Below are 144,179 nucleotides of genomic sequence, written 5' to 3' on the forward strand. Positions count from 1 at the left end.
ATCGAGACAAGCTACCCCTGAGTTCCCTCTGAGAGAAGTAGACAAACCCGAAACATTATGCCCCATGCGGGAAGTACCAGGTGGGAGGTATGTGCACGTTCCATGGTCCAGACAGGATATTGTGTCCTTTACTAACGATTTCCCGAAACTGCGCGAGAAACCGGTTGAATGGTACCGGCAAGTGGAAAGGTTCATAAAGGTGCAGAAATGCCTGTGGAAAGACCTGGATGGGTTTTTCGACATTGTGGTCCCAGTCGATCTATGGACCGAGTGTAAAATAGCCATAGCCTGGCCTAGTGAGGAGTATACAAGAGATAAAGAAACAGGGGAACCTTCTAAGGAAGTCATGAGAAAGTATGAACAAGTAATTCAGCATCTGAAACTAAAGGTGCCAGCTAAGGAAACTGATTGGACCAGGATAGATAGAACAACGCAGGAAAGAGAGGAGACAGTGCACTCCTATTATGAAAGGCTGTTGCAGGTGTTTAAAACATACAGTGGTATAGATAACATCGAGATGAAGGACATGACGCACTTCATTTACAGGTTTGTAAACGGTTTAAGACCTGAAATTTGTCAGTGGATAAAAGATAACAAAATCTGTTGGCACTCCAAAAAGGTGGATGAGGTCCTGTGGTACGCAAAGTACTGCGAGGACGAGATGGCAGAAAAGAAAAAGGCTCTCAAGGAAAAAGTGATGTGGGCTCAGGTGAAGCTCGCAGAACAGCAGGAAAAGCAGTTGAGTAACATGGTCAAAAATACAAAGAACGAAGGCCCTGGGGGAGGGGGAGGAGGCAAGCCCCGGCCCAAAATGAGCAGGGAGGAGGCTATGAAGAAATTTCCCTGTCATCAGTGCGGCGAAATTGGACACTGGCGTAACGAGTGTCCTTACTTGCCCGAAGATAACCCCAAAACTCCTGATTTAACTCCACAGACGCAGAAAGAGAGACCAAGAAAGATTCAACCACAGGTAAAAACAGTTCAGGTGCCCCGAGCACCAAAGCAAGTATACAGGGGAAAACAGGCAGAGGGAGATGAGATAGAAGTCTGGGAAAGCAATGAGAACAGAAATGCAGCAACTTCGCAGTATCTTCTAAATGATACCTTCCTTTGTGATGACCAGTACTGACGGGGCCTGAGAGGGGAGGACGAGGAGTGCGTACTTGGCGCCTCCTTGCCGGTAGACCAGTCCGGACCATACATTGAAGGAAAGGTTGACGGAAACGATGTCACCTTTCTGTTGGACACTGGCGCTACCCATTCTACTGTGAGAACAGTGGACGTTCCAAACCTACCCCTCTCGGGAGAAGCCATCCAAGTAGTGGGTGTATCTAATCAATTGATTAGTACTCCTGTTACCAAGCCCATGGAGATCTCAATTGGAAATTTTAGGGAAATGCATAGATTTGTCGTTTGTGACACCAGTCCAGTGAACTTACTGGGACGTGATTTGCTGTGCAAAATGAACTGTACCATCTTTTGCACACCAAAGGGTGTGGAAATTCAGACCCCAGATGAAGACGGCATTTATAAATTAATGTTAGTCAGACCTGACTCGGAAATTAAACGAATGACCATGCAGGATTTGCTCAAAGAACTCCAAGAAGCAGTAAAGCCAGAGGTGTGGGACTTTACCGGGAAAGATGTAGGGTTAATGAAAAATGTGGACCCCATACAGATAGCAATAAAGGACAATGCAGTATACCCCAATACTAAACCCTACAGGATGAATGCAGAAGTGAAAGCTGGTGTTGCTGTGGAAATAAAGAAATTGTTAGAAGGAAACATCATACAGGAGGTAATGAGTAGTCCATGTAACTCTCCGATTATGGGTATCAAGAAGCCTAGTGGCAAGTACAGAGTAGTACAGGATCTACGAAAAGTCAACAAAATAGTAGTTCTCTGTTGCCCTATTGTCCCGAATCCAGCAGTGATTCTGTATCAGATTCCCTGGGATGCTGAGTGGTTCACCGTGATAGACTTATGTCATGCATTCTTTTCCATTCCCTTGCATCCAGATAGCAAATTTCTTTTCTCATTTGCCTTCGAAGGTCACGTGTATTGCTGGAACCGGGTCCCTCAAGGGTATACAGAGAGCCCCTCTATCTTTAATCAGATCTTGAAAAAATGTTTGGAAACTTTAGTCCTACCTGGGAACTCTGTCTTAGTGCAATATATAGACGACCTCTTGGTGGCGTCTAAAAGTCATAAGGATTGTGTGATTGACACCATTGCCCTACTGAATCACCTGTGTGAAAAGGGACATAAAGTGTCCCCTGACAAGTTACAGTTTTGTGCAAAATCGGTGAAATATCTGGGGCACCAGATAGAAAAAGGTGTCAGAAAAGTGACATCGGAAAGAGTGAGAATAATTCAAAAGATGCAGTTGCCCCGTACTCAGAAAGAAATAAGAATGTTCCTGGGTGTGATAGGATACTGCAGGCAGTGGATTCTGGGATTTGCAGTCCTAGCCAGGCCCTTGATAAAAATGACTAAAAGAGGAACACCCGAGATTGTAGAATGGGATGATGAAAGCTTAACAGCCTTCACCAAACTACGAGATTGTCTGTGTACTGCTCCTGCATTGGGGATGCCAGACTATTCCAAAGAGTTTGCCCTATTCTGTGACACTCGCGATAATTGCGCATTGTCAGTCCTAACTCAAGAACATGGCACAACGAGAAGGCCTGTGGCATATTTCTCTGCCACCTTAGATCCAGTGGCTGCTGGATTACCAGGTTGTCTGAAAGCAGTAGCTGCTACCTGTGCCAGTTCAGAGCAGAGTGAGTCAATTGTCATGGGACATCCGGTAACTGTGTATGTTCCGCATGGAGTGATAATTTTGTTGACCAGAACCAAAACTCAGTATCTCACCCCTAGTCGGCTGACTAAATATGAGAGGATTCTTGTGGGTGCTGCAAATGTAAACATTGTTAGGTGCAGTATTCTGAACCCAGCTACTTTATTCCCCGACCCAAAGGATATGGAAGGGGGGGTGGATGATGAACATGATTGTATTGATCTAACAGAATTCAATACCAAGCCACACCCAGACATAAAGGAAACGCCATTGCCTGTGCATGATAAAGAACTATTTGTAGATGGTTCATGTCTAAGGCATGAACAAGGAGGCCTGAGTGCTGCCTATGCAGTAGTGTCCCTAGAGAAAATTGAGGAAGCAGGTTATCTATATCACATCAAGTCTGCACAAGTAGCCGAATTGATTGCTATGATAAAAGCTTGCCAAATTGGGAAGAACATACGCATAACAGTGTATACTGACAGTCAGTACTGTTATGGGGTTGTGCATGACTTTGGCCAGTTGTGGCTACAGAGGGAGTTCCTGACTTCATCAGGTACCCCTATTCGAAATGGAAAAGTTGTCCAAGACCTTTTAGAGGCAATCCAGTTACCAAAGGAACTGGCAGTGGTAAAATGTGCTGCTCATAAGAAGAGCATGGACAAGGTATCACTGGGAAACGATTATGCTGATCGAGTGGCCCAATGGTGCGCAAGAGATCGGTATATTGTAAATCCAAAACGAGGGGGGCCAGGAACCAGCTGCCAACTTCAAGTGTTTGAAGAGGTGCCTACATGGGGTGAAGTGAAAGAGTGGCAGCAGGCGGCACCTTGGCAAGAAAGAGAGAAGTGGAAGGACGATGGGTGTAGACCAAGACGTGTGGATGGTGTCATTTTAGGTCCAACTGGTATGCCTGTATTGCCTAGACACTTACTTAGCACAATGGCGAGGCTGATACATGAAGGATCACACATTGGTAGGGACGCCATGATTCTAGTGTTCCAACAGACTTGGTACAGTAAAAAGTTCAGGAAAGTAGCAGAGTCCCTCTGCCAGAGGTGCCTGTCATGTTAAAAGATGAACCCAGGGAAGAGGACTGTGGTGGAACTGGGGAAAATTGGGAGGTCTGGGGGTCCCTTTGTAAGGATACAGGTTGATTTCATCACCATGCCCCGTTGTGAAGGGAAACGATATGTCCTTGTCATGATCTGTTTATTTTCAAAGTGGGTGGAAGCTTTCCCTACTCCCCAAAATGACGCAAAAACAGTAGCTAAGTGTTTATTAAAAGAACTGATACCTAGGTTCGGGGTTCCAGTCACTATTGAATCAGATCAAGGCTCACATTTTCAGAATGCAGTGATCGACGAACTCTGTAAGGCCTTTGGAATTTCCCAAAAGCTTCACTGTGCCTACCGTCCAGAGGCTTCTGGAGTAGTGGAACAAATAAATGGAACCATCAAAAACAGACTAGCAAAACTGTGTGATGCAACTAAACTGACCTGGGTGAAGGCCCTACCCTTGGTCCTGATGGGACTCAGAAGTATTCCTGATCGCAAGACAGGCCTAAGTCCCCATGAAATCATTATGGGAAGAGTGATGAGACAAGCATGGGTGCCTGGAAGCAAACTGTTGAGTATTACTGATGATTTGGTGCTTGAATACTGCAAGAGATTGGGTGACCAAGTGCGTTCTATCTCTCGCCAGATCGGAGAAGACGCCATCCTCAATCCAACGACTCCTCTCCACAAACTGGTCCCGGGGGACTGGGTGAAGATAAAGAAGCATACTCGGAAGAGCTGACTGGAGCCAAGGTGGGGAGAAAAACGTCAGGTGATTCTGGTTACTACCACAGCAGTCAAGTGTGCAGGGGTTCCGCGTTGGATACACACCAGCCACACCCAGAAGGTACCACCAGACGAAGTGCCTGAAGCGGAAGGGCGTCCAGCAGAGGACTCTGCAGGAGCCAGACCAGAAGTAGCTGACGACGTACAGCCCAGTACCAGTCGAGCTACAGAATCAGCAGACGTTGGCCCAAGAATAGTTGACAACGAACTACCAGGAGCCCAGCCTGCTGAAGGGGTCCAAGAAGCTGAGCCAGAAGTAGCTGAAGACGAGCTGCCAAGCATATGGCCAGAAGAGTGGATTCCCTTGATTGATCTCACCGAAGACCCCATCCGAACAAGTGAACGACTTTGGGAAGGTAGAGAGTGGACTAGAGAGGAAAAGCAAGGCACAGGCGAAGAACCTCAGACTCTTGAGATTCACATCAAAACTGAGGAAGGAGAAGGTCAGACAGGGACAGAGCACGTGATTAATACAGAACAAGTGAATAAGACTGAACAAGTGCCCGATACTGAACAAGTGAAGGATCCTGAACAAGAAAGGAATACAGAACAAGTGATTGATACTCCTCCACTGACATCTGATATCGGGAAGGGACAGACTAGACATAGTGTAATAGTTCGAGCAGAAGAAAGTCCAGAGATCGAAGTGCTTGAACAGGATCAGATAGAATTAGAAGAACGTGTTCAGGAAACAGAGTCAGAGACACTTGAAGAGCAAACACACAAATTACCTGAACAAGGCCAGATTAGTACCCAGGCAGAAGAAACAGATGCTAGCCCTGGAATTAGTCAGATAGAAGAAGAAGAAACTGAAGCAGAATTGCCACAAGCTAATGAAAATAAGAGGGCAAGAGAAGAAAACGAAGTCCAAGTACCAACCAAAAGACTTAAGAAAAGAAAGCATCTTGAGCCTAGATACATAAAGAAATTGAGATTGAGAATAAAAACAGTAGAAGAAAAACGTGCAGAAGAAAGGAGAAGTGCTCGTATAGCAGAACAACCAGAAGACACTTCCAAAAGAAGGAGTGATCGGCTAAAGAGACAAAACAAAAAGTACAAGTCACCTGAATGGACACTTGTGTTAGAAGAACTTGAAGATCTCGATATCACTGACGTAAGCGACGGAGAGCCCGTCCCTGAGTACTCTGACGAAGAGGAAGAAGAGCCACCGTGAATTTGCACAAAGTAAGATACTTGTGTAGAAACACAAAGAGGGGTTGAGAAACTTCTTCTGAAGCCAAAATGTCTGATTCAAACGTGAATGGTAGACCTAGTCGCAGCTGTTGCAAAACATGCTGCAAGGTATGTGTCTGTAGTGTAGTTGTCCTGATATTACTCTGGATAGGACTAACCATTTTCATTCCCTTTGCTGTAAGCAAAGATACTAATATTGTCCCTACTGAAATTGTAAATACTGACAGTGAAGAGCTGACAACACAGAGTGTAGCTAGACATGAGAGAGCACTGAGACAAACAAAACAAGACTTAGAAGCATCAGATGAGGAAGAACTACACTATCATAGAATCAAAAACCGGACACGCTTAAATGTTTTCGCAAACTTGTAAAATACACTATGTAGAGACTATGGAAATTGAAGATTGCTATGTCTGCATGAAGCTACCTACTTCTGTAGCTGAAGGCGTGACATACCATCACTTGCCACTGACATACGGAATTTCCTGTAGCATTTTAGCTAGTTTATTTTACAAAAGAGGACCGTTACAGTACTATTACTCTAATAATGACGTGATCTTTTCTGAGCTTCCTATACGTGGGAACTTGAATCCTGTACATACCAAAAGTGACGCAATACGATACATGGGGGATTACTTCCTAACCATAGGTAATATCGACATAGCTGACGCACACAGAGATAACTTGACTTGTTCTTTGCATGAGCAGGAAAAGATGTTCCTAAACATGGCAGAGAAAAGGAGAATTAAAATACAAAGGAAGGCTAATGACGAAAGTCAGAAAAGGCCAAAGTGGGCAGAGAACATGGAAGGCACCTCAACTGGTGGGGCGGGTCCTGCTCTGTTGCTGGATTTTGAAAAGAAAGGCAAGCTATGTCTTCACCGCGAGAAGACTAGCTATTATAATAACATTTTCATTGGTTCCAGTGAATGCGAACATAATTACAAGGTAATTGGAGGTTGGGGTTTCAAAAATGGGTCAGAGCCTGTGTTTCCTGGAATTTATTATATTTGTGGGGACAAGGCTTATTTCAAATTGCCGGATCACTGGTATGGAAGCTGCTATTTTGGCATTGTCTTCCCGAAAATATACCATGTGAATGGAGTTGCTGGAAGCAGTGAAAATACTAATGGCTTAGTGCGTAGTAAAAGAGAAAGTATAGGTGAAATTATGGGTAGTATTTTCAGTGCACTGATACCTGGAGTGGGAGTGGTTCTGAACACTCACAGAATTTGTAAATTGTCCACTATAGTGGATGTGTTGTCGACTGAGACAGCTCATGGATTTCTGCTGGTTAATACCGAAATGGTTGCGATCAGATCAATGGTTTTACAGAATCGACTTGCTCTTGATACCTTATTGGCGAAAGAGGGCGGAGTCTGCCGGATGTTGAAGGCGCAACATTGTTGCACTTATATTCCGGACAAAAGTGTGCAGCTCAAAAGATATGTGAGAAACATTACTAATTTGGCAAAGGAACTCAGACCACTCGAGGTTGATAGTGCCTGGAAGAGACTGGTAGATGGTCTCTCAAATGTAGGTCATTGGTTCGCTAGTATAGGTAAAGGCTTATTGCTCAAAGTACTGATGCCAATTGGAATTATAGGTCTCATCCTATTTTTCATATTTGTCTGTTGCAAATGCCGCAAGCACACAAAGAAGTATGAGGTGAATGCGAGAGAAGTAAATACAAGAGGAGTGAAACGGAGTGTGGATGAGCTCGAATTAGAAGAGATGAATAATCAGATCTATAAAAAGGTGAAGAATTCTCACCCTACCAAAACTGAACGAGAAAAGCTGGAGCGATTGCTAGAAGAGATAGAACTGTATAAAGTGTGAAAGAAAAGTTGGCATCTGGTTCCATTTATTTTGTGATGATAGTAAATATCATCAAAGAGGGGATTGATGAAGCAAAGCTTCGCATATTTTGCGACCTTGCCGAAGTCATGAACCTCGTCTATGTGTAACAAGGTAATAAGTGTACGTCTTACTAACGTTTATATTTAGTTTGAATAAGGATTAAGAAGCTTGCCTATGTGTATTCCTAATGATTTTAATCCGTGTCCGTAAAATATGGCCGCCGCTTGTATTTAGTTACTGCGCATGCGTCAGCCACACTCACGTGTCCTGACGGGTCTGCAGAAGTGGAGGGAAATTTATGCGCATGCGTAATTCATAGCTTTGCCTACAGCGTGGTACTGCTCGTGCCACTGCTCTTGTGTATGTTATGTGTAGCTAACATTTAGACTGCATAAGTGTATTTTGTAGTGATAAGTTGAAAGTTCAAAACCAAATGATGTGTTTTCATAACGTTATTTCTATGTATTAATTTGTTCTCGCTTACTTTTCATGTACCGCGGGGAATGGGGGTCTGTTTGTACCGATGAGCCATCTTGGAGGTCCCTTCTGCGCATGATCGCTTTTCCAGGGACCTGACAACTTTGGCTGATGGAACTTAGCCAGCTGGCAGTGATGGGCAAGATGCTCCTGAGAACTGACCTGAAAAACCCAGGAAAACAGAGACAATTGTCCTAGCTCGGCAACAATGTAAATTGTCACTCATATTTCTGCACAATTTCTCATGGGAACCCCAATCTCACTAGGCGGTACCCAAATATGTAAATGTAGCATCTAAATAGGCTGTTATGATTGGTGTGTTACCCAAAGCCTACCTTAGGACCAATCGAAATTGGGGATTCTGACACTTTGCAACATTTGGGGGGTGGTACACTGACCCAAAAGAGTATATCTACCCTGGGTTCACCTAGGGAATTGTCCGACTTGTCTGGTTTAGCTGACCTGTCACTGACCCATCGTACTCAATAGGTGACTGAAGATACAGAGCGCTGCGGAGCACTCTGTCCGAAATTGACCATAGACTAAGGTTTTACTGAACCTTAAAGTGCTGGCGAAGCACTTTGCTGGGAGTTCGCTGACCCAATCGGGGTCTTGATCGATAGCTGCAGAGAGGGTGGAACGCAGGCGTTGCTTCCAAACTGCGGGTGTGGTCCTGTCCTGAGCGGTCCTGTCCTGAGGGTTTGCTGTCCTGTCCTGAGGTCCTGTCCTGATTCCTAATCTGAGGGTATCCTGTCCTGTCCGGGGTGTCCATTCTGCACCTGCTGTCCTTTGAGGGGTATCCTTCCTTGAGGGTTTCCTGTCCTTAACTGACCCGTGGCCAGGGTTTGGTTTCCACACCAGTCTAGGTAAATACTGCTCTAAGTTCCTTAAAACTTGCACCTTTCTATATTTCTGTCTTTTGCTCAAATAAAGAGACATCTTTGCACACGTTGATTTTTCCATGCTTTTGCCGCAAACTATTGAAACGTAAAGTCATTTGCATAATTTTTCTTGATATGTTCTCATGTTACCCTATCTTTTAGAAATCATATTTTGCATTGCAGTTTGTCATTTTCTGATATGGTCTAGAACGACCTTACTTAGATTTTCTAAAGAATTCCTGCCTTGAATGCATAGCATATTTCCTTTGCATCTCATTATTGCATTTTAATGATTACCCTGACTTTATTTCTCTATAGTTATGTACTTTTCATTATCTTGATTATCGATTGCCTTATTCTTGTAAATCTCATGCTTTCAGAAAACGAACTTTAGATAAACAATTTAAAACTTCCAGTTGTCCGTGGTCATTTACAACAGCATTGAATGTCATTTTGAAATTGCATTTGCTGCCTTTCCTTTTACAGCTAGGCCCCTGATCCATTGAAGTCATAGGTACCCGTGTCGGTGGATGGAGGTACCCGTGTCGGTGGATGGTAAGTCGGGTACACTAAGTAATAACAGTAGGGAACACACACAATTGGTAGCAGCCCGTGAAGTCGCCTGGTCAATGAATAGTGTGAATTGAAAGTATATGGGCCCTGAAGCCGGAAACGGCGAAATCATTGGCTGGGTGACCTCGCGCGCTCTATCAGTTGATCCCGACAGCGGCTTGGGAGGGCTGTCTGCCAATTCTGGGGAAAGGATGCTGCCTCCGGGCTGCCTGCCACTTCAGGCGATAGGGTGCTGCCTCTGGCTCACTTTGTGAAGAGCCGCTGTTGTTTCAAGTGTTGGCAGCAGCGCTTTTGCTTGGACCCGCGATGTGGAACTTTACTAGGAGGGCTATAGTTTAATTGTTTTGCTCCTGCATGCCCGATTCAGTTAAATGGCTTTGCTTGTTGTTCGGTAGGCGCAGTTGCGATGTTAATTTGCAGCTCTGTTTCTCTTACTGGTCTTTCTTGGGTCAGCATCTTCCCATCCTGCAGGCTCCCAGGAATAGCATGCATCTCTTCTCTGTAGAGAGGGGGACTTTATGTACCTGCTTGATGTACTATTTATAAATAAAAAAGGGGAGAGGGGAGCAACCAGGAATGAAATAGTTTTTATTCTTTTATTCTGTTTTTCAGAGCCTTGAGGGTGTTATCTCAGAGATTAAAATAACTAATAATAGCCTTTGAATATGCCGACAGTTTTAGCGATTTATCTTATTTAATTTAAAAGGGAGAAATGAAGGGAAAAGACAGGCTTGGCAGGCACAGGCTTGGATGGCTGAGGTCCTAGACTAGAGCCTAGATCGGAGCTATGCAGTGGGTGGTCTTTTGTGCTTAAATATGACCAGGGAAAACACTCCTCTAAAAGGGATCACTGCTCTAAGGAGGATGATGTCAGAAAGAAATGCAAGGAAAAGGTGCTGCTCCTTTTTTAACTCCCCCAAGGTGCTGCTCCTTTTTGACCACTCTGTGGTTTTCAGCTATCTGATGAAAATATGCAATATTTCATTTCTTTAATAGTAGCTATTCAGAAATCAAAGGATAATGTCAGTTGTCCTTATTCCCCATCCTCTTCTTCATTGTCTTTTTCTTCAGTGAATATTTCATCTCCATCTTCAGTGACAGCATGGCCTTAACTTGAGTATGACGTAAAAGAAGCTGCTTGATTCCACTCCTAAAGGCAAATTCATCCAGAAATCTGAGCTTATCTTACTTTTCAGATGTTTGGGGGATTATTTGCAGAGTCCTCCGGAGGAAGAGTTGCCAAGCACAAGCTCAGAACTGTTTCAGCAATTACTGTTTTTATACTCCTCCTTGCTTCAAAATCATAAGGAGATTATGGATCTGTTCCATAGAGAATGAATGGGCACCAGAAAAGGTAGATCTTCCAAACTTTTCAACATGCATGTATACTCTACATAAAGATTTCATGAAGTCGCCATCGACTGTCAATATTGATCCACTATTGGTAAATCTGGCTGGTCACAGAGGATGTGTTGCAGGTGGATCCAGTCAACCATTATGTTGAGGTTTCTTTAAAGAAGGGATTTTCAGGGCGGAATCATGCCGTAAGGACAAATATTTAATCAGTGTATGCATTCTAATAACTTGTTAAGCACTTTCAGTCAATTACGGCAACCATTCAGGAAGCCATTCCGAACCGTTTTCAAAGATTCAAATCACATATTTCCTCTGAAATGTTAAGGGCCTCTACCTTGTCTACTGTTTCAGATATTGATGCCCGTTGCCATATTTTCTTTAGGTATTGGAAGCTGGATACTTCATGTGTTTGTATGCTGTTTGGGGGATGAGCTTGAGGTTTTGCTTCACAGAGCTCTTAAGAAACATGCTCTGTTCTTCAAGACTCAAACCAAGCTAGATTCGGCTTAGAGGAGGCGTCTGAGGGGATTTCATTTTCAAACAGGAAGAAACAAGTTTAATCAATTCTTTTAATTTAGAGGTCAGAGCACTGGATCACCTTCTAATGCTCCTAACAAGCATAGCAGTGTACCAGACTATACCACAATCCCAGTTGGAGGTCACCTTTTATCTCTTGAGCAGATATGGCAAGAAGATGTTCCAAATACTTGCATCCTGCAAACTATTTTGAAGGCAGAGTTTTCTGAAATGCTTCCAGATTCAGGTCCAACAAATCTCACCTATGATCAAGATCCTGTGAAGTATCTGGATTTGACTGAAAATATCCCAAAACTGTTGTCATACAACACAATTTGCATAGTTCAAAAGTCCCCAGACAAAGCGAGTCTGAACCAATTTCTAAGCAAGACTTAATTTAAGATGGAGACATTGCAACCCATTTATGCAGGGGAATGGGTGACAATATTGCCCTCAGAGGGATTACCTTCATATCTCAATTCTTCCTTCTCATCAAAGATCCCTGAGGTTTTGTGTGAGGTTTCACCATTGGTAACTCGGACTTCCCCATTTCGGCCTGCTATCCTCCCCAAGGGTGTTTACAAAAGTGTCAGGACCATTTGTAGCCTACCTTTCCAACAAAGGAATTTTGATTCATTCATACCTGGACCATTGACTAATCCACTCATCTTCAAGATCCATTGTCCTGGAGCATTCAGGAGTGGTTTGCCAGACTCTGATGAGTCATGGATTTCTATTCAATCACGCGAAGCCTCAACACATTCCAACTCAAGACCTGGAATTTATAAGAGCCTGTTTCCAGACACAGCTGAGGCCCATGAGCCTGCCACTGAAAAGAGAAGTCAAGATCAGGGGTGTAACACAGGCCCCCGCAGCCACCGCAGTGCGGGCACCAGGAGGCCCCCTCAGCACAGCACAGCACTCTGGCTGCAGAACTCCTGATTGAGCCCGGAGGAGGACCCCTCGAGTTTTGTTCTGCCAGCGGTCAAGATATATGGTTTGCTGCACATTCTGGAGAAATAGAAGTCACATTCTGCGAGGGAATAGATCCATATTCATGGTCAGATGGTTGGTCTTGGGTATTAAAAGACTGTTGTGGGGATAAGGAATATATTTAGAAAAGTTTGACAGAATCCCTCTTATGTTGCGGCTATCTTATATGATCATGTTTCTCTGTGGTACATTGGGTCCTATATTATGCCTTCTATTGAAGCATTGAGATCTAGTTTTACAGAACTTAAAGGATCTGAGACAAGTAACCAAAAAGATTTTGGAAGAATTACGGAGATGGATGAGTCCTACAAGCATAGTCAGGGGAATTCCCTCCATGTCCCCTCCATTAATTCTAACCACAGATGCAAGCAAAGGTGAGGGGTGCAACCTTGTGGCCTCAAACAATACAGGGGAGATGTCCTCCAAAGGAGTCATTTCTTCATATTGAAGGATGATGATAGCAGTATTCCATGCACTTCTCTACTTCTCCCATCTTCTTCAGAATTAAGATTATTGGTGAGGAAGGATAATACTGTAATGAAGGCGTACCTCAACAAACAGTCAGGAATGGCTTCGTAGTCCATAGTGGCCTTAATTTATCTGATAGTCAGGTGGGCGGAAATTCTTTAAATCTCCCTCTTGGCAACTCACAATCAGGGAAGAGACTATGGGCTAGATGTAGGTAAATGTGAAACACCGATTTCTTAATAGCGAATTTTACCGATTCGCTATTAAGAAATCAGGCTTAGAGGCCCATAGGAATGAATGTGAAGACATTCACTATTAGCAATTCGGTATTACCGAATCGCTAATAGCGGGAGCAATTTCAAGGGTGTCAGGGTGTCAGGGTGTCAAAAGGACACCCTGTTTCACCCCTGAAATGTGCATGTGTGCACATGTGGAGCACATACATGCCCTAAGGGCATGAATGTGTGCCACATGGCACTTAACAAAAAATAAAAAAGTGTTTTTTTAAAGGAAATCGGTAATTACCACCAACTTAAAGTTGGTGGTAATTACCGGTTTCTTAAGGCTCGGAAGCACTCTTTAATGTGCTTCCTACATTGCATTTAAGGAATCGGTATTACTGATTACTTAGATGCAAGAGCAATAAGGAATCGGTATTACCGATTCCTTAAATGCAAGAGCAATAAGGAATCTGTATTTACCGATTCCTTATTTACCGATTCCTTACCTACATTAGGAATGGCTAAATACCGGTCGGTAATGCTGAAAGTTACCGACCGGTATTTAGCCACCTACATCTGGCCCTATATTCGAACAAGATAGAGTAAGCAGGGTGTTCTCCCCATTCCACAATTTCTGTCTGGTTTCTCTTATTTTCAAAGACATATGTTGAAGGTTGGGAATCCTCAATTGGACCTTCTCATCACTGTAAAGAATACTCTGCTGCTCAAATTCCTATCCATATTTCATGGGGAAGGTTGTTGGGGTATGGATGCTCTAACACATCTTTGGCTTCCTCTACATTTGCATGCCTTCCCTCCCTTTCAATTAAACATCAGGCTGTTATCACACCTTTGTGGGGAGAAGATAGATCTGATTCTGGTAACTCCCTTTTGGCTGAGGATGTCTAGGTTCCCATTGCTAAGAATGATGTCCAGATTGCTGAAGTGAATCTTTCCAGTGGATCAATATCCTCTTCGATCAACTCTCCTACCTCTAGATGTATGCCGAAGGATGCAGTTGATGGCATAGCTGTTGAGAGGAGGAGTTTGAAGATATTAGGTCTATCCTGTAGCATTATCTGTTCAAAGGTTGACGTTTAGCAACTAGGAAATTGTCTGACCAACCTTAGTCAACCTTTTCTAATCAGTGTTATGATAAATACTTCAACCTCAGACTGTGAATCCAATAGGGAGTCAGTTCCTCCAGAATGGGTTTGATTTTTTTTTTTCTAATTTCTTTTTTTCAGATGTTTCATTAAAGCCAACAACACATTTTAAGCTTCTTGGTGATTATTCCTTCCTAATATTATATCTTCCTTCTTCCTAAGGGCAGCCTTTAACCCCAACCACTCAAGCTCAGTCTCGCTCACCACCATCGACCATGGAGCCATGCCTGCCACAACCACCATACACCACAATTATACTGTGTTAGAAATGGGCGTCTCTGTTAGGCAGAGGTAGGTACCTTTGTACAAATAGGGACCCTTGCTTCTAGTCAGGGTAAGGGGGATACACTTCTGAAATAACCCCTGCTCACCCCCTTGGTAGCATGGCAAGAGCAGACAGGCTTATCTCAGAGGAGGCAGTGGATAAAGTATTTGTGAACACATACAGTAATACAGTGAAAACACTACAAATGGACACCACACCAGTTTAGAAAAATAAGTAATCTTTATTTACACCAAAACAATACCAAACAACAAAAATCCACAATACAGTAATAAAAATATGACTTTCAGATGGTAGAAATAGTTTAGTTCAAAGCAAATTGCAGATTTCACACAAAGTACCTACAATACGTCACTCAAAACGGGCCGCAGGGAAGGTGATGTATCGGTTCCTTACACTCAAGGAAGGTGATGCATCGGTTCCTTGCTCCGGGGGAGCTGATGCGTTGGTTCCTAACTGCTGCGCAGGGGAGGTTATGCGTCGGTTCCTTACCGGAGAGGAGGTAATGCATCGGTTTCTTACTGTGTGGGGAGGTGATCGATCGGTTTCTTACTGCATCCCCCAACGATGGCGCCTCGATGCGATGATCCGGGACGATGCGTGGATTCCTCCAGCTCCCAGTGGAAAACAGTCTCCAGAGGTCCAAAACAACAGCAGGCACCTCTTTTCAGGTCACAACTCCCAGCAAGTAAGTTCATCGGGGAGCTGGTGGTGAAGTCTTTGTGTCCCTGAGACTTCAGAAAAAGGAGGCAAGCTCAGTTTCTAGCCCTTGGAGACCTTCCTCAAGCAGGGGACACAACAAACAGCAAAGTCCTTTTCTCCTTTCCTTGGCAGCAAGTAGCCACTGCAGGCCAACCCCAGACATCAAACAGCACAGGGCCAGCATTCCTCCTCAGCTTCTCCAGCTCTTCTCTTTGGCAAAGATTACTCTTGATTTCCCAGAAGTGATCTAAAAGTCTGGGGTCTGGGCCCCTCCTTTTATACCCAAAAAAGCTTTCTTTTCTGAAGGCAGAGAGTGTCTGTACCCAGCCAAAATCAGTTCTGTGGGTCACTTTGTAGGTGCACAACAACCTCCATTGTCAGTGTGAGCCCTGGCTCCAGACACACCAAAGGAGGGCGGAGCCATCATTGTGGAAGGCAGGCACATCCCTATTCAGGTGCAGGTGCTACTCCTCCCACAACTCCAAATGCAGACCAGGCCTATTCAGCCCAGCCCTGACTCATCGGGCTCTCTTTTGCCACTGCTCTACTCCATCCCCTGACACTCCAAAGCCAGACATGCAATACACAAACCTAGCAGAGGCACATTGGATGGTTAGGCAAGAAAATACCTACTTTCTAAAAGTGGTATTTTCAAACACAGAATGTAAAATCACCCTCACTAAAAGATGCACCTTGCCATTCTGAGTTCAGGCATACTAAACTTTATTTTCCTACCTTGTTCCCAGGGCCAGTTATGTTTATAAGATGTTATAATCAAACTTCCCATTCTGTCCAATGGGAACAGGTAGCCTTGCAATAGTGAAAAACGAAATTGGGAGTAATTTACTATCAGGACATGTCACACACATCGGGGCATGTCCTACTTTTCACATTCACTGCACCCTGCCCACAGGGGTACCGAGGGCCTACCTTAAGGGTGTCTGACATGTAAGAAAAGGAAAGATTAGGGCCTGGCAAGTGGGTGCACTTGCCAAGTCGACATGGCAGTACGAGGCTGCACACAGGCTCTGCAATGGCGGCCAGATTTACATTTATAGGCTGCTTCTGTGGGTGGCACAATCAGTGCTGCAATCCCACTAGTAGCATTTGATTTACAGGCCCCGGGCACACACTGTGCACTGCACTAGGCACTGACTAGTAAATCAAATAGCCAATCATGGAATCACCAATCCATAACAGTAATTTACAAAGGGAGCACTTGCAATTTGGCACTGAAGAGCAGTGACAAAGTGCCCAAAGCATCTAGACCAGCAAAAAGGAGTCCGACAAATATCAAAAACACAGGAGGTAAAGGCAAAAAATGCAGGAGAGACCCACGCCAATGGTGCCAGGTCTAACATACTGCATACCCTTTACTGCAGTTCTTCAAAGGTTTTCTCCGTGTTCACGTTTCATAGATATGCCATCCTCTCTAATACGTCTTAGTCCCTGATGAAGGACACTCCAGAAACACAATGGCCCCCTCAATTAACACACTGTGATGAAATTTCAGGATGGGTTTGATAAGGGTTTGGCTATTGTCATACTGAAGGTCCAATTGGCAGCAATTAGCGCAGCTCAAGCTCCAAGGGGCATTCCTAAAATGTATTCCTTAGGCAGTAGACTCTTGAAGGAGTTTTCTGTAATTAGATCATTGGTAAAACCAACAACTCCTTCTTGGGATTTCCCTTTGGTTCTCATGGTGTTGCAAACTCATACCTTGGAGCCTTTTAATGAGGTAGGTTTTAAATTCTTGTTGCAGACGGTTTTCGTTATGGTAGATATAATGTCAGTCCAAAGATTGGGTAAATCGAGTTCTTTGTCTATTAAGCCTCCTTGCTTGAGACTTTTTTTCTGGTAGGCGGATTCTTAAATTTGGGGCAAAGATCACCACTACCGTGATATTTTCTTTCCAAGAGGAGCAAGAAATAACTCTTCCTTCTTTCTTTGCAAACATATTCTTGCATTTTCTACAATCTTGTGCCCTTGTGAAATACATTTTTTAATTTCCTTAAAACATTCAATGTATGCAAGAACCCTTCCTTGGGAGTAGAGAACCCAAGGAAGGGTTCTTGCATACATTGAATGTTTTAACCCCTTCGACGCTCATGACGAGCTGGGCTCGTCATGAGGTAGCCTCCTCGCACGCTCATGACGAGCCCAGCTCGTCATGTAAAGTGCGCTTTTCAAAACATGAGCACAGGAGCAGAATTTCGCTAGCGCTCATGTGGTTAAGGAAATTAAAAAATGTATTTCACAAGGGCACAAGATTGTAGAAAATGCAAGAATATGTTTGTTAATTTTGGCATTTTTGATATGGCCAAAGACCATTTCACATGCTTCACAGGATGTTATCTTTCCAGGGGTGGTGGAAATCAGATCAACACGTGGAATGACTACTTCCTGGGAAGAGACCTCTAGAGATTAGATTTCAAACATATGTAAAGCATTCTCATGGGCTACTTCATCTATGTTTGTTTCACATTACAGGTTGGGTAAGGGGAATTGTGAGGCGTTGGAGTTTGGTTCCATGGTGTTCGTGGCTGCTATTGACCTTGACAATGGTTTCTCTTTGTAGTTCGCAAAATTTCATTACATTTGTTTTTGCATTTTTTTGGGAGTGCTGTTGTTTTAGGAATCTGCTTGCTATTTATTGCTGTGGTATATCATTTTATAGTAGTGGTATGAGAAATGGCTTGAGTAGGTAATTATTCAGTTACCTTCTACTTATCCTCATTACTCTGAATACCCTTTTCTTGTACTTATTCTTATGGTCCTTCCTCCTTGTGTTGACGGCGACTTTTGATTCCCCTTTTAGGTCGAGCATTCGAGACCTCTTATATATAGTTTAGTATATACTTATACGTGTATGTGTTTTGTGGGCTCTGGAGATCAGCCCTAGGACTTGTCTAATTCCGCTTAGGGACTTTTTTTCTGTTCAACTGACTCTATTTAGGAAATGACCAGTAGAGTTCAGTAAAATACCAGAATTGCTTTCTGCTGAGGGACTTTCTTTTCAGGTCTCGCCTAAGCAGCGCGCATGCGCTGCATAGGAAAGAGACCTCTTGAGATCGATACAGCTTTCCAGGCAAAAATGTGCACGTGTTGCAGTTCTTTCAATGCAACACGTGCATGTTTGGCGATTCCTTTGGTGGAGCCAGTGGCGCCATATGTTGGCAATTATTGCGCTCGCTCCCGCAAGGGAAACGTTGCCTGCTCTCGGCCACCCCCACTTGCGCGAGGCGCGTGCGTGCGCTTGTTGCCTAGGTCTTCTGGTTCGCATTCAATTTCTGTCAGCCTACGAGATGTGCCTTGTCCCCGCCAAACTCTACAGACCCTCTCCTCATGCCCTGTGTAGTTGCATAAATGATATACAACCAGTGGAGGGTTATAGTGTACATAATAGTTCTTCACAGAGGTTTTTACGATTCTGTATGGACTGGGTTATTGGAAATATAATTCACACATGCTGTTTCTTACTCAGAAGAAAATAGTGAACAGTATGTGGAAAACTTGGAGCCAAATCTGCCATCTGGTGCAGGATCCGCGGACGCCAATGTAACGAAAGCCAGTCCCAACCAGATAACTTTAGACTCCATTCTTTTAAAATAATATCTCTTCTGCTTCAGTTCCAACTCAAACATTATTGTTCATCGACATTAAGCAAACTGCTGCCTTAAGCTGCCTTAAACTGAACATCCAGCAGATTACGAAATCCTTTGTTTTAATTTGCCAGGATGCAGTTTGTACAACATCAAAGTTGAGAATAAGCAATAATTTTCACAATATTTACTTTGAACAGATTTCTCTTTAATCAAGCTTTTAAATTGGTAGACCACGAAAAAAAATCACAGTAGCTGCATCCATGGTTCTAGGAAGACACTGATATTTTTGCTATTTGGTTTACAAACTAGTGACTCATTTTATTTTGTGCCGCAAAAAAATTATAGACCATGCAGCTTCTATATGGGATGTGTCTGATTCTGTTCCTCACTGGTGGCTCAATTTATTTAATAAAAAAAAACTTTACTTGTAGACTAAATATTGTGTTACTATACACATTTTTAAAATGTATATTTTTAAAATTCATAAAGATTCCTAAAGGTTCTCCTGAAATACTGTTACGCTCACAGCTTTACTAAACGACCCTGTAAAAATTTAAAAATTCTCAATTACGTTTTTTTGAAGGCACATCCTGGTCAGTAACTGCACATAGTGCACAAATGTGCATCTAAGAAAACTTCCCAATATCGAAACTGCAATTTCCTTATGTCTTACTCCTGGAGAAGACCCTTTCCTTACAATAATTTAGGGAGCAGGGAGGGACATTTACCCTCAATAAGAATACATCCCAGACAGTCTGTTTTGAGGGTGAGAGTGGGTTGAGAGAGCGCTTTTTCAACATCCACAAGTACATTTGTGTAGGTTTCCACATTTCCAGGAGATTTCTGTCACTTAGGAGTTTCACACTTTCTGTCCCTAGTAGGAGGTTTAGGAGGATGGTGATGTATAAGCTGATCTTGCACATGCAGATAGCTTTCAGATATAGCCTGAAATTTAAAATACAGCAAAAGCAGGGCCAGTGCAAGAAGGCACACTGACATGGGCAAAATAAAAATGTACTGACCCCTTTCTGGCATCGGGGACTCATTATTTGGAGTAGCTATTTAGCACAACCTGATGGTAGGGCAGAAGCATACACCTGCCTTATTACACAACTAGCTAGAAAAAAGAGAACCTGGGCAAGCACCTTAGTGTGACAGTGATTTTGATTGAGAAAGAGCCACTAAAAACAAGCATTTGCAATGCAATTGGTCTCGCATGTACGCGAGGTTAAGCAATTGGCATTGTAAATGCCAATGCCTTTTCTTTATGTTTTAAAAATGAAAACAAAAATAAAAGGCACTGTCATTTACAATGCCAATAGCTCAAACTTGCGTAAATGCGAGACCAATTCCATTGCAAATGCTTGTTTTAATTTTTCTGTCAACTGCCTCTATTTAGCTTTCTTTATAGAAAACGACCAGCAGAGGTCAGTAAAATACCAGAATTACTTTAGCATTTTCTAGATTCCAGTCCATAGAAATTGTCTTCCACGAGCACCTGTAGACAATAATATTTTTTTTAATCTTGTATTTTCAGTGATAGGACCACCTTAGGCTCTGATTTATATTAAAAAGAGGGCTTTGTAATATAAATTAGGGCCTTAGGTGGTCATATCACTGAAAGAGGGCTTTGGGGGAACATGGCGGCGGGCTGACGCCAGTCGCGGGAGCTCCTGGAACAGCGAGGCACATTTTAGTACTATATGGCGTTCTTTAAGAGCCACCTAAAGCAGAATACCCGGCAAGAGTGTGGCGCCCGGCTAATATATATATATATATATATATATTTTTTTTTTATATGAATGTGAGTGATTTTATTATTTGTTTTTTGCTGGTCATAAATATATATATATATATATATATAGATATATATATATATATCTATATATATACATATATATATATATTTTTTATTTCAAAAACCTTTATTAGCATTTGGCACAGTACAATTTGGCATAAATGTTATACACTGTAGTTACAGATTGCCACAATCACAACCCCTTCCAATTCCTAACTTCCAGGCATCTTATCAACTATCCAATCGTGGTACCTCCCCACAGTCTATTAACCGATCTTTATCCACAGTTGACAAGTCTCTGGTACTTCAATTAAAAGTAGACATAATATTTATAAGTGTCCATATCTGGAATGTTGTCTACCATACAAGACATGTAACAGTTCCCAATTGTGCTCCAGCTCATTATACCATCTAATATTTCATCGGGTCATCCCAAAAATCTCTCTGCACCCCTTAACCCACCCATTGGAGGCTACCTAGGAGCACACAGTTGTATCAGTTCATTCAAGCCGTTACCCTCCCCTCCTCCGGTACCTCCCCCTCTCCATCACCCTCTTCCGTGCTATTGTCCCTATGCTCTAGAAGATAAGCCGTCAATGGGCCCCAGATGTCTTTAGGTATGGATTTCATGGGTAGGAGCTCCGCGTAATCATGTAAGTGTTCCTGCCAAATAGTTAGTTCCCCTATCCAGTCCTTGAACTTAGGCGCACGGCCCCGCCCCATCTGCACACCACCTGTCTTTTCGCCAGCAGCATACCTAGCGTTAGATACTTCTTATGTGCGGTGACTATGGTCGTAGTAAGGCCCAGCAGAGCTATTAGCGGTGATGGGGTCGTTTGTACCCCTAGCATTTCAGACATTGCAACAAAGACTTCTTCCCAGAATGCACCCACCTTTGGGCACCACCATGCTAGATACATAAAATCCCCCCTTCTCTACCACACCTTTCACATCTGTCATTCTCTCTCAGATGGAATCTATATAGCTTAGCTGGTGTATGATTTAGCCTATGCAGGAATTTGAAATGAATTAGTCATAGCCTGCTATTACACGTGACTGCTTTTGTCTGCAAGCAACAGACCTCCCATTGGTAATCCTCGTCCCATTCAGCCATTGCCCGTATCGGTTTAGGGTGAATAGCGCCCGCGCCTGTTTGTATAGTGTGGAAATAACATGCCTAGGCTTGTCTGTCTGTAATAGTGTGTGGAGGGGCAAAAATGTATATGGCTCATCTGGAAACTCTGGGGTTAGCGCCTTCAAGCTTTGACGTAATCTAGTGTAAAGGAATATATCCATATGTGTAGGTGTATGTTACCCAAAGAATTGTTCTGTAGTACGGAATTTCCCCGTAATGTATAGATCCCTCCACGTATCGTATCGTAATTTGTGCAATAGCCGCTTACATATACCTTCGCAAGTAACCAATAATAAAGGGTTATTCATTAATGTCACCTTAGGGGAATACATCAATGCCACCTCCATTTTACGCGCCAGCCATCTCCATGCTGCCACAGTGCAGTCTACCGTGGACGGGCCCCTCTCACGATATTTCATTGGAACATAAATGTATCCCTCTGGGGGTACTGGGGACATGTACCCATCCTCTACTGTTAGATGCGGCATATAGGGGGGAGGATGAAACCAATAGGCGGCAAAGTGCGCCTGCGCGCAATAATAGTATTGCTCGTAATTAGGGACATCCTATCCTCCCTGATGATATGGAAGCATTAGTGTGTCCAGATTGAGTCTGGCTTGTCCACCTCCCAATATGAGCCTAACCATTTGTGCCCTTAGTCCTAAGTCAAAGTCCTAAGATTGTGGGATGTAGCCCGATTGGGGACAAGCCCTGCCTGATCTGGCAATACTAGGCGTTCCATCAATAGGTTAAGCCTAGTGGCCAACACTTTTGCTAGAATTTTAGTATCACAGTTAAGTAGTGACAAGGGTCGATATGACTCACACTGAGACAGGGGTTTACCAGGTTTTAATAATGAAGTGATTTGAGCCTCTCGCATGGTCTGGGGCAGTCTGCCCTCTCCTAGAGCCTCATAAAAGACTGCTTTTAATATGGGGGCCAGCGTGCGCACATACGTTTTATAAAATTCTGCTGGCAGCCCCTCCGACCCCGGCGCACGTCTCGTTTGCATGTGCATTATTGCCTCTGTGATCTCATCTACCTCCAGATCCAGATTTAAAAACTTACGCTGTGTATCTCCTAACCACGCTAGGGCCGTTTCCTCAAAGTATAGTTGCAAATTTAGGGGGGAGCCTCTTTGAGAGGTGTATCATTTTTTATAGTAATCCGTGAATATTTGCAGCTGGTCCGGTAGATTCCTATGAATTACACCCAGGTCATCTTGAACTTCTGCAATATAATTAGCGAATTTGGGCACGCAAACTGCATTCGCCAAGGCCCTCCCCGGCCGGTCCCCCTCTCCATAAACCCGTGCCCTGTGATGCTTCCCCCGGAATCTACATTCCCGGTCTGCTGCAGCTTCATGTTCCAACACTTTGTTATGCAGATCCACTTTCAGCTCTCCGTTCCCTGCATCTGTTGCTATCCATCTCTCTAGGCTCTTGATGTCCCCCTCTAGCTTATCAAGGTCTTTGCATATGTCCCTTAGGATACCTCCCCCTTTGGAGATACGCCATCCACGAACTGTGACCTTGAATGCCTCCCATACCATCGTTAAGCTCGAAACTGAGCTCATATTTCTCTCAAAGAAGTCTTGGATATCTTCTTCCATCTCTGTTCTAAAGACGGGGTAATGCAGGTGCATAGGGTTAAGCCGCCAACCCAGATACGGGGAATGGGCAACTGGGGCTCGGAGTGAGGCCACTACCGGTGAGTGGTCGGCATATGTCCTGGCCAAGTGTGTCGTTTTATCTAGCCAGTGTGCCATGCCCATGGAAATTATAAGGTAGTTCAATCTAGCCCAAGTCCCGTGCACAGCGGAGAGGTGCGTTCCTTCCTGCGTTTCAGGGTGTGTATACCTCCACGTGTCTAGTAAATGGTGGGATTCTAGTAAGTTTTTCAATGTGCGTTGCATGTCTCTGTAGTGTGCGGGGGCAACCCATGATCGGTCTAGCTGCGGATCTACCACTGTGTTAAAATCGCCCCCCCCATATGATAAATGTAGTGCTTATCATTTGGATTTTACCCCACAATTGGAGCATAGCAAGTGTGTCATCTGTATTGGGGCCGTAATAACTAGCTATAGTAACATCATTCTGATTTAATTTCCCCCAGAGTAAGCAGTATATCCCTTCAGGATCAGACTCTGTTCCACCCAGTTGGAAGTGTACTCCTCACTTGATCAGGATAGCTACTCCCCTGGATTATCCTGAGTACGATGCAAAGCATCTGTGTGATGCCCAGTTTGCTGCAAACTGGGGGGTAGTTCTAGGGTCTAAATGCATTTCTTGCAACATGGCTACCCCGATATGGTGCCTATCTAGATACCCCAAGACCTGCCTCTTGTTGCTGGGATTATTGAGCCCTCTTATATTCCAGGATATGACGTTAAGCTTGTCCGCGTCTCTTACAGTGTCTGCCATTTCCAATATGTTTGGAAATTTCTTGTACCTGTGTGCCACATTGAGTCTTTAAGCAGATAAAAGCCTGTACTCTCCCTCAACAAATACCTCCCCACCCACATCGGCTTTCCCAACTCACCAAGCATGTACCCTATCCCCCCAACACGTTAACAGTAACATTCAGTTAGTTACTTCTTCCAACTAGAGGTAGAGAGAGGGGCTCACCCACGTACGAGGGTCGCTAGGGGCCCACTCCATGCCCACTCCCCACCTGTATTTTAACCACCCACTGCCGCAGCCAAGTCAGCGGATAGTTTCCATGGGACGGTAGGAGTGTCCGGGCGGATCAATTTGGCCAAACATCAACAAGTTTAATACATCACCAATTCGGAGTAGTTCAAGTTCAAGTGCCGGTTATGTCAGTTCTGCAATTGGTAAGGGTATTCCATTCCGTCATTCAGGATTCTCTATTGGAGACTGGGATCTGGAGCGCCGCCTCGCCTCCACTTCACTAGATGCCGCACGTCGGGCCCGTCTTAGATAATCCTCCACCTGTTTCAGAGACGTGAAGAAGTGCTGTTTTCCGAGGTGTGTAATCTTTAACTTTGCCGGATACATCATGGCATACGGTATGGCCTGTGTCTGTAGCTTCTTTTTTACCGCTGCAATCTTTCGTCGGGCCTCCTGGATGGCCTGCGTAAAGTCGGGAAAACATGTCAATGTGGTATTCTTATAGCAAACTTTCTGCTTCTCTCGGGCCAAAGGCAGCACCGTATCTCTGTCCCGGTAATTGAGGAAGCGCATTATGATTGGCCTCGGTGGTGCTCCCGATGGCGGGCACGCTCCCAGTGATCTATGGGCCCGCTCTATTATCAGGTGCGCTGAGAGGGCTTCCCTTCCGAAAAGATCTATAAACAGCTTCTCGGACAATGTTCCGTCTGGAGCGGGTATCTAAATCCTCATTCTTGTCAGCAATTATTTTGAGCAGTTTATCCATCTGAAGCAAGTGCTCTCTATTTGACACCACTTCGTCCTCCAATTCCGATACTCTGGTTTCAGCCTCCTTAATCCTCTGGTAATGCTGTTCTTTATTCACCACTGAGTCCATCCTGGCGTTCATGATATCCATCTTGGCGTCAATAGAGGATAGACTTTGTTCCATTCCCAATAGGAGTATTTTCCAGTCTTCTTCCGGTCGTTCCGGCGGAGGCAATTCCACTTGGTCTGCCGATTGGGCCCCCTGGTCTGCGGGAATCAAACGTTAGCTTTGCTTGTTTTGCATCATTGCGACCCATGGTGGCCGTTTGGCGATTCGCTCGGTCTAGTTATAGAGCAATGCCAGTCTTCACTCGGTCGTAGTCGTGCGTACTGCGTAGCTGCTCTGCCGCCAGCGGGAAATTTAGGTAGTGAGTGGCGTTGAAATCCGCAGTCCGATCCGCCATCTTCGGTCGTCCAACTCGTCAGCCAATCTCCACAACCGCGGGCAACGCAGAGTGTGCTGCAGTAATGGTGTCGATTTATATTCCGGCTTTACGGTGCTTCTCTCTCATGCCCGGTGCTTCCTGCCCGGTGCTTCCTGCCCTGTGCCTCTTATATGGGCCGTGAGCAGCTGGTCCGCGGTTGCCCGGCTAGATAACCTATCTCACGACAGCCTTCTGTTCCTGCCCAGTGCACTTTGCCTCAGTCTTGGAGCCTCACGTTGTTCAAATGGTTGCACACAATAATAAAAGTATATGGCGGTGCCTGCGATGTGCTCTGAGTTGTTTATGCCTCTTTCCTAGGTCCTCGGTAGTGCAGCTCGTTCTTTATTTAATTGTGCACCTACACCGGTCTGCCTCTCCGCAATACAGGTTCACCGTCTCCGGTTCAAACCCCGCGTCCGGGTGTCGTCACCACGCAGTCAAAATGGCGGCCCTCCATTTATAATTCCAATGTAGTGGCGGGGTGTGCTGCAGCGTCAGCGCGAAAGTCCAGAGTTTATTACTACTCACCGGACCGAGTATACCTTCGGTGTCACTGCCTCTGTCGGCTCCCGCTGCAACCGGCACTGTTATTGCACAGCGGGCGCGGGGAGCCTCGCGGTTCAGGCTGCAGGATCCAGCCTCACGCTCCGCAGCCACAAACCACTCTCTAATCCCCCAGCCAGAGTGGTCCGCCGCCTCTCCCCCGCACCTGTGGCCTCCGGTGCGTAGTCCGCCTCCTCCATGATTGTTTTTAAGCGCTCTGTCCCAGTTTGGCCGCGGCCCAGCCCGCCCCGGTCTTTCCTGTCAGCAGTTGCCGCTTCCGTTCTCCAGACTTCCGTCGCAGTCGCCCGCACAAAATTCCGGCAGCTTTTTCTCACTGTATCTATTCAGCTACATCTCCATTTGTGCATCGCTGCATTATCTGGACATTCCCCTCCTCATTGGGATGCAAATAGGATCTCTTAGACGATGTAGGATGGGGGTTATGGAGGATTTTCCTCATGGTTTGGCGGGAGCCTTACTGTTGCGCGGCCATCGCGGTCGTGCGCCACCTAGCGCCCCCTTCCCGGCGCCCGGCTAATATTTGTCAGAAACATTCTACCTTTGACATTTCGGTCTTTTTATCGCTTTTCTTCTCTGGTGGAGGTCCTGCCGGGAGCTGGCACGCGCATTTGTCAGGAAGAAGTAGGCGAGAAACTAGGAAGAGGGAGCCCCGGGATGCCGCATCTCAGGTAAGTCGTTTTTAATTAGTTTCACAATGTTTTAAATTATTTTGGGCATTTAAAAGAGGGCGGGAGGGAGGCAGGCGGCGCATGGTGGGGCTACGCGAAGTGTGTGGGTGGGTGTAGATTTCCCTTCACTTCGTGGTGCTGCACGTAGCCCCACTACACCCACTACGCCCAGGGTTAGTCTATAGCCTATATTGCGGCGACTTTATCAGATTATTCTGCTATTGAGCTGATACTCAATTTTAAGCATAAAGAGCATCAGAGGAGATGGACTCTAGATAGGGCGTTGTTATTAAATGAGGGGGTGAAGTCCGAGTTAGAAATGAAAACATAAGAATTATTTAGGCTCAATATAGACTCTGCTAAAGTTCAGATAGTCTTGGAGGCCTTAATGCCTACTCAAGGGGATTATTAAGTTCAATTATGATCAATAAGAGAAGATCTATGAGAGAGGCGGAAGCCGATAGGCTTAAGAGGATTAAGGAAAAGGAGACCAAGCAACAGCGGGCCGCCCTGGCTTCTCGGAATCTTATATACCGAAGCTGGAAAGAGAGTTGGTGCTTCTTCAGGCAGACTTTCAGGCCAATCTTGATAAGACCCTGAAGGACAGATGGGATGCCAGCAAATTACAACATCTCTCCTTCTGGCATGGAAGTCTAGGGTAGATAGGGTCAGGAAAAAGGGTGGGCGGCCAGCTACGCTCCGTGCACGGAGTGCGCGTAGTGCCGTCTCCTACGCACTTTGCGTAGCGGGCGTAGCCAGGCGGCAGTACGCGCGCTCCGCAGACGGTGCGTAGCCGGCCGCCACCCGCCTCACTCCCGCCCTCCCTAAATACTTAAATAAAAGGATAGAAAGCTTTTAAAAACACTTACCTTGTCCACCGCGTCCCCGGGGCTCCCTCTCGCCGTCCCTGGATTCGCGCCGCCATTTCGGATACTAATGCGCATGCGCGGGCGGCCGCGCATGCGCATTTCTCATGAGAAATGCGCATGCGCGGGCACCCGCGCATGCGCATTAGTATCTGAATCGGTGGCGGCGCGAATCCAGGGACGGCGAGAGGGAGCCCCGGGGACGCGGCGGACAAGGTAAGTGTTTTTAAAAGCTTTCTATCCTTTTATTTAAATATTTAGGGAGGGCGGGAGGGAGGCGGGCGGCGCATAGTGGGGCTACGCGGAGTGCGCGGGTGGGCGTAGTTTTGCGCCCACTTCGCGTAGCTCCGCGGAGCCCCACTCCGCACACTACGCCCAGGGTTAGTCAGGAATCATATAAAGAGCTTGGTTCAAAGAGGGTTAGGAACCCTACTATATGATGACGACATGATTAGAGAAGAGGCAAGATCTTTCATGCATAACCTGTATAAAGAAGATATAGACTCTAGACCAGAGGAAGTCAGGTGGTGGCTAAACTCAAGGGATCTCCCTCAGCTGTCTGACGTCGATAGGCGGTTTCTGCTCACTAGTATCACAGAGGGAGAAATTAGAGCACAACTAAAGAAAATGACTAGGGGCAAGGCAGCTGGTCTGGATGGACTCCCAATAGAGGTCTATCTTGGGTTATTGGATAAGGTAGTGCCGGTTTTAAAAACCCTGTTTAACAAAATATACATGCAGGGCGAGTGCACCCCCCAATCGTGGTCAGAGGCAACAGTCTCCTTCATCCTTAAACCGAATAAGGACCCTCAGAAAATTGAGGCTTATAGACCTATTTCGCTTCTGAATTCCAACGATAAAATCTTTGCCGGGATATTGGCTGCAAGGGTGGCGAAAATTAGTGAGACTATTGTGCATCCAGACCAGAGAGGGTTTATACTGGGTAGGCAGCTAAACGAGCTTACCTTTCAAGTCATAGGGCGTTAGATGTTGCAACGGATAAAAAGCTGCCACTTACAATAGTTGCAATGGATGCCGCTAAGGCGTTTGAGAATTTGCAAAGATTTGGTTTCCCGAAAAATTTTGTTCAGGCTGTTAAATCTCTCTATCTTAACCCCCAAGCAAATGTTTTGGTTACTGGTGCTCTTACAGAGTGGGTCAGTATTTCAAGAGGCACCAGGCAGGGGTGCCCTCTGTCACCGTTATTATTCAATCTTTATATTGAACCCTTCGTATGTTCTCTTAGGGCAGATCCTCTCATTAAGCCTTTTAAAATTGCAGAATTGAAGTTAAAGTTTGCTTTATATGCTGATGATCTACTCATGTATACTTCAAATCCCGCAGAATCTATGCCCAGGCTGTTCGACTTGGCTGAGAAGTTATGCGAAGTTTCGGGTTATAAAATCAATAAGGAGAAGACTCATATAATGGAATGGAATTGTGTGGATGTACCACAGATGGCAAAGTGTAAAATGAGATACCTAGGGATCCATCTTGCCCAGACTCTGGTAGATACATCAAAGATCAGCTAGAACAAGGTATCTGAGGAGGTTGGCAGCCTATTGTTACGCTGAGCAAACCTCCCATTAAATATCTATGGGAGGGTCAACCTTGTTAAGATGGTAATTTTGCCCAAATTAACTTTTTTGTTTAACTCAATTCCAATATCTAAGGATATTGCTATACTCCAAGGCAAAATTGGGTCTTTTATATGGGCTACAAATACCCCGAGAATTGCATGGAAAAAGCTCAGGAGAGGTTTAAAATGGGGTGGCCTTGCTTTATCCGACTTACTCTTGTATTGCTATGCATTCCATTTTAAGAACTTCAGAATTCTGGCCAATAAAACAGACTCTTCCTCTCTGGGTCTGTTATTCCAGGCCATGTTACGTGATGTATCGCTGGGACAGGAGTTTTTTCAATATAAATTTGGCGATTCCAAGTTCTACAAGAAGGTCCGACTTAAGACCCTGCGAGCAGCACTTAATAACTGGATTTACATCAGAAGGGTCCTGAAAATCCCATACTACGCAGTACAGGCCCCAATTTGGGGCTCCCCCGGCACCCCTGAATGCCTCCAAGACCAACTTTGCCAACCACTCAGGTTAGCGGGTATTAGACTGTGGGGAGATCTTCAGCAGGATTCACAACTAATTAGCTGGGAGTCAATTTCCGGCTTGACCAGCGGGACTTTGACAAGATTTAAGTTTTACCAGCTATCCGCATGGTGGGCAACGCAGTCATGGGGCAATGATAACGCAAGTCTCAAATTTGATTCAGTTTCTATAACAGGCACATGGAAACGAGAAGTGTCATTTTGGTACGGGGCCCTTCTGGAAGCTGGTGACCGCCCGGAACTGGAGGTTGGGAAACTCTGGGGCAGTGTTTTTGGAGAAGATGGGGATGCAATGTGGAAATCTTGGTGTGACTCTTTTATTATGTTGCAGGTAGTGGTAAAACGGGCTACACTCAAGAGGGATCACCTTTATACTGCTTACAGAGCCTATTGGACTTTTAAAAAACTATCTAAAGCAACTGGGGGGGTCTACAGCTGTCCCAGATGTAAGTATCCAGCAGCAGACGATTTACACATGTTTGTGGATTGCCAAAGAATCAAGCTCTTTTGGACAGAGGCATGTGGTTTTCTTGAGGGATTGAGGTTAGCCCAAGGTTAATCTTGCTCGGTCTCATGTCGGACTATGGTATTAATGCATTAGCTTCAAAATTTGTGTTCTATGCAATAATTATCGCCAGAAGGGAAATTTGTAGAGCGTGGAAGTTTGAAATTCCGCCTTCCTTTATATACTATTTTGATTAGTCAATCTGATATGGCCTGTGAGGAAACAAGCAGATGCAAGATCTGGGCGGTCTTAGTGGCCTGGAGGGAGAAGTAAAATCTGTCCTATGATTATGTCAGGGTACTGTTGGTGTGGTCCTCCCTAGTAGTACACGGTTTTCCAGGTGCTGCGATTGGGAGTGGGACTACGTAAACAGTTTTATCGTGAGGGATAACTTCGCTCCCCTCCCATAGGCCATTATACAAGGGTCGACATCGAATTTGCCTGTTTGAAAGGCGTGGAGGATTCCCATCCAGACTGTCCCTGAATGCATGTATGAGGACAAAAAAAATAAGAGGGCTTTGGACTATGACATTTTCCGCTGAAAGGCCATATTTCTCTCCATGTGTTCCCATGCCTGGCATGTCACGCAGTTTGGTGGTTACTTTCCCTCCATGTTAAAGAACAGTAGATGTTTCAGCACCCAGGCTTATGTGCTGCATAGCTAAATACATATAAGGTCCCAGAGGCGAGACCGATTGCATTGCAAATGGTTGTTAGCTTTGGAATGAGATGTGGTGTTGTGAGCCTTCTTCCTCTTTATTGCCTGAGTAATAGTAGGGGCAGCGTAAGGAGATGTGGGCAGGGTCTATGTTGTGTGGCTGTAGCTGGGTGATGTGTTGTCTGTATCGGAAGTGGGACACATCATAAAGTATATATTGTTATAAGAAAAGGGTCTTCAGCGTCTTTTGGACTCTGTACACTTTACCACTGATAGCCAGTGCCAAAGTGCTTGTGCTCACTCCTTAAAACATAGTGCCATTGGACTACACATGATTGGCACATTAAATGTGCTTATAAGTCCCTAGTAAAGTGGCATAACATGTATCCAAGCCTGTACATTAATTACTACTAGTGGACCTGCAGCACTAATTGTGCCACCCACTTAAGTAGCCCTTTCAAACATGTCTCAGACCTGACATTGTAGTCTATGTGGATTTTCAAACTTGCAATTTGACTTAGCAAAATAACCATTTGCCAGGCTGAAAACTCCCTTTTTTAATACAAATAAGGTACCCCTAATGTAGGCCCTGGTGCACAGTCAAAATATCGAGTTAATAATGTCGATTTGCACTAATATCGAGTTTGAAACATCGAAGGTAAGAAATATCGATGTAGAAAATATCATTGTTAAAAATATCGATTTGAATGTATAGTAAATAATATTGAGAGAAGTAATGTCGATGATAGAAATATCAACATATATAATGTCGAAATGTCAAAATATATGTTTTTAATATATTATTAATAAAAAATGTTATATAAATGTGCTATAATGTTTAATCATAAATTCATAATATAAAATATTTATATACAGTATTATAAATTTTAGGAGCGGGATGTTGGGTTTATAGGGGATAAGGGTGGGGAGTGTATTAAAAATATAAATAATAAAATTATTAATTAAAAAAAATATTTCATAGAAATTAGAATGCGAAATTAAATATTAGAAATATGAAAAATGAAAATTGAAATTATATCAAATTTTTAGGAGCGGGATGTTGGGTTTATAGGGGATAAGGGTGGGGAGTGTATGAAAAATATAAATTAAAATATTTATTTTTTCAAATAATTTTATATAAAATAGATTTCGAAATTTAAAATTTGAAATATGAAATTTTAAATTTTAATTATGAAATTAGAAATTAGAAAATATATAAAAAATTTAGGAGCGGGATGTTGGGTTTATAGGGGATAAGGGTGGGGAGTGTATGAAAAAAATGAATTAAAATATATTTTTTTCAAATATTTTTATATAAAATAGATTTCGAAATTTAAAATATGAAATTTTAAATTTTAATTATGAAATTTGAAATTAGAAAATCTATACATTTTGTAGGAGTGGGATGTTGTGTTTATAGGGGATAAGGGTAGGGAGTGTATTAAATATATGAATTAAAACATTTAAAAATTACTATATATATTTTTATAAAATATAATTCGAAATTAAAAATTTGAAATATGAAATTTCATTTTATAATTTTGAAATGTGAAAATCTATTTAAATTTTTGGAGATGGATGTTGGGTTTATAGGGCATAAGGGTGGGGAGTGTATTAAAAAGAATAACATTAAAAAACTTATATTTTTTAAATGAGTTTTATTGAATTCTGAAAGCAAATTTTATATTTTTAAAAATGATTTTAGAAAATAGAATTTTTTTTTAAATTGTTGGAGCAGGAGGTTGAGTTCATAGGGGATAAGGGTGGGATTTGGAAAAAAAGAGGTTTAAAAAAATATTTTTTAAAGGAAATTTCAAAAAAAATAATTATGAATTTCGAAATTAATTATTTGAATTACTAATTAAAAATTGCTATTTATTATTTGGAAATTTTTTAATAAATAATTACGTTTCACAGTGGATTTTTGTGTTAAATGGGATAAGGGTGGGGAGTGGTTACAATATTAATATAGAGATGTTAATATTTAGTCAAATAATAATATAGAAATATGATTATACATCTAAAAATTAGATTTAGATTTTTGAAATTTTTATTTAGATCTACTTATAAATGTTTATGAGATTTTTTTTATAGTGGATACGGGTGAGGAGTTTATTATACAAATCTACATAGTTAGAGTTCACTGCACCTACTCTAAATAGATGTAGATTGGAGTTGGAATAGTAAGTTAAATAGGTTAATTGTCCAGCACCTACCCTAATTAAATGTAGATTGGAGTTGGAATACTCAATTCAATAGGTTCAGTCTCCAGCACCTACCCTAATTAAATGTAGATTGGAGTTGGAATAATTAATTAAATATGTTCAGTGTCCAGAACCTATCCTAATTAAATGTAGATTGGAGTTGGAATAGTAAATTAAATAGGTTCAGTGTTCAACACCTACCCTAATTAAATGTAGAATGGAGTTGGAATATTTAATTAAATAGGTTCAGTGTCCAGCACCTACCCTAATTAAATGTAGATTGGAGTTGGAATAGTAAATTAAATAGGTTCAGTGTCCAGCACCTACCCTAATTAAATGTAGATTGGAGTTGGAATAATTAATTAAATAGGTTCAGTGTCCAGCAACTATCCTAATTAAATGTAGATTGGAGTTGGAATAGTAAATTAAATAGGTTCAGTGTCCAGCACCTACACTAATTAAATGTACATTAGATTTGGAATATTTAATTAAATAGGTTCAGTGTCCAGCACCTACCCTAATTAAATGTAGATTTGAGTTGGAATAGTAATTTAAATAGGTTCAGTGTTCAACACCCACCCTAATTAAATGTAGATTGGAGTAGGAATAGTAAATTAAATAGGTTCAGTGTCCAGCACCTACCCTAATTAAATGTAGATTGGAGTTGGAATAGTAAATTAAATAGGTTCAGTGTCCAGCACCTACCCTAATTAAATGTAGATTGGAGTTGGAATAATTAATTAAATAGGTTCAGTGTTCAGCACCTATCCTAATTAAATGTAGATTGGAGTTGGAATAGTAAATTAAATAGGTTCAGTGTCAAGCACCTACCCTAATTAAATGTAGATTGGGGTTGGAATAATTAATTAAATAAGTTCAGTGTCCAGCAGCTATCCTAATTAAATGTAGATTGGAGTTGGAATAGTAAATTAAATAGGTTCAGTGTCCAGCACCTGCCCTAATTAAATATAGATTGGAGTTGGAACAGTAAATTAAATAGATTCAGTGTCCAGCACCTACCCTAATTAAATGTAGATTGGAGTTGGAATAGTAATTTATATAGGTTCAGTGTCCAGCATCTACCCTAATTAAATGTATATTGGAGTTGGAATAGTTAATTAAATAGGTTCAGTGTCCAGCACCTACCCTAATTAAATGTAGATTGGAGTAGGAATTGTGAATTAAATAGGTTCAGTGTCCAGCATCTACTCTAATTAAATGTAGATTGGAGTTGGAATAGTTAATTAAATAAGTTCAGTGTCTAGCACCTACCCAAATTAAATGTAGATTGGAGTTCGAATAGTAAATTAAATAGGTTCAGTGTCCAGCACCTACCCTAATTAAATGTAGATTGGAGTTGGAATAGTCAATTAAATAGGTTCAGTGTCCAGCACCTACCCTAATTAAATGTAGATTGGATTTGGACTAGTTAATTAAATAGGTTCAGTGTCCAGCACCTACCCTAATTAAATGTAGATTGGAGTTGGAATAATTAATTAAAAAGGTTCAGTGTCCAGCACCTATCCAAATTAAATGTAGATTGGAGTTAGAATAGTAAATTAAATAGGTTCAGTGTCCAGCACCTGCCCTAATTAAATGTGGATTGGAGTAGGAATAGTAAATTAAATAGGTTCAATGTCCAGCACCTACCCTAATTAAATGTAGATTGGAGTAGGAATAGTACATTAAATAGGTTCAGTGTCCAGCACCTACCCTAATTAAATGTAGATTGGAGTTGGAATAGTAATTTAAATAGGTTCAGTGTCCAGCATCTACCCTAATTAAATGTATATTGGAGTTGGAATAGTTAATTAAATAGGTTCAGTGTCCAGCACCTACCCTAATTAAATGTAGATTGGAGTAGGAATTGTGAATTAAATAGGTTCAGTGTCCAGCATCTACTCTAATTAAATGTAGATTGGAGTTGGAATAGTTAATTAAATAAGTTCAGTGTCCAGCACCTACCCAAATTAAATGTAAATTGGAGTTGGAATAGTAAATTAAATAGGTTCAGTGTCCAGCACCTACCCTAATTAAATGTAGATTGGAGTTGGAATAGTCAATTAAATAGGTTCAGTGTCCAGCACCTACCCTAATTAAATGTAGATTGGAGTTGGAATAGTAAATTAAATAGGTTCAGTGTCCAGCCCCTATCCTAATTAAATGTAGATTGGAGTTGGAATAATTAATTAAAAAGGTTCAGTGTCCAGCACCTATCCTAATTAAATGTAGATTGGAGTTGCAATACTCAATACAATAGGTTCAGTCTCCAGCACCTACCCTAATTAAATGTAGATTGGAGTTGGAATAATTAATTAAATAGGTTCAGTGTCCAGAACCTATCCTAATTAAATGTAGATTGGAGTTGGAATAGTTAATTAAATAGGTTCAGTGTTCAACACCTACCCTAATTAAATGTAGAATGGAGTTGGAATAATTAATTAAATAGGTTCAGTGTCCAGCACCTACCCTAATTAATTGTAGATTGGAGTTGGAATAGTAAATTAAATAGGTTCAGTGTCCAGCACCTACCCTAATTAAATGTAGATTGGAATAATTAATTAAATGGGTTCAGTGTCCAGCAACTATCCTAATTAAATGTAGATTGGAGTTGGAATAGTAATTTAAATAGGTTCAGTGTTCAACACCTACCCTAATTAAATGTAGAATGGAGTTGGAATATTTAATTAAATAGGTATAGTGTCCAGCACCTACCCTAATTAAATGTAGATTGGAGTTGGAATAGTAAATTAAATAGGTTCAGTGTCCAGCACCTACCCTAATTAAATGTAGATTGGAGTTGGAATAATTAATTAAATAGGTTCAGTGTCCAGCAACTATCCTAATTAAATGTAGATTGGAGTTGGAATAGTAAATTAAATAGGTTCAGTGTCCAGCACCTACACTAATTAAATGTACATTAGATTTGGCATATTTAATTAAATAGGTTCAGTGTCCAGCACCTACCCTAATTAAATTGAGGAAAATGAAATTTTGCCTGACCAAGATGTCCCCTACGTATACCCTATGTTACATGCGTATGTGCATGTCACCCATGCATATTTCCTTGTAGTGGCCTGAATCACTAGGCCTCTGCATTCATGTCCTGCATTAGAATGCCAGTCATCAAGTTTCCCAAACATTCAGTTAGCATGAAGGCCCATGTATTTTGCATTGTGCACTTTTAAATAAATATCGTACTGAACCCTTTTTGTGGTTCAGTCTGAATCACCAGTCCCTGAATTAGTGTTTTCATAACTCCTGACACACTGAAGGCTGCAATTACGTATCTCTGACCCCGCATGCTTCTAGCCCAGCCGAGCGAAGGGTTGCCAAGACAGTATTATGAATAACAGTTATCTGCATGCCCGGTTAACAAGAATAAACAGAACCCGTCAGCGAAGATAGGGCCTAGCCACTCTGTCTCCATCGAAGTAAATCACAGTGCTTGCTCACAGCCCCCACGTAATGAACGAAGAATTATATGCCCTTTATGATTCTTAGTTATACATTACCCTTTGCTTCAGATAATACATCCCGGACTCAAGATATCAGATAGTACCAGATGTGCTGGTCGCCTTGACACTAAAGATCTCTCTACTAGACTTAAAGTCAGCTCTCCTCCCAGTTGCACGTCAATTGCACGTCATGACAAGTTGCACACAAGTAGGGCAAAGTTCCAGCTGGTCATGCAAACTCCTCCTCTGTGTACCACCCACCTATGACACCTACCTATCACCTACCTATGACTCATAAAGTGTACACCCTCATGTACGCCCACATGCTCTTATCTCATTTTCTGTCTTGCTCTGTCTCGAGCTCCCTATGTACAAGGAGTAAAAAGTATATATACTGTTCTTTGTTATTAAATGTTAGAAGACCCTTCCTGAACCTCAGTGGTGATGGAACAGATTCTCCCTAACTCGAGTTATTGGAATAAAGCCCTTTTAACTTGGACACCACGGACTCTCTGCCTCTCATTTGATACATGCTAATTGTTAATGCCTAGAAATTATGCCAGGGTAATATTTTATTTACCACATTATTTTGGCGCCCGAATACAGGGACTATCCCTTTCCCCACGCGCCGGCGACGTAGGTCCAGCTTTTGCCCCCTTCTACAGCCGTGACGGACTTCAAAGTGCGCACCAGCGGGACTTCCTGCTTACTCCCTCAGGCCCACGGAGGAGACGGACTGCGACCAGGCGTCCACACGAGGCGGTGAGGATCGCGGATCATCCCAACCAGAGCCCAACCCGTGAGAGAGCAAGGTCCGAGGTCTCCAGAGGTCCACCTGTTCCAAGGCGCATGCGTAGAAGTTCGAGGCCTTCAAGTTTCAAGTCCTGCTTCCCGGTGAGTACCACTATGGGGAATGCATCAAGTTTCAAGACGGGTCCACTGTAAAAGGTGGAAACGGTCAAGACGGATCCACGTTATTCGTGGAAACGGTAAAGACGTGTCTCATTTTTATGAGCACGGTCAAGACGTGTCCATGGTAAACGTGGGCACGGTCAAGACGTGTCTCATTTCTGAGACCGGTATGGTTGTACTGTATTCCAGTGCATATAGTTTTTCAAGTACATGTTTAGTTCTCTGTATTAGTTTAGATCATGTTTGTTTTAATGTTATGATGTTTTAGTGTGAATGATTGTTGATTGTTTCAGTCTATTTTTGTGTATTGTATTTCCATTGTGTTGGTTTCAACATGCCACTGTTTTCGAAATTGCGTCAGATAGGGACCAGAAAAGGTATACTAGAAGAGTCAGTTAACATCCCGCCTAGAGACACACCTGGTCATTATATGTATAATAAGCATGGATTAGACGCCATCTTGTTCTTAGACTTATGGGTAGACTATACAAAGGACCTAGAGGAGAAGTATAGATGGCCAATCTCGGGAACATGGGATTCAGAATGCATTATGAGAGTAGAGGAAGCGCTATGGCAAAAGGAAGTCAAGACCCTCTCAGAAAGATGCCATTGAATTGTGGCGCAAAGAGTCACATAGGAGAATAGAGAAAGAATTGAATAAAGCAGATAGAACTAGACTAGCAGGGGAAAAAGCCAAAGAGTGGAGTTCCTTGTAAATAGCTCCTTGTAAATATGGTTTATGAAGAGCATGTCATTATTATGACTTGTTGAGTTTCTTGTGAATATGGCTTGTGAATAGCGCCATGTGGTTATGGTTTGTGCAGAGCATGTTATCATTACGTTAGGCAGGAGAGAGCTGGATCTCTTTCAAGTGCTTGGAGAAAACGTTTTGAAGATGTGCGTACGTGTTATGTGATAACGTGGAGAAATGAGTTCATGACTTTCCCATGTACTGCAGACATTGGGGTAAAATTGTGCTTCAGCTGCCAAAGAGTTAATATCTTGTATTAAGAAGGCAGTATTTGTTTAACATGCTGTTTAACAAGGTGTTGAGGGATTTTGGCGTTTTTTGGTGTTTGCGGGGGGGCGTGTTTTTGAGCGAAAATTCGTACCTGTTCCAGTGGAGGGATTTGGTTGCTCTTTAGTGAGGATTTAGGGAATCGCTTGGACTACTGTGTTGCCAAATTTGAAAAGGATCTGAGCTGTGGAAGTGGTGGAAAAGGCATGTTGTGTGCGGAGGTGCGATTTTCCATGTTATCCAATGGGCGTATTTCTGAAAATTGAGAAATTATTTTGGGGGTGTTCCAGGTGCGCTAGAGGCCCGGCGGTTGGATCAGGGGTAGAGGAGGTGGATGGCCAGATGTGCTGAATTTTGGGGATTTTTGGCTTGGGCGGAAGGGTGTGTTTGGCTAATGTGTATTTTTGGAAAATGGAGCTGTTTTGATTTGTGCGTGCTTTTAGGCCGAGATTTCGTGGTGTGCTAAATAGTTCTTAACTGAGTCTGAGGGATCGGCTGAAACTTGGGAGTGTCTAGTTTTGCGGCAAAGTAGTTTGAAGGAAATTGGTGGAGGGGAAGGTGTCTTTTTGGCGTAGTTTGGAAGTGCGTTTTGGCACGATTTCATGGCTGTGTAGCTAACAAGCATGGTTATGTGAGCTGACACTAAAAGTCAGTGAGTATTTAGTTGATTGATGGTTTGATTTTTTACTTTTTCATTAGTTGCTGGGTCTGCCTATGTGCTTTGTCAGTTTGCTGACTGAATGGTAACATTTTGCATGGAGAGTAAAGAAGTGTTCATTCTTGGAACACTTGATTTAATGTGTTTGACTCGGAAGTCGGTAAGTCGTGAATAAATCAGTCGGATTGAGATGAGGGTTTGCACAGAGGGTGCTTTAATGTTTTCACGGTTGAGAAGAAAATGTAAAACAGACCCATCATAGAAATGTGCTTTTAATTAGTGTAATGCAACAGAGTGTTTTTTTTAAATAGAAATGTGTTCTACAAAATATACATTATTTTTCCCAATGCAAGCTGCCCTTTAGAATAGCGTGTGACAGTTAAACTTCAATTAGAAAACAAGGTTCATTGAAAAATAATGATTCTGGCCCTTTTAATAGGTAGAATAGAAGAGCTTGCACACTTAATTATGAAAAACCCTGATTCTATATTTTAATTATGAAAATATTGGTTCTGCAATGCAAAATTATGGAGTTTTCACATGTTATTTTCAAAAAGTAAAATGTGATGTGGTTCCCATGCCATGTTGTTCTGTTTCCTTTTTTTTTCCTTTGCAGCTAGTATCAATATTTTTTGATATAATTATTTTAAAATGCTAGCATGTGTCTAAGTTACGAAATAGAAAATATGTCCTTATTAATTACTGGTTTTAGGATACTTTTGTCACGTTTTAATTTGCTTCAGTTAAAGTTAGAGAATGTTGGTTAGCTCCCTAGCCGAGGGTACAGATATGTTTTGAATTACAGAATGTGTTTTTCGACCTTGAAGTAGCTCAGGCTGAACCATGGTTCAGCCAGGCCCCGTAGTAGCCTGACTCGCAGGGAAAGATATTTTGTAAAGGGAGGGCTTTTCCCTCTGCAGTGCCTGTCTTGTTATGATTGGCCATACTCCAATTCCTGTCCGCGAAAGAAATGTTTATATTAGGTGGGGGTCAGTTGCTCCTCCTTACAGCCAGCACTGAAAGCTTCATTGGCTTCAGATGTGGTATGCTTGCAAATGATTAGTTTTTCCCTCGTAGTGTAAACAGAATAATTGGCAGGAGTTTTGCCCTTGAAATGAGTTCAGCATTTGGCAGTCATTCAATTTTAGATCACAATGGAGCTCGGCTTCTACTTGTTATGCTTGGAGTTGATTCAAGACTCTGAGCGCGAACATCTTTCTAGAGGGAGGGGCTGCTTCTCAAAGGAGCGAGGAGTAGCTAGGCCCAAGCCCTTCTGTCTATGCAAGAAAAATCTAGATTTTATTCAAATACATTTAGGGAACATATTGTAGGTAGTATGGTCATACTATTCCCAAGTTTTAGAGTAGGATTTTTTTTTTTCTAAACTACAGAGCTTTTGGAAAGAGGTTTAACACAAAATAAAAATCGTGCTTTTGAATTGACACTGACACTGACAGTTATGCACTTTCTGACAGACAAGGGACACAAAGTGTCCCCTTCACAGTTGCAATTCTGTGAAAAGCAAGTGGTGTACCTTGGACACTTACTTTCCAAGGAGGGTATACAGCTAACACAAGCCTTTCATTCAGTTAATTTCTAGCCTTTCACAGCCCAAGACACAGAAAGAAGTACGTGCCTTTATTGGCCTCACTTCTTACTGTAGGCAATGGATTCCCCGGTATGCATATCTAGCCAAACCACTCATACAGTTAACTACACAGGAGGCAGCCACTCCGACTGTCCTCCCTTGGACACAAGAACACACCTTGGCATTTGAGGAATTAAAAAGAGCATTATGTCAAGCGCCAGTTTTTAGCGACTCCATGTTACAGTAAACCTTTTATGCTCTTCGTAACTGAACTAGATGGGACAGCGTTATCTGTCCTCACACAAGATCAAGCAGGAAAACACAAGCCTTGCGCTTATTTTTCTAGTACAATAGATCCAGTGGCCCAGGCTCTGCCTGCGTGCCTGAAGTCAGTTGCAGCAACAGCCCTAGCCATAAGACAAAGTGACTCAATAGTGCTAGGACACCCTCTGACAGTACAGGTTCCACATGCAGTGGAGGTTCTCTTAAACAGGACACAGACACAACATTTGACTGTAGCAAGACTGACAGGATATGAACTGACATTATTTCAACCACACATAGAGACACAGAAAATAGACACACTATCAGCACAAGCAGCAGAGCTCATCGCTCTGACACAAGCCTGCATAAGAGCTAAGCACTTGAGAGTAAACATTTATACAGACTCACAATATGCCTTTGGCGTAGTCTTGACCTCCCATGGGACCAAGATCCAGCACGGCTAGCTCATTCAAGCCCTGTTGGAAGCAATACATTTACCTACAGCCATTTCTATCCTGAAGTGCAAAGCTCACACCAAAGTTACAGACACCATTTCCCAGGGAAATGACCTGGCAGACCGAACAGCTAAACTTACAGCCCAGACACCAACAGACACGACAAGGACAGAGGTACCATTACTGACAACATGTATGACAGTCAGGGATCCCACTCAAGATGTACTCGACATACAGACACATGCCACTACAGATGAGATAAATAAATGGACAGATGTAGAGGTCACAAGTATGTCTTGGTAGTTGTGTGTGAACTATCTAGATGGACAGAAGCATATCCAGTTCCAGATTATACTGCTGTGACAACTGCCAGGCAATTAGTGCGCGAGTTCTTCCCCAGATATTGCCCCGTGTCATCTATTCAGATAACGGTCAGCCATTTTCCTCTGAATTAATGAAACAAGTGTCTCTTCTGTTACGATATACTTGGAAGTTCCATTGTGTAAGACACCCCGAAGCAGCAGGCCTTGTAGAAAGACATAATCAGACAATCAAAACAAAAACTTGCTAAAAGAAAATAACTGATGTTGACAGTAACATGCTGACAGATTACCTGGCTTCCTTGATGTCTGCACTACTTTCTTGTTGTTCACAGGTTGCTGCCGCCTTCCCTGACAACACCCAAGTCAAGGAGCACGCCATATCACCAGGCGATTTTACCCTCATCCGGAATTTTGACCGATCAAGCCCCCTTGAGCCGCGCTGGAAGACACCGAAGTTGGCGTTACTAACCACGAGGACCAGAGTGAAAGTGGAAGGACGCAAGGGGACGCGCAGCATTGAGAAAAATATCTTGGAATATCTGGAACATTAAAAATTAAGGACAATACAGACTTTGCGCCGTTTGCGCCGCCTTTGCTAGAAAGTCAGACGTAGTTTAATTGTCTAAGTCCACTCGGTGGTGAATCGGTTAGACTAAGATTTCTGACATGTATAAGATCACATACGAGAATAGTAAGAAGAGAAAAATGAGAGAAAAGTACTGCAAGTTATTACGCAGTAGATGTATAGTTACTTTGATCATTCTTTTTATTCTGTGCATTGTTATAATCTGTGTCAGTTTATTACTACATGTTTTCTTTCCTATTTCCTCACACATACACTCTTCCAGTAACAGCACCATAGAGCATACATTTAGTGAACTGCCACCTCATGAACTGTCATATCGACTTGCTCTGCGTAACAATACATTCATTTGTATGTTACACCATTCTCACCAGACCAGCAATGCAACTGATTGCTGGGTATGTGGCCAACTGCCTCCTTATCAAAAGACGAAGGGAGTTCTGCCATTCTATCCTTTACCGTTCTCACACAATGGTTCATGTGGAGCATGGTTTGCTTTAATGACCTCAATAGATAGAAAGTACATAGCTTATCCAGGTGGCTGGATATATGGAAACCTGAATAAAGTAATGAATGAAGCTTGTTTTCCAGACAAAGACGGATTCCCCCAAAGGAAGGGAACCGATCTAGAGAATGAAGAGTACGAGCAGGGAAATGCATCCGTTAATTTTATAATGTTAAATGTTCAGCCCAAGCAAAATACAGGTCCACCGTTTATTTCAGTCCTGCCAGCAAAAGGTGATTTATGTGTCAGAAAGAAGGGCTCAGTACTAATGGGACACAGCGAGTGTAACGCTGTGGTAGAGTTTAATGATAAAGGACTTTCTTCTTTCAAAACATCACGCCATACCTATTTCATTTGCGGTCAGACAGCCTATGTACATCTGCCCTTAGACTGGGGTGGGACATGTTATATAGCGTTCCTGCTTCCACCCGTTTTACTAGCCCCATCCAATTATCATAGAGATTCACGACTAGAACATGTTAGACAAAAGAGGGAGACAGATTCCGCAGGGATTGATCAGACTGAAACAGCTTGGGAGCAATATACAGATTTCAACAAAGGATTCTTTTTTTTCATAGGTCCCGTCCAAAACAGTAAACTGATACGCAGGTTAACAAGGACTCTTGAAACAGTTGTAAATATAACTGCATCTGCCCTGGCGAACTTGACCCAGGAGCAGTCTGCCATTAGACTTGTCGTTCTTCAAAACCGGCTCGTTCTAGACGTCATCTTGGCGGATAGGGGCGGAGCGTGTAGAGTGATCCGATCTAGTTGTTGCATTTTCATCCCAGATAACGCGCCATCTGTGTACGCAGCAATAACAAGACTCCACAAGATTGCTCATGATATACATCAAGACCCAGGCACATGGACTTTGTCCAGTTGGCTCTGGGGTGTAATATCGGCATGGGGATGGAAAGTGGCGTCATTCCTAGGACTTATACTTATACTACTCATGATATTTGGTTGCTGTCTCTGTCTGCAGTGTGGCCCAGCCATTTGCGGCCTGTGTGCAACTGCATGTGTTCCACATCCAAGTATACAAAGGGTTAAGGACGAACAAATGATGCTGTATGATCAACTATACGGTCTCATGAATATAGATGTATCCTGAAGGGTTACGTAGGGTACAAGGAGGGAATGAAGAAAATGAAATTTTGCCTGACCAAGATGTCCCCTACGTATACCCTATGTTACATGCGTATGTGCATGTCACCCATGCATATTTCCTTGTAGTGGCCTGAATCACTAGGCCTCTGCATTCATGTCCTGCATTAGAATGCCAGTCATCAAGTTTCCCAAACATTCAGTTAGCATGAAGGCCCATGTATTTTGCATTGTGCACTTTTAAATAAATATCGTACTGAACCCTTTTTGTGGTTCAGTCTGAATCACCAGTCCCTGAATTAGTGTTTTCATAACTCCTGACACACTGAAGGCTGCAATTACGTATCTCTGACCCCGCATGCTTCTAGCCCAGCCGAGCGAAGGGTTGCCAAGACAGTATTATGAATAACAGTTATCTGCATGCCCGGTTAACAAGAATAAACAGAACCCGTCAGCGAAGATAGGGCCTAGCCACTCTGTCTCCATCGAAGTAAATCATAGTGCTTGCTCACAGCCCCCACGTAATGAACGAAGAAATATATGCCCTTTATGATTCTTAGTGATGCATTACCCTTTGCTTCAGATAATACATCCCGGACTCAAGATATCAGATAGTACCAGATGTGCTGGTCGCCTTGACACTAAAGATCTCTCTACTAGACTTAAAGTCAGCTCTCCTCCCAGTTGCACGTCAATTGCACGTCATGACAAGTTGCACACAAGTAGGGCAAAGTTCCAGCTGGTCATGCAAACTCCTCCTCTGTGTACCACCCACCTATGACACCTACCTATCACCTACCTATGACTCATAAAGTGTACACCCTCATGTACGCCCACATGCTCTTATCTCATTTTCTGTCCTGCTCTGTCTCGAGCTCCCTATGTACAAGGAGTAAAAAGTATATATACTGTTCTTTGTTATTAAATGTTAGAAGACCCTTCCTGAACCTCAGTGGTGATGGAACAGATTCTCCCTAACTCGAGTTATTGGCATAAAGCCCTTTTAACTTGGACACCACGGACTCTCTGCCTCTCATTTGATACATGCTAATTGTTAATGCCTAGAAATTATGCCAGGGTAATATTTTATTTACCACAAAATGTAGATTTGAGTTGGAATAGTAATTTAAATAGGTTCAGTGTTCAACACCCACCCTAATTAAATGTAGATTGGAGTAGGAATAGTAAATTAAATAGGTTCAGTGTCCAGCACCTACCCTAATTAAATGTAGATTGGAGTTGGAATAGTAAATTAAATAGGTTCAGTGTCCAGCACCTACCCTAATTAAATGTAGATTGGAGTAGGAATAATTAATTAAATAGGTTCAATGTCCAGAACCTATCCTAATTTAATGTAGATTGGAGTTGGAATAGTAAATTAAATAGGTTCAGTGTTCAACACCTACCCTAATTAAATGTAGATTGGAGTTGGAATATTTAATTAAATAGGTTCAGTGTTCAGCACATATCCTAATTAAATGTAGATTGGAGTTGGAATAGTAAATTAAATAGGTTCAGTGTCCAGCACCTACCCTAATTAAATGTAGATTGGGGTTGGAATAATTAATTAAATAAGTTCAGTGTCCAGCAGCTATCCTAATTAAATGTAGATTGGAGTTGGAATAGTAAATTAAATAGGTTCAGTGTCCAGCACCTGCCCTAATTAAATATAGATTGGAGTTGGAACAGTAAATTAAATAGATTCAGTGTCCGACACCTACCCTAATTAAATGTAGATTGGAGTTGGAATATTTAATTAAATAGGTTCAGTGTTCAGCACATATCCTAATTAAATGTAGATTGGAGTTGGAATAGTAAATTAAATAGGTTCAGTGTCCAGCACCTACCCTAATTAAATGTAGATTGGGGTTGGAATAATTAATTAAATAAGTTCAGTGTCCAGCAGCTATCCTAATTAAATGTAGATTGGAGTTGGAATAGTAAATTAAATAGGTTCAGTGTCCAGCACCTGCCCTAATTAAATGTATATTGGAGTTGGAATAGTTAATTAAATAGGTTCAGTGTCCAGCACCTACCCTAATTAAATGTAGATTGGAGTAGGAATTTTGAATTAAATAGGTTCAGTGTCCAGCATCTACTCTAATTAAATGTAGATTGGAGTTGGAATAGTTAATTAAATAAGTTCAGTGTCCAGCACCTACCCAAATTAAATGTAGATTGGAGTTGGAATAGTAAATTAAATAGGTACAGTGTCCAGCACCTACCCTAATTAAATGTAGATTGGAGTTGGAATAGTCAATTAAATAGGTTCAGTGTCCAGCACCTACCCTAATTAAATGTAGATTGGATTTGGTCTAGTTAATTAAATAGGTTCAGTGTCCAGCACCTACCCTAATTAAATGTAGATTGGAGTTGGAATAATTAATTAAAAAGGTTCAGTGTCCAGCACCTATCCAAATTAAATGTAGATTGGAGTTGGAATAGTAAATTAAATAGGTTCAGTGTCCAGCACCTGCCCTAATTAAATGTGGATTGGAGTAGGAATAGTAAATTAAATAGGTTCAATGTCCAGCACCTACCCTAATTAAATGTAGATTGGAGTAGGAATAGTCAATTAAATAGGTTCAGTGTCCAGCACCTACCCTAATTAAATGTAGATTGGAGTTGGAATAGTAAATTAAATAGGTTCAGTGTCCAGCCCCTATCCTAATTAAATGTAGATTGGAGTTGGAATAATTAATTAAAAAGGTTCAGTGTCCAGCAACTATCCTAATTAAATGTAGATTGGAGTTGGAATAGTAATTTAAATAGGTTCAGTGTTCAACTCCTACCCTAATTAAATGTAGAATGGAGTTGGAATATTTAATTAAATAGGTTCAGTGTCCAGCACCTACCCTAATTAAATGTAGATTGGAGTTGGAATAGTAAATTAAATAGGTTCAGTGTCCAGCACCTATCCTAATTAAATGTAGATTGGAGTTGGAATAATTAATTAAATAGGTTCAGTGTCCAACAACTATCCTAATTAAATGTAGATTGGAGTTGGAATAGTAAATTAAATAGGTTCAGTGTCCAGCACCTACACTAATTAAATGTACATTAGATTTGGAATATTTAATTAAATAGGTTCAGTGTCCAGCACCTACCCTAATTAAAATGTAGATTTGAGTTGGAATAGTAATTTAAATAGGTTCAGTGTTCAACACCCACCCTAATTAAATGTAGATTGGAGTAGGAATAGTAAATTAAATAGGTTCAGTGTCCAGCACCTACCCTAATTAAATGTAGATTGGAGTTGGAATAGTAAATTAAATAGGTTCAGTGTCCAGCACCTACCCTAATTAAATGTAGATTGGAGTTGGAATAATTAATTAAATAGGTTCAGTGTCCAGAACCTATCCTAATTTAATGTAGATTGGAGTTGGAATAGTAAATTAAATAGGTTCAGTGTTCAACACCTACCCTAATTAAATGTAGATTGGAGTTGGAATATTGAATTAAATAGGTTCAGTGTTCAGCACCTATCCTAATTAAATGTAGATTGGAGTTGCAATAGTAATTTATATAGGTTCAGTGTCCAGCATCTACCCTAATTAAATGTATATTGGAGTTGGAATAGTTAATTAAATAGGTTCAGTGTCCAGCACCTACCCTAATTAAATGTAGATTGAAGTTGGAATAGTTAATTAAATAAGTTCAGTGTCCAGCACCTACCCAAATTAAAATAGATTGGAGTTGGAATAGTAAATTAAATAGGTTCAGTGTCCAGCACCTACCCTAATTAAATGTAGATTGGAGTTGGAATAGTCAATTAAATAGGTTCAGTGTCCAGCACCTACCCTAATTAAATGTAGATTGGATTTGGAATAATTAATTAAAAAGGTTCAGTGTCCAGCACCTATCCAAATTAAATGTAGATTGGAGTTGGAATAGTAAATTAAATAGGTTCAGTGTCCAGCACCTGCCCTAATTAAATGTGGATTGGAGTAGGAATAGTAAATTAAATAGGTTCAATGTCCAGCACCTACCCTAATTAAATGTAGATTGGAGTAGGAATAGTACATTAAATAGGTTCAGTGTCCAGCACCTACCCTAATTACATGTAGATTGGAGTTGGAATAGTAATTTAAATAGGTTCAGTGTCCAGCATCTACCCTAATTAAATGTATATTGGAGTTGGAATAGTTAATTAAATAGGTTCAGTGTCCAGCACCTACCCTAATTAAATGTAGATTGGAGTAGGAATTGTGAATTAAATAGGTTCAGTGTCCAGCATCTACTCTAATTAAATGTAGATTGGAGTTGGAATAGTTAATTAAATAAGTTTAGTGTCCAGCACCTACCCAATTTAAATGTAGATTGGAGTTGGAATAGTAAATTAAATAGGTTCAGTGTCCAGCACCTACCCTAATTAAATGTAGATTGGAGTTGGAATAGTCAATTAAATAGGTTCAGTGTCCAGCACCTACCCTAATTAAATGTAGATTGGAGTTGGAATAGTAAATTAAATAGGTTCAGTGTCCAGCCCCTATCCTAATTAAATGTAGATTGGAGTTGGAATAATTAATTAAAAAGGTTCAGTGTCCAGCACCTATCCTAATTAAATGTAGATTGGAGTTGCAATACTCAATACAATAGGTTCAGTCTCCAGCACCTACCCTAATTAAATGTAGATTGGAGTTGGAATAGTTAATTAAATAGGTTCAGTGTCCAGCACCTACCCTAATTAAATGTAGATTGGAGTAGGAATTGTGAATTAAATAGGTTCAGTGTCCAGCATCTACTCTAATTAAATGTAGATTGGAGTTGGAATAGTTAATTAAATAAGTTTAGTGTCCAGCACCTACCCAATTTAAATGTAGATTGGAGTTGGAATAGTAAATTAAATAGGTTCAGTGTCCAGCACCTACCCTAATTAAATGTAGATTGGAGTTGGAATAGTCAATTAAATAGGTTCAGTGTCCAGCACCTACCCTAATTAAATGTAGATTAGAGTTGGAATAGTAAATTAAATAGGTTCAGTGTCCAGCCCCTATCCTAATTAAATGTAGATTGGAGTTGGAATAATTAATTAAAAAGGTTCAGTGTCCAGCACCTATCCTAATTAAATGTAGATTGGAGTTGCAATACTCAATACAATAGGTTCAGTCTCCAGCACCTACCCTAATTAAATGTAGATTGGAGTTGGAATAATTAATTAAATAGGTTCAGTGTCCAGAACCTATCCTAATTAAATGTAGATTGGAGTTGGAATAGTTAATTAAATAGGTTCAGTGTTCAACACCTACCCTAATTAAATGTAGAATGGAGTTGGAAGAATTAATTAAATAGGTGCAGTGTCCAGCACCTACCCTAATTAATTGTAGATTGGAGTTGGAATAGTAAATTAAATAGGTTCAGTGTCCAGCACCTACCCTAATTAAATGTAGATTGGAATAATTAATTAAATGGGTTCAGTGTCCAGCAACTATCCTAATTAAATGTAGATTGGAGTTGGAATAGTAATTTAAATAGGTTCAGTGTTCAACACCTACCCTAATTAAATGTAGAATGGAGTTGGAATATTTAATTAAATAGGTTCAGTGTCCAGCACCTACCCTAATTAAATGTAGATTGGAGTTGGAATAGTAAATTAAATAGGTTCAGTGTCCAGCACCTACCCTAATTAAATGTAGATTGGAGTTGGAATAATTAATTAAATAGGTTCAGTGTCCAGCAACTATCCTAATTAAATGTAGATTGGAGTTGGAATAGTAAATTAAATAGGTTCAGTGTCCAGCACCTACACTAATTAAATGTACATTAGATTTGGAATATTTAATTAAATAGTTTCAGTGTCCAGCACCTACCCTAATTAAATTGAGGAAAATGAAATTTTGCCTGACCAAGATGTCCCCTACGTATACCCTATGTTACATGCGTATGTGCATGTCACCCATGCATATTTCCTTGTAGTGGCCTGAATCACTAGGCCTCTGCATTCATGTCCTGCATTAGAATGCCAGTCATCAAGTTTCCCAAACATTCAGTTAGCATGAAGGCCCATGTATTTTGCATTGTGCACTTTTAAATAAATATCGTACTGAACCCTTTTTGTGGTTCAGTCTGAATCACCAGTCCCTGAATTAGTGTTTTCATAACTCCTGACACACTGAAGGCTGCAATTACGTATCTCTGACCCCGCATGCTTCTAGCCCAGCCGAGCGAAGGGTTGCCAAGACAGTATTATGAATAACAGTTATCTGCATGCCCGGTTAACAAGAATAAACAGAACCCGTCAGCGAAGATAGGGCCTAGCCACTCTGTCTCCATCGCAGTAAATCACAGTGCTTGCTCACAGCCCCCACGTAATGAACGAAGAAATATATGCCCTTTATGATTCTTAGTGATGCATTACCCTTTGCTTCAGATAATACATCCCGGACTCAAGATATCAGATAGTACCAGATGTGCTGGTCGCCTTGACACTAAAGATCTCTCTACTAGACTTAAAGTCAGCTCTCCTCCCAGTTGCACGTCAATTGCACGTCATGACAAGTTGCACACAAGTAGGGCAAAGTTCCAGCTGGTCATGCAAACTCCTCCTCTGTGTACCACCCACCTATGACACCTACCTATCACCTACCTATGACTCATAAAGTGTACACCCTCATGTACGCCCACATGCTCTTATCTCATTTTCTGTCTTGCTCTGTCTCGAGCTCCCTATGTACAAGGAGTAAAAAGTATATATACTGTTCTTTGTTATTAAATGTTAGAAGACCCTTCCTGAACCTCAGTGGTGATGGAACAGATTCTCCCTAACTCGAGTTATTGGAATAAAGCCCTTTTAACTTGGACACCACGGACTCTCTGCCTCTCATTTGATACATGCTAATTGTTAATGCCTAGAAATTATGCCAAGGTAATATTTTATTTACCACAAAATGTAGATTTGAGTTGGAATAGTAATTTAAATAGGTTCAGTGTTCAACACCCACCCTAATTAAATGTAGATTGGAGTAGGAATAGTAAATTAAATAGGTTCAGTGTCCAGCACCTACCCTAATTAAATGTAGATTGGAGTTGGAATAGTAAATTAAATAGGTTCAGTGTCCAGCACCTACCCTAATTAAATGTAGATTGGAGTTGGAATAATTAATTAAATAGGTTCAGTGTCCAGAACCTATCCTAATTTAATGTAGATTGGAGTTGGAATAGTAAATTAAATAGGTTCAGTGTTCAACACCTACCCTAATTAAATGTAGATTGGAGTTGGAATATTTAATTAAATAGGTTCAGTGTTCAGCACCTATCCTAATTAAATGTAGATTGGAGTTGGAATAGTAAATTAAATAGGTTCAGTGACCAGCACCTACCCTAATTAAATGTAGATTGGGGTTGGAATAATTAATTAAATAAGTTCAGTGTCCAGCAGCTATCCTAATTAAATGAAGATTGGAGTTGGAATAGTAAATTAAATAGGTTCAGTGTCCAGCACCTGCCCTAATTAAATATAGATTGGAGTTGGAACAGTAAATTAAATAGATTCAGTGTCCAGCACCTACCCTAATTAAATGTAGATTGGAGTTGCAATAGTAATTTATATAGGTTCAGTGTCCAGCATCTACCCTAATTAAATGTATATTGGAGTTGGAATAGTTAATTAAATAGGTTCAGTGTCCAGCACCTACCCTAATTAAATGTAGATTGGAGTAGGAATTTTGAATTAAATAGGTTCAGTGTCCAGCATCTACTCTAATTAAATGTAGATTGGAGTTGGAATAGTTAATTACATAAGTTCAGTGTCCAGCACCTACCCAAATTAAATGTAGATTGGAGTTGGAATAGTAAATTAAATAGGTACAGTGTCCAGCACCTGCCCTAAATAAATGTAGATTGGAGTTGGAATAGTCAATTAAATAGGTTCAGTGTCCAGCACCTACCCTAATTAAATGTAGATTGGATTTGGACTAGTTAATTAAATAGGTTCAGTGTCCAGCACCTACCCTAATTAAATGTAGATTGGAGTTGGAATAATTAATTAAAAAGGTTCAGTGTCCAGCACCTATCCAAATTAAATGTAGATTGGAGTTGGAATAGTAAATTAAATAGGTTCAGTGTCCAGCACCTGCCCTAATTAAATGTGGATTGGAGTAGGAATAGTAAATTAAATAGGTTCAATGTCCAGCACCTACCCTAATTAAATATAGATTGGAGTAGGAATAGTACATTAAATAGGTTCAGTGTCCAGCACCTACCCTAATTAAATGTAGATTGGAGTTGGAATAGTAATTTAAATAGGTTCAGTGTCCAGCATCTACCCTAATTAAATGTATATTGGAGTTGGAATAGTTAATTAAATAGGTTCAGTGTCCAGCACCTACCCTAATTAAATGTAGATTGGAGTAGGAATTGTGAATTAAATAGGTTCAGTGTCCAGCATCTACTCTAATTAAATGTAGATTGGAGTTGGAATATTTAATTAAATAAGTTCAGTGTCCAGCACCTACCCAAATTAAATGTAGATTGGAGTTGGAATAGTAAATTAAATAGGTTCAGTGTCCAGCACCTACCCTAATTAAATGTAGATTGGAGTTGGAATAGTCAATTAAATAGGTTCAGTGTCCAGCACCTACCCTAATTAAATGTAGATTGGAGTTGGAATAGTAAATTAAATAGGTTCAGTGTCCAGCCCCCATCCTAATTAAATGTAGATTGGAGTTGGAATAATTAATTAAAAAGGTTCAGTGTCCAGCAACTATCCTAATTAAATGTAGATTGGAGTTGGAATAGTAATTTAAATAGGTTCAGTGTTCAACACCTACCCTAATTAAATGTAGAATGGAGTTGGAATATTTAATTAAATAGGTTCAGTGTCCAGCACCTACCCTAATTAAATGTAGATTGGAGTTGGAATAGTAAATTAAATAGGTTCAGTGTCCAGCACCTACCCTAATTAAATGTAGATTGGAGTTGGAATAATTAATTAAATAGGTTCAGTGTCCAACAACTATCCTAATTAAATGTAGATTGGAGTTGGAATAGTAAATTAAATAGGTACAGTGTCCAGCACCTACACTAATTAAATGTACATTAGATTTGGAATATTTAATTAAATAGGTTCAGTGTCCAGCACCTACCCTAATTAAAATGTAGATTTGAGTTGGAATAGTAATTTAAATAGGTTCAGTGTTCAACACCCACCCTAATTAAATGTAGATTGGAGTAGGAATAGTAAATTAAATAGGTTCAGTGTCCAGCACCTACCCTAATTAAATGTAGATTGGAGTTGGAATAGTAAATTAAATAGGTTCAGTGTCCAGCACCTACCCTAATTAAATGTAGATTGGAGTTGGAATAATTAATTAAATAGGTTCAGTGTCCAGAACCTATCCTAATTTAATGTAGATTGGAGTTGGAATAGTAAATTAAATAGGTTCAGTGTTCAGCACCTATCCTAATTAAATGTAGATTTGTGGAAAAGTAAATTTTGCCATGTTCTGTGTCCCTACGTGTCATCCATCATATGTTATGTGTGCATGACCAATATGCATATGTTATTCCCCATGTCCGATTCAAGACGCAACTATAGTTGTGTCCACCTCTGGTATGTCATTTCCCAGTCCTCATGAGTAATATGAATACCAGGCCTATGTAAAGCTACGTTGCCACGTTTCTCAGTGTGCACGTTATTTCATTATAAAGTCCCCGTTTCCAGGCCTCAACAGGGCCCGGACATCAGATTTAGCTCCTGTCTCCTGAGCCTCGCTGAGGAGCGATACAGCCCCCACCTGTATCCTCGACCCTTCACTTACTTCCATCTCGCAGTGCCCGGCCCAGCCTGGCTCAGTCTCTGAGTCTGCCAAGAATATGTTATGATTCCAGTTATCAGTTCAGTCCTCCTTCCCTGCATTCCTAAACTACTGAATCGCATCAATAGTTTCCGTCATTGTCTAGCCCTCACGTCTCCATGTTAAGAGAAATACTGTATTTAATGGTCATTTAATATTCTTCATCACGCACTACATGTAGAATAAATGCATGCTCCAGTCTTAGAGTCAGTTAGCTTTTCCCCTCATGACTTCTAGTTTATATCAACATGTTCCCTAAACATCAGATACTAGATAGGGTTTAGGTACATGTCGCTCCGACCCTCCAGACTTTAGTCTCTGCTCCTAGCACAGAGTTCGTAGCCCCCAGCTTCTCCTCGTAACACGTCATTGCCAGTTTGCGCGCACCACCAGGTTAGAGGTCCCGGCTCCTTAGGTAGCCCCCTCCTATGTTTCCACCCATTCATGACATATTCTGTTACGTTTGCATCACATGTCTGAGTTACACCTTCTTTATCCCTTATCTTTCGCGACTGCTACGCGTCACGCCTTCTGCTCCACCCACTGCTACGCCTACTGCAATGTAATGCTATGTGTTTGCGCTATGTATATATGCTCATGGATTGTTATTAAAAGTCAGCGCGCTCATCCCAGGTCCAGCCCCAGCAGCTGCTGGGCCCTGTCATCCTATTCCTATGCAGGTTGTCCTGTTCCTGTCCTTATGCTGTATTAAACCTGCAAAACTCCTACTACCTCGAATCTTGACTCTTATTTATTGAGCTATCTGTTATGACATATGTCTAGTCAAAAATAGGGTATTATTTATTTATTTACCACATAATGGCGCCCGAACAGGGACTTGCCCTTTCCCCACGCGTCGGTGAAGCCACGCCGACCCCCTGACCCTCTGCAGCCGTGACGGAACCATACCGTGCACATGCAGATATTTCTGCTTCAAGTATCCCTCAGGCCCACGGAGGAGACGGAGGAGGCGGTCCAGCATCCAAACGAGACGGTGGAGGAACGCGGCGAGTCCCGACCAGAGCCCAAGCCAAGAGTCCAAGGTCCGAGGTATCCGGAGGCCCACCCGTAACTGAAGTCCGAAGTTCGTCGTCCGTCGTCGTAGCAGTCCAGTCCAGTCCGAGGCTTTCCGTTCTTGCTGCCCGGTGAGTACCATTACTGGGGTAGTATCTAGACAGGGTCAATCTAAATTGACTCTGGTCCGTGGGTTGGTGGTACACAGACTCACAAACGAAGTGTTCACCTAGGTGGATACGGGTCTTGATGCGTCCCTTTATGGGACCGGTATGTTCCGTACTGTTTCAGCAGTGCATCCAGTAACTCTAGTCTGTTCCGTTCTCGAGAAATTCTTGTGTTTCTGTTTTCAGTATTCTAGGTAATATTCTGTCCAAACTGTTATGTTATGATGTTGTTCAATGTATTTCCAATGTCGTGGTATGCCTGAATTGTTCTCCCAATTGTTATTGTTCCTCGTGTATTGTATTGTGTTCCGATTCAAGTTTACAATGTCTCTCTTTTCGAGATTACGTCAGCTAAAAACTAGAAAAGGTTTGTTAGAAGAAGCAGTTCCCGTCCCGCCCAGGGACAGTCCAGGTCATTTTATGTATCAGAAGCATGGCATAAGCGCCATATTGTATCTAGATTTATGGGTAGAGTATACCAAACAGTTAGAAGAAAAGTATAGATGGCCCGTATCGGGTACATGGGATGCCGAGTGCATCATGCGAGTAGAAGAGGCATTATGGAAAAAGAAAGCCAGACAGTCACAGAAAGATGCCATCGAGTTATGGCGCAAAGAATCTCATAAAAGAACTGAAAAGGAAATCAGAAAGTCAGAATTAAGTAGAGAATCCTTAGAACGAGCACAAGAAAAAGAACTAATCGAGATTGGTGAACAAATCAAAGTCGAACAGTCAGACAGACAGAGGCATGCCCTTATTAGGGGTATGTATCCTCTCCTTGCCGAGGGCCTGCCAAAAGCGACCCCAGAGGCATCCAGTAATTTCCCGCCACCATTAGTTCCGACCAAGCTACGTCACAAACAGACCGCAGCTGATATTTTTATTTCGTCCTATTTGGACGACACAGTCCCAGAATATGCAAATCCTGTTCGCGCTCCACCAGTCCCTGTAAATCAGGCACTTCCCGCTCCTCCAGACACCGGAGTACCTGTTACGGTACCCCCGGTCCAGTCCGTCATACAAGTCCAGCCTACATTTCCATTTCCCACTCTGCCAGGACGAAGAGCCTCAGTAGACCTAGACTCCAGTTTAGGGGCCGCAGGGGGAGGTACTCCTCAAACCCCACCGCCACACAAGCGTTTAACGTTAGCCGAATTACATGCACAAGCGTCACAGCGTACGCCCAGACATCAGACTGTAGCAGAAATAAGAAAATCCCTTGCCGAATGCTGCTACGATCCAGTCCCAGGCGAGGATAATATGGTTTTATATTCATTCCGCGTAAGAAAGGTGGCCGAGTATCTAGTCACCTTACCGAATATGAAAGAAGATCTAGACAGAATATATCGTTTCATCCGTACAGGAGATGATCCAGAAAGTATTAGCGAGGCCATGTCTCAAAGGAAAGCCGAGATCCAGCTCATGATATTAAAGTTTCTGATCAATTGTCTAATAAGAGAACAAGATTACCCGTCTAAAGATCCGGCCGAAATGAGAACCCTGACAAGGTGGAGTGATAATATAGCCGAGGGTAAGCACAAGACCGTCGGAGCTGTGGAGAGTATGTACAAGAAAATCCGTAGAGAAATAATAAAGATACACGAACAACGTAAAGCAGCACAAGTAAGCGAGAAAGAAAGTAACTCTGATACTGAAGAGGTAGAGGACGAGAATCCCGCCAGAATAGCGTATGTAGGAAAATCTAGATTTCCAGATCGCCATTTACGCCTAGAACACAAGTCTACTTTCCATCATCCAGCACCAGAACAAGGTTCTCTAGAACAAGTATTTCAAGCTACCGATCACATTCTGAAATCACGAATCGGTTACAGTGAGTTAAGTACCATGCATGAACAAGAACTAGCCCGATCAGCAGTCCGATGGATTACTGATTCTACCACTTTTCCAGACGAAATAGTGGCACAAATGTTTCTGAAAATGCCCCCAGCCGAACAACGACTGGCGGGTATGTATATGATTCAGCACCTCATTACATTGTATGAGGGTCAGCACTCTGATCCAGGCCCGTTACATGATGTCCTGAAGGAGTTACTCCAGTATAGATGGAAAGGTCTAGGTACCGATTTAATTAGTGTCATTCTAGAACAGCGCCACAAATATAGAACATTCTTGAACCCGCATTTTGTTCATGTCTCACCCCCAGAAAGTAAATCATTCTACATAGACAGACAGAATCCGTTACGAGAAGTCCACCCAGTTAAAGGAACGGGTGGCGAAATGCAGCGAGTGTTTGTATACACTCCGATTACAAAGATGGAACTCCTCGAGATGAAGAAATTAATTCCCTGTCATGACAAAGATCCAGCAGGGTTCCATAGAGAATTAAAAGACATGCTCCGTATGGGAGAATACACATACCCAGATATAATTAAAATGTTAAAGGTTCTGCTGCCCGCAGGGGTGTATGAAAAGCTCAAGGAAAAAGAATGGGAGGTGGGAGAGAAAAAGATCGATTGGGCAGTTCTAGAAGCCGAAGACAAGGCACGAGTACCAGGTACCGGTCTTGGAGATAAATGTAAAGAATTACCAGAATTATTAATACAAGTTTTACCTAGATTATTGACAACTAGAAAAGAAGACTGGGATGCAATCTCAGCCTGTAAACAGAAGCAAGATGAGGATATTAGTGATTTTTATTCTAGATTTGAAAAATGTTTCAGCATCAACAGTGGCCTCAAGACAAGTAGTGAGTCATACCCTCACCTTTTTGTTACTAAATTAGTCGAGAATTCAAGCCCACCAATTAAAAATCGAGTTCTGAAAGTCGAAAGTACCTGGCAAGCTAATACCCCGTCCCAGATGTTACAAATGCTTCAGTATCACCAGAATAGAATCAGAGAAGAGCAAGAACACGAGAGAAAACGTATGAAAGATACGAAAATGAAAGTACTAGTTGCACAATCTGTTCCTCAAGACAGTCAGAAGAGGGGTCCGAATCAAGCCAGTCATCCTGCAGCTCCCGTTAAAGGGAACTGCAATTATTGTAAACAGCCAGGTCATTTTATAAATGAGTGTGCAGTTCTGAAACACAACATAGCTACTGGTAAGACTAAAGAAAGACCACGTCCGCCTAGACAAGAACAAGTTTCACAGATTCCTCAGCCACAGAATGCACCACAGACAGTTACAGCACCGCAGCCTAATGCTGCAACACAGCACGTTACATCGCAGATGTACCAGTATGCACAGTCTGAGTATCCAGAGTACCAGTCATATTCATGAAACAGCCTAGAGAGGGAGGTAGGCTTGCCTCTCATCGAGATACCTGTAGATCAAGAAGGTCCCTATGTTCACAGTCAAGTATTAGGGAAAGACAGAAAGTTTTTGATTGATACAGGGGCAAGTAGGACCACAATTAGTCATGCCGAAGTTCCAGGGGCTCCGCTCTCAGGCTCAAGAAATGTTTCCCTTGGATTTTCAGGAAAGCCTATCGTAAATGAGATTTCAAAGCCAGTTACTCTAGAAGTAGGTCCATTGTCCCGTACTACTGATCTGTTACTTACTAAGTCATGTCCAGAAAACCTATTAGGCATTAAAACACTGAAAGAATTAGGTGCAGTTATATGTTGTTCCCCAGAGGGAATACGATTGTTCCTACGTGACTTTAAGGGTCACTATGTATTACGAGATTTTGATTCAAGACTGTCTAATGTTCCACAGCATTTATGGGCGCAAGGTCCAACTGATGTAGGTTACATGCAAATCACACCCTATCGTGTGACTCTCAAGCCAGGTGTAGTGTTACCACGAATCAGACAGTACAGATTGCCACCTGAGGCTGTAGCAGCCTTATCCAAAATTATTGACGAGCTTATTGCTCAGGGAGTGGTTGTAGAAACTGACTCCAATGTATGTAATTCTCCGATCATTCCAGTCATGAAACGTACTGATCCAAATGCACCCCCAGTATATCGATTAGTGATTGACCTACGAGAGCTTAATAAATGTATTATTCCGCAGTACCCAGTTGTCCCAGACATCTCTTCTCTATTGACAGCCATTGATTCCGAAGCCACGTTCTTCACTGTCATAGACCTCAAGAACGCATTTTTCAGTGTTCCTATTCATCCAGACAGCCAGTTCCTTTTCGGATTTTGTTTAAATGGAAGGAGCTATATGTTTACACGAGCTCCTCAAGGTTTCACAGAAAGTCCTAGTATTTACAGTCAAGCACTCAAGAGACAACTAGACAACATTCACATGCCAACTGACACTGCCCTGCTCCAGTATGTCGATGATCTACTGATCACAGCCCGTTCTGAACGTGCTTGCGAGCGAGCATCCCTTACAGTTTTGTATTTCCTAGCCGAGATGGGGCACAAGGTGTCCCCTTCGAAGCTTCAATTCTGTGTCCAGCAAGTGGTCTACTTAGGACACTTACTGTCCAAGAGGGGTAGGCAGTTGACACCAGACCGTATCCAGTTGATAGCGAGTCTTCCCCAGCCCAGAACCCAGAAGGAGGTACGTGCTTTTATCGGCCTTACTTCTTACTGCAGACAATGGATTCCCCAGTATGCATTTCTAGCCAAGCCACTGATACAGTTAACGACACAGGAGGCAGCCGCATCGACTGTCCTCCCTTGGACATCTGAACATACACTTAGTTTCAATGAGTTAAAGAAAGCCCTATGTCAAGCTCCAGTTCTAGCGACACCGAACTACAGTAAGCCTTTTACACTTTTCGTTACTGAACGTGAAGGTACAGCATTATCTGTTCTCACACAAGATCAAGCAGGACAAAACAAGCCTTGTGCTTATTTTTCGAGCACACTAGATCCAGTCGCCCAGGCTCTGCCTGTGTGCCTCAAGTCAGTTGCAGCCACAGCACTAGCTATCAGACAAAGTGATTCCATAGTCTTAGGACACTCCTTGACAGTACAAGTTCCACACTCCGTGGAAGTTCTTTTAAATCGAACACAAACTCAGCACTTGACAATTGCACGTTTAACAGGTTATGAATTGACACTGTTCCAGCCACACATAGAAATCAGACGCTGCAACGTTCTAAATCCTGCTACACTGTTACCATCAGTTAATTCAAATCCTGCCACACACGACTGTGTGGAAGTAGTTAACATTACGACAAAGCCAAGACAAGATCTGACAGATATTCCGTTACCAGATCCCGACCTGACACTTTATGTGGATGGTTCATGTATGAGAACAAATACAGGAGAACTAGTAGCCGCGTATGCAGTGACTACTGACACTGAAGTTATTGAAACACACCGTATTGATACCCTGTCTGCTCAAGCAGCAGAGCTAGTTGCTCTGACACAAGCCTGCATACACGCCAAGAACTTGAAAGTTAATGTTTACACAGATTCACGTTACGCATTCGGAGTTGTACACGACTTCGGAGTGCTCTGGCAGGAGAGAGGTTTCATGACTTCTCATGGAACCAAGATTCAGCATGGTCTCCTTATTCAAGCTCTGTTAGATGCCATACACTTGCCGACATCTATTGCTATCATGAAGTGCAAAGCACATACGAAAGTTACTGACATTATTTCCCAAGGTAATGATCTAGCAGATCGCACAGCCAAGCTTACAGCACAGACTCCAGACATTCAAGTTAATCCGACACAGACACATGCTCCAGATCCGACTACATGTATGACAGTTAAGGACCCTACACAAGATGTCATAGACATACAGTTACATGCTACTCCTGAAGAAATCAAGAAATGGTCCGAACAAGGAGGGGTCCAGACAGATCAAGGATGGGTGACGAAGGGTAGGACCACATGGTTTCTCCCCGACTCTATGGTTCAAGTCATTATAAATACCGCACATAGTCCAGCACATTTAGGAGAAAAAGCAATGTTAGACAGTATCCAGAACATTTGGTTCAACAAGCATTTACGAGCTGCAGCCAAGCAGAAAGTCCGTACCTGTATGATATGTTGTCAGTTTAATCCAGGTAAAAGTGTCCCGGTGGAACAAGGGGGATTCCAGCCTCCTGACCATCCTTTTGAGGTCCTCCAGATGGATTATATTCAGATGGAGCGATGTCGAGGTTTCAAGTATGTCCTTGTAGTTGTATGCGCTTTGTCCAGATGGACAGAAGCATATCCAGTCCCAGATTACACAGCCGCGACCACTGCCAAGCAGTTGGTTCGTGAGTTTTTCCCTCGATATGGACTCCCTAGAGTCGTATATTCTGATAACGGTCAGCCATTCTCATCTGAACTGATGAAGCACGTTTCCCTGTTGTTGGGGTACCAGTGGAAGTTTCATTGTGTACGCCATCCTGAAGCAGCCGGTCTAGTCGAGAGACATAATCAGACTCTGAAAATCCGAATCGCCAAAATATGTAAAGATAAGGGTGTGGACTGGCTAGTAGCTCTGCCAGTTGCTTTGTTTTATATGCGCATGGTCGCACATTCCAGATCAGGTCTGTCCCCGTATGAGGTCGTTTTCGGCCGCCCCCCTAACATGTGGGGTACTCCTAGACCCCGAAGTATTACTGATGTTTCATGTAATATGCTGACAGATTACCTAGCTTCCTTGATGTCTGCCCTCAACTCATGTCGTTTACAGGTTGCCGCCGCATTTCCAGACAATACCGAGGTGGCACCGCATGAAATCGTTCCAGGTTCGATGGTGCTCGTACGCAACTTTGACAGATCAAGTCCGCTGGAGCCACGTTGGAAGGAGCCCCGTCAGGTCCTCCTCACCACCCGTACAGCCGTGAAGTTGGAAGGACGCAAAGGCTGGGTGCACCTTTCTCATATTAAACTTTTTAATGGACTGAAACCCGTCTTAAAGAACATTTCCCAGGATTTGAAGACTTGTCAAAACATTGTTCCTAAGGACTGTCCCGCAAATGACATTGACACAACCCCTCCCCTGTTAGAGAAAACTCCGCAGCAGGAGTAAAAGCAAAAACTCCGGTCTAGTAAAATAAGTCAGTCAGTTTGATTGTCTAAGTCCTCCCCTAGGTGAAACGGTTAGACTGTTTCTGACATGTATAAAATAGACCCCCATAGTGAGAGAGTTAGTCAAAACTCAATCCAATGTATCGTTTTTCTAAGTTTCATATTATTTCTCAGCATAATGATTTCCTGCACTAGTTACGCATTTTTCCTGTGTTTTCCAGTTCCTCATGTAAATAAGCATTCTAATGTTACCGTAGAGCACACGTTTAGTGATCTGCCTCCTCACGAATATTCATACCGCCTCGCTATGCGTAACAATACATTTATCCGCATGTTGCATTATTCACACCAGACCAGCAATGCCACTAATTGTTGGGTGTGTGGTCGACTCCCCCCTTTCCAGACGTCGAAGGGAATTCTGCCACTTTTTCCTTATCCTTTTTCACATAATGGTTCGTGTGGAGCATGGTCCACGTTAACGTCATCCTCAACAGATATGTCTTTTCTTAACAGTACATGTTTTCCAGACAAGCAAGGTTTCCCCCACAGAACAGGTTTAGATCTAGAAAATGAAGTGTATAATTTAGGTAATTATTCGTCGAATTTCATGGTCCTGAATGTTCAGTCTGATACTACTCCAGACTCACCTGCTATTTCAGTACTACCAGTCAAAGGCGAATTATGTGTCCGTAATTATGGTTCTGTACACGTAGGACATAGTGATTGTACTACTATTATCAAGTATAGTGACAGTGGGAAATCTATTTTCAAAACTTCACGTCATTCTTATTTTGTTTGTGGTCAAACCGCATATGTTCGTCTGCCCCTCGATTGGGAGGGAACCTGTTACATTGCCTTGCTACTGCCACCTGTTTTTCTAGCCCCACCTGACTACCATAGGAATTCCTTCCTAGTACATACTAGACACAAGAGAAAACTCCCGATTGTCGATTATACTGAAACTGCTGCAGAGCAATTCATTGATATTGATAAAGGTGTGTTCCCTTATTTAGGTACAGTTGTAAATAGTAAGCTAATCCGTAGGTTAACAAGAACCCTTGAAGCAGTAGTAGATGAGACTGCCTCCGCTCTAGGTAACTTAACCGAAGAGCAATCCTTTATGAGAATTGTTGTGCTCCAGAATCGTCTCGTCCTTGACGTCATACTGGCCGATAGGGGCGGGGCCTGTAGAGTCATCGGATCCAGTTGTTGCATTTTCATTCCAAATAACGCGCCGTCTGTTTATTTAGCTATAACCAGACTTCATAAAATTGCCCATCTGTTACACCAAGATCCAGGCACCTGGACATGGTCCGGTTGGTTCTGGAATATAATTTCCGCATGGGGATGGAAAATATTGTCCTTTCTAGGTATTGCAGTAGCGATCATATTCAGCTGCTGCCTCTGTATACAATGTGGCCCTGCGATTTGCGGCATTTGTGCTACCTCTTGTATTCCTAGTCCCAAGCCCCGTTCTAAATCCCGTTCCAGGATAATTCGAGACGAGCAAATGATACTGTATGAAATGATAGATGGTATAATGAATATTGATGTTTCCTGATGGAAACGTAGTGACAAGGAGGGAATGTGGAAAAGTAAATTTTGCCATGTTCTGTGTCCCTACGTGTCATCCATCATATGTTATGTGTGCATGACCAATATGCATATGTTATTCCCCATGTCCGATTCAAGACGCAACTATAGTTGTGTCCACCTCTGGTATGTCATTTCCCAGTCCTCATGAGTAATATGAATACCAGGCCTATGTAAAGCTATGTTGCCACGTTTCTCAGTGTGCACGTTATTTCATTATAAAGTCCCCGTTTCCAGGCCTCAACAGGGCCCGGACATCAGATTTAGCTCCTGTCTCCTGAGCCTCGCTGAGGAGCGATACAGCCCCCACCTGTATCCTCGACCCTTCACTTACTTCCATCTCGCAGTGCCCGGCCCAGCCTGGCTCAGTCTCTGAGTCTGCCAAGAATATGTTATGATTCCAGTTATCAGTTCAGTCCTCCTTCCCTGCATTCCTAAACTACTGAATCGCATCAATAGTTTCCGTCATTGTCTAGCCCTCACGTCTCCATGTTAAGAGAAATACTGTATTTAATGGTCATTTAATATTCTTCATCACGCACTACATGTAGAATAAATGCATGCTCCAGTCTTAGAGTCAGTTAGCTTTTCCCCTCATGACTTCTAGTTTATATCAACATGTTCCCTAAACATCAGATACTAGATAGGGTTTAGGTACATGTCGCTCCGACCCTCCAGACTTTAGTCTCTGCTCCTAGCACAGAGTTCGTAGCCCCCAGCTTCTCCTCGTAACACGTCATTGCCAGTTTGCGCGCACCACCAGGTTAGAGGTCCCGGCTCCTTAGGTAGCCCCCTCCTATGTTTCCGCCCATTCATGACATATTCTGTTACGTTTGCATCACATGTCTGAGTTACACCTTCTTTATCCCTTATCTTTCGCGACTGCTACGCGTCACGCCTTCTGCTCCACCCACTGCTACGCCTACTGCAATGTAATGCTATGTGTTTGCGCTATGTATATATGCTCATGGATTGTTATTAAAAGTCAGCGCGCTCATCCCAGGTCCAGCCCCAGCAGCTGCTGGGCCCTGTCATCCTATTCCTATGCAGGTTGTCCTGTTCCTGTCCTTATGCTGTATTAAACCTGCAAAACTCCTACTACCTCGAATCTTGACTCTTATTTATTGAGCTATCTGTTATGACATATGTCTAGTCAAAAATAGGGTATTATTTATTTATTTACCACAGATTGGAGTTGGAATAGTAAATTAAATAGGTTCAGTGTCCAGCACCTACCCTAATTAAATGTAGATTGGGGTTGGAATAATTAATTAAATAAGTTCAGTGTCCAGCAGCTATCCTAATTAAATGTAGATTAGAGTTGGAATAGTAAATTAAATAGGTTCAGTGTCCAGCACCTGCCCTAATTAAATATAGATTGGAGTTGGAACAGTAAATTAAATAGATTCAGTGTCCAGCACCCACCCTAATTAAATGTAGATTGGAGTTGCAATAGTAATTTATATAGGTTCAGTGTCCAGCATCTACCCTAATTAAATGTATATTGGAGTTGGAATAGTTAATTAAATAGGTTCAGTGTCCAGCACCTACCCTAATTAAATATAGATTGGAGTAGGAATTGTGAATTAAATAGGTTCAGTGTCCAGCATCTACTCTAATTAAATGTAGATTGGAGTTGGAATAGTTAATTAAATAAGTTCAGTGTCCAGCACCTACCCAAATTAAAATAGATTGGAGTTGGAATAGTAAATTAAATAGGTTCAGTGTCCAGCACCTACCCTAATTAAATGTAGATTGGATTTGGACTAGTTAATTAAATAGGTTCAGTGTCCAGCACCTACCCTAATTAAATGTAGATTGGAGTTGGAATAATTAATTAAAAAGGTTCAGTGTCCAGCACCTATCCAAATTAAATGTAGATTGGAGTTGGAATAGTAAATTAAATAGGTTCAGTGTCCAGCACCTGCCCTAATTAAATGTAGATTGGAGTTGGAATAATTAATTAAATAGGTTCAGTGTCCAGAACCTATCCTAATTTAATGTAGATTGGAGTTGGAATAGTAAATTAAATAGGTTCAGTGTTCAACACCTACCCTAATTAAATGTAGATTGGAGTTGGAATATTTAATTAAATAGGTTCAGTGTTCAGCACCTATCCTAATTAAATGTAGATTGGAGTTGGAATAGTAAATTAAATAGGTTCAGTGACCAGCACCTACCCTAATTAAATGTAGATTGGGGTTGGAATAATTAATTAAATAAGTTCAGTGTCCAGCAGCTATCCTAATTAAATGAAGATTGGAGTTGGAATAGTAAATTAAATAGGTTCAGTGTCCAGCACCTGCCCTAATTAAATATAGATTGGAGTTGGAACAGTAAATTAAATAGATTCAGTGTCCAGCACCTACCCTAATTAAATGTAGATTGGAGTTGCAATAGTAATTTATATAGGTTCAGTGTCCAGCATCTACCCTAATTAAATGTATATTGGAGTTGGAATAGTTAATTAAATAGGTTCAGTGTCCAGCACCTACCCTAATTAAATGTAGATTGGAGTAGGAATTTTGAATTAAATAGGTTCAGTGTCCAGCATCTACTCTAATTAAATGTAGATTGGAGTTGGAATAGTTAATTACATAAGTTCAGTGTCCAGCACCTACCCAAATTAAATGTAGATTGGAGTTGGAATAGTAAATTAAATAGGTACAGTGTCCAGCACCTACCCTAAATAAATGTAGATTGGAGTTGGAATAGTCAATTAAATAGGTTCAGTGTCCAGCACCTACCCTAATTAAATGTAGATTGGATTTGGACTAGTTAATTAAATAGGTTCAGTGTCCAGCACCTACCCTAATTAAATGTAGATTGGAGTTGGAATAATTAATTAAAAAGGTTCAGTGTCCAGCACCTATCCAAATTAAATGTAGATTGGAGTTGGAATAGTAAATTAAATAGGTTCAGTGTCCAGCACCTGCCCTAATTAAATGTGGATTGGAGTAGGAATAGTAAATTAAATAGGTTCAATGTCCAGCACGTACCCTAATTAAATATAGATTGGAGTAGGAATAGTACATTAAATAGGTTCAGTGTCCAGCACCTACCCTAATTAAATGTAGATTGGAGTTGGAATAGTAATTTAAATAGGTTCAGTGTCCAGCATCTACCCTAATTAAATGTATATTGGAGTTGGAATAGTTAATTAAATAGGTTCAGTGTCCAGCACCTACCCTAATTAAATGTAGATTGGAGTAGGAATTGTGAATTAAATAGGTTCAGTGTCCAGCATCTACTCTAATTAAATGTAGATTGGAGTTGGAATAGTTAATGAAATAAGTTCAGTGTCCAGCACCTACCCAAATTAAATGTAGATTGGAGTTGGAATAGTAAATTAAATAGGTTCAGTGTCCAGCACCTACCCTAATTAAATGTAGATTGGAGTTGGAATAGTCAATTAAATAGGTTCAGTGTCCAGCACCTACCCTAATTAAATGTAGATTGGAGTTGGAATAGTAAATTAAATAGGTTCAGTGTCCAGCCCCCATCCTAATTAAATGTAGATTGGAGTTGGAATAATTAATTAAAAAGGTTCAGTGTCCAGCAACTATCCTAATTAAATGTAGATTGGAGTTGGAATAGTAATTTAAATAGGTTCAGTGTTCAACACCTACCCTAATTAAATGTAGAATGGAGTTGGAATATTTAATTAAATAGGTTCAGTGTCCAGCACCTACCCTAATTAAATGTAGATTGGAGTTGGAATAGTAAATTAAATAGGTTCAGTGTCCAGCACCTACCCTAATTAAATGTAGATTGGAGTTGGAATAATTAATTAAATAGGTTCAGTGTCCAACAACTATCCTAATTAAATGTAGATTGGAGTTGGAATAGTAAATTAAATAGGTACAGTGTCCAGCACCTACACTAATTAAATGTACATTAGATTTGGAATATTTAATTAAATAGGTTCAGTGTCCAGCACCTACCCTAATTAAAATGTAGATTTGAGTTGGAATAGTAATTTAAATAGGTTCAGTGTTCAACACCCACCCTAATTAAATGTAGATTGGAGTAGGAATAGTAAATTAAATAGGTTCAGTGTCCAGCACCTACCCTAATTAAATGTAGATTGGAGTTGGAATAGTAAATTAAATAGGTTCAGTGTCCAGCACCTACCCTAATTAAATGTAGATTGGAGTTGGAATAATTAATTAAATAGGTTCAGTGTCCAGAACCTATCCTAATTTAATGTAGATTGGAGTTGGAATAGTAAATTAAATAGGTTCAGTGTTCAGCACCTATCCTAATTAAATGTAGATTGGAGTTGGAATAGTAAATTAAATAGGTTCAGTGTCCAGCACCTACCCTAATTAAATGTAGATTGGGGTTGGAATAATTAATTAAATAAGTTCAGTGTCCAGCAGCTATCCTAATTAAATGTAGATTAGAGTTGGAATAGTAAATTAAATAGGTTCAGTGTCCAGCACCTGCCCTAATTAAATATAGATTGGAGTTGGAACAGTAAATTAAATAGATTCAGTGTCCAGCACCCACCCTAATTAAATGTAGATTGGAGTTGCAATAGTAATTTATATAGGTTCAGTGTCCAGCATCTACCCTAATTAAATGTATATTGGAGTTGGAATAGTTAATTAAATAGGTTCAGTGTCCAGCACCTACCCTAATTAAATGTAGATTGGAGTAGGAATTGTGAATTAAATAGGTTCAGTGTCCAGCATCTACTCTAATTAAATGTAGATTGGAGTTGGAATAGTTAATTAAATAAGTTCAGTGTCCAGCACCTACCCAAATTAAAATAGATTGGAGTTGGAATAGTAAATTAAATAGGTTCAGTGTCCAGCACCTACCCTAATTAAATGTAGATTGGATTTGGACTAGTTAATTAAATAGGTTCAGTGTCCAGCACCTACCCTAATTAAATGTAGATTGGAGTTGGAATAATTAATTAAAAAGGTTCAGTGTCCAGCACCTATCCAAATTAAATGTAGATTGGAGTTGGAATAGTAAATTAAATAGGTTCAGTGTCCAGCACCTGCCCTAATTAAATGTGGATTGGAGTAGGAATAGTAAATTAAATAGGTTCAATGTCCAGCACCTACCCTAATTAAATGTAGATTGGAGTAGGAATAGTACATTAAATAGGTTCAGTGTCCAGCACCTACCCTAATTAAATGTAGATTGGAGTTGGAATAGTAATTTAAATAGGTTCAGTGTCCAGCATCTACCCTAATTAAATGTATATTGGAGTTGGAATAGTTAATTAAATAGGTTCAGTGTCCAGCACCTATCCTAATTAAATGTAGATTGGAGTAGGAATTGTGAATTAAATAGGTTCAGTGTCCAGCATCTACTCTAATTAAATGTAGATTGGAGTTGGAATAGTTAATGAAATAAGGTCAGTGTCCAGCACCTACCCAAATTAAATGTAGATTGGAGTTGGAATAGTAAATTAAATAGGTTCAGTGTCCAGCACCTACCCTAATTAAATGTAGATTGGAGTTGGAATAGTCAATTAAATAGGTTCAGTGTCCAGCACCTACCCTAATTAAATGTAGATTGGAATTGGAATAGTAAATTAAATAGGTTCAGTGTCCAGCCCCTATCCTAATTAAATGTAGATTGGAGTTGGAATAATTAATTAAAAAGGTTCAGTGTCCAGCACCTATCCTAATTAAATGTAGATTGGAGTTGCAATACTCATTACAATAGGTTCAGTCTCCAGCACCTACCCTAATTAAATGTAGATTGGAGTTGGAATCATTAATTAAATAGGTTCAGTGTCCAGAACCTATCCTAATTAAATGTAGATTGGAGTTGGAATAGTTAATTAAATAGGTTCAGTGTTCAACACCTACCCTAATTAAATGTAGAATGGAGTTGGAATATTTAATTAAATAGGTTCAGTGTCCAGCACCTACCCTATTTAATTGTAGATTGAAGTTGGAGTAGTAAATTAAATAGGTTCAGTGTCCAGCACCTACCCTAATTAAATGTAGATTGGAATAATTAATTAAATGGGTTCAGTGTCCAGCAACTATCCTAATTAAATGTAGATTGGAGTTGGAATAGTAATTTAAATAGGTTCAGTGTTCAACACCTACCCTAATTAAATGTAGATTGGAGTTGGAATTTTTAATTAAATAGGTACAGTGTCCAGCACCTACCCTAATTAAATGTAGATTGGAGTTGGAATAGTAATTTAAATATTTTCAGTGTTCAACACCTACCCTAATTAAATGTAGATTGGAGTAGGAATAGTAAATTAAATAGGTTCAGTGTCCAGCACCTACCCTAATTAAATGTAGATTGGAGTTGGAATGGTAAATTAAATAGGTTCAGTGTCCAGCACCTACACTAATTAAATGTACATTAGATTTGGAATATTTAATTAAATAGGTTCAGTTTCCAGCACCTATTCTAATTAAATGTAGATTTGAGTTGGAATAGTAATTTAAATAGGTTCAGTGTTCAACACCTACCCTAATTAAATGTAGATTGGAGTAGGAATAGTAAATTAAATAGGTTCAGTGTCCAGCACCTACCATAATTAAATGTAGATTGGAGTTGGAATACTAAATTAAATAGGTTCAGTGTCCAGCACCTACCCTAATTAAATGTAGATTGGAGTTGGAATAATTCATTAAATAGGTTCAGTGTCCAGAACCTATCCTAATTTAATGCAGATTGGAGTTGGAATAGTAAATTAAATAGGTTCAGTGTTCAACACCTACCCTAATTAAATGTAGATTGGAGTTGGAATATTTAATTAAATAGGTTCAGTGTCCAGCAGCTACCATAATTAAATGTAGATTGGAGTTGGAATAAATAATTAAATAAGTTCAGTGTCCAGCAGCTATCCTAATTAAATATAGATTGGAGTTAGAATAGCACATTAAATAGGTTCAGTGTGCAGCACCTGCCCTAATTAAATGTAGATTGGAGTTGGAATAGTAAATTAAATAGGTTCAGTGTCCAGAACCTACCCTAATTAAATGTAGATTGGAGTTGGAATAGTAATTTATATAGGTTCAGTGTCCAGCATCTACCCTAATTAAATGTATATTGGAGTTGAAATAGTTAATTAAATAGGTTCAGTGTCCAGCACCTACCCTAATTAAATGTAGATTGGAGTAGGAATTGTGAATTAAATAGGTTCAGTGTCCAGCATCTACTCTAATTAAATGTAGATTGGAGTTGAAATAGTTAATTAAAAAGGTTGTGTCCAGCACCTATCCATATTAAATGTAGATTGGAGTTGGAATAGTAAATTAAATAGGTTCAGTGCCCAGCACCTACCCTAATTAAATGTAGATTGGAGTTGGAATAGTAAATTAAATAGGTTCAGTGCCCAGCACCTACCCTAATTAAATGTAGATTGGAGTTGGAATAGTAATTTAAATAGGTTCAGTGTCCAGCATCTACCCTAATTAAATGTATATTGGAGTTGGAATAGTTAATTAAATAGGTTCAGTGTCCAGCACCTACCCTAATTAAATGTAGATTGGAGTAGGAATTGTGAATTAAATAGGTTCAGTGTCCAGCATCTACTCTAATTAAATGTAGATTGGAGTTGGAATAGTTAATTAAATAAGTTCAGTGTCCAGCACCTACCCAAATTAAATGTAGATTGGAGTTGGAATAGTAAATTAAATAGGTTCAGTGTCCAGCACCTACCCTAATTAAATGTAGATTGGAGTTGGAATAGTCAATTAAATAGGTTCAGTGTCCAGCACCTACCCTAATTAAATGTAGATTGGAGTTGGAATAGTAAATTAAATAGGTTCAGTGTCCAGCACCTACCCTAATTAAATGTAGATTGGAGTTGGAATAATTAATTAAAAATGTTCAGTGTCCATCACCTATCCAAATTAAATGTAGATTGGAGTTGGAATAGTAAATTAAATAGGTTCAGTGTCCAGCACCTGCCCTAATTAAATGTAGATTGGAGTAGGAATAGTAAATTAAATAGGTTCAGTGTCCAGCACCTACCCTAAATAAATGTAGATTGGAGTTGGAATAGTAATTTAAATAGGTTCAGTGTCCAGCATCTACCCTAATTAAATGTATATTGGAGTTGGAATAGTTAATTAAATAGGTTCAGTGTCCAGCACCTACCCTAATTAAATGTAGATTGGAGTAGGAATTGTGAATTAAATAGGTTCAGTGTCCAGCATCTACTCTAATTAAATGTAGAGTGGAGTTGGAATAGTTAATTAAATAAGTTCAGTGTCCAGCACCTACCCACATTAAATGTAGATTGGAGTTGGAATAGTAAATTAAATAGGTTCAGTGCCCAGCACCTACCCTAATTAAATGTAGATTGGAGTTGGAATAATTAATTAAAAAGGTTCAGTGTCCAGCACCTATCCAAATTAAATGTAGATTGGAGTTGGAATAATTAATTAAAAAGGTTCAGTGTCCAGCACCTATCCAAATAAATGTACATTGGAGTTGGAATAATTAATTAAAAAGGTTCAGTGTCCAGCACCTATCCAAATTAAATGTAGATTGGAGTTGGAATAATTAATTAAAAAGGTTCAGTGTCCAGCACCTATCCAAAATAAATGTACATTGGAGTTGGAATAGTAAATTAAATAGGTTCAGTGTCCAGCACCTGCCCTAATTAAATGTAGATTGGAGTAGGAATAGTAAATTAAATAGGTTCAGTGTCCAGCACCTACCCTAATTAAATGTAGATTGGAGTAGGAATAGTAAATTAAATAGGTTCAGTGTCCAGCAACTACCCTAATTAAATGTAGATTGGAGTTGGAATAATTAATTAAATAGGTTCAGTGTCCAGAACCTATCCTAATTAAATGTAGATTGGAGTTGGAATAGTTAATTAAATAGGTTCAGTGTTCAACACCTACCCTAATTAAATGTAGAATGGAGTTGGAATATTTAATTAAATAGGTTCAGTGTCCAGCACCTACCCTATTTAATTGTAGATTGAAGTTGGAGTAGTAAATTAAATAGGTTCAGTGTCCAGCACCTACCCTAATTAAATGTAGATTGGAATAATTAATTAAATGGGTTCAGTGTCCAGCAACTATCCTAATTAAATGTAGATTGGAGTTGGAATAGTAATTTAAATAGGTTCAGTGTTCAACACCTACCCTAATTAAATGTAGATTGGAGTTGGAATTTTTAATTAAATAGGTTCAGTGTCCAGCACCTACCCTAATTAAATGTAGATTGGAGTTGGAATAGTAATTTAAATATTTTCAGTGTTCAACACCTACCCTAATTAAATGTAGATTGGAGTAGGAATAGTAAATTAAATAGGTTCAGTGTCCAGCACCTACCCTAATTAAATGTAGATTGGAGTTGGAATGGTAAATTAAATAGGTTCAGTGTCCAGCACCTACACTAATTAAATGTACATTAGATTTGGAATATTTAATTAAATAGGTTCAGTTTCCAGCACCTATTCTAATTAAATGTAGATTTGAGTTGGAATAGTAATTTAAATAGGTTCAGTGTTCAACACCTACCCTTATTAAATGTAGATTGGAGTAGGAATAGTAAATTAAATAGGTTCAGTGTCCAGCACCTACCATAATTAAATGTAGATTGGAGTTGGAATACTAAATTAAATAGGTTCAGTGTCCAGCACCTACCCTAATTAAATGTAGATTGGAGTTGGAATAATTCATTAAATAGGTTCAGTGTCCAGAACCTATCCTAATTTAATGCAGATTGGAGTTGGAATAGTAAATTAAATAGGTTCAGTGTTCAACACCTACCCTAATTAAATGTAGATTGGAGTTGGAATATTTAATTAAATAGGTTCAGTGTCCAGCAGCTACCATAATTAAATGTAGATTGGAGTTGGAATAATTAATTAAATAAGTTCAGTGTCCAGCAGCTATCCTAATTAAATGTAGATTGGAGTTAGAATAGCACATTAAATAGGTTCAGTGTGCAGCACCTGCCCTAATTAAATGTAGATTGGAGTTGGAATAGTAAATTAAATAGGTTCAGTGTCCAGAACCTACCCTAATTAAATGTAGATTGGAGTTGGAATAGTAATTTATATAGGTTCAGTGTCCAGCATCTACCCTAATTAAATGTATATTGGAGTTGAAATAGTTAATTAAATAGGTTCAGTGTCCAGCACCTACCCTAATTAAATGTAGATTGGAGTAGGAATTGTGAATTAAATAGGTTCAGTGTCCAGCATCTACTCTAATTAAATGTAGATTGGAGTTGAAATAGTTAATTAAAAAGGTTGTGTCCAGCACCTATCCATATTAAATGTAGATTGGAGTTGGAATAGTAAATTAAATAGGTTCAGTGTCCAGCACCTACCCTAATTAAATGTAGATTGGAGTTGGAATAGTAAATTAAATATGTTCAGTGCCCAGCACCTACCCTAATTAAATGTAGATTGGAGTTGGAATAGTAATTTAAATAGGTTCAGTGTCCAGCATCTACCCTAATTAAATGTATATTGGAGTTGGAATAGTTAATTAAATAGGTTCAGTGTCCAGCACCTACCCTAATTAAATGTAGATTGGAGTAGGAATTGTGAATTAAATAGGTTCAGTGTCCAGCATCTACTCTAATTAAATGTAGATTGGAGTTGGAATAGTTAATTAAATAAGTTCAGTGTCCAGCACCTACCCAAATTAAATGTAGATTGGAGTTGGAATAGTAAATTAAATAGGTTCAGTGTCCAGCACCTACCCTAATTAAATGTAGATTGGAGTTGGAATAGTCAATTAAATAGGTTCAGTGTCCAGCACCTACCCTAATTAAATGTAGATTGGAGTTGGAATAGTAAATTAAATAGGTTCAGTGTCCAGCACCTACCCTAATTAAATGTAGATTGGAGTTGGAATAATTAATTAAAAATGTTCAGTGTCCATCACCTATCCAAATTAAATGTAGATTGGAGTTGGAATAGTAAATTAAATAGGTTCAGTGTCCAGCACCTGCCCTAATTAAATGTAGATTGGAGCAGGAATAGTAAATTAAATAGGTTCAGTGTCCAGCACCTACCCTAAATAAATGTAGATTGGAGTTGGAATAGTAATTTAAATAGGTTCAGTGTCCAGCATCTACCCTAATTAAATGTATATTGGAGTTGGAATAGTTAACTAAATAGGTTCAGTGTCCAGCACCTACCCTAATTAAATGTAGATTGGAGTAGGAATTGTGAATTAAATAGGTTCAGTGTCCAGCATCTACTCTAATTAAATGTAGAGTGGAGTTGGAATAGTTAATTAAATAAGTTCAGTGTCCAGCACCTACCCACATTAAATGTAGATTGGAGTTGGAATAGTAAATTAAATAGGTTCAGTGCCCAGCACCTACCCTAATTAAATGTAGATTGGAGTTGGAATAATTAATTAAAAAGGTTCAGTGTCCAGCACCTATCCAAATTAAATGTAGATTGGAGTTGGAATAATTAATTAAAAAGGTTCAGTGTCCAGCACCTATCCAAATAAATGTACATTGGAGTTGGAATAGTAAATTAAATAGGTTCAGTGTCCAGCACCTACCCTAATTAAATGTAGATTGGAGTAGGAATAATTAATTAAATAGGTTCAGTGTCCAGAACCTATCCTAATTTAATGTAGATTGGAGTTGGAATAGTAAATTAAATAGGTTCAGTGTTCAACACCTACCCTAATTAAATGTAGATTGGAGTTGGAATATTTAATTAAATAGGTTCAGTGTTCAGCACATATCCTAATTAAATGTAGATTGGAGTTGGAATAGTAAATTAAATAGGTTCAGTGTCCAGCACCTACCCTAATTAAATGTAGATTGGGGTTGGAATAATTAATTAAATAAGTTCAGTGTCCAGCAGCTATCCTAATTAAATGTAGATTGGAGTTGGAATAGTAAATTAAATAGGTTCAGTGTCCAGCACCTGCCCTAATTAAATATAGATTGGAGTTGGAACAGTAAATTAAATAGATTCAGTGTCCGGCACCTACCCTAATTAAATGTAGATTGGAGTTGCAATAGTAATTTATATAGGTTCAGTGTCCAGCATCTACCCTAATTAAATGTATATTGGAGTTGGAATAGTTAATTAAATAGGTTCAGTGTCCAGCACCTACCCTAATTAAATGTAGATTGGAGTAGGAATTTTGAATTAAATAGGTTCAGTGTCCAGCATCTACTCTAATTAAATGTAGATTGGAGTTGGAATAGTTAATTAAATAAGTTCAGTGTCCAGCACCTACCCAAATTAAATGTAGATTGGAGTTGGAATAGTAAATTAAATAGGTACAGTGTCCAGCACCTACCCTAATTAAATGTAGATTGGAGTTGGAATAGTCAATTAAATAGGTTCAGTGTCCAGCACCTACCCTAATTAAATGTAGATTGGATTTGGACTAGTTAATTAAATAGGTTCAGTGTCCAGCACCTACCCTAATTAAATGTAGATTGGAGTTGGAATAATTAATTAAAAAGGTTCAGTGTCCAGCACCTATCCAAATTAAATGTAGATTGGAGTTGGAATAGTAAATTAAATAGGTTCAGTGTCCAGCACCTGCCCTAATTAAATGTGGATTGGAGTAGGAATAGTAAATTAAATAGGTTCAATGTCCAGCACCTACCCTAATTAAATGTAGATTGGAGTAGGAATAGTCAATTAAATAGGTTCAGTGTCCAGCACCTACCCTAATTAAATGTAGATTGGAGTTGGAATAGTAAATTAAATAGGTTCAGTGTCCAGCCCCTATCCTAATTAAATGTAGATTGGAGTTGGAATAATTAATTAAAAAGGTTCAGTGTCCAGCAACTATCCTAATTAAATGTAGATTGGAGTTGGAATAGTAATTTAAATAGGTTCAGTGTTCAACTCCTACCCTAATTAAATGTAGAATGGAGTTGGAATATTTAATTAAATAGGTTCAGTGTCCAGCACCTACCCTAATTAAATGTAAATTGGAGTTGGAATAGTAAATTAAATAGGTTCAGTGTCCAGCACCTATCCTAATTAAATGTAGATTGGAGTTGGAATAATTAATTAAATAGGTTCAGTGTCCAACAACTATCCTAATTAAATGTAGATTGGAGTTGGAATAGTAAATTAAATAGGTTCAGTGTCCAGCACCTACACTAATTAAATGTACATTAGATTTGGAATATTTAATTAAATAGGTTCAGTGTCCAGCACCTACCCTAATTAAAATGTAGATTTGAGTTGGAATAGTAATTTAAATAGGTTCAGTGTTCAACACCCACCCTAATTAAATGTAGATTGGAGTAGGAATAGTAAATTAAATAGGTTCAGTGTCCAGCACCTACCCTAATTAAATGTAGATTGGAGTTGGAATAGTAAATTAAATAGGTTCAGTGTCCAGCACCTACCCTAATTAAATGTAGATTGGAGTTGGAATAATTAATTAAATAGGTTCAGTGTCCAGAACCTATCCTAATTTAATGTAGATTGGAGTTGGAATAGTAAATTAAATAGGTTCAGTGTTCAACACCTACCCTAATTAAATGTAGATTGGAGTTGGAATATTGAATTAAATAGGTTCAGTGTTCAGCACCTATCCTAATTAAATGTAGATTGGAGTTGCAATAGTAATTTATATAGGTTCAGTGTCCAGCATCTACCCTAATTAAATGTATATTGGAGTTGGAATAGTTAATTAAATAGGTTCAGTGTCCAGCACCTACCCTAATTAAATGTAGATTGAAGTTGGAATAGTTAATTAAATAAGTTCAGTGTCCAGCACCTACCCAAATTAAAATAGATTGGAGTTGGAATAGTAAATTAAATAGGTTCAGTGTCCAGCACCTACCCTAATTAAATGTAGATTGGAGTTGGAATAGCCAATTAAATAGGTTCAGTGTCCAGCACCTACCCTAATTAAATGTAGATTGGATTTGGAATAATTAATTAAAAAGGTTCAGTGTCCAGCACCTATCCAAATTAAATGTAGATTGGAGTTGGAATAGTAAATTGGTTCAGTGTCCAGCACCTGCCCTAATTAAATGTGGATTGGAGTAGGAATAGTAAATTAAATAGGTTCAATGTCCAGCACCTACCCTAATTAAATGTAGATTGGAGTAGGAATAGTACATTAAATAGGTTCAGTGTCCAGCACCTACCCTAATTACATGTAGATTGGAGTTGGAATAGTAATTTAAATAGGTTCAGTGTCCAGCATCTACCCTAATTAAATGTATATTGGAGTTGGAATAGTTAATTAAATAGGTTCAGTGTCCAGCACCTACCCTAATTAAATGTAGATTGGAGTAGGAATTGTGAATTAAATAGGTTCAGTGTCCAGCATCTACTCTAATTAAATGTAGATTGGAGTTGGAATAGTTAATTAAATAAGTTTAGTGTCCAGCACCTACCCAATTTAAATGTAGATTGGAGTTGGAATAGTAAATTAAATAGGTTCAGTGTCCAGCACCTACCCTAATTAAATGTAGATTGGAGTTGGAATAGTCAATTAAATAGGTTCAGTGTCCAGCACCTACCCTAATTAAATGTAGATTGGAGTTGGAATAGTAAATTAAATAGGTTCAGTGTCCAGCCCCTATCCTAATTAAATGTAGATTGGAGTTGGAATAATTAATTAAAAAGGTTCAGTGTCCAGCACCTATCCTAATTAAATGTAGATTGGAGTTGCAATACTCAATACAATAGGTTCAGTCTCCAGCACCTACCCTAATTAAATGTAGATTGGAGTTGGAATAATTAATTAAATAGGTTCAGTGTCCAGAACCTATCCTAATTAAATGTAGATTGGAGTTGGAATAGTTAATTAAATAGGTTCAGTGTTCAACACCTACCCTAATTAAATGTAGAATGGAGTTGGAAGAATTAATTAAATAGGTGCAGTGTCCAGCACCTACCCTAATTAATTGTAGATTGGAGTTGGAATAGTAAATTAAATAGGTTCAGTGTCCAGCACCTACCCTAATTAAATGTAGATTGGAATAATTAATTAAATGGGTTCAGTGTCCAGCAACTATCCTAATTAAATGTAGATTGGAGTTGGAATAGTAATTTAAATAGGTTCAGTGTTCAACACCTACCCTAATTAAATGTAGAATGGAGTTGGAATATTTAATTAAATAGGTTCAGTGTCCAGCACCTACCCTAATTAAATGTAGATTGGAGTTGGAATAGTAAATTAAATAGGTTCAGTGTCCAGCACCTACCCTAATTAAATGTAGATTGGAGTTGGAATAATTAATTAAATAGGTTCAGTGTCCAGCAACTATCCTAATTAAATGTAGATTGGAGTTGGAATAGTAAATTAAATAGGTTCAGTGTCCAGCACCTACACTAATTAAATGTACATTAGATTTGGAATATTTAATTAAATAGGTTCAGTGTCCAGCACCTACCCTAATTAAATTGAGGAAAATGAAATTTTGCCTGACCAAGATGTCCCCTACGTATACCCTATGTTACATGCGTATGTGCATGTCACCCATGCATATTTCCTTGTAGTGGCCTGAATCACTAGGCCTCTGCATTCATGTCCTGCATTAGAATGCCAGTCATCAAGTTTCCCAAACATTCAGTTAGCATGAAGGCCCATGTATTTTGCATTGTGCACTTTTAAATAAATATCGTACTGAACCCTTTTTGTGGTTCAGTCTGAATCACCAGTCCCTGAATTAGTGTTTTCATAACTCCTGACACACTGAAGGCTGCAATTACGTATCTCTGACCCCGCATGCTTCTAGCCCAGCCGAGCGAAGGGTTGCCAAGACAGTATTATGAATAACAGTTATCTGCATGCCCGGTTAACAAGAATAAACAGAACCCGTCAGCGAAGATAGGGCCTAGCCACTCTGTCTCCATCGCAGTAAATCACAGTGCTTGCTCACAGCCCCCACGTAATGAACGAAGAAATATATGCCCTTTATGATTCTTAGTGATGCATTACCCTTTGCTTCAGATAATACATCCCGGACTCAAGATATCAGATAGTACCAGATGTGCTGGTCGCCTTGACACTAAAGATCTCTCTACTAGACTTAAAGTCAGCTCTCCTCCCAGTTGCACGTCAATTGCACGTCATGACAAGTTGCACACAAGTAGGGCAAAGTTCCAGCTGGTCATGCAAACTCCTCCTCTGTGTACCACCCACCTATGACACCTACCTATCACCTACCTATGACTCATAAAGTGTACACCCTCATGTACGCCCACATGCTCTTATCTCATTTTCTGTCTTGCTCTGTCTCGAGCTCCCTATGTACAAGGAGTAAAAAGTATATATACTGTTCTTTGTTATTAAATGTTAGAAGACCCTTCCTGAACCTCAGTGGTGATGGAACAGATTCTCCCTAACTCGAGTTATTGGAATAAAGCCCTTTTAACTTGGACACCACGGACTCTCTGCCTCTCATTTGATACATGCTAATTGTTAATGCCTAGAAATTATGCCAGGGTAATATTTTATTTACCACAAAATGTAGATTTGAGTTGGAATAGTAATTTAAATAGGTTCAGTGTTCAACACCCACCCTAATTAAATGTAGATTGGAGTAGGAATAGTAAATTAAATAGGTTCAGTGTCCAGCACCTACCCTAATTAAATGTAGATTGGAGTTGGAATAGTAAATTAAATAGGTTCAGTGTCCAGCACCTACCCTAATTAAATGTAGATTGGAGTTGGAATAATTAATTAAATAGGTTCAGTGTCCAGAACCTATCCTAATTTAATGTAGATTGGAGTTGGAATAGTAAATTAAATAGGTTCAGTGTTCAACACCTACCCTAATTAAATGTAGATTGGAGTTGGAATATTTAATTAAATAGGTTCAGTGTTCAGCACCTATCCTAATTAAATGTAGATTGGAGTTGGAATAGTAAATTAAATAGGTTCAGTGACCAGCACCTACCCTAATTAAATGTAGATTGGATTTGGAACAGTAAATTAAATAGATTCAGTGTCCAGCACCTACCCTAATTAAATGTAGATTGGAGTTGCAATAGTAATTTATATAGGTTCAGTGTCCAGCATCTACCCTAATTAAATGTATATTGGAGTTGGAATAGTTAATTAAATAGGTTCAGTGTCCAGCACCTACCCTAATTAAATGTAGATTGGAGTAGGAATTTTGAATTAAATAGGTTCAGTGTCCAGCATCTACTCTAATTAAATGTAGATTGGAGTTGGAATAGTTAATTACATAAGTTCAGTGTCCAGCACCTACCCAAATTAAATGTAGATTGGAGTTGGAATAGTAAATTAAATAGGTACAGTGTCCAGCACCTGCCCTAAATAAATGTAGATTGGAGTTGGAATAGTCAATTAAATAGGTTCAGTGTCCAGCACCTACCCTAATTAAATGTAGATTGGATTTGGACTAGTTAATTAAATAGGTTCAGTGTCCAGCACCTACCCTAATTAAATGTAGATTGGAGTTGGAATAATTAATTAAAAAGGTTCAGTGTCCAGCACCTATCCAAATTAAATGTAGATTGGAGTTGGAATAGTAAATTAAATAGGTTCAGTGTCCAGCACCTGCCCTAATTAAATGTGGATTGGAGTAGGAATAGTAAATTAAATAGGTTCAATGTCCAGCACCTACCCTAATTAAATATAGATTGGAGTAGGAATAGTACATTAAATAGGTTCAGTGTCCAGCACCTACCCTAATTAAATGTAGATTGGAGTTGGAATAGTAATTTAAATAGGTTCAGTGTCCAGCATCTACCCTAATTAAATGTATATTGGAGTTGGAATAGTTAATTAAATAGGTTCAGTGTCCAGCACCTACCCTAATTAAATGTAGATTGGAGTAGGAATTGTGAATTAAATAGGTTCAGTGTCCAGCATCTACTCTAATTAAATGTAGATTGGAGTTGGAATAGGTAATGAAATAAGTTCAGTGTCCAGCACCTACCCAAATTAAATGTAGATTGGAGTTGGAATAGTAAATTAAATAGGTTCAGTGTCCAGCACCTACCCTAATTAAATGTAGATTGGAGTTGGAATAGTCAATTAAATAGGTTCAGTGTCCAGCACCTACCCTAATTAAATGTAGATTGGAGTTGGAATAATTAATTAAAAAGGTTCAGTGTCCAGCAACTATCCTAATTAAATGTAGATTGGAGTTGGAATAGTAATTTAAATAGGTTCAGTGTTCAACACCTACCCTAATTAAATGTAGAATGGAGTTGGAATATTTAATTAAATAGGTTCAGTGTCCAGCACCTACCCTAATTAAATGTAGATTGGAGTTGGAATAGTAAATTAAATAGGTTCAGTGTCCAGCACCTACCCTAATTAAATGTAGATTGGAGTTGGAATAATTAATTAAATAGGTTCAGTGTCCAACAACTATCCTAATTAAATGTAGATTGGAGTTGGAATAGTAAATTAAATAGGTACAGTGTCCAGCACCTACACTAATTAAATGTACATTAGATTTGGAATATTTAATTAAATAGGTTCAGTGTCCAGCACCTACCCTAATTAAAATGTAGATTTGAGTTGGAATAGTAATTTAAATAGGTTCAGTGTTCAACACCCACCCTAATTAAATGTAGATTGGAGTAGGAATAGTAAATTAAATAGGTTCAGTGTCCAGCACCTACCCTAATTAAATGTAGATTGGAGTTGGAATAGTAAATTAAATAGGTTCAGTGTCCAGCACCTACCCTAATTAAATGTAGATTGGAGTTGGAATAATTAATTAAATAGGTTCAGTGTCCAGAACCTATCCTAATTTAATGTAGATTGGAGTTGGAATAGTAAATTAAATAGGTTCAGTGTTCAGCACCTATCCTAATTAAATGTAGATTGGAGTTGGAATAGTAAATTAAATAGGTTCAGTGTCCAGCACCTACCCTAATTAAATGTAGATTGGGGTTGGAATAATTAATTAAATAAGTTCAGTGTCCAGCAGCTATCCTAATTAAATGTAGATTAGAGTTGGAATAGTAAATTAAATAGGTTCAGTGTCCAGCACCTGCCCTAATTAAATATAGATTGGAGTTGGAACAGTAAATTAAATAGATTCAGTGTCCAGCACCCACCCTAATTAAATGTAGATTGGAGTTGCAATAGTAATTTATATAGGTTCAGTGTCCAGCATCTACCCTAATTAAATGTATATTGGAGTTGGAATAGTTAATTAAATAGGTTCAGTGTCCAGCACCTACCCTAATTAAATATAGATTGGAGTAGGAATTGTGAATTAAATAGGTTCAGTGTCCAGCATCTACTCTAATTAAATGTAGATTGGAGTTGGAATAGTTAATTAAATAAGTTCAGTGTCCAGCACCTACCCAAATTAAAATAGATTGGAGTTGGAATAGTAAATTAAATAGGTTCAGTGTCCAGCACCTACCCTAATTAAATGTAGATTGGATTTGGACTAGTTAATTAAATAGGTTCAGTGTCCAGCACCTACCCTAATTAAATGTAGATTGGAGTTGGAATAATTAATTAAAAAGGTTCAGTGTCCAGCACCTATCCAAATTAAATGTAGATTGGAGTTGGAATAGTAAATTAAATAGGTTCAGTGTCCAGCACCTGCCCTAATTAAATGTAGATTGGAGTTGGAATAATTAATTAAATAGGTTCAGTGTCCAGAACCTATCCTAATTTAATGTAGATTGGAGTTGGAATAGTAAATTAAATAGGTTCAGTGTTCAACACCTACCCTAATTAAATGTAGATTGGAGTTGGAATATTTAATTAAATAGGTTCAGTGTTCAGCACCTATCCTAATTAAATGTAGATTGGAGTTGGAATAGTAAATTAAATAGGTTCAGTGACCAGCACCTACCCTAATTAAATGTAGATTGGGGTTGGAATAATTAATTAAATAAGTTCAGTGTCCAGCAGCTATCCTAATTAAATGAAGATTGGAGTTGGAATAGTAAATGAAATAGGTTCAGTGTCCAGCACCTGCCCTAATTAAATATAGATTGGAGTTGGAACAGTAAATTAAATAGATTCAGTGTCCAGCACCTACCCTAATTAAATGTAGATTGGAGTTGCAATAGTAATTTATATAGGTTCAGTGTCCAGCATCTACCCTAATTAAATGTATATTGGAGTTGGAATAGTTAATTAAATAGGTTCAGTGTCCAGCACCTACCCTAATTAAATGTAGATTGGAGTAGGAATTTTGAATTAAATAGGTTCAGTGTCCAGCATCTACTCTAATTAAATGTAGATTGGAGTTGGAATAGTTAATTACATAAGTTCAGTGTCCAGCACCTACCCAAATTAAATGTAGATTGGAGTTGGAATAGTAAATTAAATAGGTACAGTGTCCAGCACCTACCCTAAATAAATGTAGATTGGAGTTGGAATAGTCAATTAAATAGGTTCAGTGTCCAGCACCTACCCTAATTAAATGTAGATTGGATTTGGACTAGTTAATTAAATAGGTTCAGTGTCCAGCACCTACCCTAATTAAATGTAGATTGGAGTTGGAATAATTAATTAAAAAGGTTCAGTGTCCAGCACCTATCCAAATTAAATGTAGATTGGAGTTGGAATAGTAAATTAAATAGGTTCAGTGTCCAGCACCTGCCCTAATTAAATGTGGATTGGAGTAGGAATAGTAAATTAAATAGGTTCAATGTCCAGCACCTACCCTAATTAAATATAGATTGGAGTAGGAATAGTACATTAAATAGGTTCAGTGTCCAGCACCTACCCTAATTAAATGTAGATTGGAGTTGGAATAGTAATTTAAATAGGTTCAGTGTCCAGCATCTACCCTAATTAAATGTATATTGGAGTTGGAATAGTTAATTAAATAGGTTCAGTGTCCAGCACCTACCCTAATTAAATGTAGCTTGGAGTAGGAATTGTGAATTAAATAGGTTCAGTGTCCAGCATCTACTCTAATTAAATGTAGATTGGAGTTGGAATAGTTAATGAAATAAGTTCAGTGTCCAGCACCTACCCTAATTAAATATAGATTGGAGTAGGAATTGTGAATTAAATAGGTTCAGTGTCCAGCATCTACTCTAATTAAATGTAGATTGGAGTTGGAATAGTTAATTAAATAAGTTCAGTGTCCAGCACCTACCCAAATTAAAATAGATTGGAGTTGGAATAGTAAATTAAATAGGTTCAGTGTCCAGCACCTACCCTAATTAAATGTAGATTGGATTTGGACTAGTTAATTAAATAGGTTCAGTGTCCAGCACCTACCCTAATTAAATGTAGATTGGAGTTGGAATAATTAATTAAAAAGGTTCAGTGTCCAGCACCTATCCAAATTAAATGTAGATTGGAGTTGGAATAGTAAATTAAATAGGTTCAGTGTCCAGCACCTGCCCTAATTAAATGTAGATTGGAGTTGGAATAATTAATTAAATAGGTTCAGTGTCCAGAACCTATCCTAATTTAATGTAGATTGGAGTTGGAATAGTAAATTAAATAGGTTCAGTGTTCAACACCTACCCTAATTAAATGTAGATTGGAGTTGGAATATTTAATTAAATAGGTTCAGTGTTCAGCACCTATCCTAATTAAATGTAGATTGGAGTTGGAATAGTAAATTAAATAGGTTCAGTGACCAGCACCTACCCTAATTAAATGTAGATTGGGGTTGGAATAATTAATTAAATAAGTTCAGTGTCCAGCAGCTATCCTAATTAAATGAAGATTGGAGTTGGAATAGTAAATGAAATAGGTTCAGTGTCCAGCACCTGCCCTAATTAAATATAGATTGGAGTTGGAACAGTAAATTAAATAGATTCAGTGTCCAGCACCTACCCTAATTAAATGTAGATTGGAGTTGCAATAGTAATTTATATAGGTTCAGTGTCCAGCATCTACCCTAATTAAATGTATATTGGAGTTGGAATAGTTAATTAAATAGGTTCAGTGTCCAGCACCTACCCTAATTAAATGTAGATTGGAGTAGGAATTTTGAATTAAATAGGTTCAGTGTCCAGCATCTACTCTAATTAAATGTAGATTGGAGTTGGAATAGTTAATTACATAAGTTCAGTGTCCAGCACCTACCCAAATTAAATGTAGATTGGAGTTGGAATAGTAAATTAAATAGGTACAGTGTCCAGCACCTACCCTAAATAAATGTAGATTGGAGTTGGAATAGTCAATTAAATAGGTTCAGTGTCCAGCACCTACCCTAATTAAATGTAGATTGGATTTGGACTAGTTAATTAAATAGGTTCAGTGTCCAGCACCTACCCTAATTAAATGTAGATTGGAGTTGGAATAATTAATTAAAAAGGTTCAGTGTCCAGCACCTATCCAAATTAAATGTAGATTGGAGTTGGAATAGTAAATTAAATAGGTTCAGTGTCCAGCACCTGCCCTAATTAAATGTGGATTGGAGTAGGAATAGTAAATTAAATAGGTTCAATGTCCAGCACCTACCCTAATTAAATATAGATTGGAGTAGGAATAGTACATTAAATAGGTTCAGTGTCCAGCACCTACCCTAATTAAATGTAGATTGGAGTTGGAATAGTAATTTAAATAGGTTCAGTGTCCAGCATCTACCCTAATTAAATGTATATTGGAGTTGGAATAGTTAATTAAATAGGTTCAGTGTCCAGCACCTACCCTAATTAAATGTAGATTGGAGTAGGAATTGTGAATTAAATAGGTTCAGTGTCCAGCATCTACTCTAATTAAATGTAGATTGGAGTTGGAATAGTTAATGAAATAAGTTCAGTGTCCAGCACCTACCCAAATTAAATGTAGATTGGAGTTGGAATAGTAAATTAAATAGGTTCAGTGTCCAGCACCTACCCTAATTAAATGTAGATTGGAGTTGGAATAGTCAATTAAATAGGTTCAGTGTCCAGCACCTACCCTAATTAAATGTAGATTGGAGTTGGAATAGTAAATTAAATAGGTTCAGTGTCCAGCCCCCATCCTAATTAAATGTAGATTGGAGTTGGAATAATTAATTAAAAAGGTTCAGTGTCCAGCAACTATCCTAATTAAATGTAGATTGGAGTTGGAATAGTAATTTAAATAGGTTCAGTGTTCAACACCTACCCTAATTAAATGTAGAATGGAGTTGGAATATTTAATTAAATAGGTTCAGTGTCCAGCACCTACCCTAATTAAATGTAGATTGGAGTTGGAATAGTAAATTAAATAGGTTCAGTGTCCAGCACCTACCCTAATTAAATGTAGATTGGAGTTGGAATAATTAATTAAATAGGTTCAGTGTCCAACAACTATCCTAATTAAATGTAGATTGGAGTTGGAATAGTAAATTAAATAGGTACAGTGTCCAGCACCTACACTAATTAAATGTACATTAGATTTGGAATATTTAATTAAATAGGTTCAGTGTCCAGCACCTACCCTAATTAAAATGTAGATTTGAGTTGGAATAGTAATTTAAATAGGTTCAGTGTTCAACACCCACCCTAATTAAATGTAGATTGGAGTAGGAATAGTAAATTAAATAGGTTCAGTGTCCAGCACCTACCCTAATTAAATGTAGATTGGAGTTGGAATAGTAAATTAAATAGGTTCAGTGTCCAGCACCTACCCTAATTAAATGTAGATTGGAGTTGGAATAATTAATTAAATAGGTTCAGTGTCCAGAACCTATCCTAATTTAATGTAGATTGGAGTTGGAATAGTAAATTAAATAGGTTCAGTGTTCAGCACCTATCCTAATTAAATGTAGATTGGAGTTGGAATAGTAAATTAAATAGGTTCAGTGTCCAGCACCTACCCTAATTAAATGTAGATTGGGGTTGGAATAATTAATTAAATAAGTTCAGTGTCCAGCAGCTATCCTAATTAAATGTAGATTAGAGTTGGAATAGTAAATTAAATAGGTTCAGTGTCCAGCACCTGCCCTAATTAAATATAGATTGGAGTTGGAACAGTAAATTAAATAGATTCAGTGTCCAGCACCCACCCTAATTAAATGTAGATTGGAGTTGCAATAGTAATTTATATAGGTTCAGTGTCCAGCATCTACCCTAATTAAATGTATATTGGAGTTGGAATAGTTAATTAAATAGGTTCAGTGTCCAGCACCTACCCTAATTAAATGTAGATTGGAGTAGGAATTGTGAATTAAATAGGTTCAGTGTCCAGCATCTACTCTAATTAAATGTAGATTGGAGTTGGAATAGTTAATTAAATAAGTTCAGTGTCCAGCACCTACCCAAATTAAAATAGATTGGAGTTGGAATAGTAAATTAAATAGGTTCAGTGTCCAGCACCTACCCTAATTAAATGTAGATTGGATTTGGACTAGTTAATTAAATAGGTTCAGTGTCCAGCACCTACCCTAATTAAATGTAGATTGGAGTTGGAATAATTAATTAAAAAGGTTCAGTGTCCAGCACCTATCCAAATTAAATGTAGATTGGAGTTGGAATAGTAAATTAAATAGGTTCAGTGTCCAGCACCTGCCCTAATTAAATGTGGATTGGAGTAGGAATAGTAAATTAAATAGGTTCAATGTCCAGCACCTACCCTAATTAAATGTAGATTGGAGTAGGAATAGTACATTAAATAGGTTCAGTGTCCAGCACCTACCCTAATTAAATGTAGATTGGAGTTGGAATAGTAATTTAAATAGGTTCAGTGTCCAGCATCTACCCTAATTAAATGTATATTGGAGTTGGAATAGTTAATTAAATAGGTTCAGTGTCCAGCACCTACCCTAATTAAATGTAGATTGGAGTAGGAATTGTGAATTAAATAGGTTCAGTGTCCAGCATCTACTCTAATTAAATGTAGATTGGAGTTGGAATAGTTAATGAAATAAGGTCAGTGTCCAGCACCTACCCAAATTAAATGTAGATTGGAGTTGGAATAGTAAATTAAATAGGTTCAGTGTCCAGCACCTACCCTAATTAAATGTAGATTGGAGTTGGAATAGTCAATTAAATAGGTTCAGTGTCCAGCACCTACCCTAATTAAATGTAGATTGGAATTGGAATAGTAAATTAAATAGGTTCAGTGTCCAGCCCCTATCCTAATTAAATGTAGATTGGAGTTGGAATAATTAATTAAAAAGGTTCAGTGTCCAGCACCTATCCTAATTAAATGTAGATTGGAGTTGCAATACTCATTACAATAGGTTCAGTCTCCAGCACCTACCCTAATTAAATGTAGATTGGAGTTGGAATCATTAATTAAATAGGTTCAGTGTCCAGAACCTATCCTAATTAAATGTAGATTGGAGTTGGAATAGTTAATTAAATAGGTTCAGTGTTCAACACCTACCCTAATTAAATGTAGAATGGAGTTGGAATATTTAATTAAATAGGTTCAGTGTCCAGCACCTACCCTATTTAATTGTAGATTGAAGTTGGAGTAGTAAATTAAATAGGTTCAGTGTCCAGCACCTACCCTAATTAAATGTAGATTGGAATAATTAATTAAATGGGTTCAGTGTCCAGCAACTATCCTAATTAAATGTAGATTGGAGTTGGAATAGTAATTTAAATAGGTTCAGTGTTCAACACCTACCCTAATTAAATGTAGATTGGAGTTGGAATTTTTAATTAAATAGGTACAGTGTCCAGCACCTACCCTAATTAAATGTAGATTGGAGTTGGAATAGTAATTTAAATATTTTCAGTGTTCAACACCTACCCTAATTAAATGTAGATTGGAGTAGGAATAGTAAATTAAATAGGTTCAGTGTCCAGCACCTACCCTAATTAAATGTAGATTGGAGTTGGAATGGTAAATTAAATAGGTTCAGTGTCCAGCACCTACACTAATTAAATGTACATTAGATTTGGAATATTTAATTAAATAGGTTCAGTTTCCAGCACCTATTCTAATTAAATGTAGATTTGAGTTGGAATAGTAATTTAAATAGGTTCAGTGTTCAACACCTACCCTAATTAAATGTAGATTGGAGTAGGAATAGTAAATTAAATAGGTTCAGTGTCCAGCACCTACCATAATTAAATGTAGATTGGAGTTGGAATACTAAATTAAATAGGTTCAGTGTCCAGCACCTACCCTAATTAAATGTAGATTGGAGTTGGAATAATTCATTAAATAGGTTCAGTGTCCAGAACCTATCCTAATTTAATGCAGATTGGAGTTGGAATAGTAAATTAAATAGGTTCAGTGTTCAACACCTACCTTAATTAAATGTAGATTGGAGTTGGAATATTTAATTAAATAGGTTCAGTGTCCAGCAGCTACCATAATTAAATGTAGATTGGAGTTGGAATAAATAATTAAATAAGTTCAGTGTCCAGCAGCTATCCTAATTAAATATAGATTGGAGTTAGAATAGCACATTAAATAGGTTCAGTGTGCAGCACCTGCCCTAATTAAATGTAGATTGGAGTTGGAATAGTAAATTAAATAGGTTCAGTGTCCAGAACCTACCCTAATTAAATGTAGATTGGAGTTGGAATAGTAATTTATATAGGTTCAGTGTCCAGCATCTACCCTAATTAAATGTATATTGGAGTTGAAATAGTTAATTAAATAGGTTCAGTGTCCAGCACCTACCCTAATTAAATGTAGATTGGAGTAGGAATTGTGAATTAAATAGGTTCAGTGTCCAGCATCTACTCTAATTAAATGTAGATTGGAGTTGAAATAGTTAATTAAAAAGGTTGTGTCCAGCACCTATCCATATTAAATGTAGATTGGAGTTGGAATAGTAAATTAAATAGGTTCAGTGTCCAGCACCTACCCTAATTAAATGTAGATTGGAGTTGGAATAGTAAATTAAATAGGTTCAGTGCCCAGCACCTACCCTAATTAAATGTAGATTGGAGTTGGAATAGTAATTTAAATAGGTTCAGTGTCCAGCATCTACCCTAATTAAATGTATATTGGAGTTGGAATAGTTAATTAAATAGGTTCAGTGTCCAGCACCTACCCTAATTAAATGTAGATTGGAGTAAGAATTGTGAATTAAATAGGTTCAGTGTCCAGCATCTACTCTAATTAAATGTAGATTGGAGTTGGAATAGTTAATTAAATAAGTTCAGTGTCCAGCACCTACCCAAATTAAATGTAGATTGGAGTTGGAATAGTAAATTAAATAGGTTCAGTGTCCAGCACCTACCCTAATTAAATGTAGATTGGAGTTGGAATAGTCAATTAAATAGGTTCAGTGTCCAGCACCTACCCTAATTAAATGTAGATTGGAGTTGGAATAGTAAATTAAATAGGTTCAGTGTCCAGCACCTACCCTAATTAAATGTAGATTGGAGTTGGAATAATTAATTAAAAATGTTCAGTGTCCATCACCTATCCAAATTAAATGTAGATTGGAGTTGGAATAGTAAATTAAATAGGTTCAGTGTCCAGCACCTGCCCTAATTAAATGTAGATTGGAGTAGGAATAGTAAATTAAATAGGTTCAGTGTCCAGCACCTACCCTAAATAAATGTAGATTGGAGTTGGAATAGTAATTTAAATAGGTTCAGTGTCCAGCATCTACCCTAATTAAATGTATATTGGAGTTGGAATAGTTAATTAAATAGGTTCAGTGTCCAGCACCTACCCTAATTAAATGTAGATTGGAGTAGGAATTGTGAATTAAATAGGTTCAGTGTCCAGCATCTACTCTAATTAAATGTAGAGTGGAGTTGGAATAGTTAATTAAATAAGTTCAGTGTCCAGCACCTACCCACATTAAATGTAGATTGGAGTTGGAATAGTAAATTAAATAGGTTCAGTGCCCAGCACCTACCCTAATTAAATGTAGATTGGAGTTGGAATAATTAATTAAAAAGGTTCAGTGTCCAGCACCTATCCAAATTAAATGTAGATTGGAGTTGGAATAATTAATTAAAAAGGTTCAGTGTCCAGCACCTATCCAAATAAATGTACATTGGAGTTGGAATAATTAATTAAAAAGGTTCAGTGTCCAGCACCTATCCAAATTAAATGTAGATTGGAGTTGGAATAATTAATTAAAAAGGTTCAGTGTCCAGCACCTATCCAAAATAAATGTACATTGGAGTTGGAATAGTAAATTAAATAGGTTCAGTGTCCAGCACCTGCCCTAATTAAATGTAGATTGGAGTAGGAATAGTAAATTAAATAGGTTCAGTGTCCAGCACCTACCCTAATTAAATGTAGATTGGAGTAGGAATAGTAAATTAAATAGGTTCAGTGTCCAGCAACTACCCTAATTAAATGTAGATTGGAGTTGGAATAATTAATTAAATAGGTTCAGTGTCCAGAACCTATCCTAATTAAATGTAGATTGGAGTTGGAATAGTTAATTAAATAGGTTCAGTGTTCAACACCTACCCTAATTAAATGTAGAATGGAGTTGGAATATTTAATTAAATAGGTTCAGTGTCCAGCACCTACCCTATTTAATTGTAGATTGAAGTTGGAGTAGTAAATTAAATAGGTTCAGTGTCCAGCACCTACCCTAATTAAATGTAGATTGGAATAATTAATTAAATGGGTTCAGTGTCCAGCAACTATCCTAATTAAATGTAGATTGGAGTTGGAATAGTAATTTAAATAGGTTCAGTGTTCAACACCTACCCTAATTAAATGTAGATTGGAGTTGGAATTTTTAATTAAATAGGTTCAGTGTCCAGCACCTACCCTAATTAAATGTAGATTGGAGTTGGAATAGTAATTTAAATATTTTCAGTGTTCAACACCTACCCTAATTAAATGTAGATTGGAGTAGGAATAGTAAATTAAATAGGTTCAGTGTCCAGCACCTACCCTAATTAAATGTAGATTGGAGTTGGAATGGTAAATTAAATAGGTTCAGTGTCCAGCACCTACACTAATTAAATGTACATTAGATTTGGAATATTTAATTAAATAGGTTCAGTTTCCAGCACCTATTCTAATTAAATGTAGATTTGAGTTGGAATAGTAATTTAAATAGGTTCAGTGTTCAACACCTACCCTTATTAAATGTAGATTGGAGTAGGAATAGTAAATTAAATAGGTTCAGTGTCCAGCACCTACCATAATTAAATGTAGATTGGAGTTGGAATACTAAATTAAATAGGTTCAGTGTCCAGCACCTACCCTAATTAAATGTAGATTGGAGTTGGAATAATTCATTAAATAGGTTCAGTGTCCAGAACCTATCCTAATTTAATGCAGATTGGAGTTGGAATAGTAAATTAAATAGGTTCAGTGTTCAACACCTACCCTAATTAAATGTAGATTGGAGTTGAAATATTTAATTAAATAGGTTCAGTGTCCAGCAGCTACCATAATTAAATGTAGATTGGAGTTGGAATAATTAATTAAATAAGTTCAGTGTCCAGCAGCTATCCTAATTAAATGTAGATTGGAGTTAGAATAGCACATTAAATAGGTTCAGTGTGCAGCACCTGCCCTAATTAAATGTAGATTGGAGTTGGAATAGTAAATTAAATAGGTTCAGTGTCCAGAACCTACCCTAATTAAATGTAGATTGGAGTTGGAATAGTAATTTATATAGGTTCAGTGTCCAGCATCTACCCTAATTAAATGTATATTGGAGTTGAAATAGTTAATTAAATAGGTTCAGTGTCCAGCACCTACCCTAATTAAATTAGATTGGAGTAGGAATTGTGAATTAAATAGGTTCAGTGTCCAGCATCTACTCTAATTAAATGTAGATTGGAGTTGAAATAGTTAATTAAAAAGGTTGTGTCCAGCACCTATCCATATTAAATGTAGATTGGAGTTGGAATAGTAAATTAAATAGGTTCAGTGTCCAGCACCTACCCTAATTAAATGTAGATTGGAGTTGGAATAGTAAATTAAATATGTTCAGTGCCCAGCGCCTACCCTAATTAAATGTAGATTGGAGTTGGAATAGTAATTTAAATAGGTTCAGTGTCCAGCATCTACCCTAATTAAATGTATATTGGAGTTGGAATAGTTAATTAAATAGGTTCAGTGTCCAGCACCTACCCTAATTAAATGTAGATTGGAGTAGGAATTGTGAATTAAATAGGTTCAGTGTCCAGCATCTACTCTAATTAAATGTAGATTGGAGTTGGAATAGTTAATTAAATAAGTTCAGTGTCCAGCACCTACCCAAATTAAATGTAGATTGGAGTTGGAATAGTAAATTAAATAGGTTCAGTGTCCAGCACCTACCCTAATTAAATGTAGATTGGAGTTGGAATAGTCAATTAAATAGGTTCAGTGTCCAGCACCTACCCTAATTAAATGTAGATTGGAGTTGGAATAGTAAATTAAATAGGTTCAGTGTCCAGCACCTACCCTAATTAAATGTAGATTGGAGTTGGAATAATTAATTAAAAATGTTCAGTGTCCATCACCTATCCAAATTAAATGTAGATTGGAGTTGGAATAGTAAATTAAATAGGTTCAGTGTCCAGCACCTGCCCTAATTAAATGTAGATTGGAGTAGGAATAGTAAATTAAATAGGTTCAGTGTCCAGCACCTACCCTAAATAAATGTAGATTGGAGTTGGAATAGTAATTTAAATAGGTTCAGTGTCCAGCATCTACCCTAATTAAATGTATATTGGAGTTGGAATAGTTAATTAAATAGGTTCAGTGTCCAGCACCTACCCTAATTAAATGTAGATTGGAGTAGGAATTGTGAATTAAATAGGTTCAGTGTCCAGCATCTACTCTAATTAAATGTAGAGTGGAGTTGGAATAGTTAATTAAATAAGTTCAGTGTCCAGCACCTACCCACATTAAATGTAGATTGGAGTTGGAATAGTAAATTAAATAGGTTCAGTGCCCAGCACCTACCCTAATTAAATGTAGATTGGAGTTGGAATAATTAATTAAAAAGGTTCAGTGTCCAGCACCTATCCAAATTAAATGTAGATTGGAGTTGGAATAATTAATTAAAAAGGTTCAGTGTCCAGCACCTATCCAAATAAATGTACATTGGAGTTGGAATAATTAATTAAAAAGGTTCAGTGTCCAGCACCTATCCAAATTAAATGTAGATTGGAGTTGGAATAATTAATTAAAAAGGTTCAGTGTCCAGCACCTATCCAAAATAAATGTACATTGGAGTTGGAATAGTAAATTAAATAGGTTCAGTGTCCAGCACCTGCCCTAATTAAATGTAGATTGGAGTTGGAATAATTAATTAAATAGGTTCAGTGTCCAGAACCTATCCTAATTAAATGTAGATTGGAGTTGGAATAGTTAATTAAATAGGTTCAGTGTTCAACACCTACCCTAATTAAATGTAGAATGGAGTTGGAATATTTAATTAAATAGGTTCAGTGTCCAGCACCTACCCTATTTAATTGTAGATTGAAGTTGGAGTAGTAAATTAAATAGGTTCAGTGTCCAGCACCTACCCTAATTAAATGTAGATTGGAATAATTAATTAAATGGGTTCAGTGTCCAGCAACTATCCTAATTAAATGTAGATTGGAGTTGGAATAGTAATTTAAATAGGTTCAGTGTTCAACACCTACCCTAATTAAATGTAGATTGGAGTTGGAATTTTTAATTAAATAGGTTCAGTGTCCAGCACCTACCCTAATTAAATGTAGATTGGAGTTGGAATAGTAATTTAAATATTTTCAGTGTTCAACACCTACCCTAATTAAATGTAGATTGGAGTAGGAATAGTAAATTAAATAGGTTCAGTGTCCAGCACCTACCCTAATTAAATGTAGATTGGAGTTGGAATGGTAAATTAAATAGGTTCAGTGTCCAGCACCTACACTAATTAAATGTACATTAGATTTGGAATATTTAATTAAATAGGTTCAGTTTCCAGCACCTATTCTAATTAAATGTAGATTTGAGTTGGAATAGTAATTTAAATAGGTTCAGTGTTCAACACCTAGCCTTATTAAATGTAGATTGGAGTAGGAATAGTAAATTAAATAGGTTCAGTGTCCAGCACCTACCATAATTAAATGTAGATTGGAGTTGGAATACTAAATTAAATAGGTTCAGTGTCCAGCACCTACCCTAATTAAATGTAGATTGGAGTTGGAATAATTCATTAAATAGGTTCAGTGTCCAGAACCTATCCTAATTTAATGCAGATTGGAGTTGGAATAGTAAATTAAATAGGTTCAGTGTTCAACACCTACCCTAATTAAATGTAGATTGGAGTTGGAATATTTAATTAAATAGGTTCAGTGTCCAGCAGCTACCATAATTAAATGTAGATTGGAGTTGGAATAATTAATTAAATAAGTTCAGTGTCCAGCAGCTATCCTAATTAAATGTAGATTGGAGTTAGAATAGCACATTAAATAGGTTCAGTGTGCAGCACCTGCCCTAATTAAATGTAGATTGGAGTTGGAATAGTAAATTAAATAGGTTCAGTGTCCAGAACCTACCCTAATTAAATGTAGATTGGAGTTGGAATAGTAATTTATATAGGTTCAGTGTCCAGCATCTACCCTAATTAAATGTATATTGGAGTTGAAATAGTTAATTAAATAGGTTCAGTGTCCAGCACCTACCCTAATTAAATGTAGATTGGAGTAGGAATTGTGAATTAAATAGGTTCAGTGTCCAGCATCTACTCTAATTAAATGTAGATTGGAGTTGAAATAGTTAATTAAAAAGGTTGTGTCCAGCACCTATCCATATTATATGTAGATTGGAGTTGGAATAGTAAATTAAATAGGTTCAGTGTCCAGCACCTACCCTAATTAAATGTAGATTGGAGTTGGAATAGTAAATTAAATAGGTTCAGTGCCCAGCACCTACCCTAATTAAATGTAGATTGGAGTTGGAATCATTAATTAAATAGGTTCAGTGTCCAGAACCTATCCTAATTAAATGTAGATTGGAGTTGGAATAGTTAATTAAATAGGTTCAGTGTTCAACACCTACCCTAATTAAATGTAGAATGGAGTTGGAATATTTAATTAAATAGGTTCAGTGTCCAGCACCTACCCTATTTAATTGTAGATTGAAGTTGGAGTAGTAAATTAAATAGGTTCAGTGTCCAGCACCTACCCTAATTAAATGTAGATTGGAATAATTAATTAAATGGGTTCAGTGTCCAGCAACTATCCTAATTAAATGTAGATTGGAGTTGGAATAGTAATTTAAATAGGTTCAGTGTTCAACACCTACCCTAATTAAATGTAGATTGGAGTTGGAATTTTTAATTAAATAGGTACAGTGTCCAGCACCTACCCTAATTAAATGTAGATTGGAGTTGGAATAGTAATTTAAATATTTTCAGTGTTCAACACCTACCCTAATTAAATGTAGATTGGAGTAGGAATAGTAAATTAAATAGGTTCAGTGTCCAGCACCTACCCTAATTAAATGTAGATTGGAGTTGGAATGGTAAATTAAATAGGTTCAGTGTCCAGCACCTACACTAATTAAATGTACATTAGATTTGGAATATTTAATTAAATAGGTTCAGTTTCCAGCACCTATTCTAATTAAATGTAGATTTGAGTTGGAATAGTAATTTAAATAGGTTCAGTGTTCAACACCTACCCTAATTAAATGTAGATTGGAGTAGGAATAGTAAATTAAATAGGTTCAGTGTCCAGCACCTACCATAATTAAATGTAGATTGGAGTTGGAATACTAAATTAAATAGGTTCAGTGTCCAGCACCTACCCTAATTAAATGTAGATTGGAGTTGGAATAATTCATTAAATAGGTTCAGTGTCCAGAACCTATCCTAATTTAATGCAGATTGGAGTTGGAATAGTAAATTAAATAGGTTCAGTGTTCAACACCTACCCTAATTAAATGTAGATTGGAGTTGGAATATTTAATTAAATAGGTTCAGTGTCCAGCAGCTACCATAATTAAATGTAGATTGGAGTTGGAATAAATAATTAAATAAGTTCAGTGTCCAGCAGCTATCCTAATTAAATATAGATTGGAGTTAGAATAGCACATTAAATAGGTTCAGTGTGCAGCACCTGCCCTAATTAAATGTAGATTGGAGTTGGAATAGTAAATTAAATAGGTTCAGTGTCCAGAACCTACCCTAATTAAATGTAGATTGGAGTTGGAATAGTAATTTATATAGGTTCAGTGTCCAGCATCTACCCTAATTAAATGTATATTGGAGTTGAAATAGTTAATTAAATAGGTTCAGTGTCCAGCACCTACCCTAATTAAATGTAGATTGGAGTAGGAATTGTGAATTAAATAGGTTCAGTGTCCAGCATCTACTCTAATTAAATGTAGATTGGAGTTGAAATAGTTAATTAAAAAGGTTGTGTCCAGCACCTATCCATATTAAATGTAGATTGGAGTTGGAATAGTAAATTAAATAGGTTCAGTGTCCAGCACCTACCCTAATTAAATGTAGATTGGAGTTGGAATAGTAATTTAAATAGGTTCAGTGTCCAGCATCTACCCTAATTAAATGTATATTGGAGTTGGAATAGTTAATTAAATAGGTTCAGTGTCCAGCACCTACCCTAATTAAATGTAGATTGGAGTAGGAATTGTGAATTAAATAGGTTCAGTGTCCAGCATCTACTCTAATTAAATGTAGATTGGAGTTGGAATAGTTAATTAAATAAGTTCAGTGTCCAGCACCTACCCAAATTAAATGTAGATTGGAGTTGGAATAGTAAATTAAATAGGTTCATTGTCCAGCACCTACCCTAATTAAATGTAGATTGGAGTTGGAATAGTCAATTAAATAGGTTCAGTGTCCAGCACCTACCCTAATTAAATGTAGATTGGAGTTGGAATAGTAAATTAAATAGGTTCAGTGTCCAGCACCTACCCTAATTAAATGTAGATTGGAGTTGGAATAATTAATTAAAAATGTTCAGTGTCCATCACCTATCCAAATTAAATGTAGATTGGAGTTGGAATAGTAAATTAAATAGGTTCAGTGTCCAGCACCTGCCCTAATTAAATGTAGATTGGAGTAGGAATAGTAAATTAAATAGGTTCAGTGTCCAGCACCTACCCTAAATAAATGTAGATTGGAGTTGGAATAGTAATTTAAATAGGTTCAGTGTCCAGCATCTACCCTAATTAAATGTATATTGGAGTTGGAATAGTTAATTAAATAGGTTCAGTGTCCAGCACCTACCCTAATTAAATGTAGATTGGAGTAGGAATTGTGAATTAAATAGGTTCAGTGTCCAGCATCTACTCTAATTAAATGTAGAGTGGAGTTGGAATAGTTAATTAAATAAGTTCAGTGTCCAGCACCTACCCACATTAAATGTAGATTGGAGTTGGAATAGTAAATTAAATAGGTTCAGTGCCCAGCACCTACCCTAATTAAATGTAGATTGGAGTTGGAATAATTAATTAAAAAGGTTCAGTGTCCAGCACCTATCCAAATTAAATGTAGATTGGAGTTGGAATAATTAATTAAAAAGGTTCAGTGTCCAGCCCCTATCCAAATAAATGTACATTGGAGTTGGAATAATTAATTAAAAAGGTTCAGTGTCCAGCACCTATCCAAATTAAATGTAGATTGGAGTTGGAATAATTAATTAAAAAGGTTCAGTGTCCAGCACCTATCCAAAATAAATGTACATTGGAGTTGGAATAGTAAATTAAATAGGTTCAGTGTCCAGCACCTGCCCTAATTAAATGTAGATTGGAGTAGGAATAGTAAATTAAATAGGTTCAGTGTCCAGCACCTACCCTAATTAAATGTAGATTGGAGTAGGAATAGTAAATTAAATAGGTTCAGTGTCCAGCAACTACCCTAATTAAATGTAGATTGGAGTTGGAATAATTAATTAAATAGGTTCAGTGTCCAGAACCTATCCTAATTAAATGTAGATTGGAGTTGGAATAGTTAATTAAATAGGTTCAGTGTTCAACACCTACCCTAATTAAATGTAGAATGGAGTTGGAATATTTAATTAAATAGGTTCAGTGTCCAGCACCTACCCTATTTAATTGTAGATTGAAGTTGGAGTAGTAAATTAAATAGGTTCAGTGTCCAGCACCTACCCTAATTAAATGTAGATTGGAATAATTAATTAAATGGGTTCAGTGTCCAGCAACTATCCTAATTAAATGTAGATTGGAGTTGGAATAGTAATTTAAATAGGTTCAGTGTTCAACACCTACCCTAATTAAATGTAGATTGGAGTTGGAATTTTTAATTAAATAGGTTCAGTGTCCAGCACCTACCCTAATTAAATGTAGATTGGAGTTGGAATAGTAATTTAAATATTTTCAGTGTTCAACACCTACCCTAATTAAATGTAGATTGGAGTAGGAATAGTAAATTAAATAGGTTCAGTGTCCAGCACCTACCCTAATTAAATGTAGATTGGAGTTGGAATGGTAAATTAAATAGGTTCAGTGTCCAGCACCTACACTAATTAAATGTACATTAGATTTGGAATATTTAATTAAATAGGTTCAGTTTCCAGCACCTATTCTAATTAAATGTAGATTTGAGTTGGAATAGTAATTTAAATAGGTTCAGTGTTCAACACCTACCCTTATTAAATGTAGATTGGAGTAGGAATAGTAAATTAAATAGGTTCAGTGTCCAGCACCTACCATAATTAAATGTAGATTGGAGTTGGAATACTAAATTAAATAGGTTCAGTGTCCAGCACCTACCCTAATTAAATGTAGATTGGAGTTGGAATAATTCATTAAATAGGTTCAGTGTCCAGAACCTATCCTAATTTAATGCAGATTGGAGTTGGAATAGTAAATTAAATAGGTTCAGTGTTCAACACCTACCCTAATTAAATGTAGATTGGAGTTGGAATATTTAATTAAATAGGTTCAGTGTCCAGCAGCTACCATAATTAAATGTAGATTGGAGTTGGAATAATTAATTAAATAAGTTCAGTGTCCAGCAGCTATCCTAATTAAATGTAGATTGGAGTTAGAATAGCACATTAAATAGGTTCAGTGTGCAGCACCTGCCCTAATTAAATGTAGATTGGAGTTGGAATAGTAAATTAAATAGGTTCAGTGTCCAGAACCTACCCTAATTAAATGTAGATTGGAGTTGGAATAGTAATTTATATAGGTTCAGTGTCCAGCATCTACCCTAATTAAATGTATATTGGAGTTGAAATAGTTAATTAAATAGGTTCAGTGTCCAGCACCTACCCTAATTAAATGTAGATTGGAGTAGGAATTGTGAATTAAATAGGTTCAGTGTCCAGCATCTACTCTAATTAAATGTAGATTGGAGTTGAAATAGTTAATTAAAAAGGTTGTGTCCAGCACCTATCCATATTAAATGTAGATTGGAGTTGGAATAGTAAATTAAATAGGTTCAGTGTCCAGCACCTACCCTAATTAAATGTAGATTGGAGTTGGAATAGTAAATTAAATATGTTCAGTGCCCAGCACCTACCCTAATTAAATGTAGATTGGAGTTGGAATAGTAATTTAAATAGGTTCAGTGTCCAGCATCTACCCTAATTAAATGTATATTGGAGTTGGAATAGTTAATTAAATAGGTTCAGTGTCCAGCACCTACCCTAATTAAATGTAGATTGGAGTAGGAATTGTGAATTAAATAGGTTCAGTGTCCAGCATCTACTCTAATTAAATGTAGATTGGAGTTGGAATAGTTAATTAAATAAGTTCAGTGTCCAGCACCTACCCAAATTAAATGTAGATTGGAGTTGGAATAGTAAATTAAATAGGTTCAGTGTCCAGCACCTACCCTAATTAAATGTAGATTGGAGTTGGAATAGTCAATTAAATAGGTTCAGTGTCCAGCACCTACCCTAATTAAATGTAGATTGGAGTTGGAATAGTAAATTAAATAGGTTCAGTGTCCAGCACCTACCCTAATTAAATGTAGATTGGAGTTGGAATAATTAATTAAAAATGTTCAGTGTCCATCACCTATCCAAATTAAATGTAGATTGGAGTTGGAATAGTAAATTAAATAGGTTCAGTGTCCAGCACCTGCCCTAATTAAATGTAGATTGGAGTAGGAATAGTAAATTAAATAGGTTCAGTGTCCAGCACCTACCCTAAATAAATGTAGATTGGAGTTGGAATAGTAATTTAAATAGGTTCAGTGTCCAGCATCTACCCTAATTAAATGTATATTGGAGTTGGAATAGTTAATTAAATAGGTTCAGTGTCCAGCACCTACCCTAATTAAATGTAGATTGGAGTAGGAATTGTGAATTAAATAGGTTCAGTGTCCAGCATCTACTCTAATTAAATGTAGAGTGGAGTTGGAATAGTTAATTAAATAAGTTCAGTGTCCAGCACCTACCCACATTAAATGTAGATTGGAGTTGGAATAGTAAATTAAATAGGTTCAGTGCCCAGCACCTACCCTAATTAAATGTAGATTGGAGTTGGAATAATTAATTAAAAAGGTTCAGTGTCCAGCACCTATCCAAATTAAATGTAGATTGGAGTTGGAATAATTAATTAAAAAGGTTCAGTGTCCAGCACCTATCCAAATAAATGTACATTGGAGTTGGAATAATTAATTAAAAAGGTTCAGTGTCCAGCACCTATCCAAATTAAATGTAGATTGGAGTTGGAATAATTAATTAAAAAGGTTCAGTGTCCAGCACCTATCCAAAATAAATGTACATTGGAGTTGGAATAGTAAATTAAATAGGTTCAGTGTCCAGCACCTGCCCTAATTAAATGTAGATTGGAGTTGGAATAATTAATTAAATAGGTTCAGTGTCCAGAACCTATCCTAATTAAATGTAGATTGGAGTTGGAATAGTTAATTAAATAGGTTCAGTGTTCAACACCTACCCTAATTAAATGTAGAATGGAGTTGGAATATTTAATTAAATAGGTTCAGTGTCCAGCACCTACCCTATTTAATTGTAGATTGAAGTTGGAGTAGTAAATTAAATAGGTTCAGTGTCCAGCACCTACCCTAATTAAATGTAGATTGGAATAATTAATTAAATGGGTTCAGTGTCCAGCAACTATCCTAATTAAATGTAGATTGGAGTTGGAATAGTAATTTAAATAGGTTCAGTGTTCAACACCTACCCTAATTAAATGTAGATTGGAGTTGGAATTTTTAATTAAATAGGTTCAGTGTCCAGCACCTACCCTAATTAAATGTAGATTGGAGTTGGAATAGTAATTTAAATATTTTCAGTGTTCAACACCTACCCTAATTAAATGTAGATTGGAGTAGGAATAGTAAATTAAATAGGTTCAGTGTCCAGCACCTACCCTAATTAAATGTAGATTGGAGTTGGAATGGTAAATTAAATAGGTTCAGTGTCCAGCACCTACACTAATTAAATGTACATTAGATTTGGAATATTTAATTAAATAGGTTCAGTTTCCAGCACCTATTCTAATTAAATGTAGATTTGAGTTGGAATAGTAATTTAAATAGGTTCAGTGTTCAACACCTACCCTTATTAAATGTAGATTGGAGTAGGAATAGTAAATTAAATAGGTTCAGTGTCCAGCACCTACCATAATTAAATGTAGATTGGAGTTGGAATACTAAATTAAATAGGTTCAGTGTCCAGCACCTACCCTAATTAAATGTAGATTGGAGTTGGAATAATTCATTAAATAGGTTCAGTGTCCAGAACCTATCCTAATTTAATGCAGATTGGAGTTGGAATAGTAAATTAAATAGGTTCAGTGTTCAACACCTACCCTAATTAAATGTAGATTGGAGTTGGAATATTTAATTAAATAGGTTCAGTGTCCAGCAGCTACCATAATTAAATGTAGATTGGAGTTGGAATAATTAATTAAATAAGTTCAGTGTCCAGCAGCTATCCTAATTAAATGTAGATTGGAGTTAGAATAGCACATTAAATAGGTTCAGTGTGCAGCACCTGCCCTAATTAAATGTAGATTGGAGTTGGAATAGTAAATTAAATAGGTTCAGTGTCCAGAACCTACCCTAATTAAATGTAGATTGGAGTTGGAATAGTAATTTATATAGGTTCAGTGTCCAGCATCTACCCTAATTAAATGTATATTGGAGTTGAAATAGTTAATTAAATAGGTTCAGTGTCCAGCACCTACCCTAATTAAATGTAGATTGGAGTAGGAATTGTGAATTAAATAGGTTCAGTGTCCAGCATCTACTCTAATTAAATGTAGATTGGAGTTGAAATAGTTAATTAAAAAGGTTGTGTCCAGCACCTATCCATATTATATGTAGATTGGAGTTGGAATAGTAAATTAAATAGGTTCAGTGTCCAGCACCTACCCTAATTAAATGTAGATTGGAGTTGGAATAGTAAATTAAATAGGTTCAGTGCCCAGCACCTACCCTAATTAAATGTAGATTGGAGTTGGAATAGTAATTTAAATAGGTTCAGTGTCCAGCATCTACCCTAATTAAATGTATATTGGAGTTGGAATAGTTAATTAAATAGGTTCAGTGTCCAGCACCTACCCTAATTAAATGTAGATTGGAGTAGGAATTGTGAATTAAATAGGTTCAGTGTCCAGCATCTACTCTAATTAAATGTAGATTGGAGTTGGAATAGTTAATTAAATAAGTTCAGTGTCCAGCTCCTACCATAATTAAATGTAGATTGGAGTTGGAATACTAAATTAAATAGGTTCAGTGTCCAGCACCTACCCTAATTAAATGTAGATTGGAGTTGGAATAATTCATTAAATAGGTTCAGTGTCCAGAACCTATCCTAATTTAATGCAGATTGGAGTTGGAATAGTAAATTAAATAGGTTCAGTGTTCAACACCTACCCTAATTAAATGTAGATTGGAGTTGGAATATTTAATTAAATAGGTTCAGTGTCCAGCAGCTACCATAATTAAATGTAGATTGGAGTTTGAATAATTAATTAAATAAGTTCAGTGTCCAGCAGCTATCCTAATTAAATGTAGATTGGAGTTAGAATAGCACATTAAATAGGTTCAGTGTGCAGCACCTGCCCTAATTAAATGTAGATTGGAGTTGGAATAGTAAATTAAATAGGTTCAGTGTCCAGAACCTACCCTAATTAAATGTAGATTGGAGTTGGAATAGTAATTTATATAGGTTCAGTGTCCAGCATCTACCCTAATTAAATGTATATTGGAGTTGAAATAGTTAATTAAATAGGTTCAGTGTCCAGCACCTACCCTAATTAAATGTAGATTGGAGTAGGAATTGTGAATTAAATAGGTTCAGTGTCCAGCATCTACTCTAATTAAATGTAGATTGGAGTTGAAATAGTTAATTAAAAAGGTTGTGTCCAGCACCTATCCATATTAAATGTAGATTGGAGTTGGAATAGTAAATTAAATAGGTTCAGTGTCCAGCACCTACCCTAATTAAATGTAGATTGGAGTTGGAATAGTAAATTAAATAGGTTCAGTGCCCAGCACCTACCCTAATTAAATGTAGATTGGAGTTGGAATAGTAATTTAAATAGGTTCAGTGTCCAGCATCTACCCTAATTAAATGTATATTGGAGTTGGAATAGTTAATTAAATAGGTTCAGTGTCCAGCACCTACCCTAATTAAATGTAGATTGGAGTAGGAATTGTGAATTAAATAGGTTCAGTGTCCAGCATCTACTCTAATTAAATGTAGATTGGAGTTGGAATAGTTAATTAAATAAGTTCAGTGTCCAGCACCTACCCAAATTAAATGTAGATTGGAGTTGGAATAGTCAATTAAATAGGTTCAGTGTCCAGCACCTACCCTAATTAAATGTAGATTGGAGTTGGAATAGTAAATTAAATAGGTTCAGTGTCCAGCACCTACCCTAATTAAATGTAGATTGGAGTTGGAATAATTAATTAAAAATGTTCAGTGTCCAGCACCTATCCAAATTAAATGTAGATTGGAGTTGGAATAGTAAATTAAATAGGTTCAGTGTCCAGCACATACCCTAAATAAATGTAGATTGGAGTTGGAATAGTAATTTAAATAGGTTCAGTGTCCAGCATCTACCCTAATTAAATGTATATTGGAGTTGGAATAGTTAATTAAATAGGTTCAGTGTCCAGCACCTACCCTAATTAAATGTAGATTGGAGTAGGAATTGTGAATTAAATAGGTTCAGTGTCCAGCATCTACTCTAATTAAATGTAGAGTGGAGTTGGAATAGTTAATTAAATAAGTTCAGTGTCCAGCACCTACCCACATTAAATGTAGATTGGAGTTGGAATAGTAAATTAAATAGGTTCAGTGCCCAGCACCTACCCTAATTAAATGTAGATTGGAGTTGGAATAATTAATTAAAAAGGTTCAGTGTCCAGCACCTATCCAAATTAAATGTAGATTGGAGTTGGAATAATTAATTAAAAAGGTTCAGTGTCCAGCACCTATCGAAATAAATGTACATTGGAGTTGGAATAATTAATTAAAAAGGTTCAGTGTCCAGCACCTATCCAAATTAAATGTAGATTGGAGTTGGAATAATTAATTAAAAAGGTTCAGTGTCCAGCACCTATCCAAAATAAATGTACATTGGAGTTGGAATAGTAAATTAAATAGGTTCAGTGTCCAGCACCTGCCCTAATTAAATGTAGATTGGAGTAGGAATAGTAAATTAAATAGGTTCAGTGTCCAGCACCTACCCTAATTAAATGTAGATTGGAGTAGGAATAGTAAATTAAATAGGTTCAGTGTCCAGCAACTACCCTAATTAAATGTAGATTGGAGTTGGAATAGTAAATTAAATAGGTTCAGTGTCCAGCACCTACCCTAAATAAATGTAGATTGGAGTTGGAATAATTAATTAAATAGGTTCAGTGTCCAGAACCTATCCTAATTAAATGTAGATTGGAGTTGGAATAGTAAATTAAATAGGTTCATGTTCAACACCTACCCTAATTAAATGTAGATTGGAGTTGGAATATTTAATTAAATAGGTTCAGTGTCCAGCACCTACCCTAATTAAATGAAGATTGGAGTTGGAATAGCAAATTAAATAGGTTCAGTGTACAGCACCTACCCTAATTAAATGTAGATTGGAGTTGGAATAGTTAATTAAATAGGTTCAGTGTCCAGCACCTACCCTAATTAAATGTAGATTGGATTAGGAATAGTAAATTAAATAGGTTCAGTGTCCAGCACCTACCCTAATTAAATGTAGATTGGAGTTGGAATAGTTAATTAAATAGGTTAAGTATTTAGTATTAATAAAAATATTTTTTATATTGGATTTGGATAAGTAAATGTTTCATGTTCAGTGTCCAGTATTGACTTAAATAAATTGTATATTCATGTGTGAATAGTAAATTGATAGTAATAGTTCATTATATAAGTAAAATAAATAAAAATCTATATACATATATAGTAAAAAAATTTACAAATTTATATATTGGTAGTAATTATTTAATAATGGGTAGTAGACCAAAATGACACAGTTTTAAACAAATTTTTTATTTATTTGTTCATATAGTAATAAAAGAAAATAATACATGTATAAAAAATGATTTTATACAATTTAAACAAAAAACATAAATCTAATTTGTCACAATTTTTTTTTTATTTCGATACCTTTGCAGTAAATTACATTTGTGGTATATGTAAATTATATAGTAAATGAGAAAACAATGAACAATATAATATATAGAGTATATACATTTTAAGAGAAATTACAATACATCACAATTGTTAATAAATTATGTAGTAATATATTTGTTACATATAAATGTGAACTTCAATATATGTTATATATGTAGATATATTTTCAAATACCAACATAGATAATATTTATAGTTAATATCATACAATGTATATTTTACAAACATTTTAAATTATAATATCTGTTATATATTTTTAATTTATTAATATTAATTGTATAATATTAATATTAATACATTAAACATATTAGTCACCATTTTTATATAAATAATGAAAAATAACACTTTTATTTTCACTAATTTAAACACATGTTTTGTTTTATTATAACATTAAATATTAAACTATATTAATAATTAATGTAATAATAAAAAAATATTATCAAAATAATATTGTTCTAGAAAAATTAATATTACATAGCATAAATACAGCAAAAATAATTATACATTTTTAACCAATTTCTATTAGTAAAACAAATTTATTTGACATTTATTTAACTATTATTTGGATAATACTATCATTCGGGTGTTTTATTTTGTAACAGCTCTTAGTCTTTTTAGGTCATTTTGGAAGATTCAAGCTCGCGGGTGGAAGTTACTTCACGTCTGAGAAGGTAAGATTGCTATTTGTTATATTTTAACTAATTTAAGGAAATTTTGAAGGTAGTACTTTGTTATTTGTTGTTTGTGGACTACTATGTTAGTGTTAAATTCGTATGTAGTTGGTTATTAACGTTTTTAACTTTTCTTAGGGTTTTCTCAGTAACGGCCTTGGAGTTATTGTGTTTGTGGCTTTTTATTAAATTTTTTTTAGATATATGTATGTTCTAGTTATTAATAATGTATTAATCTAAGTTTCATGTAGGTGGGAATGTTTTTTTTTCTCTTGTACGTTTTTGGAAACAGCTATTTCCGTTTCCGAGCTGTAACGTTTTTTTTTTAAAGAAGTGCATTTCAGCTGTTGTAACTGCTATGTGTTTTACACTTCGTTGATTTATTGGGTTTTCTGGAGCGTTTCTTAAAATTTAGAACCTTTTTCGGGTTTTTGAGGGATTCAGATTTATCGAATTATTGGGATTTCAGATGTATTTTGAAAAGTTGTATTTTTGCATTGTATTGGGCCACTATTTTTTTTATGCTGTGGATTTATTACTGCATGGATTGTTATGGACCATTGGAATTGCTAATTACGTTGTTGTGAAAAGGTAAACGCATTTATGTTATTAAATGTTGTGGGTTGGGAAATGTTCTATTTAAAAACAATTTCTGTTGAGTTAGATATTTTTTGGGCTAAAAATTAATATATATTTATAATTGTTAGAAAAAAAATAATCTTATAAATCGTGAATAAGATGGTTTGGTTACATTTAAGGCATTTTTTTAAATGTCCAGAAAATTGTTTTGGCTATCATTTTTAAGTATTCTAGTCCTCTTGTTGTGGGGTAAAGTTGTACTTGTTGTTGTAAATATTGGTACATTTGGGCTGTTTGTCTTGATAGTTTGGGTTTTAATTGTACAACGGATTGCTCCATTCTTAACTCTCGGAAACTTTGTTCTTTTTGTATTGCTGTTAGTAATTTGTGTAGTGTAGGAGTTGTTCGAGCTAGGAAAAAAGGGGACTCCCTAAAGTTATGTCAGGTCTAGAGGGGGGAGTAATAAACCATCAGTAAAAAGGGGGGAACCTCTATTAGTACCTATATTTCTTTATACAGAGCATTAAAGTCACTTCAGAGTTACATACAAGATGCTACAAGAAACATGAATACATTCACTTAGACTTAGTATTGATATTTTATTTCTTTCATTTATTTTCTATCATTTTCATAACAGTTTAGTTTTTTTCATTTTTTGGTGATTGTTTTATCAAAATTACAATGCAGTGACATGGTAACATATGTACAAATCAGTTAAAATGCAAGATTAAATCATATGTAAACAAAATACCCCAACACTATACAAGAGCAGTTGTTTTCACTCATACCAACATTCATACATGCTCAATCTTTCATACTAATGGTGCTGACATAATACACAACAGTGAAAAAAACAGATAAAAATGTCCTCTAATAGACTCCTCAAGATGTCGCTAAGACCAGTAGCCTTTAGGTCTTTCTTTTTGTTGTAAGCGTTATTGGTCTTTTATGATCCTTTCCATTCTTTCTCCAAAGTTTGAATTAAATTGTGCATGAGGGTCTCAGGTGCGTACGGCCTACGTACGTTTCGGTGATATGATTATTGTACTTCACATTCTTCAGGGCCAAAAAGAGACTGGACAACATACGGGTGCATACATACTCTTAAAACCAAGGGGTTCTCATCATCTGTGTCTTTCTAGTGACTTCATAGACACGTTAGAAGAGGTGGTGCTACTGGGCGCTTATATTCTGATACTAAGATCAGGTGTGCAGTCCTAGGAGCTGTGGGTCCACATCGAAGGATCAATGTTTAAGATATAAGGCTGTAGCGCTTTCTATGGCTTCAATCAATGGCTCCCTATTGACTGTTAGACCTCTAATTTGGAGATAGGGTCGTCTTCTGGGGGGCGCCTCCGGCCGATGTCACTGCCACTGACCGCAGTCACTGGTCAGTGGCAGTGACATCGGCCGGTAGAAAATAAATGAAAGAAATAAAATATCAATACTAAGTCTAAGTGAATGCATTCATGTTTCTTGTAGCATCTTGTATGTAACTCTGAAGTGACTTTAATGCTCATGTATAAAGAAATATAGGTCCTAATAGAGGTTCCCCCCTTTTTACTGATGGTGTAGGAGTTGTTCGGCCAGTTGAAGATAGAAAGGCATTATGCCAACCCTCCACTGCGTTGTTTGTTTTGGCCTCTTGATTTAGGGTTGGTAGATATACATTCCACCAAGGAATTAGGAATTTAGGCTGTCGTCTGTGGCCCGACCTGTGTAGTCTCCCCACCCAGGTATCCTCAAAATAATCCAAAAGTGGAGCCAATGTTTGTTCATTTTGTGTGTAGAAAGGACTTTCTATTAAAAGATTATAGTGTTCAGCCACATCGGTGATTGACACGTATGCTAGGGCAATGAGGTGTTTTATTTGGTATGCAAATGTAATATTGGTTGCATATTCAACACTAAGGCCCTCATTAGGATAGCGGTTTTTCCGCATCCTCCGGGCCGGCGGAAGAGTCCGCCGGCCCGGAGGATGCGGAAAAACCGCTGCGGAGCCTTCACAGACCCCCCGCCAGATTAGGATGGCTGGGCGGTCAGGAAGACCGTCCTCAGCTTTTCCGCCGCGGTCGCTTTCCGACCGCGGCGGAAAAGCTCTAACATGTCTGGCGGTGTCTATCAGACACCGCCAGGCATATTAGGATGTCAGCATTTCTATGCCTTTCCACGGCGGCATTTCCGCCGTGAAAAGGCATACGGACTTTTGTTTGGGGGCCCGTTGCGGGCCCCCAGGGGTGAAGGGGGGGTGGGGGGTGCACATGGGGGGTACCTAAGGTACCCCCTGCATTTGTGTGCACGAAGCGGCAGGCACCTCGAGGTGCCTGCCGCTTTGTGCATGCAAATGCACTGCTTTCATTTTTAACCTTGCGGCAGGTGCTGCTTGAAGCAGCACCCGCCGCAATGTTAAAAATACAGGATGTGACCGCCACCCTGGCGGTCACATCCTAATTGCACAGGAGGGACCGCCGCTGCCCCTGCGGACGGTCCCTCCTACTCTGGGGTGGCGGACGGACGCAGGTCCGTCCGCCATCCTAATCGACCCCTAACTGTTAATTTTTGCAAATGTCTCCATAGACATTGGTTAAAATGGAAGTAACATCCTTGTATGGATGTGTGTGGATATATTTTAAGGATAGAATTTATCATTGCTTGTTCAAAGTCAATTATAATTTTTAGGGGAAAGAAGTCTCTTGTTTCTTCTTTTATTTTGTTTAATATTTCTGTGTATGTAGAAGTTTGTTTGTTTGGTAACAAACAATAGATGAATGGTATGCAGGTATTGTGGAATTGCTCATGTATAGTATATAATTGATAGAATGGTTTAGGGCATATGCTAAAAGTGCCATCCATCATCCATGTTTGACTATCTGTTAATTTTTTAAGGTTGGTGTTTGTTGCAAACATTATTATCCTTTTATCTTTGTTGTTGTTGTCGTAGAAGATAAAAGGTTCATCATTATGAGTTATGGTAAACTCAGGTGGAATTATGACCTCTTCAAAAGTTTTAGGTTTTGCTATTGTTGGTCTACTAGATTTTTTGGTTCTAGCAATAGTTCTTTTTATAGCAGCTATAGTTGGTAACTGACCTCTTGCCTCTCTAGGTACTCTAGGTATAAATTCCTTAAGTATTACACTAGTTGGTAAGTCAGAGGTTTTGCTTAATTCCTTAATATTGTCTAGAGTAGATCTAACCTCTATTTCAGAGATGTTAGGTGGATGGTTATGTTCTGTATTATTAATAACACTTGTTTCTCTGGTTGTTGCACAACCATAGCATTTGTTAGAATAATACTTAGTACATTTCCAGTTAACTTTAACGTCTTTTTGTTTTTCCTGAGAATAAGTATACCCCATATAGCATAACAAAAATTTCCCTTTCTGAGATGATATAAATCTTGCATCTTCTGTCATTGTTGGTTTCTTAAATCTAGAAAAGGTGTATTAAATAATATTAGAAATAGTCATTTTATTAGAAGAGAAAAAAATAGGTATATAACATTTGTGGGTAATTACCTATTCAAAAGTAGTAGATTTTCAAAGTAGATCTTTTTGTTGATTGATGCTTTAATAGATTGTAGTGGCCTGTGGAAAGAAAATGAAGCATATTTTAGTGAATGTTTATATGTGTATTTTTATAACACATTTGCTAAGGTACTATGTTTTATTAAGAAAAAGTTTACTACATTTAATCAGATGTATATATCATTATAAAAACAGTTTTAAATATACAAAAAGTTAAATATTAACATTGTGAGTGTTTAAAAGACAAATTTTAGTACTTGGCCATGTTTTCTTTTTTTTATTTTATTGAGATGATTCAGGTATTTAAGGTAGAAAAAATTCATTAAATATATCAATTCATTAAACAGTCATTATACAATTGGGATAAATAATCAGAATAAATAGACACATCATCAGTAATACATAGGTAGTAGAAAAAGCAGTAGAAGAAGCGGCCTGATTAAAAGAGAGACAGGACAAGATTAAAACAGGAGTATACATGAGGACCAAACAATCTTATACACACTTCATCTTGTATCTTCAGTGTCTAGATTCCCTCCATTTTCTAACTGGTGCCCATATATTTCTACCCAATTCACGTTTTTTCTTCCCCTTAAAATCATATAGGCACTCCTCAATGTTATGCATTCCTAAGAGCCTAGAGAGCCATTGTTGGAAGGTGGGCACATAGGTATCTTTCCATCCAGCTGAAATTAATAAACGTACTATAGCCACAGGTATAAAAACTAGGGCTTCCGCCCCACCTTCTGCCTTCAGTTTTCCATCAATGCCCAGTAAGACCACCGTAGGGGATAGAACGATGTTTTGTTCTAGCAGCCCCTCCAAAAATAGCTGTATCTCCTTAATAATTGGTGTCAAATTCGGGCAGTCATAAAACATATGGAGTAAATCTGCCGGTCCCGTATTACACCTAGGGCATCTATCATTATCTCTTACTCCCCAGGCAAACAGTTTTGATGGGGTAAAATACAAGTTAAAAAGGGTCTTATAATGCTGAGCCCTTAGATTTGAGGAGTGAAAGATCTTTTTATTTAATTCTATGGCTAAATCTAGGTCCACATCTGGGTCACCTAGTTTTTGAGCTAGGGTGGTTTCAATCTTTTCCATATCATCCTCTAGCTCCTGCAGAAGATTACTGTAGCAAATTTTAATTTTACTTCCTCCTTTTTTCAAATATTCTACTATTGAATAACTCAACAAAGGAGATAGCCTAGGCCTAAGTGATCTAATTGTTTGAGCCAGTTGTGCATATAGTAACCATTGACTGGGTGGGAGCCCAAATTTATGTTGCAGTGTGTTAAAGCCAAGAATCGCGTCACCTCATATAACATCGCCTAGACACTTAATTCCCTGCTCCCTCCAAAAGCGACTATTGCTGTTTTGGCCTAAATGGGCAAAAGTGTTAGATTTCCATATGTCAGTATTAGCATGAACTTTTGGAATGTTTAAGAATTTTCCTACCGACTTCCAAGTTCCCCATGCACCCATCAGAATCTTATATCTGGATCTCTTGTAGTATCTCCTTTCAACCTCACACATCAGCAATCCCACTGCTTTCCTACCCACTAAAAGCTCATAGATAGTAGGGATTGTTTGAACATCAAGCGGAGGTACTGCTATTCCAGAATCATGTTTAAACAATATATTCATTTGAACTAGCAAACATGTCCAATGATATAGCCTGATATTGGGCATCGCCAGGCCACCCCTCTCGAGTGGTAGAGACATACGTGCAATCGACCTTCTGACTCTCCCATACTGCCAGATGAAGCGGATAAATGTTCCTTCAATCTTCCTAATTGTCCCCTCTTCCAATAGCAATGGTATGGCACGGAACAGGTAGAGCAGCTTAGGAAACATAGTCATTTTAATAACATTTACCCTACCGATCAATGATAAATGTAACACGTCTATCCTCTTAAGCTCCTTTTCAATTGACTCCAACAATGGGAGATAATTATCCGGGATGATCTTATTCACATTGGCATTCACCCTTATCCCCAGGTATACTGCTGTGTCCACATACCTTTGATCCGATTTAATAATATTATTTGTGCAAATGATCTGTGTTTTTTCCTCATTCAGGCGATATCCTGACTGTGCACCAAAATCCTTAGCCAATTGACATATCTCGACCATTGCTTGTTGGGGGGCGGTTGTGATAATTGCCAGATCGTCGGCATATGCCAGGATTTTGGTAGAGTGGCCATTAAATATCACGGGGAAGATCTGTTCAGACGTCAGAATTTTTTGGATCAAGGGATCTATATACAGCGAAAATAGTATCGGGGAGCAGGGGCAGCCTTGTCGGGTACCCCTTCTGAATATTATCTTATCCGAGCTTTGACCCATGACCAAAACCGTTGCAGTCGGATCACTATACATAGCCTTAATTGCCTTCAAGCTCTTCTTCCCAAACCCTCTTCCGGCCAAGATCCCCCACAAGCACTCCCATGTCACACGGTCGAATGCTTTCTCAGCATCGAGGAGGATCATGGCCATATCCTCCCCCCTGGCAGCATGGGCATCAAACAGGGCTATGGCACGTCTTATATGATCTGTAGTGCCATGACCTGGCACAAACCCATGCTGCCAAGGGGAAACCAACCGACCAATAATCCCTCCCAACCTTTTCGCCCAAACCTTAGAATATAATTTTGTATCTGAATTGATAAGGGAAATCGGACGATATGATCCTGGATTATTTTTGGGTTTGCCTTTTTTATGAAATATGACAATGTTTGTCTCCTTCCAAGTTTCAGGGATTGACCCTGAGCACACTATTCCATTGAATAAATCCAGCAAAATTGGGGCACTTCCTCCTCTAAACACTTATATACCTCAAGGGGGATCCCATCAGGTCCCGCTGCTTTACCAGCAGCTAGTTCCTGAAGCGCTGTCTTTACCTCCGTTAGAGTCAGATAAGATTCCAATATTTCCCTACTTCTTTCATCTACTTTTGGGCCATCATCTTTAAGAGTTGGGGTCTGTACCGTCCCCCCACCCCCCTTCATCATATAATTTTTGGTAGAAGGTCTGAAAAACTTTCAGAATCTCCTCCGGTTCAGTATATTCGATCCCATTTTCCTGTATGCAGGGGATCAGATTATTAGATCTCTCCTGCCTAATCCGAAGTGCTAACACTCTTCCTGCCTGTTACCCCGTCTCATAACGATTCGCCCTTGAAGACTGGTATTCTCTAGACTCCTTCTGTGTCACAAGCCCCTGGAGATCCACTTTGATGGCGATCATTCTATTTAAACTTGCCTGACCATCGATCCGCTGCCCTATCGCTTTGATATGTTGTGTTTCAACTATGCCCAGTTTCCCAATCAGAGTTTCAACCTTCTCCCTATCCTCCTTCCTCAATCTGGCTGAGCAATTTATTGTCTCCCCCCTCAGAGACGTCTTAAATGTATTCCAGACTGTATTGCGAGAGGCACTATACCGGTTCATCTCATAGAATTCCTTTGTCCATTGCCTTATATGTCTCACAAACCTATCATCAGCGAGAAGCTTTCTTTCAAATGACCAATTCGTTTGCCGCCTTTTTACATTATCTACCACACATGTTAGAATCAGAGGGTTATGATCAGAGATATATTTGGGCAGTTTCGTTATATTAACTTTACAACGCTTGTCTGAGGAGAGAAGGAAATAGTCCAGTTTAGAGTATTTTCGATGCGGGAAAGAAAAATAAGTAAAACCCGATTCAGTCGGATGTTTCGCATTCCACACATCCTCGAGTCCATGCGATCTCATAAGTGAAGTAAGCGCCCTAAACACTTTTGGCTTAGATCCTGCGTAACTAGCTACCCTATTCCAATCCACCGAAACATTCATATCCCCACACATTATAATAGGTGTTGGCCAGTCTACCAGCTCTTCCTCTAGGGTATCAAAGACTTCCGGATCATCATAGTTTGAGCCGTAGACTGAACACAAAGTATAACCAAGGGTCAGTTCGGCTATTGCCCATCTTCCTGAGCTATCTGCCTTCACTCTCTTTGCCCCACCTAGATTTTGTTTGGCAAGAATAGCCACCCCCCTAACCATTGAGGTTTGTGAAGAGCAGGCCAGTATTTCATAACCCCTAATATATAATAGATTTTTACTAGCCCAGGGCAAATGTGTCTCTTGCACGCAGAGAATGTCCAAATTGTTATATCTCGCGGAGTGACCCACTCTCTGACGCTTCCTCCAATCATTTAACCCAGTGACATTAATGGAACAGATTTTAATGTGTGCCATAGTCTAGTATTCTCCTTTCCTGATAGTATAAAAGGCAGAGTCTTGATTCATTGACTAAAATGACTAAAGCTCTCTTACTGAAACCAAAACCTTTCATATACCGAAACATCTCATTTTTCAATTTTTGCTCCCTCCCCACCCACCCCCTCCCTTCCCACCAATCTCCCGCCCGCCCCCCACTCCAATCCACCCCACCCCCCCAACACCACCCACCACCTACACACCTACTCGAGTAAGGCGCTCAGACCTAGTCTGTGCACGTGATGGAGAGCCGATTGAAGTGGTGGAGATGAAAATTTCACAGAACCGTTCAAAAAACCATGCCCTGGATAATAAACTACCGTTACTTAGTAACTAGATACCTTAGGGTAAACATACACCACACTTCATATAGCTATAATACCAAACAGAGGAAATTAGGGAAATAGTACATTTGACCTGTTGACCTGTTGACCGTCTTATCGAGGCGTTATCGATATACCAGTCCACATTATTTCATCATGCTCATGCCCCTTGAGAGTCCAGATATTCTTTAGCTTTCACCTCCGACGTGAAATACAATGTTCTGCCAGCATTCATTATTTTTAGTTGCGCCGGATTGATCAGGTAAGCCTGCATCTTTTTAGCTTGAAAAGGTAGAATCAACTGTCTCAATCTCCAACGTCTCTCAACTGGTATATGGCAGAAGTCTGGCCTAACAAAAAACGAAATCTCCCCAACTGTTTTTCTTGCGTCTGGTCTTGCTTTTTTCGATATTGCTTGTCTCAATAAAAAGTTGCCCAAGAATATCAATATCGCTCTAGGCTAATCCGTTTCCTTTGTATGTTTTGTTGGTTTAAACGGAGTACGATGTGCTCGCTGTATTTCCTCAGCCCAGTTCCAACCAGGAAGATCCACAAAAGCTTGCTCAAAGAGCTTGATGATAAAAGCTCTTACATCCGACCCTTCAGCCCCCTCCTGTACCCCTAAGACTCAAAGGTTATTCCGCCTTTGCCGGTTCTCCAAATCCTCCAGCTTCCATTGTATGTCCGTTATCTGGGCACTTTGGGCATCCACCTTAGTAGTGGCAGCCGCCGACTCAGCCTCTGTTGAGACCACTCTTTCCTCTAAGTTTGATACTCGGTCGCCTAGGTTGACACACACTTTAGACAGTTTCCTTACTGCGCCTTGCATTTTTCTAACAGCCGCCTGTGCCTTACGGCTGTCCTGGCGAGTCTCTTCTCTATGAGCCAGGATCTCCTTGTGTATCACCTCTAAAAGGGACATCTGTGCTGCCTCCCCCTGTGGACTACCAAGTAAGGGAGAGTCTGATGAGTGGTCCCAACTAAGCTCCTGGATTTTAATCCCAGCAGGTGGTCTAGCTGAAGATATATGAGGGTCAGGACCATATTCCGGCTCACTTTCTGCATCCAAATTACTTCCTTCCTGTACTGAGCTGTCATCCTCCGACCAGTCACCGCCTTCTGAGACAGAAAAGAAGCATTCACTGGGGGGGGGTTTCCTTATCTTTGTCAATTGGCTTTTCTTGACCAGGGTGGTTCTCCATATTAACCATATTATCCAAGGTACCCTCTTGAGCTACTGCAGATTTCTGTTCCATTGCCTCATTTGCACTCAAAATTACAGCTTCTGAGTTTTCTCCAGCCCCCTCCTGAGTCTCTATAGCCTCCCTCTTCGAGTCTTGGCCATTGGATTCCTCTGCTGTTTTTAAGTTAGTCCCCGCTGAGCTACTCGGAGGTTCTGCACTTGTTTCAAACAGATAAGGGGGTATGACCGTTCCCCCCCCCTCAGCAGCAGCCACCTTTTCCTGTCCCTTCTCCACAGCCACTGCGCCGGTTTTGCGATCTTTCTCTTTGCCCGTTTTAGCTAACATATCAATAATTGGGGTAGTTGCCGGCTTAACTTTATTCCCATGTTGATGTCTCCTTACCGGCGGCGTCTGCCTCGCCTGATGAGTATCCCCTTCTTCATTCTCGGCTGCGGCTTCAGCAGCTGCTTTCCTCTTAGCTGCTGCCTTTGAAACCGTGTTCAATTTCGGCACCATGACTCCTCTCGGACTTTTAATCCTGTTTACCCCTCGGGTTCGGCAGCTTCTCCTTGATGCAGGGAACTCCTGTCTGCCCCGTTGGCTTCGCGGATTTAGTAACTACGCGCTCCTCCCCTCCGCATAGACTTCTCCTTTCGCTGATGCGGGAATCACCTGCCTTCTTCGCTCCGCATAGACTTTGCTTCCTGCTGCTCTCACCGCTTGCGTTAGCTCCCGAAGCAGGCGTCCAATGGGCCCGCGGCAGGTGATAGGCCGGAACATTAGTCGTTCAATGAGCAGCTGATCGCCCGATCTCACCGTTCTCCGCCGTCCTCCCACCAGCAACCCCGTGAAAAATGTTCAAGGCACTGCTGTGCTACAGAAACACTAAAGGTGAGTTTCCATGCTGTATTGCCGAGTTTCCATGCCGTATTGCCATGATGTGGTACCCTTCGGTATCCGCTGTCTGACCAGGGTTACACGCTCATCTCCACCGCCTCCATCACTCACAGCCGTTCTACACGGCCGCAATCTTTGCCCCTCTTACTTGGCCATGTTTTCTATGCTTACCTAGTTTTACTTTTTAGTTGTTGATGGTAGAATGTTTGTTGTTATGTTGCAGCTTTAATTAGTAAAGGTATCTGTGGAAAAAAGTAATGGTATGATGAATATTTAGTTTAGTATTTATAATAGAAGTAACATTTTTTTAAACAAGCATTTCACATTTTAAGTATTAGAAAACTGTGTTTAATTAAAAACAATAATTAGACATTTAAGTAGGAATTTATGAGTTAGTTATAACATTTTTACTATTGATTTAGCATTTACTTAGTGTTTAAAGAGGATATTTAATAAACTTACTTTTCAACTTTGTTGTTGTACTTTTCTAGAAATTGTTCATCTGTTTGTTAACCTTGATTCTGTTTAGGAAATATGTAGAGATAGATAGAAAAGAAATTTTAGATATTTACAATGAACTGCAGGTTGCAAATAATGTAACATTTTATACAGAAACATAAGATTACTTACTTTTAGTTGATTTGTAGTATATATTCGTATGAGAACAATCTTTAGGGTAGTAGAAATAAGTGCAGTTTTTCTTGAAGCTGAATATATATATACAAAAGTAATTTTTAATTGTTACCATAGATTTAGGTATTTATTATAAATTTGTTAGAGAGATATATTTATTTAATAGTGTTTATTATGTATATACCTAGTTATATGGGTATAATGTTAATTTATTTAATGTGTATAATGTTTCTAGAAACTGTAAGAATAATTTAGAGAAGTCGATATTTAGATAATGTCGATATTATTGATGTCTATATTTTGGTCATCGATGTTTTTGTATTGTGGTATATATATTATTGACTGTCGATATTTTGTATTTCAAAGTATAGGGTGTCGATGTAATTGTAATCTATATTTAAGACACGATATTTGTGTAGGTCGATTTTAGTGAAATCGAAATTTTGTCAGTGATTCGTAGGCCCTAATCAGTCCTTAGGGCATGGTGCCATGTATTTAAAAAGTTGGGCGTATGGTTTTAAGTTTTGTCCTTGTGGTGAAAAGAATTCCAAATTTGTTTTTTACTACCGTTTGGCCTACCTCTCCCATGGGATAACATTGGCTTAGCTTATTACATTTACGAAATAATTGGGACGGAGGCGTTTTCTGCATGGTAAGTAATGTGCACCCCTGCCCTCAGTGCCCTACTGTACTGTTGAATGAATCACTTTTGCTGATTTTTTGTCTTAGACAAACACTTATCATGCGTGTGTGCCATGACATTGGCCTGTCTGACGGATTGCGGCCTGTTGGAACAGGAGGGGCGCCCAACGCACTACCCTCATAGTGGTGGAAGGCTACCACCTTCACGAGGAGTGCGGTGGTGGCAGCATAATGTGTAGTGATCATTAGTAGTGAACAGCACCTTTTCACCCTGTCCCACTGGAATAAGACCTACAGGCTACTCACCAATGTAAAAGTTCTGCTGCTGCCTGCTTAACTCACCCTTGGCCTACATCAGTTAGATTTCATCAACAGTTTCCATGCCTAACAAAAATGAACGTGTTCTCATGTAATGCAACTGGTGCTGGTGCTATGTAAAGCGCTCTGATACCCAATTCAGGTCAAGTTTGAACTATATAAAAAAATTAAATATGAGGATTACTGGTAAGTAACCAAACCATTACTCATCAGCATACTATCAGTTTCGAGTGCGCTTTAAAGAAATCTTGTTAATTGATGGGCAGTGCTGTTAATAATATTGCAACAAAAAAGGGGAAACATACACAATTAGCTGATAATGGACAAGAATTTAAATCTGCAGAGTCACCATATGATAAACATGCAATAGCCACTTTCTTAAAAAAACTCCACGGAAAAATCGATACCATCAAAAGGCGGGTTCTGAATGAAATAAAAACGTCACAAAAGGACATTTCAAAATTGTTGGAATTGGTTATTACCTTACAGCCGCCTAATGTATCTAATATGTCACAGAATCCCATACCAAACAACAAAAATTATGTACAAGTGGGGTCAAGTAATATGAATAGACCAGAAAGGGACAGCTCTCCACAATCTACTTCTGCATATAGAAAGGAAGCTCATGACCAACCTCCACAAAATCCCGCAGTTGTTGCAGGGAATGGTAATAGGAAAAATGGAGGTCAGGCTAAATATGGGAGGCAGCAGGATATTTCTCTTGGTTTGCCCGAAGCTACACCATACGTGATTGTTTTAAAAAATGTAACTAAATTGTCTGGAAACTTTTAGGAAACTTGGGATTCCTTGAAAAACAGGGTGATCCATTGGTTTTCTGTAAATACGTTTTATAGCACTGGGTGCTTATCACAGGAAATCATTATGGTACAAAGAGTGAGTTGTGTGGGAAAAACAGCTAAGGCATGTGAGGGGGACTGTGTAGTTGTAAATTTCCGCCGGCCCCGTATGGTGGGCTCTTTACTGGAAGAGGTTGCAGGTAAACAGGATTGGCAATTTAACAGTAACAAAGAAATCGTTACCGCTTTACCCCTTCGGATATTTTTATAGACCCGAAGGGAGCAGCCCTACCCTTTTTGTAGAGGCCAAGCAAGTACCAGTGATCAAATTCAAAACATGATACCACCTATGCCAAATAGGTTTGCACTTCTAAGGATCTGTAGTGAGGTGGACTGACTGGGTCGAAATAGAGTATGTCTTAAAGTAGGCGACCAAGATGATAGAGCCCACGGCACATCACCGATTAGTAATTTGAAAGAAATAGTCTATATAGGCACATACTAATGAAGACAATGAAATTATATCCCGCCTTAGTGGTAATTGTGTAACCGTTGTTGAAGCCGAGATACAAAGCCCTAGAAATGAAACTATTCAGCTTACAAGTTTGGCCTACTGTAATTCTAATAGTCGTATACCGCAGAATTCACTATATATTAAGACATGGAACGTCGCAGGGGTAAAGAGCAAACTGCATGATATAAATTGGCTTAAAAGCATCAAAAACTGCTATTTAGTATTCATACAAGAAACATGGTTTATAGAAACCTTTTTCATTAATGGCTTTAAGACAATCTTTACTAAAGCGAACCCATCTAAGGCTGGGAGAGCGAGTAGAGGCTTGGCAGTCCTAATATCAGTATCCTCCCCCTTGACTTCAAAGAAATTATTTATCAAATCACAATATTACCAGTTCTTACTTTTTTCAGTGAAAGGAAAACAGGATATTATAGTGATTAACTTTTAAATCAATATTTTTACCGCTCTAAGACATGAGATCATCTCAGAGACGTAGGAAGAGCTGGAAAATTTTGTAAAGAGTGCAAGGGTCGATTGTATTTTAATCTGGGCGGGGGATTTTAATACTGAACTTTGTAAACTTGCACCAGGGCCTCAATGCAGTTATGAGGATGATATAGGCGATAACCCTTCCCATTTTCTACACAATAACTATGGGGAAATTATTAATCATGTTATGTACAAATATATTTTGGAAATTATGGAGATGGATGCCCGTGAGGGAATACGTGTTATTTACACATTTGAGGACGCTAGGTCATCTTCATGCATTGTTCACTTTTTAATTTCAAGGGATTGTAGGCCCCTTGTTTATAAATGTAGCGTACAGCCCAGCTTACTTAGTGACCATCATCCCCTGCTACTAATATTAAAATCTACTATTTTTCAAATAGCAAAATCAAGCGTTCATGCTGCTTATATAAAGACAGAGGGTGAAAATGGGATTCCCATAAAATGGTCGGGGGTTGACCCTTCTGTTTTCTCAGATAGGATATTGCAAAATTCTAGTCACCACATAGTAACATGTCTAGACAATTCATCTAGTAGCACTGATATAGTCATGGCCGTTTTAAATATTTCGGCTGAAATTTCCAAAGATTTAAAACGCAAGCCTAGAAAAAATAGAGAATATACCCCAAGATGGTTTAATCAGTAGTGCTCCCGATTAAATAGAGATCTAAAGGTAGCAAAAAGCAATCCCCAGGAATAGGGAAAAGATTAGTACCCTATGGAAATCATATAAACAAGCAATATACCATAGAAAATGGAGATTAGAGCTAATGCCTGGGATAATCTGATCAAAGCTGCTGAGACTAAAGACTATACTTTTCTGGAAAACTCTGGATCAGCCACTTTTTAAAGATACACAATCAGCCAAAGTTGACACCTTAGTGACGCCTGATGATTGATGAACTCATTTTGAAGCCATTTTTAATGTGATACAGCAGTGTAATATAAAAGTTGAGCATAGCATAATTTCAATAAATAATACAGCTCTCACGAACAGTGCTAGCGGGAAAGCGGCAGGCCCGGATGGGGTTCCAATTGATATTTTTAAGCATAATGTGAATTTTTGGGTACCTGCAATCTGGGCCGTGAGCGTGATAGTCCCCATATCTAAAAAAGGTGATAGAGGCAGCGCGAGATGCTATCGTCCAATATCCCTTCTCGACTCAACATCTAAGCTAATGGGCAGAATGTTGCTGGCCAGATTGGAGCAACGGGTAAAGAAAAAAAACATCTTGTCTGTAGCCCAGTACGGTTTCATAAAGGGTATTGGAACGATTGAGCAGTGTTTGAATCTTGAGTTGCTTATAGGAAAATACACCCTTGCCAGGGATGGCTCCCTTCACCTTTGTTTTGTAGATTTATCATGCGCTATTGATTTGGTAAACCATTCTAAGTTATGGGAGACACTCGAAGGGATGTGTGCCCCACAGATTATTATAAATTTTTTATCACAAATCTATGCTCACTTGTCCTCAAAGATACGTTTTGGGGAAAACGGGGAATGCACAAAGCACTTTAGTATTACTCGTGGGATAAGACAAGGCTGTACCCTAGCCCCTCTTTTATTCTCACTTTATATTAACGGGGTTGACTTGTCACTACAGAGTCTAAGAGCTGATGCTCCTAAGGTTGGTAAGCGGGTTACCCCATTATTACTATATGCTGATAATGCTGCCCTAATTTCTGGGACAACAAACGGCCTGCAACTATTGATGGACAACTTTACCACCTTTATGACGGAAAAACATCTATAAAATCAATTTGAGTAAAACCCTAGTAATGACATGTGGGAAAAGGATAACTAGAAATAGAACACATTATATTGACGGCGTTCCTATAGAGAGGACTTCTATTTTTTCGTATTTGGGGATACTTTTTAATAGTAAGGGTACATGGAACTCACACATTAACTTATGTAAATTGAAATTTGTGAAGTCAGTCGAGGCCATCTTTAGATTCTCACAAATAATTGGTAAAAAAACAGTACGGGAAATTTTATGGGTCAAAGTGTATCACTGGGTCTTGTTACGGAGGAGCCTTGTGGGCAATGCCAGATATCTCCCCGCTACAAACCCTGGAAAATCAATTTTTAAGAAGATTGTTTGCAGTGCCAATTCCTACAGTCACTATTATACTGCATAGGAAGACTGATACATCATATGTAAATGACCTGATTAGTATAGCCGCTTTGACTCTGTGGCATCGCATTTGGACTATGGAGAAGACACATTTCACGAGGGATATTATATTGGATTGTCTCACTCAGGATTATTGTAAGAAAATATCATGGTTAAACTATATTTGTGGGCTTTTAAATGAATGTAACTTGGCTCTGAATTTCAAGACCCATGGGGATATCCAAAACTTTAGTAAAAATGAACTAAAAGAGGCTTTTTAATGCTAGGTCTTCATCAAGGGATGCGGTTCAGAGCAATAAATCATCTATAACCGCCTATTTTGAAGGACTCTTATCATTGGGTATCCAGCCGTATCTTATATTTATAACTAATAAACTCACAGATTTTATTTAACTAGATTAAGACTAAATACGCTCCACTACCAGGTTGCTTTTCCTAAGGTGGACAAGTGGAGCGCCAATTTACCCAAATGTCAGCGCGACGGTAGATCTTTTCGGACTACTCTCCATTTTCTACTTTTTTGTCACTTTTATAGAGACATTAGAAAAGACTTTTTAAGACCACTTTTTTTATTGCTAATAGTCTGTAAAGCTACTTTTAATCAAATCTGAAATTTGGAATGTGTATCAACTTGTGATGCGGTAATCTGCTTTATATTGTCGGCCATTAAACAAAGAAGGGATCTTGCCTATCTGGAAAATTTGAATTATGAACTTGAATAGATTACACTTGTTTAAGTGGCATGTTTTTAATGTATAAATTTGGTTATAAATGCCTTTTTTTAAAAGTAGTTTTTGGAATGATTGTACATAAATATATTTTGTTGTATGATGTATTGTTTTTTATATTACAGTATGCTTTTATGGACATTTTCAATGTACCGAAAAAAGCTTAATATGATTTGATTTGATATTGCTACTGGGCTATTAGTTAAGGTTCAGCTGATGCATTCCTCGGAAAGAACCTAAGTGGCCAAGGCTATTTTTTTTAAAACCATACGAATGAAATAAAATAATTCCAGCAGAATCATCTTTGTACACAGATAAAAAAAAAAATTTTCAGGTTGTGTAATCCAAAACTATATCTTTTCACAAAAAGATGACATTTGAGTTGCGGATTCACACACAAAGAAAGAATTGCTCTAATAACTGTTCAGATTCTCCGAATCCTTATCCACTGATTTTACTGAACTGCTATAACTGAACTTAATAAATAGTGTTGAAATGTAGTAATCCATTCACGTGCCCACAATTGTGAGTCATTTTCTTGGGGCCCTCTGATTGGCAGAGGGCCCTTGGTATTTACCACTGGTGTCTCAAGGCAACAAGACTATTTTGCTCCAGTTAAAGTGGTCAAAAAGTTTTCTCTGCAAACACGAGCAGATGATGGATGTAGCGCCTAAACGTTTCAGACACTACCCCTCAGTCACTATTAGATCTGGGTTGAATCCATCATCCTTCTTTAGCTCACTTCGCCAGCCCAGTACAGACCCAGCCATATGCAAATGAGTCTCGACCCTGTTCCTCATAGGAACAGTCCAGCCCGAGCTGCCAAGCCCGGTCTTCCCTGGACCAGAAATGAGCATTCAAGGATCGGTTTCGGGGTAACACCCCTCATCAGCCAGGCTAGTTTGAATCCAGAGGCAAAGTGAACACAGGACACAAGCCTGGACATACCCTGCCAACTTAGGGCGAACAAAGCAAACACAAGGAGATGATGGATGGAGATCTGAAACTTTTCAGACACTCACCCCAGTCACTAATAGACCTGGGTTGACTCCATCATCATACCAAACTGCCAAGCCAGGTATTCCCTGGACCGGAAACAAGCATCCTGGGACTGGTTCGGGGTAACACCAGCACTTTTCGTTACCACTTGTAACTTAGGGCAGCAAGAAATAGAAATCAAAACTTGTTCCATGACATGCATGGGCTTCTAAGCTCAGAATGCAACGTAACAAAGAAAGAAGGTAAATAAATGAAGTGTCTTGTCAATTCTTTACTTTTAGAAAACAAAAAGGGCTTTAATAGCCAGTATGTGAATAGTACAGATAAAACTATAACCAGCAATAAAAACCCAATGGTCCAAGTATTGTATACCTCAGAAAATCAACCATATACAGTATTTTAGCTTCCTTACACTAGGTGCCGGAAAACAGTTGTTCACTGAGCCTGACAGCCAATGTTATCTGAAGGGGGATGCTTCAGGTCAGGTCAGTAAAGTTCCGAATAATCAAGTCTCCTCTCTAAGGATAGAGGTTTCAGTGTTATCGTCCAGTACAGGATTCAGATCCTCATGCTGTACTTTTATCTTGACCCCTGTGGTACCCATGGATACTCTTGATTAAACTGAAGCATTCTTAAAAATAGAGCTCAACGTATAACTTTGAAATAGCTATCCCAGCACCCAACTCTAAAATAATAGGATTCCCATCTTAAGGAATCTTTGGCACAACTTTGTAAGCGTGTCAAATACCCTGTCTATGGTAGCAGTGCACTAGATTAAATATAAATCAATCAATCAATTTTGTCCATGTGACTGGTCTCTAGAGACTACCATCAATCGCAGTTAAAGTTTTAGGATCCTGAGTCTAACTGGACTGCATCTTGAAAAAAGATCACAAAGTAGTTGGCTATCTGCCACTGATGGTTTAGAGTTTATTTTTCTTTGCAATGTCCCATATCTAACACAAAAACTACCAGTCACAGTAAAGTTAGTGAACGGCACCCACATGTACCAAAGTTATCATCAGGAAATAAAGATAATTCTGACAACTGTTGATAACCCGAAAGGCATAAGGGCTACAACGTTGGGTCAAACAGTTCTGGATTCTGGGCTATCTCTTGTACGTAATAAGATGGATCCCCACAGTGGGAAATGAAGATCTATAAACCTATGGTGCCAACGGAGTTTCAGAGGAAGTAGATACATGCACTACCACAAGCACAGGAAAGGTCATGACAATGCAGTCCCAGCATTCTCTTCCAGTCATTTGGGTGTTGGCTCTTTTTCATATTTATCAGAATCACTCCTCCTGGAAGTACAATACAGCCAAAGCAGCATGCCTGCATCCAACCTGTGTATCTGCAATTTTCAATGGACCAGGGCCTCAGCCAGCCGTGGAAAAGCACACAGCCTCTCACACCATACACTTACTCCCCAGAAGCCCACAAACTCATCTTTGGAGTGCCTCATGGTTCATCTCTGAGCCCCACCCTCTTCAAAGCAAACATGATCCCTCAGGCCAACGTCATCTGTGCAAACGACATCAACATACTCTTTTAGGCAGATGACATACAACTCATACTCTCCCACTCGGAAACAACCCCCAACACAAGAAACAAGTTGAGTGCTTCCAAGACCGAAGTCGCAAATTGGATGAAAGCCAACGGTTTCAAGCTCAACACTGACAAGACAGAAGTAGTGATCTTTAGCAAGAACACCTCACCTTGGGAATCCAACTGCTGGCTGACTGAACTTAGAACCACACCTACACTCAGCACCCACACCAGGGACCCCTGAATAATCACCAATGAACTGAACATAGCCGCACAAGTCAATGCTATCACTGCATCTTCGGTCCACATCCTAAAGATGCTGAGTCAGAGCTTCAAATGGCTCCCAAGCAACACTAGAATCTATCACTCATGGTCTAGTCACCGGCAGGTTGGACAATGAGAACACCACGCAATTCCCCAGAAGACTACAAACCATCCGGAACTCAGTAGCCAGACTCATCCTCAAACTCCCACAATGAACTCATATCACACCACACCTTAGGGACCGCCACTGAATCCTGATATGCAAATGAGCTCAATTCAAATTCCTCACACACACATTCAAGGCATTACACAACTCAGGCCCCACTAACTAAGCAGTCACTTCTCCTTCCACCATTCCTGGCAAGGAATGCGCATGCGCAGGCTCCCGCGCATGTGCAGTTCCAAGAAGAAGGCTAGACGGACAAGGATGACCCCGCGATAAGGTAAGTTTTATTTAAATCTTATTTTAGGCTTTTTAATCTTATTGGGCGGGAGGCAGGCAGGAGGCGGCTGGCCAACTTCCGTTACGCCCCCGAGCGTGCAGGGATTTGCCTCGTTTCTCCACCTTCATTGCGAAAGGGGTAAATCTCCACACATTCCATGGGCAGAACGGAGATGTTTGCCCACCCCTACCTAGAAAGGGGATCAATAACCATGATGCAAATTCTAGTGTGGCACGCTGCTGGCTGAAAAGGGAGAAAAACTACGGGCAGAGATAGAAATGCTTTAAAAATAAATCAATAGTATGCTACAAAAAGAACGTATTGATAAGAATTATGCAATCTTGAAACAGGTGATGGAGAGTCACCAGCTCTACTTGATAGATAAAAAACTAAGAAAAATAAAAAGGGACGAAAAGGATTATAAGGATGGCAGGGTTTATACCTTTGCAAAGAAATTCGATGGGGTGCAGGGACTTGAGGACAAAAAAGAATGACAGATGACAGAGAGGAAAGTGATTAAACACGTTCTAATAGCAACCTATCTGTCTCATCACTGAGTAGTACTGCCTCTAATGCTACCATGCCCGAGGTCCCTTTAGGGGAAGGGGCCTCCTCCTTCCAAAAAGAATTGGCAAAGTTGCGAATAAGCAATCGATTACAACAAAAGAGAGACCAATCAAAACCAGGGGGGAGGGAAAAGGGCAAAGGGCAGATACAAGAGGGGGAACATCGAACAAGACAAACACAGGAATGAAGACGAAGAAAGCACAATAATGATGACATGTAATGCATATGATCCAAATGTTTTGCAAACCGTTAATCTGTCAAATAAAGTTTTGGACACTGATGAAATCAATATCCTAAGTAGGGGTCTGAATTTCTGTCCCACACAAAGGGGTGATTTTACCAATACAGACATTGACCTATACAAACTTATCAGAGTTCTCAAACTAAAGGACTGCTTCTCTAACAGACCACACGATCCTGGGGGATCTATAGCTAGTAAGCATCCTGGGACACACACCATCCGGGATATTCGTGATGTACATTGTCTACTGTCCCTCAGTAATGAAGATGATCACAATATTCCTTCTTTAATTAGAGATTTCATTATCCCTCAGAATCAGAGTGTGGATAGTGGCCTTCACCCAAAATCTAAATTTATACCAATGAACTCTTATCACCAGAACACTGATATATTTTATAAAAAGGTCACAGATTAACTATATGGTCTAGAAGCACCTAATACATTTATACCGAGGGTTCATCATAACATCACGGCCTCTGAGAGAATTGCTCTTAACAGATTGAGCAAGGATCCAAATATTGTAATCAGAGAAGCCGATAAAGGCGGAAACATCGTCATAATGAACCACAGTGACTATATGCAAGAGATAACCAGACATCTTAGCAATAGCCTTTGCTATTGGGAAATTCAGAATAACCCTGTCCCGACTTTACTACCATGATTAACACCAAACTAACTGAATGGAAAGACACTTGCTTATTGACAGAAGATGAGTGTAGGTACCTGTGGGTGGATTTACCCACCTTTCTATGTATTTCATCTTAGCAAAGATACACAAAGGTGGGCAATTCCCCCGGGTAGACCAATCTTAGGGGTGGGCTCACCCACAGAGAAACTGTCACAATATGTGGACTTGAGATTACAGAAGCATGTCCCTAACTTACCATCCTATGTTAGGGACAGTAAAGGTATCCTGATGAAATTTAAAGATTTTGAATGGTCGGAGGACCTTATGTTTGCCACCTTTGATGTAGAAAGCCTCTACACCTGTATAGACAAAACATTTGGGGTCAAGGCTGTACAATCCTTCCTGGATAGGGTGGATGCGGAGCTGTTTGACTACTATAAAATGATAATTTCAATGATTGACATCATTCTAACTAATAATTACTTTCTCTTTGACAACCGATGGTTCCAGCAGATACACGGAACCATGATGGGCTCCAAGTTTACTCCCTCTTACCCCTATCTCTTTATGGGCTGGTTCGAGAGGGATCATGCTTGGGGCAAAGGTGCCTCCCATGGACCAATTATATTGTGCACTGGGGGAGGTACATTGATTACATTATCTACTTGTGGTCCGGTTCTGAGGAACAATTACATCAATATCTTACCTTTCGGAATAGTAATACCTATAATGTAAAACTTACCAAGGCTTTCAATATGGAACATATCAATTTTCTTGATATACAGTTCTACATCAAACAAGACCAGATACAGAGCACTCTCTTTAGGAAAGAGACCGGGTGAAATTCTGTATTGCACGCGGCTAGTGCACATCCCAGTTCTGTCATAAACAATACCCCGTTTGGTGAGATGACAAGGGTCAGGCGGAACTGTATTGAGGAGGAGGCATTCAAAACCCACATTAATGCATCCAAAAACAGATTTGCCAAAAGGGGATATACACACAGGTCAATTGACAAAGCTGAATCAAGAGCGTATAAACTAGATAGAGGTGACACATTGAGGGACAAGCCACTCACAGATATGACCAACAAAAAGGCCAGATTTATAACCCAGTACACTACACATAGCAGCGTCATTTTCAACATCTTACGTAAAAACTGCCACTTTCTTACTGAATTTCCTGGCCTCAAGGATGCCATTGAGGTTAGACCATCGATTACATATAGGAGGGGAGTGTCTTTAAGAAATTCCCTCTGCCCCAGCTATGTGGTTACACCAATGAAAACATAAACCTGGTTACCCATGAAACCGAAGGGTTTTTACACCTGTGGGATGTGTAATGTATGCCCATGGGGAAGAAACAAGACCGTGTCTTTTTGTTACAATACATCCCAACAATTCACAATAGGTAATTTCCTGAATTGCAACACCACACATGTGGTATATGTTCTCGGCTGCAAGTGTGGTATTATTTATGCTGGCAGCACCATTCGCCGCCGCAAGCTGAGGATACAGGAACACCACCGGGCCATAAAAACAAAATAAGATAGGTATCCTATCACAAACCACTATTATAGTGAACATCCTGCTGATATAACCTTCTGGTTTCATGCTATAGACCATGTTCCTGTGCAAACCAGAGGCGGTAATAGGGAGCATCTGCTTAGGCAGATGGAGTCCAAATGAATTAGCCGACTTAGGGCAACCCTCTTGGGGCACAATACCGATGGGGAGATGCCTTTCTTTCTGTAAACATGGATGATAATGAATAACATGATGAGACAGTCCCCGTGTTGATATACCTATGTGGTTATGTGTCTTGTGAGCCCAACTGATATTGACTTTTTTTCTCACATCACTCACAAACTTAGGCAAGCTCTGAGATCGATCTTCATACTTCATGATATAATTTGGTGACAATCAAATTAAGGCACTGTAAAAAGGTTTCTTGTAGTATCTCTACTCAGCTCTCAAGTTGACATCCTGCTTTTCTGTCAACTCTATCCTTATACTGTCTACTGACTATGACTGAGCTTCAGGTCTCTTTCTATGGTTTAGTAACCACACACAAATTTTAGCTTTCCCATCCCATAAAGTTGTTATTTGTATTGGGGATTAGTTTATGTAATTTTATCTTTAATATCTCTAAGAAACATCATTATGGTTTTCAGTTTTTTGTTGGATTGAATTGCTGGATTGGCAGAGAATCAATATTCATGAATTTGATGGGTAGTGATTCGAGTTTATATATTTGCTACGCTTTTGAACTCAAAATAGTATTATGTATGACCCATTGCCTTTTGGCATATAGTAGTCTTATATATCTAACATCATTTCATAACTCTTGATTGTTGAGCATGACTACTTGCCCATTCATTCTACTTGGCGTGGTATATTTTAAGATGGCGACTGCTAAGCCATTCAGGCACTGACACATAGTTGTTGAGCCTTTCAAAATATTAAGGCTCATTAGCTATAATATCTTACCTAGAAAAGTATGGGGTTAACCATGACGCAACACGAATATACTTTGAGACGCCTGTTCTGATTGATTTACTATAGGAACCTCACTTGGATATCTGTGTTCGTTGGACATATTGAACACTTTGTCTAAAAATTGGACTGTTAGTTATTGGTATCTCACTTAATGTCTAAATGTTGGAGGACACCACTCCAATATGGCGCTTGCTTAATTGTGACTGTGACCTGCCCATATCGCAGCTCATGTTGCATGATACTCATGGTGTAGACACGGAGCTTCTGTATAAAAATTGGATTGGTGTTTATAGATACTTTATTGTCAAATTGTGGTTATCCGTTTTGGGTACTTGGCGCTAGACATGACGTGAGGAAGGGACCTCCTTCCGTGTATAGTTGAATCCAATCTAATGCTTAAATGTTAAAGGATACCTCTCCAATATGCGCCTGCCCGCGCCTGACCGTGACTTGCCCACCGAGGCTTGTGACGCACGGTACTCTATGATGACGACACGGAGCATGCGCGATTGGATGAATAACCTATTTAACTCCGGTAGATTATGGCACTGGTTTTTGAAAGTCCGGATGAGAGAGTGCTATCGCTGTCGCTATATCTGACTAAGGGGAGTGCGCCTTATGCTGCTTACTGTGTACGTTTGGGTTTTTGCCCATGTGCTACTATTGAGGACTGTTTGGCTATTACGGATTCAGGAAATTAAGGGGTCAATTAGGATGGCGGACGGACAAAGTCTGTCCACCATCCTGTCTGAGGACGGGACCGCCCGCCACAGGGGCGGAGGTCCCGTTCGTGGAATTAGGATGCACTCGCCACAGTGGTGGGTGCATCCCGCATTTTTAACATTGCGGCGGGCGGTGCACCGCCTGGCGCAGTGTTAAAAATGCATGTTGTGCGTTTCAAAGCACAACATGACAGGCACCGCGCTTTGCCTGCCATGGTGTATTTTGAAACGCAGGGGGGTACCATAGGTACCCCCCCCCTCCTTCACCCTGGAGCCCGCAACGGGCCCCGAAAGCAAGGACCGTATGCCTTTTCGTGGCGGCATTGCCGCCACGGAAAGGCATAGCCCCCAGCACATCCTAATATGGCTGGCAGTGTCTGATAGACACCGCCACCATATTAGAGCTTTTCCGCCGCGGTCGCAAGGCGACCGCAGCGGAAAAGCGGCGGCCGGTCTTTCCGTCTGCCACGGTCCCCCCGCCATTGTAATATGGCGGGGGGAAATAGGTGGCGGACGGGCAAGGATGGTGGACGGATCGCCACCGCCTGCATGGCGATGGCAATCCGTCCGCCATCCTAATTGACCCCTAGGTGTCTTGGATATGTGTATTCTATCAACAAACGTGCTGCTTATGTTGTATTTTATTTTAAGGCTGCTCCACTTTGGCCTGTTTTATCTCTAGGCTGCTCCACTATGGCTTGGTTTATGGTGAAATGGTATTGCGTGCATTAATATGGGACATTGATTTGGAGTCTAAGCTAATTTTGAGGTTGGAGTGATCCTGGGGTTCTTTTACAATGTACAGACAGTTACGCTACTACGAGGATATATATGTGTTGCTGGGGATACTGGTTCGGGCTATTGAGACTGCTTGTTGGCCCATGCTATGGGTAATGGTTAGCGTTGCACTGAAACCACTGAATTGAGAATGTTATTTTTTACTTTAGGATATTGGCTGCTACACTGGCCACCTAAAATGTGGGATGCTGAATGATATATTTCAATCCCTAACCGCTTTACAGTTGATGTTGAGGTAAGACGACCTCTAGCGATCCTTTGAGTGTGAGATTTGACAAGCTCTATTGAATAGGTCATGACTCACCATCCTTTTGTAATTAGCTAATTTATTAGTATATATGTTTCTTTGGAATGTATTGCTTAGAACTGTATTCCTCTAATGCCCTTTTATAAAATTGATGGTTTGACTCACGGATTATTTGACGTGAGAAGCGCGCAATGACAATATATGTCCTCCCTTTATTAGGACTTGGGCCACTACTACTTTTTATGAGTTTTGACTGTTGAGCAATACTGTGGAATCTACAAGCACAATATATTTATTATTTGAGGTAAGATTTGTTCTGAGAGGTACTTTGGCATTGGGGTTTTTTGGTAGCACAATTGAGTACTCACCTATGGTATGGGTGCTATCATATTTCCTTATGCGCCATTCAACTCCAAGCTAATATTCTACTGTCTTCTTCACTTGATCTCAGGATTCTCTCTAATTCATATGGCCTAGGAGTACATTGGCTCTAGCATACAGGCAGATCGGGCCTGGATTAAAATAGTTACGGTGAGATCCATTGTTTGGTTTGTTTGAATTCTCTTTTTTTGACTTCCTTTTGGTTGGGATGGCTCCAGAAATCTTAGTGCATAGTCATATATCAATATGCACGTCCAGAATTGAAACAACAGTCAACAATGGTTTGGATTGTAAGATTCAATGCGATATTATCCTTAGTCTTTCATTGGTCAGCCTTGGCAGTTGTTTTAAAACATGCAAAGCTTCAAAAAATGTTCGTTGGTAAACAAAATAGCGTTCCCCACGAATTGTAAATCTAGCAGTGAAATTCAATAATTTGTATTAACAAAAACTAAATAAAGCTTGTCTTAAAACAATAGTTCTGGTAGGTCGTTGCTAGCCGTAGTTCTACTAAACATCACAATTTGACAGAAGTTGCGTGTCTAGCATTTCTGCCAAGGTTTCAGATTGCGTATGTGTGACATTTACATGGTTTCAGTGTACTTATGAGAGACATTCAATGGCAAAATGTGAGACACTTAGAGTGACAATGTCCCTCCAGTAAAACCAAGCAATCAAGTCCATCGAAACAGATATATATCAGAAATGACATCCTTTTGAGCGACAAGAATATCTAGAGATGTTGAAACTGCTGCAAAGCCCCTGAAATGGAAGGCCACTAAGCTGATCGAATTGTAAAACAATTAAGAACCGTGATATAATGTTTCATAGGAAAAAGAGATAACTATTCGTCCCAGCATGCAAAGAGCTTAGGGTTAAAAAGTCAGGACTCACAGAAAGTATTAACAAATTACATCATGAAGGCCACTTGTGATTGCCCACATAACAGACCTTGGTGCCATCTGATACTCAGCCACCGTCTGATACACATCACCTCATAAGTAAGGCCTCCTTCCAACAGTAATGCCAAGACTCAGACGGCTGACCGTTTAAGTAACATGTAACTGGGCTAGTCAAATGGTGTACGAAAGTTGGCCATTTTCGCGATGACCGCAGCCCTACCCACAACCCCCCCCCCCCCTCCACCCCCCACACACTACCACCATGACAAGCTGTCTGACTGCAGCTGGCTACTAGACTCACCACTGCTGCTGAACTGTTACCTCAGCTTCCACCAGTCGCCTCTGCATACTTATGATCAGGACGATCGATCTCTGCCAAATTGCTGCTCGCTGGCTGGGTGCATTGTTGTGTCTGGCTCTCAGATTTTTCTGGGACTGAGTATGTGCCATTACTATAGCAGAGTTCTCTGGACTGGAGCTGTCAACAGACAGGGGAGTGTAGTTGGGCTTAAATACTTATTGTGCGCTCCTGCGGCTGCAGATGCCCAGGATCATACAGGTCTCAATAACTTCAATAAACACACGTGGCCTGAGGGCAGGAGGTGAGAAGTTGACTTTCTTTGTCAACAATCTCCATGGCAATGTGTGGCTAGGCTAGCGATGGGGCTGAGGAAGGTGGGGGCTTAACACGTTGGCATGATAAGAAAACAGCAACATCTTGTAACTGGTAGCAGGACCTGACCCTCACCACGGTAGGGAAAACACTCTGAGGGGGCGAGGGAGGTGCCACTGCTGATAGTAAAAAGCAAAGCTGCCACCAGTGTGTTTCTGCCAGGCTGAATCTGCACTTGTGCTGGTACCAGTGGGTGATGTCTTTGCTGGAAAACAGGATACAAGGCACCACTGCGGGAATGGTTGGCATACTGGCTGCATCATGCTCAGTGGCATAACAAAACTTGAGGAGGCCCCCCTGCAAAGCACAATGAGGGGGACCCCCTAGTGGCCCAGCCAAACACCTACCACTTTGCTCCACCGACAATAATAAGCAGTCGCCTAAAGCCGTATTTTCAGCACTTATCTGTGCATACTTCCAATAGCAAATATAAATAGAATGCACTTTAATTGTGTTTTAGGGCTGCCTCCAAACATATGGTACATCAATTGGCAGCGCCTTTGCCCCCAGTGTGGCAGGGTTGTATGTCTATAACTTTGAAACCACACATCTATTCAATCCCAAAAATTCACCAAAAACCAATATACGATTCTACAAGAGATACATCGACGATGTCCTCATTTGGGAAGGTACTGAACAATCTCTGGATTCTTTTTTCATGTGGATAAATGGTCAAGATCCCAACCTAAAATTTACCCACACCAAGAGCCGGAGAGCAATTACATTCCTAGACTTAGATATGTCCCATGCCAGTGGAAAGCTGGACACAAAAACACACTTCAAGACGACTGCAAAGAATTCTCTGTTACACTATACCAGTTTCCATCCTCGGACTCTCAGAGAAAATCTGCCACATGGACAGTACTTGAGGCTACATAGGAATTGTAGCAATCTGCATGATTACAAAGATCAAGCAGAAACTCTCACACACAAGCTGAAAGAAAAAGGTTATCCTAAAAGGATCCCTGAAAGAGCACTCCTTGAACCAAAACCATCAACCGAACAATCCATTCCTCTGACCTGCGTGACCACTTTCAATGCCGTATCCAACAAAGTATCCAACAGGTGCGGTGCGTCCATTGGGGCGTTGGGGCCGCCCGCAGCTCAACTGACAACCATGTCAGTCAGCATGACGTCGGACCGCCCACCCCCTTCAGAGACTGAAAGGGGTGGGCCGTCGAGCGTCATGTTGACTGACATGATTGTTAGACCAGGGGCAACAGGCAGCAGCACAAGTGCGCATGAATAGGGAAGGTGAGCAAATTTTTCGCCCGTGCCCAGTCATGTGCACTTGTGTTTGCACTGGTTTGCGCATGCCCATTTGGAGCCCCTCGGTCTCCTAATGGCAGGCGGTGGGCGAAGAGAAACCGTGCCCTAAGCCAATCCTAGAAAAAACACTACTGGGTCTGGGCTCCCAACAGCACAGCTAAGCCAATCCTGGCGCTGCTAGCAGCACCAGGATTGACTGAGTTGGGCTGTCAGTCCACTCCAGTGCCGTTCGTGAAGGCGCCAAGGGGAGCAGAGGTGGCGCTGACCGGCTGTGAGGTAAGTTTTCTGTTTTATAATTATATTTAATTCCCCTACACCGCACCCGCATGATGAACCCCCCCCCACGTCCCCCCGCATCCCCCCAGCCGCGAGTATCCGGGCTTTTGTTTAGGTTCTGAAAACAACGGAAGGGTTAACTTCATTTGCAAAACCGCTAAGTAGATTGAAAGTATGCCAGGGCTAGTATCAACAGTCTGCACTAGCCTCAAGACTGTCAGGGAGAATAATAAATGTAAAGGGGAGTTCTTAGAGGCACAAAGGGGAAAGTGCTGCAATTTCCCCACTAGATGCTTTAGGAACTTTAATTTACTGAAACTGACTATAAGATTATGTTGAGACAGTATCTTATCCCCTAAAGATTACAAAACGTATACCCGGGCACATCAAATCAATGTTTAAAAGGAAGAGTAGTTGATGCTACACATATAGTGGGAGTGTGCACCTATCCAGATATTGTGGAAGAAAAAGTTAAGCCGTACACGAAGAATCACAGGACTGGAGTACCTATTAATCCGAGTCTTTAAGTCATCCTTCTATATATTGTGCCTACTACCCAGGCAGGTACTACTGAATTTCAGGGAGTCACGATTCTGCACATGTTGGGGGTAGCTAAAAGATGAATTGCAGAACATTTGAAAAACAGTCACTTTCCTAGCACAATGGATAGATGTGTTATAGCAGGTTCTGCTTTGTAAAAGATTACATATAATAATCAGCAAACCACTCAGGCTTTGAGAATCAAAGGAGTTCACTAGCCTAGCGGCCAATTTTACATTCTTACGTCCTATATTTTTCCAAATATTAATAAAAGGCCATATACAAAACCTAATGGCGGTCTCGTACCCTTTACACCATTCAGCTCCCTTCTGGCAAGGAAGTATAAAAGGTTGTTTAGACTTTGGTATACCTATACACATGAATAGGTGCTCGACATTATATATCGAATGTATACCCCTAGTAAGTTCTAGTAAGTTCTAGCCTATGTCTGGACAAAGTTACCATCTGCCTCATCATTCTGCATGACATGGGCCGAAAAAAGGCAATGCTGCATCTAAAGAGGACTATAAGGCTGTTTTTACTTCTGGTGACAAAAAGATGTCAAATGGGATTTTAGACGAACAAGGTAAAACACATTTTTATTAACTTGGTTTTTTAAACTTGATGTGTGCTTCAGTTGATGGCTCAAGTAGAATTCAATTGCAATCGCCAGTATGCCTCTCGTATTTTTATGAATGTCTGCTTTTACTGTGCTGTGATCGTTAGCACATTACTAAAACGTTAATCAGCTATCATTTGGGTGATTTGGGATGAAAATGAGATCATTCAATCTCAGAGCGTATAATATAAAAGGGTCAAATATTGTCAGTGTTTGTTTATTTTAAGTGGGACCCACTTGCCACCTCAAGTGGCAGTGTTTGTAGTCAGTCGCAGTTGCTACCCTCGGTGAATGAATGGGTGTCTTAAGCTGTTGTTGAAATTGAGAAGATCTCATACAGCTCTCCTACCAGTGGTACCCAAGAGGCTGGCGCGCTGCACAGCTCCCTCTCTAGAAGTTAGTAGCGCTGGCTCTTTTTCATTTTAATATCTGCACTTTCTAGCAAAAAGTCATGTTTTCTATCAAAAGACGTTTACCGTATATGCACCCAGTCTATCAGTGACCTTGCAAAACCACACCGCAAAGCGCATTTGGCGGTGTGTCGAGGTGCATTAGATGGCTTTGCTGGACTGTCATCTTGTCCATGCTGTAGGTGTGATAGGTGAGTTTGGTAGGTGTTTTGACATTCAAGGCCAAATCTTTTTTCAGAGTAAGGGGTGAGGCTTGCAGGGACGGTTGGTGTACAGGGGTGAAATGGGCGTCACCCTGCCACCCTGGGGATTCAAAAAATGCAAGATGAAACACCGAGCAGCCAGCAATAAACTGTGCTGGCTGCTCGGTGAACAAACATGCAAATCTGCCTTTTTTTCTTTGAGGGGGTGGAGGAGGATGGCACTTGGATCTGGATTGCCTTAGCTGGGCGAAGATTTCTTCGACCGTAAACCAGAAAGCCGGGCAGTGATGACACAGTGGGGGGCGTGGTCTGTGTCTCACTGTCAGAATACAGTTTGAGTTTGGGCGTTATTCCCATGGCCCAGGGGGGAGTGAGAAGCCCTCTATATTTCAATGGCTGGGGGCAGGGCAGTCGGTTTTGTGAATTTTGGTGTGGGGGTGTGTCAATGTCCTCTGCCTCTCCAACGAGACCCAGCAACATTTGTTTATGTTGAAAATGATTGGTGGGCTGGGGCCTGGGGGAGGAGTCCAAATCCAGCATTTTCCAGTTTCTTCCAGGCTTGTGCCACTGAGTCTGCAGTCCAGTCTCAAGGAGGAGCCCGGTGTGAGAACATTCCATAGGTGAGTTTGTTGTTTTTATGTACTTATAAAATTCAAGAACCAACTGTTTTGATTAATAGGCTTGGAGAGTGAGAGAGCGCAAATCAAGAAAATATAGAGGTGCACCATATTTACAAGCACGTTGTATTAGTTTAGTAAACATTATATAAGAGTGTCAAATCTATAGAGTGAAAATATATAAGAGTGTATAATAGAATACTTATATCAAGTGTGAAAAGTTAATGTAGATGTTCGTAGTGATGTTAGAATGATGTTGAAATCCCATGTTATGTGGCGGTAGTAGGGGAAAATGTAATGCTGCTAAACGTAGAAATGTGTAGGCCACATGGCAGTTCACATAGAGTACAAGATGCTGTTACACTCTTACACGATGGTGGATTTCAATGTTATTGTAATTAAAAGTATTATTGATCCTAGAACTGAAATATGTTTTATAGACGTTTCATATAATCATTGTGTGTAATAAGTTAGAATACTGTTTAAACTAAGAAATTAAAGGTTTTGCAGAGTGCACAGGCCCGTTCATGTAATTCTAGATAGGCCTGAATAGACAAAGTCATTTCTTTTGATCTGCATGTGCTCGTTAGAGAAAGGTCGTGTTAGGCACAAACTGTGGAGCCTGTTCGAATGGTTTACGACTTAGAAGATACGGTGGAGGCCGGAATTTGGGACCCACAGTACAAGTGTTTGTTTGCAGGTGCGAGGAGGTTTTAATCAAGAGAGTGATGAATAGACTTTTGTTCAAGAGAGCCAGGCACAGGCCTGGAGGAGTCTTCAGGAATTTCCTGGGGGTACCATCTTGCCGGAGAGGAGCCTGGGAAGCAAGGTCAACGCTAACGATGGACCCAGAGGAGTACCAGCATGGAACATACCAGAACCCACACCACGTGAGGGGCGTCTCTAAGGGGTGTCTCCAAAGGGCGTTTCTATTGTAAATGTGATTTTGTATTAGGGACAGCACCCCTGGGTGGAGTTAAGGCAGATGATCTGAGGAACCTAAGAGAGCGGATGGGTAGGCAGATAGGGAACTGCGAGACATCGTTTTTGGAACAAAGACTAAGGGAAGTGTGTGTTCTTCTTTGGAAGTCACCACTGCTGACACCTTTTTAGGTTAAGATCTTGCTAAGTAGGGATGTCACTTAGTCTAGTGTAGGGACAGTCTAATCTGATTTCTTTCCTTTCTGTAAATGACTCATAAGCTACAGCTTGTGTCTATTCTTGCAACTTTGATGATTTTTGAATTGGTTTTGGTAATATTCTTCTGCCGACTAAGAGCATTTAGAAAATGTATGTTTGTATTGATACCCGTATATCTTTTGAACCTTATATTGAGATGTTTGTATCTCCAGTTAAGTTTGGCTTTGTAATAAACTTTTACATTTTTAAGCTTAAGTGGTTCTTTAGAGTGGCGTACGTCATTAACTGATTGACCTAGTAGTGGATTGCCTTTTACTCTATGACAGGTACCAACGGTTCAGTCGACCGGAGTTGGGATCTAGATCTATAACAATAGACCAGAAATCCCGCGTTAACAGTTGGTAGCAGAGTGAGGATGGTTACCTTCTTGAGGAAGGTGATCTAGACTAGGTTAAGTTTACCCCAAGGTCCCTAGAGATCGAGAGGTGGCCCGCCGAAGAGGGTGCTGACGGCGCGAGAGAAAAGCAGCAGAATCGGACGAGAGTGAGTATAACAAGGGTCATGCGTGGACAGATTGCGGTGTTTTGTGTTGTATCTGTATTATAATGTCATGCAGAGTTGAATGCCTGTAGTGTGAATGAGAGAGGGTTGTGAGCGCGCGCAACCTGGCAGACTGGTAAACTGGTAACCTGGGAAACGGGGGAACCGGTGAACTGGTGAAAATCTTAAGTTCGGGAAGAGCTTAAGTGGTTCGGGTGTATCGAACATCCAGAGTAGTTGTCGACCAGAGAAAAGGGGGTCATGAGGTACCATTGATCGCCCGCAGGACCGAGATAGGGGGAATGCAAGAGTGAGTGTGTGGGTAACGGACGCAGGTCGAAAGTTACCGTGTGCAAGTAACCTATCAGAGAAGGCGATTGTCTGGACCAACGGAAAGACATTTCGTCAGTTAAGGTGACAATTACAGTTAGACTGTGGACGTACAGTCAAGGAAAGTGATCGCTTGGTCGGAAGTAATCATTTTTCAGAGTATGAATGGGACGCATGCATGACCGGGAGACGAGCGGAGAAAGGAGGGGGAACTGCTGCGAAAGGGGGACGAGTGACGTCAGCGAGAGCCGCGCTGAGATAGGCCGGTTGGTGTGAAGCCGCGCTGTGATAGGGCGGTTGGTGTGACGTCAGCAAAGAGCCGCGCAGTGATAGGCCAGTTAGCGAAAACCGCGCTGAGATTGGTGGATTGTCATCAGGAAGTAAACGAACGCGGAGAAAGTAGAAATTCGTAGATTTTGAACATGAAGTGTTTCAAATGTTTGAGAGGGATTTTTAAGAGAAAAAGAAGAGAATCCTATTCCGGGGAAGAGGCACCGCCGGAGGGTACACCAGCTCACTATATGGCAACGAATGTTGGGTTGCATACTATACTGTGGCTTGGGACTTGGAGTAAGATTACAGAGGGGAATGAGGAACTGACTTTTCCGAAATACGGAACGTTTAGATTAGAAGTGTTACACCAGTTGAAAGCAGTTATGTCCTCATTGAGACCTTTGCCTAGACCAACACAGTTTGAGGCTCTTAATGCATGGATTAGGGCGGCGCACGACAGGAGTCAGAACAGACGCCAGGAAAGGGTACGGCGATCAGTGAGGGCAGTGCAAGATGCCAAATGGGATGCGGAAGCCAAGAAGTGGAGGGTACAGGTGATTGAGGTGGATAAGTTGTACCCCATGAGAGAGGTTACAGGTGGAAAGAAACCCATAGAAGAGGATGATGAGAGCGAGTCGGAGGACGGCCTAATAAATAGGTTGTTGATAGATAAACCACCTCCGGACAATAGGGAGATAGAGGGTACTGAGCTCTCAAGGAAAGGTAGGGTTGACATAGAAGAGAACAGGCCACTCCCTATAACGGATTGGGTACCTACCAAAGGTGAGGAGACACTTCAACATAGTCCAGTACAGAGAGTAGTCGGAAGGGTTGTGGTGCAGAAGATGCCAGCAACAGAGAGGGTTGAGTCTTATGGATTGCCAGATGCTCTTCAAGTACCCGTTACCATAGGTCCTGTAGTGTCGGTTTACCACCCAGAGAAAGGGAGAGAGGAAGAGCAGGTACGGCTAGAGAGAGAGAGAGTTGAGATGGAAAGAAGGAATAACACGACAAATGCCTGGAGGCAATTGCCGGGACCGATAACGTGGAGCACCCCATTGGAGTCAGTAGTGGATCCCGTAACAGAACAGGGGGGTCAGAGAGGACCGATGGACCTGAGGGGACCACGGCCGAAATCCTACAAGGAGTTGAGGGCTGACTTGAGGGAATGGGATGGGTCCACAGGAGTACCGAGCAGCAGGTCAAGAGCAGAAACCGAATGGGGAAGTCGAGGAAATGGAATATTATCTCACTGCGGGGCTAGCGAAGGCAGTCAGGAGTGGGAAGGTAAAAGTCAGGAGAGTAGAGGAGTTACCCGTCCTACAGACAGAGGAAATGGGCAGGAGCAAAGAGGCAGAAGTACGGAGTGTGGAGAGACATCTCGTCCCATTCAAAGTGAGGGAGACCAAAGGACCCAAGAATACAGAGAGAGGTTTAGGTGCACTCACCACGCACCTAATGATAACGTACAGCACTGGAATCGTGGGAACATTGGGAACAGTGAAGGATCTTGCCAGATGTCGAGTGATCAGAGACCACCGGCAAATTGTGAAGAAATGGGGAATAACGGGATGTCTTACCATACACCTAGAGAAACCATGCAGAATGAGAAAAATGTGATTATGGGAAATAGAGGAGTGTTTTACCATACACCCAGAGAGGATGGAACTGCATGGGACCTGGAGAGATTGGAGCAAGGGAGGACTCCCCATAACTCGCCTGAGCCTAGACGTAGGACTCAGAGCTGTGATGGGAGAGATGTAAATAGACTCTCTAGAGATGGCATACTGAAAGCTGTGATAAAAGCCAAAAGACTCGATATGACCAGCTTAAGATCTGATCTGAACGATATAATAGATGGTACATTGTCTTTAGAAAGGATCGACATGTACGAACAAGATGAGCTACTGTTTATGGCAAAGGACATCACTCGAAAGGCCAGAGCAACTCATGAGAAACTGTCTGAACTGGCAGACAAGTATATGGTAGATTTGTCCAGAACCAAGGCATTACAGGGTAACCACAGGTTGCATTATTCAGATCAGGACTTAGATGAGAGGAGGACAACAGGATTAAAAACACACATAAGGGAACTGATTACAGGAATAAGAGCATGGAGAGATCTGGACAAATGGGAAGAGAGGTGGTCGAAAAAGGGCACTGTTAGGCGGAGTGCGAATGTGATGTCTACGGAAGGAAGACTAATGCAGATGGAGGCATTCCCTTTGTGAGAAATAGCGAATGGGAATTATGTACACGTACCCTGGAGTAGGGGAGATTTGGCTGCCTTTACCAACTCATTTCCGAAGTTAAGGGAGAACCCTGTAGAGTGGTACAAGCAGGTAGAGAGGTTTGTGAAGATCTTAAAAGTATTGTGGATTGATTTGAACACCTTGTTTGACATTGTGGTCTCAGGAG

This window comes from Lissotriton helveticus, chromosome 3_1, assembly GCF_964261635.1.
Source record: "Lissotriton helveticus chromosome 3_1, aLisHel1.1, whole genome shotgun sequence".
NCBI lineage: Eukaryota > Metazoa > Chordata > Amphibia > Caudata > Salamandridae > Lissotriton > Lissotriton helveticus.